This window comes from Melopsittacus undulatus, chromosome 4, assembly GCF_012275295.1.
Source record: "Melopsittacus undulatus isolate bMelUnd1 chromosome 4, bMelUnd1.mat.Z, whole genome shotgun sequence".
Classification (NCBI taxonomy): domain Eukaryota; kingdom Metazoa; phylum Chordata; class Aves; order Psittaciformes; family Psittaculidae; genus Melopsittacus; species Melopsittacus undulatus.
Window position 1 is genome coordinate 20198283 of NC_047530.1, and position 144179 is coordinate 20342461.

Consider the following 144179-nt stretch of genomic DNA (forward strand, 5'->3'; position numbering starts at 1 on the left):
AATTCTGTTCATGTTAAGGTCAATGGTCTTTTTTTCAGATTCTGATTGTTAATATTAGATGAAAGGACATTTCCTTTACATTGTATTTATGAACTCTAATGGCACAAGGAGGATAACAGCCACATACATTGCACACAAGAAACATTTCTGAATTTTGCATTGTTTAAGAATTAGTTCATTACTCATTTTTCCTTTGACCTTTTAAGTTAAAGCCAGGATCATTAAATACATTGGTCCTGATTCTGGTCTGGGATGCAAAAAGAGATTATACTTAATTTTTACATTCTAAAGATTTAGTGTGTGTGTGAATATGTGATTTGCATTCACTCAGTGTAAGTTAGGCTATTCACATGGATAAGACTACAGTTTGGAAAATATTGATCCGAGAAGATTCAGTTCTCTTACATCCTATGTTATGAAGACAAAATTTACAAGAAGCTGCAGCGTGGGACCAGACCTTCAGCATCTTCTGTTGATTTGTAACAGAACAATCCCTTTTTATGCCCCTAATGTTGAACACCACAGAATCCAGCTGAATGTGCCTAGCTTTGTCTGCTAAAAAATACCTGCATTGCATTATTTTGTGAGTATTCAAAAGTAATTTTTTGATTGCTCAGGTGAGAGCTTTCAAAATATTACACAAGTACAAAATCAAGGTCTTAGGCTTCTTATGGCTTTTTGCGAACAGCAAACATAATTTGACAACTGAAGCTAGCCCCACAGCCTTTTGTGTGGTCTGTATTATGAACAATTATCCACAAAACAATACACTCCTGGTGACATTTCAATTGCCAAGGAATTGCTGCCTTTCACTGAGCTGGTGTTACTGTCATTTCACATCCTCATTAATGACAGTCAAAAGTTGAAAGCTTTGTGTTCATGTGGAGGAAAACAGAAGTGAAACCCTCAGTTATGTTTAAGTACTCGATATTGTTCAAAACATTGTTGCACTATATGACTTGAATCCTATGCCCAGTTCTGGGCCCCTCAATACAAGAAAAACATTGAGATACTGAAGCAGGTCCAGAGAAGGCCAATGAAGTTGGTGAAGAGTCTAGAGCCCAAGTCTGATGAAGAACGGCTGAGGGAACTGGGGCTGTTTAGTCTGGAGAAGAGAAAGCTTGGGGGGACCTTATCACTCTCTAGAACTGCCTGAAAGGAGGTTGTAGTGAGGTGGGGGTCCATCTCTTGTCCCAAGTAACAAGCGATAGGACAAGAGGTAACGGCCTCAAGATGTGCCAGGGGAGGTTTAGATTGGATATTAGGAAAAAATTCTTCACAGAGAGGGTGCTCAGGCAGTGGTGGAATAACAGTCTCTGGAAGTGTTCTAAAACCTTGTAGATGACATCAGTGACATGGTTTTGTGGTGGACTTGGCAGACCTGTGGTAAAGGTTAGACTTAATGAGCTTAAAGGTCTTTCCCTACTTATTTGATTCTATGATTGTCAGCTGGAACAAAACAGCTATCAATGGCATCAAGCCTTCACTCAGCTGTGGAGTCATGTCAGATTTACCCTGGTGTCTGAGAATAGAGCCATGCTGTGGATATTCCCAGACGCTCCCCCACTTTGCACCAGCTGCCTACACTGTATCTTTGTCAGTGAGACAATTAAACCATGTGCTCAGCTACAACACTGCCCTGCAGCTTCCACAGAACACCCGTGAGTGGTAGCTTCCTATGCAAGGCTGTGCCCATGGCTCCTTGGGACAGCAATGCACCTCTTCTGACTTGGGAAAGGAAGTGGGGTGGCCAAGGCCTTGGGGCTACAGCCCCTGCTTCTGTGCTTATCTTTGCTTTCCACTTTGTTCTCATGACTGGTGCCTGATGCAGTTGCACTGTCTGCTCTGGCAGTGGTTGTACCTCTTCAGCTGGGACTGAGACATTGCTCTCAGTTTTCTGGCAAGAGTGATACCGGACTATGTCCTCTTCCTCCTGAAGGCACAACAGCCTAAAAGCAGCATGGCTGCAACTCTATAAAATGGGAGCCCAACTCTTTTTCCCCACTCTTTTCCTTTTCTTGCAATGACAGAATAAATTGCGGCCTTGTCTTGCCACAGAGGGCAAACTATAGCTTGGCAGCACACACCTCCATCATAGATACACTTTGCAGTTCTGATGAAAAGGAAGAGTATTTAGACATTTGTGAGTGCTTTGAAAACATCTAGAAATTTCAGTCTATATCCTCCTGCAATACTTGTTAAAGGCTTCTAGCAAATACATGAAATTACGAAAGACATTTTCTAGTTTCCTTTAAAAAACTTTTCTGTTCTCAGATTCAAAGTTCAGAAATAAATCATGCTTGGGTGTCACTGGGTATAACTTTAAAATTAAAAAGAAAATCAGTACCCTAAACAGGATGAGACAGCCTTCCTTCACTTTCTAATGCCCTCTTTTCACACGTGATGTACACAGCAGTTATTTGAACAATTCTAGTTTGGGAAGAATTCCACTACAGTTTTAGTCTCAAGTAAAATTTTAGGAGTTCATTCAGATTTCAGAGTTGTGGCCTAAAGAAAACATGGGCTAATACATTATCGGTAATGATCCGGACACCCACTGCTCATTTTAAACTATCAGTAATACAGCCCTGGTGGTAAAGTCATAGATTTTATTTTGCTAAAATTTGGAGAAAAGGCATTTGGGGGCTGCTTGCAGCCTTTTCAAACAGGGCAAGGCACACAGTTTTTCCCTGTTAGCCAAATATATAAGTCTAGCTTAAAGTGAAAAACATAGTGAGGGTGTCACAAAGCCATCCCTGCTCCAAAATAACAATACTACACAAATAGTTCAGTTATTGAATAGGATTGGGTAATCCTTTGTACTTTTAGTATTTCACCATCTGCCATGTGCAAAAAGAAGTACATGTAGCCAGGAGCAATGTGAAAGATAGGCAGGTGAGGGATCATGACCCCTGCTTTTGACCTTGATGCTGAGAATTCTCTTAAAAGAGATCTAGGACTGCAAACCTGTCACTAGTCCTGCCCTTCAGAGGTAGACAATTGGCAAGGCACAGATTCATCTCTGTAAAAATGAGAAACTGTTGTGTGGGGCTTAAGAGGAGGGGGGAATGAGCACCAGAGAACAACTGCATTACAAAGTAACCCAGCTTATTCCTCTCATCCCTCCTATCAGCATTTCCCTTCTCTCATTTCCATACTGAAGGCAGATATAAAGCTATGAAAGATGTTCAAGACGTGGCATCCATTTGAAAACTTCCCAGGCAGTTGTACTAACATGTTTTTAAAGACTGCCTGTAGGTCTTTCATCTGGATTAGTTGCACATTCTTTCCTTGGTTCTTTTTTTTTTCTTTGTATTGAAGAGTTCACTCACTTTTATCTGCTGCAGGACAAAGTTCCACTTAAATCCCCACCTTAGAATGAGCTAATTTACACAATAGAGGCTTGCTCACCACCACTTTTGCATCTGTATTTACTGGAGGGGCACCTGGATCCAAATGAAGTTGCTTTTGGGGATTCACTTCCCTTCACAAATCAAGTACATCCCAGAGCTTCACTCACTTTAAGTTCATACCAAGTATGCAAGTTCAGGTTGCTCATGGGAGTAAGGCAAGCAAGACCTGGCCTCCTACCTGACTTCACATAGGACCAAGGGTTTTGTTTTGTTTTTTTTTTTTCTCCTTTTTTTACCCCCTCTTTTTTAAGTGCTAGAACAGATAAGCAGAGGTTTTTGCTTTCAAAGAAAGGACTGGTGGGTACATCATGCTAATTTTGCTGTCCTGGGCTACTTCTCTTTCACTAGGTTGAATTCTTTATTATTGAAGGGGAAAATAACATAGATAGGAAAAATAAATGTCAGGAAGATCTATGTCAGACACATAAAGCTGAGGTATTCATGTTTTGCAAACTGTTTCTTCTCTTGTCTGCTTGTTGATAATAGAGTTTTTGACACTGAGCCACAGAAAACCAAAAAAATTGTTGCCTGCCTTGGCCAGCCTATTGAAACAAATCATCTCTTCCCAGTCTTTTTCCATTCCCCTCATTAATCCTTCTTTCCTGCCCAGCTTAACTGTCCCATCCTGTTATCTTTGCTTCATGATGTTCCACCCAAGCCAAGGGTAATGCCTACCATAATAAATTCATTCAAGAGACCTGGCAAAAGAGAACATGACAAGAATCTGCAGGTAAACAGAAACCTGAATGGCTAGCCTTAAGCTATATTGATATTTCTGTAGTTATATATAAAGGAACTGCAGTAAAAGCTAGACCTTTGGCTCAGTAGGGCCAGTTACTTGCTTTTAGATGTGGCTGGTAATTAGTCTTTCAAAGGAAGATGAGAAGTCCGTGTACTACACTGAGCCCCAGTGTAATGCTACACAGAGGAAATTTTTCCTCAGCCTTACAAAATCAGCAGGGTATGTCATGATTATTCTGGTATTGTCTTAATTCAAATGCCTACAAATATTACCAGTCAAAAACCAGATCAACAAATCTGTGTTTGAGACTGCAATTGTGTCATTGGTCATGCTATGTTGCCCTTTAAAAATTTTAGCTCTCCTTCATTTTGGAAAGGTTGAAATAAATGATCTGATTGTCTTTGACCCAGCAAAGAGAAATGAAATAAGAACATCTGGGTAGGTCAAGAAAGAGATGAGTCATGTTCTAGTCAACTCACCAGGAAGGGCCAGAGATCTAGACTACAGGAATTAGGACAGCTGAGTGGGAGTAAAGCAATTGCAAGACTCTTCTCCAAATGCCTTAAAATGGGTTTTGATTCTTGCTAAATCAGCAGAAAACTGTTAATATTTTGTTTTAAATAACTGACAAAATTGAAAATAAATTGTGTTTAAAACAATGTTCAATCCTTTATTTGAAAATATGGGCTGCTGTCTTAAAACCTGGATGGTTTTAGCAGAAGAATTGTTGCAGCAAAATCTAATCTAATTTAGGTAAAATCAACAATCTATCAGAAATGTTGTCAAAAGATTTCTTACCCTGACTTGATACAAACATTTTGGATTTTTTTATTCCTGAAGTGTATTATACAGCTCTAAATCAATACGCTGAAATACTGACAAGGACTACAAGCAATACATATGCTTTCATTTTACTATTAATGGCATTAATGCTAGAAAGAACAAACTGCTCTTTTACATGTATCCAATCACTTCCACTTACAAATATGGATTTGTTTTAATAGTGATTTCTAGAATAGGACACACCCTTGAATGATTCACACTTTTCTCCCTATAAATTATGTGTAAACTTCTCCTAGCCAAAACCACCTCTCTGCAACACTGCTCCTGATCACTTCCACCATTTCTACTTCTGATCCACTTGATACCCACAGATAGTGACATCCTAGTGATGTCTCAAACCAAAACAAAGCAGTTGTAGATAAATGAAAAGACTTGGAGTCCACAGGACCTCATATAAAGCTCCAAAGACAGATGTGCAGCATGCCACTGGAGTAGCTGAAAACTCTCTTCAGGTCAATGAAGATCAGGTAAAATTGGAGGCAAGCAAAGGCAGGCAAACAGTCTTTGGATTAAGCACATGGGGTTTTTTTGCTCTATGATTTTGCCTCAGGTTCATTTTGAAGTTTATAAAGTTTTTTAATTATAGCTACAGTGTTTGAGGTTTTATTGGGATTTTGGAGGTTTCTTTTTTTTTTTCCTTGGGTACAAAGAATATAGAAATATGATAAATGCTTAGACAAACTGGCAGGAAATATTTCCTGAAACCAAGAGAAACAAAGATGAAGATGAAAGTACCAGCAGCTCTCATTGCCCTTACTAGTCACTCCAGTGATGAGGTTAATTGTTTTTTCCTGAAGAACAACAAGGAATGCATGTGCAACAGCAACATCTCCACAGAACCAAGGACTCTTACTGTATTGCCCAGTACATGAACTCCCATTAGTTTACTGCTAATTAGCTGCATGGTGGGATGTATTTAAGTATCACACAACTTCAAGAGAGCAAGGAGTACTTCAGAACATTAACTGTTGTGGAGTCTTTATCCTTGGAGATAGTCCAGACTCAGCTGGATATGACCCTGAGCAACCTGATCTAACTTTGAAGTTGCATCTGACTTTGAAGTTGGCTCTGCTGTGACAGAGTGTTGGACCAGGTGACAATGAGAGGTCCCTTCCAACCTCAGTTATTCTGTGACTCTCTCTAAAGTTGCTTAGATTAGTTGCTTGTGTAGCTAAAGTGTCATAACGATAGTGATAATGCTTAAGTGCAAAAGCTGTAGGCAGCAATATGACTAATGTCTCTCTTTCCAAAGATGAAGACATAATGTGAAAGTTGTTACAGTCTTGATGAGCTAACGATATAAACAAGGCAGTTGTTTGGAAGGTAAGATAGTATCTTTTTATTAAGCCAAATGATAAAGGTGAAAAAACAAAGATAAGGTTTGGGGCATGTAAGCTTTTCTCAGGTCTGCTTTTTTTCATGTGAGGTCATCTTCAGTTGATCTAGTAAATAATCATAATTACTTCAGTGCTATACTACGGAGAGATGGTGACTCTATGCATACAGTCACTCAAGAGAATGAAGAATGTGAGATTAAGCTTTAAAATGTTTATTAAGGAGACATACAACCTAAAGCAAAAGGAGCATTGAGCTTTGAAAAAAAAACCAAACCCCAAACAAAACAAAATCAAGCAAACAAAAAAAAAGCCAACTCCCAAAACCAAACCCAAAAAGTGATAAAGGCGAATTTTCTAAGGTGGATTTCAAAAGTCCTTTTAGTTTACAGGTTTATGTTTTATTTCCTTAAGATACTTTAGTTTGCACAGACTAAAACTACTATGCATTTCACTGGAAATGGTGGTGTCTGCTTAAGAGAAGCTCTGAGACAGCAGAGGACATTTCAGGTCAAAAGTAAGAAAGTTCTTTCTAGCAGAGATGGCTTTCAAAGACTTCCTAGAGCTGTGCTTACCTTGTGCCAGCCCTGTGAGTCACTCTTTCACACAAGCAATAAATGTATCCAGATTATATACACTTAAAGCAGGAAGCCAGGCTTTATACCATGTGTGTTTTTTAGAGATGTCTTATTTCTTCAGCTCTTCAACATTTCTCAGGTGCTGTGTGGTAACTGTGTATATCCTGCATTCAAGGACTATCTGACCCAGTCAGGGCTGGTCTGTAGCACGGACAAATCTGAACCTTGTATATTTTTGCCCTTAGATTACCCTCTAGGTTATTTGTTAAAATGGCCCTGCCATTCAGCTGCAGAATGAGTTACTTGTTTAGAGTCTGAGAAGAACCCCAAACCCTCCTTTCCTCTGGTTCCTGACTGTCTCCAACTCCACACAGCTCAGTACCCCTATTCTGCTTCCTCTCACTCTGTGTGGGTTATGTGAGGGTGCAATTATATTAGTAGGGAGTGAGGGAGCCTCCTGGGACTTGTTTCTAAGTTCTGGTATTTTTAAAGAATTTGTGTTTATATGAGGGGAGGGTTATAAATGTCCAAAATAAGGTAGTAATTCTGAGAAAAGTCACAGTATTGTTGGGAAAGGCACAAAGGACTCACATCCAAAGCCCACAGGATCTATGGAAGGATGCGCAACAACTTAATCTGATGAAGCATGGATGGGGGAATGAGCTTCTCAGAAGATGAAGCCTTTGATACATGGGCCCTGTATCAAAGATTCCCTGGATGCCATGAGGGTGAATTGAGGTTAGCAGGGAGCAGATAAACATAGGAGTGCACAGACTTCCATCCACTTGATGAGGGAGCACGGTTTGCTTTCATCTAAGTGGGGCCCTGTGTTTTCTAAACATTTCAGATGCTGCATTCTTGTTTTGGTTTGGTTTTCATTATTAAAAACGCAGCAAATGAAACCCCCAGAAAAGAAGAGTCAGGGAGAGCTGCTCCCACATTTTCACCTCTAGGTGGATTGCTTGACCCTGCCCACAGCCCCACCTCGAGTGACTAACAAAAACATAGATCGCTGTGGGACATGGCAAGATACTGTTATGATGTACCAGCAGAGCATACCTCAGGAAAAGGTATGAAATCATTGCCAAGGAATCTCAGCATTTGTATGCAGCTTCAAAGAATTCACCATCTTCTCTTTATTGCCTGGGTGAAATCTTTTATTTCTTGGGTGCTGCATATTTGTGTTCCTACCTATAGCAGACAAAACAGACATTTTGTTCTTGCAGCTGCATCCTGTATACTCAGAGGTGCCCCATGCTCTCTCAGATTTTCCCTTTTCTTTTTATTGGCATAATTTTCCTCATTGAAGAACTACAGCAACATTTTGCTTATGCAAGAAACAATGACATGTACCAGAGCTACAATGAGCAACCTGTTATCTCTAAGCAACGCTCCCTATGCTTATTTTCACAAATATTTCAAAATTTCCAGATCAAAATGGCTTAAAAACTCATGAACACAAAGCTGTTCAGTCTTTATCCAGCCTGATATTCCTCTAAGTATGATAAGGCTCTGAAATCCATCCTCAGTGAATTATATCTACAGGGCATCAAGGGCCCTGTAGGGAGGAATGAAAGTTCCCCAGCTCATGATTTTGACAGGAACACCTGTACCAGGTGCCCCGCCTGGAGAGCAGATGCGAGTCAGGCAGCATACACCACTCCATTACCTGTGTACATCTATTACATGTATAATGGTTTCAATGATGCACCAGGTTCAGCAATTTTTCTGTAAAGCAACAACTGACGAAGAACATTCTTGACACCTAAACAGACTCCACATCTTTAAAAAACATAATCTTTTCACTGTGAAATGAAAAGCAGCACCTTAACTGACACGACTTGTGCCTAGCTTATTATGATTTTCAGTCCTTGGGTGCCAAGGCAAGAAGCCCGTGGATTAGGAAGACATGTCCATGTCCAGACCCTACAGACACCTTCAGTCTGGGCAACAGAAGATTAACTGAATTAAGGGTGTTACAGACTGAGTATCTGTTCAGTGGAGCTACCCAGGGCAGATCTGAGCCAGAGTCAGCACAAAATACAAACAACTTGAGCAACAAGCACTTGTCTTCCTTATCACAAGCAAGTTTTGCCCCAGACAATGCTTTAAAAAACTCAGATCTGTCTATGTTGCTTGTGTCTCCTGAACAGCCTAGATATAGCCCATCTGCACATGGGCTTGTCCACACTGTTGTCAAGCTGTCCAAGAAGTTTCTCAATGAATTTCTGCGTGCCAACTGATGAGAAGCCACTGGCTGTGTGCAGCTAATGGGTGCAATTCTTCAGACTGTGTCATTCAGGGGGTGACTTGTTTTATCATTTCATCAGCATGCTGTGATGGCAATACTGCAAAACACTTCAGCAAACGTGTGCTCACTGTGTGAATGTTATGAATGCCAAATGTGTTCTGGGTCCATGTAACTAGCCAGAGCTCTAAGATTTTAGCAGGGATTGAATTCTGTAACAAGTCTCAGGGAAATCTGGGAGAGTCATCCTTAGTATAATTCCTTAGATCTTGGGGTGTACTGAGGCCTTGTAAGTATTAATCCCACGTAGTTATTTTATAGGATGTTGCTAGAAGAAGCTGACGAGATTTGATACTTGAGCACTTTAGGGCTAAAGAGAGCTGGGGTTAATGCCCAGTCTTCCAGAGACCCTGTTTCATGGGTCACATAGATTGGCTGGGGACTGCTGTGTGACAGACACTGTCTCTTCTCTGGTTATACCCTGGGAGACTGGCAAGAATTACATGGCATCCCCTGTCTGTCCATCCTCCTATTCTTCTGCTCCATCCTCCACCTCTCCAGTTCAGTTCTTGCTGCCAGCAGCCTCAGGAGCTGTGCCACAACCTGCATACTTCATGGCTGTACTCCTGGACATGCTCCTGGTTTTAGGTGGCACCACTGCAAAACACTGCTCTGCCAAATTCTTGTTGCTTGCAGCCTCCCTTCCTGGCTGTGCCTTTTCCAAGGCACAAAGATAGGTTTGTTAACACCGCACTAACTAACATGGTTTTTAAAAAATCACACCTTTTGCCTTGTGCTGGGGAATCTGTGGGTGTTGAAGTAAGATATATATATACATACATACACACACACGTAAGTCTGCATGTTGTATATATTTTGCATATCTATATACATATATATATCTACTTACATACATGTGTGTATGTACAGCTTAAGCCTTGTCTGTAGAAGCAGGCTAGTATGCCCTTTTTTTGAAAAACAAACATTTATTGCTGACTTGTCAGGCATACTCCTTTTAGTTGTTTTTTTTTTTTTAACTTGGCCGGTTCTTAGAGTACAATAGTACATTGGCCATCTGTGCAGAGGAGAAGAGGGGTTTAATGAATAGACAAAGCAGGGAATGATTGACTGATTGGGACTGTTTCCCAGTCTCATTCATACCAGCCATACAATGGAATCACTCCCCATTTACACCACCAGAAGTGAAAGGAGAATCACGTCTGTTTTGAGTTCATTCCTCAGAAGCTCAGATCATCCTCCTGGGCAAAAGACTTTAAAGCACGTGCTGCTCAAGCCAGGCTATCTAGTTTATTCAGAACATGCCCAAGCCTTTCATATATCCTAGTAAAATTAGCTTCTCCTCGGCCCCTCTGGTGGTGTCACGCAGCAGACGTGGCCTTTGTATAGGGCTAGGACAGTTTGTGTCCAGACAAACTTGTTTATGCAACCCAGTATGCCCCTTCCTTTTTTTGTCCTGATGTATAATGACAAAGTTCTAGGCATGTGGGCAGATCATTTTCTTTCCCCTTTTGTCAGAGTACAAATTTACAACAGCCTGTTTGCATACCGTGCACTGGATTTTAATCAAGTTCACTGTAAGGAGAGATAATAAAAATGAGAACCATGATTACTTCACAGTTGATTTCATTTGAATAAAGAGCTGCTCAATGACAGATGGTTTCTAGAGCTGCTCTATATGTGAGCTGCCATGATATTGAATAGTAAGAAGAACAAGAAAGTATGCTGCTGTGGTCTTTGGGTCCTTACTTTGTCTTATCTACATTCATGTTTTATTCAGAGAGGAAATTAGATTCCACACCATTTTTTATTCAGAAGAGAAGGTTGGAAAGGGATAATACACAGTATGCAAACCTGCCAGCTTCTCAGATCAGGTCCACATCCCTCCACTCTGCCAATAGAGCTTTAACAGTATTCAAAAATAAATCACCTTGTTGTGAATGCAGCTTGTTTCAGGAAAACTGCGCTTTTGGCAGTGTGATATGTTTCACCTTTGCTCTCATCCCAGCAAATGTGTTATCGCAGAAAAGCAAAGCAAAGGTTTTGCTTGTGAGACCTGTGTGAGGAAGGGAAGTCTCTATGCATTGCCCAATGTGCCCATAACAGCTACTGCAGCACAGGCATGCGGTCTGAGCCTGCTCCCACCAGCTTTGCTTTTGGCGACTTGTGTCACTTACGTTTGCCATACCTACTACAGTGTTAGTCAACAAAATTGTTGAGAACTTTCTTTTAAGAGTTGTATTATGTGGCAGTAACATCCCTCTGGCATATACTAAGGGAGTACATGACCTGCCCAAAACAAAGATGCCTGCAAATTCTTCCTTGCCTACAAAACCAGAAGTCTGCTGATCATCACTATAATTTCTTACCTCATCTTACAACATCTTGGTGACATGTCCTTGTTGGAATGAATGGTTTTTCATCAGCAACTTACAGTAATTTTTTCCTTAGTAAACAGAATATTGTTTGTCCTTCCCCACCTTTTCTGATCTCTCCTTGATTGCATCCTTACCTGATCCAACTACATTATTCCAATTGATTCTCTTCTCAGCTGCAATGGAAAATCATTGACTTGATGAATTAAAACACTAGGCTTGCTCTGCATTTACAACATGTTTTCCAGAAAAGGTGAAAATCTGCAATTTCTGAACATCCAATTAATAGTTAGGAAGGTCAAAATTTGTAGAGAGAAGGAATAGATTTTATTAGACCAACTGCTGTGCTTGGAAGTGTTAGGAGCGTTTTCAAGCACACCACAGAATTTTAGCTCAGAAGGGCCAAAAAAGCAGGAACAGGCTGAAAACTACTGCTCTAAATTCAGTTCATACATCAGGAAGCAATCAATACCTCTTGAAATGAAAGGTAGCTGGTTCCTGTGGCTTGCTGGTCTCACAAGTGATTGTTACTAAAATTGGAGTCTAGAAGGACATTAGCTTATGTGGTTCAGAGAGAAAGAGACAGGTAATTTATCACTTGAGGAACACGAAGGTATTTTCTGATAATAGTTACAGATGGATTAGAACATGCCATAAAACCAGTCTTTATTGCATCCACAAATTTTGTATCCAATAATGATTAAAACCAAGAGGTAAATATTTCAGCTCCTCAGGCCTTATTAATGGGAGTCTTTCCAGTGGCTTTAAAATGCTTTTAGTTGTACTCACATAGAGCACATTCATCTTGTAAGCTTTTGGACAAAACTTTTTTGGGTGTTGAGTCATGGATTCAGCTAGGGACCACCTGTGACTCTTGAGATCACTGTGCTTATTAGCTTAGGCAAATGCACTTGTCTTCCACTCCTCCTTCCTGTCTCCATTTATCCTACCAGGGTATTCACCTGTTGTGTACTGTCTAAATCCTTGATTAGGAGGTCTCCGGGTCAGGGCCTGTCTTTGTGTCCTTTGTTAGATCTGTTCAATATTAATCCCTTTCACATTGGCAGCATATGAAAGGTGGATTCCTCACAAATTCTTATTAAGTACCCAATTAATAAGAGCAAGAGCGTGTTAAGAGCACAGCACAGAGACAATGCTCCATTCAGATCCTGCATGAAATCTTGATGTTGATACTGTCGTTTGAGTGAAGTCTGTCTAGGGCTAGGGATGAATCCCATGATGAGCACTGGGAAAGGATTATTAACAGAACTGGATTTTTTTTAGTTATTTATTTGGAATTCAGTGTGTGTATGACAAAGTAAAAATAACAAATTATTCTCTTTTTTTCTTTCCCACTACATACCCTTTTTATTTTAAATATTCAGATATAATTTGATCCTGGGAAAAAAGGTAAATTTGTCTAAACATTAGCCCCCAAACCTGAGCATAATCAGGAGTTTCATTCTGCTTTACACCTTCTCTAGAAGCATAACACAACATAGAGACTTTTATGGCCATTTGGAGGAACGAGCATCCGCTCCTGGGATATCTCTGTGTTTATAATGGACCATGTGCCAAAGGTTTAATGAAGTCCAGACATCAGACCCAAAATTTGAGTAGAGTAAAATGCCTAAAAGAATTAGCAAGGAACCTTATGTTAGGTAGGCACTGAATAAAAGGGGGTTTGTATTAGTCTGAGAGGAGAGCTGGGAGCTTGATGGTTCTTTGGGGTCAGTGACAACAGGGAACTGGCAGGGGCCAGCTAACATGAAGGGCAAGCAAGATGAAGAAAAAGGTTCTGGTATGCCTGGCTGGGACTTCAGGCTGAGATAAAACCCTAGGTTTTAACTGAAATGCCAAATGAAATGAGGTGCCAAGATACAATATTTTTTTCAGAATAGTTGGCTCCAGATTTCCGGAAGGAGGCTCACATCTGAGCTTTCCAGTGGGCCCATACAGAGAGATGCCAAGCTGTGAAACCTGGCTTTGCTTCCAGGCTCCTTGCCCTTGCAGAGGTTCAGACATTCTTCATCCCTTGCTCCAGGTCTCCACAAATGCAATCATCAGAAAGCACAGACACGCATGGAGCGCCTTGAGTTTCTGACTACCATAGCAGTGCCTTGGAAAAATGTTCCCACGGTGCACCTCCGGCTGTGGATGCGAGGTAATAAAGGCAGGCCTCTGTGCGCTCCCAAAGATGCTGGGTGCTCCTTTTGCCATTCATTGCTCTATAGAGCAGCCTTTAGGCTGCCCTGAATGGTAACAGGTGCTTCTGGCCCCATTGTGCTGTCCCAGCTGTCAGGGATTTCTGGGGACCAGTGAGTGAGATTGTGTAGGAGTTGCTTTAGTGGCTCTTTGCCATTCAGGAATTCTTTTGCGCCAAGGGAATCCTCCAACAGCTGTTTGGGCTGGCTTGGTGACAGCTTTGTGCTGCCGGAGCTGGGCAAAGCTGCCCCAGCTGGGCCAAGGTTCTGGGTCCTTGCATGTAACTTGCTTATTTAGGCCTGTCGCCCTGTTTTGTAGGTAATCTCTGCTACTGTTAGTGAATGCTGCAAGCTGCTGAAGTTGGTGGCCTTTGCCAAAGTGCAAAATACCAAATGATGTAATTGGAATGTGAGATCTGCAACGCTTGAAAATTCTGCCAGAAACCAGTTAAATGGAGATGGCATCTCATTAAAGAGAAGAATGAAGCCTCTGTGTATGTTTTATGTCCTCAGTCCAGGCAATGGGTCTCCAGCAAGTTTACTATGCAAAAGATAAGCATTTGAAAAAGAGGATGTAGAAGAGCTCTATCTGTGGGTGAAATGTGTAGGTGCAGGCCTACTGTATTCACGGATGTGACATCCAAGTGCAACAGATGAAGACCTGGCTGACAGCTACACATCCCTTATAAACAAAGATATGCTTTACCATGCTATACTTTTGGTTTGTGCATGTGCCCTGAATGTCTTTCCTCATCCCTTTGTGCTACTGCCTATTCAGTAGCCACGAGGAGCGTATCATAAGGCCAGTTAGCGACAGTGTCTCCATATCTACTGAGTCACGACTGGCAATGCACGTTTTGAGGATCAGCTGTTTGATTATCCAGAGAGCATGTGGCTTTACTCAGCTGCTCCAAGCAAAAAAAGCCAAGAAGAACAAGTGACTGATTGTCAAGAAGTGTGGACAATGAGGCAGGAGTGGGAATCCATGTGACTGGTTTCTGAGTATGGTCCTTCAGTATCCAGTCAAAATAGAATGAGATTGAGCTATCTGATGACCTGAGTATGTAAAAATATTTGTCCTTATTCAAAAGGGAGTGGGACACCATATACTGTGAATGGAACGATGCATCTAAGCTTTGGAAATCCATGATGTGCCTTGTAACTAATTCATATTATATGACATTATTCATAAGACATTATGTCCCCCAGGACATTGTTGATGGGCAATTGTGTCCCAACAAAGCTGTAAGGAAAATTAAAGTGGCACAAAACAAACTCATTGCTAATGAGCAAGTCTGTTATTTGCTGCTAAATATGTAAATACTGAAACAGGTTAAGCAATAGTATTATTATAAAAAGATTTAATAAATCTTTAAAATATAAAAACAATCTATTATAATATTCTTTTCATACCTCAAAAGATATTTTTCTGTTCATTCTGTTAATTTTTTCTGTATTTTGTAGCCTAATGGATTAAAGTGCAAAGCTGACAGGCTGCTTTAAAGAGATGTTTCTTGTGAGAGATTAAAAATTCTTCATACATTACACTAGACAAAACAGACAACCACATCACTGTCTGCTCTGAGCAAAAATGGGGCTGCTTTTTATATTCAGTGCTACTAAATGATATGCTGTATTCCGGTAACTGGACAGAAGAAGGATACACAGTAAAGACAGGCATCATCTAGAAATTACAGTATTTGCCATTATTTGAAATATGTCTCCTTTGGGAGAGCATTCATATCCAGCCTCTGTAGATGAGCCTGACTTTCCCTGCAATTTGTGATATCCCTGGAAAATTCTGGGATGTGAGCCACCTACCTCTCTTCTTTCTAAAGCCCCAGTGGTGAGACTTCACCACATTGATCACATGGGGTGGGGGACCTGAGCTTGAATGATGGGCATCCTCCAGACACTTGCTCACCCTGGGGGCTTTGGCATCCCCCTTCCCACTGTGGGGGAAGCCACTGCCCACATTCAGGGAACAGAGCTGGGGGGGCAGTTTCCCACAGGAGGTGAGAGGCTGGATGGGTCTGGAGCCAAGGCTTGCAGCTATTTGAATGCAGAGGTAAACTTCATCTGCACCCAGAGGCAGTATGCAGGTGGGGGCTGGAGGGAGGGAGGGATGGACCCTCCCTGAGGTGATATCCTCCCTGGGAATGTAGGCAGCAGAAATCTTTTTGATTCACAGAGACTTGTTGCTCTTTGAAAGAATACAAGCCTTTTTATTTATTTATTTTTTCTCCCTGGGCTAATTTAAAATATTCATCTCCCATGAGGACTTTATCCAACGAGAGAAGACTCCTCATTGTATTGAAGAGAGCCCTGCTGGGTGTGAGCCACTGCACCAAATTCAAAATATATATTGCCTAGAACATATTGCCAAAAATAATAATAGTAATAAAAGAAGAGCTTATCTGGTGTGAGAAAACATCTTGTGAGCAAATTAAAACAGGAAAGCAAGGGGGACCTTTCCTGAAGCAGAGCCCAGAGGATCTCTTAGGGCAAAGTCTGAGCATTGCTGACCCAATTTTGCCCCCCCACTCTTGCTCCCACCCTATGCAGACTCCTCCCACATCTTCTTGTCCTTTCCCATCACACACTGTGCCTTCTTTACCACATGAACCAGCAGGACAGACCCATGCCACTGCCCTCACTGTCCCACACCAGAAAACGTGACAGCTCTGTGCATGAAGTTTGGTGCAGATTTACCCTGCCTCAAAGTTATAGTCCAGATTAGGAAGAAAAGCTCCGCAATCCTCTGAAAGTCTAAACTTGTGTCATAACAATCTAATAATACAGGAAAAGGGCCACCTTTTCATGCAGAGCTTTTTGTCAACTTGAGCATATGTCAGCTCACTCTTATTTTTCATGCTTTAATAGAATGCGACCAACACTTTGGGAACAGCGTGCATCTACATTTTCCCCCTCTTTCTCAGCCATCTTAAAAATCAGTAGTACCAAATGCTAGGCAGCTACCATGAGCAACTTACAGTCACTAGTGATGATGAACCAGAGAATACTGTTTCCTCAGCACCACTTTTATCTCATACTTTAAAACCCCATCAAAGAATTTCACACATATTTCTCTACATATTGCAACTTGTAGGGGCTGGACTTGGATTGTCTTGTTAGTTAATTGCTACTTTACTTTATATTTTATCTAAAATACACTAGTTCTAAGAAGCTCTGCTAGGAGGTCGTTGTCTCAGTACTATGTAAATGTCAACTATGTTTCCATTTGCTCCTTTATTTCCTTTTTTTGTTTGTTTGGTTTTTTTTTGGTTAGCACTTTCCTCCAAGCCATTACCCTTGAAGCTCAGAGTGCTTGAGCCCCTGTTCCAGCTCCTTTACTTTCCAGCTCAGCATGCTACTATCATTAGTGATGGAGTTCCATATACACACATGTCTTACAGCTGATTTAAGAATCTTTAGGTTTGGGGGGGGGGGGCTGTTTAGAGTAGTCTTTCTTCCTTCAGCCTCACATTAAAATGTTGCCTGTCAAATTTGCACTGCTTTGATTCACAAATTCATCTTCCCTGTCCTTGTGGACCCAATCCTGTAATTGGATCCAGACACAGAAGCTACATGTACATTGGTAAATTAAACATGCCCAGCAGTGTTCCTGGGCACTGCAGCCAGTTGGCGTGGAAAAGGCCTAGGAACTGCCTAGTTAAAAGTGTTCACATGGTAACTACTTACTGGAAATGATTCCTGGGCTGGTCTAAGTGCTGTGCCCAGGAACAGAGTTAGAAAGGGCCAAATTCATGGCAGGGATGCTGTAAGATACTGTTAGTGTGGGCAGTCACAGCCTAGCTTCTGGGGATCCTACTGCCATACCTGAATTCACTAGCACAGGTGTTGCTGCCTGAGTATCTTGCTACAGAGACAGTGCTGTGGGAGCAGGCCATGAGGATCAGCCCACTACTTTATCTGGGCAAGGTATTAGTAGCATGGTGCTACCCACATTGCTGTGTATGACAGCATACCACTTGTGGCTCAATTTCATGTCAAGGTACATTTGCCTTAAGTACTGTAAGATACACTATGAGGTTTAAGCTATTGCTAAATGACACACATCATCTGGACACATAGGTAGACAGGTAAATAGGTAGGTAGGTAGATAGATCAGGATTTTTAATCCTTTCGTTCTTCTCCAATGTCTAATTAGAAAAGATGGGGTGTAAGGGACCTCAAGGGGATCTCAAGCTGCACTGCGGAGCACTAACATAAAAATTCTTCTCAAGGTCATCCATGAGTCCAGGTGCCCCAGGACCCGGTCTCTGGCAATGACCTGCAGCAGGTTTGCGAAGTCCAAAGCAGGGCATGATACAGTAATCATCCTGTGGGCATATCCTGCTACCAGCTTTTGGCAGTCAACAACTTCCTAAGCCTTTGATTTCAGTAGACCTAAAGGAATTTTTCCTCATGAATGTTTCTGTTTCTTTTCTGGAATTTCTTTTCCGAAAACAGTTATATTGTTGGCCTCCATAACACCCCGGGCAAGGAGTTCCACAAATCCATTAGATGTGGTATGAAACAGTATTTCTTCTTGTCTGAGTTTGCTGCTTGATCATCTCTTTGCATGTCTCCCAGTTCTTCTATTGTAAGAACAGCTGTCTTTATTTACCTTTTCTATGCCATTTGGGATTTAAAATATTTTTATCAGATGTTGCCTTTTATCATTGCTTCTTTTTTTCCATAAGGAAGATTCCAGTCTACTTGTTCAGTCTTTGCAGAGAAGTTATTTCTTCACAACTATAATGCCCTATTCTATCACAGTTACAGATCTAGTCTGTTTCTGTTCTGTGCTTCTCAGATGGTGGACCAAACTGTTTGAATGCACTTGGATCTAAGTAATGGATCAATAATATTTTATCATTTGTTGTTGTTGTTGTTGTTTTCTTTATTCTTTTTCCAACAATTACTCAATAATTACTAATTCCATTTGCCTTTCTGATCACTACTAATCACTGTTGGTGTGATAGTTTCATAGGACTGTCCCCAGTGGCTCCAGTTTCCTTTTCCTGGTTGGTAGTAGGTATATTAGAAGCCCTTGTTATATATGTAATACTCAGATTGTTTTTTTCTGCTGTGCGTTACGTTGCACTTTCCAACACTGAATTCCATTTCCTGTTTTATCATCTAGTCATTCAGTAATGCCATCTTCTGCTCTCAGCAGTAGTTTTTGCACACAGGCTCTACCAGATTAAATGGAAACTCCCTATGCTGACTCTTTATTCCACCTTTAATTCTTCTCCTTTAAAAAAAAGGCAGTTCACAGAGTTGCCCATTGATGTCTTTGCAGACCCTCTACAACCTAAATGCTTTGCTGCTGTCCAAACAGAAGTCTTGTCATAGACTTGCCATTCTTCTCCAGTTGAGGTAGAACTAATGAATTAAATCTCTTGTGCATGTTGTTGGAAATAAGATTGGACATCTCCTACTTTATAAAAGATATATGGTGCTCCATTGGCCCCCTGCAGCAGTTTTCATTTCTGCATATCAAAGTACATGCAAAGATGGGAGAGTATCTATGTCTCCAGGTGACAGCCAGGGAAACTGATACCCCTTTTAGCAGTAACAGTATGCAGCGCTCTAGAGTGGCCTGAATGCTATTTGTTGAATAAATTAGTTAATGAGTAGCAGCAATAGTTGCTAATTAACATACTCAATGAATATTTATGCTGGCATCTTGCCAGTTGTACATCTTATACAATGTGTCTTTCACTCTCACTTTCCCCTTATTTATTTCATACCATGAACTCCCATCGGAAACAACCTATCCTGGCTCTGTCTCCCCAGCATCTGTCACTGGGAAAACCAACTTCTTCCCACCCCGCAACAGCAGAGCCAGACTGGAGAAGATGAGGGGTAATGGGCACAAGTGACTCCTGAGGACATTCCAATTGGACACAAGAAGAAAACTTTTCACAATGAGAAAAATCAGCCACTGAAATTATCTCCCCAGGGAAGTGTGGATTCTTCAGTATTGGACACCTTTAAGATCTCAATTCTTAAGATTGGACACCTGGACAGGGTGCTGGGACATCTAGTTTAGGTCATGCTTTGCCTAGAAAGGTTGGGCCAGATGATCCTTGACATCCTTTCCAACCTGGTATTCTGTGATTCTATGAAACTGTATAGGGGAATGAAGGTCCCAGCTTATGGGATGAGACAGAACTGACAAGTAACCTGTCTGATTCAAAGTTGCACTTGCACATTTTTTGCCACTGTCGCAGACAGGCATCAGAAGAGGTGTGCCTTCAAAAAGTAAGTGTTCTGTGATATTTAAAGCTTCACAGAGAAAATCAGTAGCTTAATTTCAACCTGGAATCCAATCTGCAGCCTGCATAGCTCCAAACCCATCACTGTACCCCACAGCCTGGATTAGCTCCAGTGCCTGGAATAGCCCCAAGCGTGTGCATTACAGTCATCTCACTAATCAGGCATTTCAACTCTGTACTCCCTGTAGTATGATGAGGTAGAACTGGTGTTTGTAATTCAAGAAATGAGGGAGTCTGCTGGTGTCAATTCTCTTTTTGAGATGTTCAACACCTCTTTGTCCAGAGAAGAGCATCACAGAGGCACAACCCCTAAAGTTTCATGGCTTGTGTCCAGTACTATCCCTTAGAGATGAGACTAAGCATCAGCCCTGTATTAATCTTGCCCAGGTTACTAAAAAGATGATGCTAACTGTGAATATTAAAATAGCTAATGCTGGTGGTCGTGAAGAGTCACAGAAAATCTCACTCTACCAGTAAGTGCAATTGTGAATTAGCAAATGATAAAATAGCAAATAAAAGTTTAATGATAACAAATGCAAACTCATGCTTACAAGGAAAATAACCCAAAACATCCTACAATGTCTATACAGTAATGGACATTACATTAGCTATTACCGCTCAGGAAAGACACTCTGCAATCACTGTGGATAGTGAAGTTAAGTACATAACTCAGGGACCAGCAGCACTTAGAAAGAAAAGCTCAACATCAATGCTGTGTACATTGATTTTGTGTTCCCTTTTCATGAGTGCAGGAAAGGCTGCTTGCTGTGACTAGGGAAAACAGAGTAGGACTAGAAAGTTTCACATGAGATCAACAGGAGTGATCAAAGGTACGGAAAGTCTCCAAAATAATGAAGTATCATATGGACTGCAACGGTTCAGCTGGAAAGGAGACCACTGGGACAATAGATGAGAGATGTATGTGAAATCAGGAATAGCCTGGAGAATGTGATAAAAGTGTGTCTCTCTCAGTGCATGAACTGGGGAGCCTTTACGTGATTGTCAGGTTTAAAGCAAACACACCCAATGCATAACCACATTGTGACACCCACTGTCACAGGATGTCGTGGAGGCCAAAAGTATATATGGGTTCAAAAAGCAGTTAGAAAATTCTTGAAAGAAAAGTCCATCAAAGGCTCCTAGGCTGCACAGATGAAGATACAGCCCTGGCTCAGGAAGTCCCTAAGCACCAGGTTGCCAGAAACTGGAAGGATGAAGTGTAGGAAATACTTGCCCTTCTCTTGTGCTCTTTTGCTGATCATCCGCTATGGGCTGATCAGACACAGGATACGGTCTGCATGACCCCTCAGTCTGACTCAGCACTGCTGTTCCATCAGCCTGGCTCTTTTCCAGCTGGGCTAACTCACATGATGGCCTCTTGGAAGCTGTATTTCTTCATCTCCTGCTGTCATGTGTTATTCAGGTTATCCTGAATTGTCTCTGCCAGCAGGGCAAATCCTCACTGGGATAAAGTCAAAGGGACGTAAGTTTTCAGACACAGCAACCAGAGCTGAGAAACTTGGTACTATGAGGTCAAGGGTCCTGACATAGTTGCAAAGGAAAAGTCATGACAAGGACAAGAGCTAAAACAGAGTCTGCGCCTGCCATGGCCAAGTCAGCACTGGCTACATCACCCTGGCAGGATCTCATTGGGGTGCAGAAAATAGCACTCTGATCCATTTCTTCTGAGCCAAGCCCCATCTCCAACCTGTGCCACACAGGCTGGGAATATAGACATGTAAGGATTTTGGATCCATGCCATGCCCAGCACTTAACTTTTTGCCAACTTCACTTTCTGCCAGGACATACCAGATCTGCGTTTTGCACTGCAGTTCCTAGCTAAACAAAAGAGGGGGCGAGTGTTGCTGCAGGCTCCTGCCACACTCTTCTCCCTCCGAGACTTCCCGGCCTTCCCACGGCAGATGCACAGAGCTGCAGGAGGTTCAGATAAGGCATCATTCCAAAAAAACCCCAAAGACAAACCACTTGAGCACCCAGATAATAAGCAGCACCTGCGCACCTCTAGGCACATGGCACTTCCCAGCAGAGCTCACAGAGCTGGAAATTATCCTGCACTTCAGCATTTTGCTGTATCAGGGCACAAAACTGTTCAGAAAAGCCCTCCTTTGCTTTGCTTTGCAAAGCTACAGTATTTGTGAATATCTTGCTGCTGATAAGCAGTTTAAGTGGCAGTGCAGCTGGTTTTGAATTACTAAAAGTTTCAGCTCTGTAAGCTCTGTGATAAGCCTAATCTTCTCCTCTTATAATTATCATACTAGAGATCATGCTGGAGGCCTCTATGATCTGACTTCATTTTGTACTAACCATAATTGTGAGAACTTGCTTTTTGCATGCATGTTTGGGCAGGGACTGTTTGCCAATGACTTTATACAATTATTTTACTCTCAGAAGTAAGCCAGAATTAATTTCTTTTGCTTGATTTAAAAATTATAAAAGGAATTATCCCAGGGGAAAAAGAAAAGAAGAAAAGAAAGTCCCTGTTGTAGAGCATGACTGTGAAGTGTACAGTAATAACCTTAGTGGCACAGATTACAAAGTTAGAGACACTGAATAACCAGGCTTCACCAGTCAGCTTGGTGTAGATTGCTTCAGTGAACATTCCTGTGACAGATGAAGTCGCAGCACACCAACTCTCAGTTGGGGGAAACATATAATGACATATATTGCAGGTGTATCCTCACCTTTGTTACTTTATAATTCATAGAGGTACAGTACTGGGTTTGGACACTTTTTTTTTTAAATTTCACTTTTACCAAAACCCACAGTATCTGTTCACTCATTATTTTTTCTTTTATAGACTGTCAATAGTTTTCCTTACCTCAAGGAACTGATCCTATTAGTATTAAACCAGCAAGAGACCTCACACAAGGTGCGGTACAGGGGCAGCGGTTGGGATGGGAACTGCAGGGTAAGCTCTGCACTGCAGAGGGTGTGGAGACAGGCAAACAGCTCTCTGGAGTCATTCAGGAGCTTAAAGAATAGAGCCAGTGCTTGCAACTGCAAAGCAGACCTGATGCTGATCCCAATCCTTTTAGATCCCAGTCTGATATGAGAAAAAAATATTTCATAGGCTTTCCATTAAATACCTTATCAGCAGTGTTAAAGCATCTGGAGTGACAGAGTGCTAAGGAGGAGACACTCATCATGAGAGAGGTTTGTAAAGAGGAACACCTAAGAACATGAAACTGAAGATATTATTATGGCTAATGAAACAAAGGCATTTGATTAATTACTGACATGGCAGAAGTACATTTTTGAAAGTGATTACTATAACTAGAGATGTCGAACACGATAATATGCACTAAACAACATACAATAAGGCTGCAGAAGATTTATGAGATTCCCCTGCACCTTGGCTGCAACAGGGTAAGTTCATAAAGTCTCAAGAGTTCACAGGAAGAGACCTGAAGAGCTGCAAGTCTTTCTTGAGACCCTGGAAAGCCACATTAACAAATGGAGACTGCCAGTGATACAGGTGATACTGTGAGTCACCTAGGAGGGAGAGAAGGTAGCAAGGCTGGTGGGCTTAGAACAGGGGGTACCATGGCTTGGCCCTCACCAGAAAGTCCAGAATATTGTATAACAATGGGAACCTGGGGCAATCGTGGTGCTCATACTTTGATATGCCACTTCTTCCCAGCAGTCCCCATGGAACAGTTTGGAGGTGGTGCGGCATTCTGCCACAGAGGGACGAAACTGAGTTTTCCTGAAGGGCTTCAGCTGGGAGGATGTCTAACACACATGAACCTAACTATTTGCTGATGCTTCTGACTCCCCTGGCTGAGGCATGATAGAGTCATATGGCCTCTCTCTTCTTTTACATTGCCTTCCAGCACTTGGCCCTGCACAGTTTGCTTCGGGAACACGATTACACCTGATGCTCATTAATTGTAGGGGAGGGAATGCATCCTGCCTCCATTTGCTTCTGGAACCCCAAAGTTATGGGGAGAAACTGTCTCAGGGAGGGAAAGCCCTCTGAAGAAGGCTCTGGTAGCCTCCTGCTTCTGGACCAGGAGGTCTCCAAAAGCTGAAGGCTGTCACTTGCATTATAAGTGTTGGAAAATAGGTAATCTTTCATCAACATCTTAGACATTACCAGTTACTGCACTTGGATCAGGTTAGTCACTGATAGCTAGCAGAGTGGTCTGGGGAAATACCACTACCTGGTGCCATGTTACTGTACTCTTCTACAGACACCAGTCCCTGGCTACTCTCAGAGAGCACCAACATGTAGCCAAAACTCAGGTTACACATTGCATGTTAATTTGTAAGCTAATTTTGCTCTCTTTGCTCTGTTTGTGCTCTGGCTCTGGGTTCCTGTTCAGTTAGAAATAGCCATGAATATTTTGATGGTCTTGGTAAGGAGGTGAGAGCTCAGGACAAGGCAGGCAGCTGAGTCTTTATCATTTCCACCTGCATTCAAATTGAAGACAGTATCTCATAACACTGTTCTTCTCTGCACTCTGCATGAAAATGACTTTATTGATTACAGGTAAGGCTGCATTTCTGAAATGGCAAAAAAGTGGTGATCACAGAAAGAAAAACACATTATATATAAAAAAAAAAAACCCCAAAAAAACAAAACCAGATATAAGAAGGCAAGTTACAACAGTGAACACTGGGGATTTGTTTAAGGGCCAAAAACTAATCGAGTGCTGTTAGGTTCTCTTGGACAACTGCAATGTAAAGTTTTGGAGCCAGATTCTCTGTTGGGGTAAGCAAGCAATGAAGTAAATTGCGAGAATCTAATTTATAGCAACAGAGACTCTCTGCCATTAAAAGCATATATCCCTGCAGAAAAGCAAGACGCCTTTTCTATGAGTTGCTGCATGGCAGCAATTCCTTACGCACTGTGGAAATATCTCAATTATTTCACTGGCAGACACATGCCTGTAGGGATGTTTCAAAAGGTGGGGAAAAAAAAACAATATCCTTGAGCTACCTGTAACAATTGCTAATTTCCAGCTACCTTCTTTTTTAATCATCGAGACTGGCATATGTTGACATTCTTTTATCACTGCTATTAATCAGATTTGACTATCTCTGTTTAACTACCACCCTCACATGCCCCATGGCATTTTTTTGCATTTGTATGACAGCTCCATAACCTTAACTGTGTTGCCCTGTGCTAATGACACCGAGTGTAATGCGATAGGTTCAGATAAAGGTGCTAATAAAATATGCTTGCAGATGCCCTTAATGTAACGGCGTTGAAGATTCTAGGTCTGCCCTTGCCAGCAGAGGTCACTGCAGAATGGATGCGTGAACGCTCACCCAGAGACCATTTTAAGTCAAACTGGCAAAGTGAGTTTCTTCCTTGTCAGGCACACATATGTGAACTCACACGCATTAAGTCTTTTTTGTTTTAAATTAGAGTTACAGATATCTGAATACAAACAGTGCCAAAGCCTCCAGGTAACACCATGGATCTCCCCAGAGCTCAAGCGCCCAGAAACAATGTATTTCCAATTCTCACCACTTCCAGTAGGCGAGATCTTACTGGTTTTAGGTCAGAGTACCCGTTATAACCAAAACCAACACGACGCTGTCTCAAAATAGCAACAGATTTTGATATCACTACTAGCAGATTGGCTACTTTTGATAGCAGACCTATTGTGTGAAAAAAGGGGGGCTATTTTTTTTATTATTGTTCTTTATCTCAGTTTCCGAGGCCCTGATGTTGAATGCTGTAAACTCAGTGAGATTTAATTCTGATTACCCAGTATGGAAACATTTCTCTCATTCATCTCTCTAGGGTATATAAACACAATATGAATATGGATCATATTCAGGGTCACATGAAGGTTGTCAGAGTAAGGACTAAAGGGGACTGGCATGGGAGATCAAATTTGCTGTACATTCATTTTTGTCATGGGAGGTTTCATGGTGATCATCTCAACTGCTGTATAACCCTGATATGAAATCATCTCTCATGAGCCGTTCTCCATCCTCAGATGCTGCAGAGGAGCTCTTGGGAAGTCATCCACTCTTGGTTAAAGTCAAACTGAGAATCCAACTTTACTCTAGTAAGCAGTGGTTAATTATCTTCAATTTTTTTACTTGACTCCTGTTCTGGATGTGCCTAGCATCAACAACCAACCACTGGATTTTATTATGGGTTTATTTTCTCCTTGAAACATCTGTTGCGTTTTCCCCAGGAAAATGCTCTTACTTGTAGACCACAAGCAAGTCATCCCTCAGCCTTTTTTCAAACAGACAAATTCCACCGAGTTCTGTCTCCTACCATAGTCCTCCAGATCTCAGATTGCTCATGTACCTTTCCCTGATGCCTTTCCAAACTGTCAACATCCTTTTTGAAGTGAGGACTTGAAAACAGGACAGAGCATTCCTGAGGTAGTCCTGTGCTTTTGTGCAACAGAAATAAATCCAGATCACAGCTCCTCCTGTGCACGTTCAGGATGTTCTGCACAGTGGCACTGCACAAGGAGCTGACATTTATCTTGTTATTTCCTATCACCCCTACATCTTTACTGTTCCCCTATAGTGAAAGGAGTGAGATCCTTTTCTGAGGGATCTTTGGCACTCTCCTCCCCTCCAGCTCCATACACTGTAATGAAAGGCCAGCTCTGAGCTCAGGGAAGAAAATATTTCCCCTGATCCTTGGACCATTTGGCTCAGGACCAACCCCAGGTTTAAGTTAGAGCCTCAAGGGAGACTCTCCAGCTGCAGCAGCACAAAAAGGATGGAGCTAGGAGCAAGGGTGGAGCCTGCATTCCTCAATCTTAAAGGAGACTTTTAGTCTCTTCCTCACCTCCCTTTCTTTGAAATGTCTCTCAAGAGATGGTTAGAGAACAAAGGCAAGAAATGAATAAAGCACACATTATCAGCACTTTGCATGAGTCCTGCAGGGAAAGGTGGCAAGCTCTCTCATTTTCTCCTCCCTTTCTTGTTCCTCCCTTGCCATAGCCACTCTCTCAGCTCCAGCTGGCTTGGCATCCTCGCAATTCTTTCCAGATCTCCCCTTGGAGTCACAGGAGATGCTGGTGCCTTCTTTGAGGGCCTCACTTCTTGCTCCTGCTTATTAGCATCCCAGTTAGATGCCTTGGTTGGATTGACACAAATGGCAGTAGCAGAGGAAAACACACAAGAATAGGAGCAAAATGCTGCACAAAGATAAATGAAAAGCCACAACTGTTGGGGGGTGGTGCCCACCATTGACTCACTAGAAAGCAAAGCAGAGCCATATCACTCACCACCATCAGGAAAAACTGAAAGGACTAACATTACATCCTCAAACAATGACATTTTAAAATTAATATAGTATTTCTTTTCTGCTTCTTGCAGTATACTTTTGAAAACAACAACGTTTTCAATGCTACACCAGACTTTATTTTTTTTTTTCAATAGGATTTTAATGGAAATTACCTCCTTTCCAATCCAGAGCTTTACATACAATTTCTCCAAGTGTAACTCCATTAGTGCCATGCAATGGAAAACCAAGACCTACATCTTGTCCTAATTGGTCAGAGCTATCTATATGGGACAGAAAATCTTTTGAATGAATTCCTTTATTAGCTATTAAGGGGTTTGTGTCTTTTCTAAGCAAGTTCTCCAGAAGACAAGCATTTGCTAGCCTGGAATACATCAACATAGCTCCATGAATGATGTAAAGCCAAATCTGAATAATGCCACTGGGATCAATTTGCATGATCATTTAATCTAATCACAGAAAAGTTGGTTAGCCATGGATTGTCCATTGTTTTTTGCGGTACATGAACTGGGTTCAAAACAAACAAGAAGTGGTAGTTTTCAATGTAATAGATAGTAGATCTATGGAATTAATCTTGTCAAAGGATGTTCTAGATGATAAAAGTTTATAAGGGTTCAGGCAATGACTGGACAAGTTCACATTAGAGAAATGTAGAGGTTACTAAACACACAGAAACCACACCTGCTAGCTGAGGGAGTCCCTAACCTGAGAGTACCTGGGTGCTGAAAGAGTACCAGGGGAATGTATCTTGTAGGTTTGGCCTCTCCTTACTCTTCCACAGGCATCTGATTACAGTTACAGTCTAAAACTGGATGCCCTGCTGGATGGAACTTGGCATATGTATGCCTGCTATGGCTACTCTTCTGGCTTTATGCTTGTGGTACAGGTAGTGAAAATAAGGAGGCTGTAGTGCATAGAACAGTTTGGGTTGGAAGTGATCTTAAAGATCATCTAGTTTCAATCCCCTGCCATGGACAGGAACACTTTCCATTAGATCAAGTTGCTCAAAATCCCATTTTCTGAAGTATTTAGTTCTTACGTGAAAAACAAACAAACAAACAAGAAACCAACAAACAACAATCTAGCTATTTGTATTTGTTTCTACAATTACAGTATGTTTTGGTTATGCACAGCTTTCAAGAAACAGTATCGGTTAGTAGCAGTATTACTTATATTTTCTGTGGATAGCTAGTGTCTTCTTTATTCACAATCTCACAAGAAAATCAGGACAGTAAAAGAAAAAATAGGAAAATTAAAACAAAGAAATTGAGTACACATGTTATTTTGACCCAAAACGAGTCCATGACAGCTCAATATACACAGACATTTCAACAGGCATTCTGGCTTTCAAATCTCTTCTCTGGCATCAACATAAGTGATGAAAGGTAGCCATGTGTCCAGATAACTCCATATGAGTGATTAGGAAACCTGGTCATTTTTCCCATGGCGCAGGCCCCTACCTGCCTTTGTAAAGACAACCTTCATCTAAGATGCCTGCTGAATGCCAGCTTGTTGTGGTATTATCAGTAATGTCATACACCTGTGAACATGCAGCCCAGCCCAGCCCTTCGAGAAGCAAGTGCCAGGGAATAGGATGAAAAGCAGATCCCTAAAAACTTGACTGCTCCAGATGGGCTGACTGTCCCCAGGGAAGAGCACTCCTTTTTTTTTATCAGCAAGCAGAGGGAAACAGTTAAAAGAGACAGGCCTTGTTTGCATTAATATTTAGAGTGTTTTGGCCAAAACGTAGCTAAATAATGAATCTGAAGGTACTAAACATTGTTGTGTGAAGCTGGAACTCAGATCAAAGGGAGGAATAGAGGTGGCAGGAAGGCATCTTGGGGAATCAGAGAAGCTGTTTGGCTCTGTATGACATCAAGGTCTCTCTAGGGTTCTCTACAGACAACACTGGTGCCAAATTAATGGCCAGTGGAAAGCATTTAGTGAAGCAGCTAAGGACTGCAGCTTATCTGAGAAAATCCCATAAGGGCTTGTCTATCCAGCAAACCAGAATAAAGTTGGCTGAATTAACCAATGAAAGCAGTAGAGGCATTGCTTCCTTGATGGGCTGGAGATCACCTGAACTCCCCCAATGCAAGTCAACAGGAACAGCAAAAGACTAACAGGCGCTGAGTGAACACCACCATACGGGATGTTCAACCTACAGGTGAAGAACTGAGCTCAAAAACTGCCGCCAAGATGCTGCCGGGGGTGGGAAACAGTGAATCTCACTTAGCAGCCGTAGATTACATCTAGATGCAGACACAGATATTGTTGGTTTATTAATGTGCCTGTTCTCAAACTGGGTGGCATGTCCCCTGGGGGGCTGGAATGCATTGGGTTGAATAGTTTACTTCTGCAAGGGAGAAAGCAAGTCTGAAGCACCACTTCCTTCTGTGTTACGGAGTGCATCGACCAGGCTTGCTCTTCCATGACTCCAAGACAGACCCACAGGCCACATCCAATGTCCACATTGAGCCCCCACCTCCACACTGCCTGTTCTCCAGACAGAGGGTAGCCATGCCCAGCTGCTCTCACCATGGCATTGGTCTGGCCACACTGCCGACCTTGCACCAAACAATCCCCAGTGATTCCTCCTGCTCCTCCAAATTAGGATATTTTTTCCAGGGACTGCTGTTTTGAGTGCCAGTTTTTCCAAGTTGAGGCTAGGCCAGCTTTTAATTTCCTTTTTTTTCCCCACATACACTGACTCAAGCTCTGTCCATGGGAAGCTTCACCTAATAAAAGCACAATTGAAGATACTAGTTTTCCTAGGCCTCCAGGTAGCCATCACACCTGATGAAATCACTAGGCATTTAAACCCATCTCTGCTGCTTCCAGTGGTAGCTGGCAGGGGGGGTTCAATATCAACTGCAGTGAGGTATGCAACAGCGATTTGTAACAAATGAATAACATGCGAAGACTGACCAAAGACTGAGGTACCATGCCTGATGCACATAGAGACCTAGTCTTCACTGCCTGGGCACTTGCTTGAAGAATATGTATCCCCACCTGCCTCTGCTGCTTTAGTCATTGGTGTTCAAACACTCTTTCAGTTCCCAGGTCATATGAGAGAAGTGTCAGAGCACAAGAGGTGTGAGGGTGGGTCAGAAGAAAGTTTTTTAGTTTCCAGTATCTTTATGTTAGCTGAGGTCCTGTCAGAGCCCATGGGTTTGTTATCACAACCTAATGGATGCGCAGATTGCCATCGGTATTGTCTGATGGGAAACCGAAGCCAGAGGTGGGTTTAGTAACCAATGACAGATCAGTTCACGAGGGTCACAGTAGCGGAAGCACATAATTCATATAACAAGGAAAGATCACCCAATGCTGGGTGAAAGGGAGAAAAATATTCTGCCTTAGCCTTTCCTGAGAAACACCGCAAGTTTAACTCCTGAGTTTAGGCTCAAGAAGGCTCTTACTTTTGTGATAAGAAATACAGGGACTTGGAGACCTCAGCACTGGAGAGCTGGTGACTAACAGTAAACACCACCTATCAGCAGAGCCTGACACAGCTTCACAAAGAGATGAATTTCATTCTAAACAGATATATTTGTTTTGGAAAGCTGTCCAAAAATCCAAACATCGTGCAAGGATGCTGCTGGTGGTGAATTTTCTGGCAGTGTCTCTTGGCATACAGCAAAGGTCCAGCCCTGTTGTTCCCTCTGGGTCTGAATCACCAGTCTGTTGCTGCAGCTTTGTGCTGGTACCATTTCAGAGAAACAAGTGAGCAGCTCCAGAGAGCCCTTGAGCCATGCCATGCTCCTGCCTGCATGGCAAGGACGGTGGCAAAGCTGCCTGCCAGTGGCTGGCTCTGTGCAGGAATGTCCTGCTGGCAGCGTCAGGATCATCTCAGTGTCATTTGCCATCTGCCTGTCTGTGCCTTATTTTCTCTCCTGGTCCTTCATCAGGCTGTGTGGGCAGGAATCAGCCCAGTGAAGGGATAAACAGCTGCTGTGCTTTCTGCAGACAGGAAGAACTGTGTCCAACTGTTCTTCAGAGTGATGATGACAGGGATGCTATAGTGGAAACCAGGGGGAAAGGCACAGAACCCAGTGAGGTTTGCATCTGTCCTATGGTAGAGCCTCTCTTGGAGTCAGATGTGTGCCTTGTTCATACAGGCAAAGAATTAGTTTGATGTTAAGACACTTAATGAAGACTCGAAATAATGCAGTTTAGTTATCACTGCTGTCACACAGCTCTCATGTGTTGCCAAACAACATTATTTACCCATGTTTCAGTTCCTTCCCTGTAGAATGAAGAATTTAATCTTCCTTCTCCCAGCCTTTGCTACTCCTGCCTATTTAAACTGCAGGTTATTTAGTTCACGCATTCTTTCTCATAAGGTGTACATACAGTGCATATGCCTAGAAATAAAAATGGAAACTTAGGACATCTATAAAACTGTCAAGGCCTGATAAGGAACCTGCTCACCCTGCAGACTGTGTCTACCAAGTGACAGCATATGTGGTCAGTGCTTTGAGAGATATTAATTCGATGGTTTCTCATACCCTCAGTCCCTTTGACCCCGTGTGCTGTCAGACATCTATGGCAACAGAAAGTCTCCCTAATCACTAACTGCTGGCAAATACATAATCAGTCACCAGCCACTTTTGAAGTGTGCCAGACACATAGTAGACTATGAGCTCCTCTCAACCCATCTGCACAACAGGCTACAGATGCCAGCTGCTTTCTTTGCAGTGACATGGATGAGAGAGAAAGAAGGGAAAAGGAGAAAACAGCTAACTGAAAACCATTTTCTCCACACTTCCTTTAACTAACTTCTCTCTTGCCTGCATACTTTTGTTTTGCTTTGCCCAAATTTTTATCCTCTTTTCATTTTTCCACTGACTAATTAGGCTATCATTGAGTTAATGAGATTAGTGAATTTTTATCACATGACAATAAAATATGAGTTGTTCCTGAATTGTGTCCATACTGCTCTTACACAATATTGGACTTTTATTCAACATGTGCCCTACTTGATGGTTTAGACCACGCGAATACACTGACAAGAGCAGCCAGTTCTGAGAACCCCTCAGTGTAATCCACCCTTCCTTTGCAAAGGAAACTGACACTGAAGTTTTCCCTAGAAATCTTCCTGATTTAAGAAGGGGTAAGATAAAAAAGAGCTCTGGGGATAATAAGAAGCCTAATCTTGTTCTCCTTTATACATTCCTGACACTGCTCTGACTCCACCAACCATGACAAAAGTAAGCCTGGTTGTTGCAGCCAGAAGCATTGAAATGGAATGCTGTAGCTGGTCTACAGCACGCACACATGAAAAGGCAAACGTGTGAGTTCTGAGGCATGCTGGTATGCCAAACCTCAGTTGTGAACAGGGATACTAGGCAAGTAGCTGGTCATCATGTTGCAACTTATAATATATGATACCATATATGATATGATATAATGATACTATAACAGGGTAATGATATCACCATGACATGACTCTTGTGTAAGATCGTACATATTTTGACCCAATATTTTAAGAAGAAAATTTATTAATTAAAATTTTTATCCTCTTGGTGCAAATCTACAGGCAAATTCTCTTCTTTTAAATGAACACAGTTGGGTATGATTTTGCACACTATGACACAGGAGCATGGCTGAATCACCTGAGTGAATTCCAGTTCAGTGGGATTAACTAGTAATGCAAACCAAAGTGCATTGCACTACTTGAGTGGAGGAGAAAAGAGGAAGAAAATCCTCACTGTGTGCAACTTTTCCTTTTGAAATCAAACTGAATGAAAGCAAGAAAAGGTTAATAATTGCACGTGCCCTCAGACGAAAAGTGGTTGATGAAGACAAGAAATCATTCTGTGAGCTCGCTTTTTCTAGCACACAGATTTCTATGACATTCTGAATTTGGTCAGTACCTACCATACCAAGCTTCCCAGCTTATCTGCGAGCCACACAGACCCTTCCCTGCATGTGTAATGAATAAAGATTGTGAACAGCAGAAGCTGCATTACTTCTGAGTGAAGTCTGTCTGCACAGACACACCGTATGAATGAAACCATTTTCAATTCACAACTCTTATTAATTTGGTGACAGAGAAGGAGAACACAAGACTGGTGCGAACAATGAACTAACTGGATAAAAGGCATGTGAAAACACCATACCTATAGTGTACCTTGTTAGCATATGCAAATGAGATAGTTATACAGGCTGATAGCAGTTAGGCACAGTAATATATAGACCATGTGAACTGTCCACAAATACTTTTGAGATCAAAAAATGAAAGTAAATTCTTTAAACATCCTAATTGGTTGCCGAAAGGAAATTCATTCCAGTTAGAACTTAATTCCGTGTAAAGTAACGTAACTCATTTGATCTCAATGAAGATCAAAAAAACACAACCATATCCACACAGTTTTGGATTAGGATGCATTGTTTGTATATACTTACTACATAAAGTTATTATGCAAAACTTAAATGAGATGAAGTGTCTGTGAAATCATTCATTACTATTTCTCTTGTGTTACTAGTGAACTGAACACTGTCCTGTTTGTGCAAGGAGAGACCAGATCTTCCTAAAAATTGTGTCTGCATACAGGATTTCTACAAATCAAATGGATAGTCAGATGTTTCTCATTCCCTCAATTGCACTCAGAGATTTTACACTTCAATTTAGGCTAGCCTGTCACCTTTCAAAATATTAATGTACCTCAGTGACATTTTCTAGGGAACTATTCAGGTAGACAACCTTTTTCTACTTGATTTGCTGTGAAATGACAAGCACTGTTAAACCAAAAGTTAATCATTGATTAAGTTTAATGACACTAAAAGAAACAGGTCATGTGAGAAAGCAATTGAACTTTCATTTTTGCTGTCACAGGTCATTTGTAGCTTTTGATTCAAATTCCACCCCACGCAAAGGGTTGCTAACAACATCCTACTTCAAATTCTAATGTATTACAACTGCAGAGCAAGCATGTGAGCTGGCAGAAATCAGGCCATTTGTAAAGCATACACAGATTCTTTCATTCATCCTGGTCATTAAATGGTTTGAAAAGATTATTTTATTGTTCCACAGTAAGGGGCAGTGCTTTTGACAACTTGTTTTACAGAGAAGTGTCCCATTTTATTTGTACGCAAGACTGTTCTGCCATTTTCATGCATTTAAAAACCTCAAACTCATCTTCACCTGCAGTTCTTCCCACTGTGGTATGGACTCAAAACAAAAAACAACAAAAAAGGAAAACAGTTTGAATAGAGAGCATTTATTTTCTCTGTGACCAATAGCCCTTGTGGCCCAAAATACATGAGGAACTGAAAAGCCAAAGGTCAGCCTCTGTGATTCTTTCAAGGAGGGAGCAGGGAGCTGATCATAGCAGTAATACAGCTTCCTTCTGATCTCATCATCCTTTGTACTGTGGCATATTCCTTTGATTTAAGGACATGACTCTTCCTTTACACCAGCATCAAGCAGACCAGAATCAAATCTTCCACCTGCTGAGGGAGAGTTAATGGGCATTGTTAATCCAATACGCATCTATGCCTTGGCCTAGTAGCCAAAATAATTAGCCCTCTAACAAAGACAGAAGCCTTTGAAAACTTAGACGTGGGCAGGAAATAAGCAATAGAAGTAGATCATGAATCTTATAAGACTAAATAAAGTCTCTGAAAGCTTTATTTTCCTCCTTTTCATCCATGCAATGTGCAAAAGAAGGTCCTACTGCTCTAAGCTTTTGGGCGTTCACATCAGGACTCATGTATTTTATGCACAAATGTCAAAATTTTTCAAACCTGACCTTGTTTGAAAGAAAAAGCATAAAGATAGTGGTATTGGCTTGACCTAAAAAGTCAGACTTTCGGTTACAGAGAGCACTTAGAGGCAAAGGAGAAATGTGCTTTCAAAAAACTAAAGGTGGAAAAAAAATAGAAGAGATTGTCTCTACTGTTAGATTTTACATGAATTCAGGGATGAGTCTGGCTCTTTGGAACTAGACCACGGCCAGATGCAAAGCTGTGGAGAACAGCTTGTCTTTGAAGCATAGCACCGAGTTGTCATGAAATGGGCAAATCACTCCAGGTGTGTTTTGATGAAAATGGGTTGTTGAATAAATCAGTTCTAGAGTATCACCAGAACTGATATCAAGAAATTAGCTTTAAAATGGTAGTAGAACTGATTCAAAAAAAAGGATGCCTTGAAGCATTTATATATTTTTCTTTTCAAGGAATGCAGTGAGAATTGTTCACATATCTAAAACATAAAAAGAGTTCTAGGTATTTATTGCATTTTTTTCCCTTTAATTCTAATTCATAACTAGCATGCATTAAAAATTCTTATTTTCAATGCTGCAGTGTTGGAGCATTACCATGGGCTTTTTGAAGAGTCACTCCACATCCACATTCATTTTCACCCTTTCAACCCAATTCTATATTGTTACTGCTGAGTGGTGGAGCTGCCTTTGAAAACATATAAAGCAGTGATTTTCAATTGTGTAAAGCCGTGTTTGGCTTTAGGCATTTAAGTTCATGGGAATAGACTTTCAAAGTACCTGGTCCAAAGCACGGTGATGTCAGTGGAAAATCTGTAGGTGACTTCACTGGGCTTTGGATCCAGTCCAAACTCTGGAAGCTTGAAGTCTGGAGGTCCCAACTGGGCTAGAAGTTAGTCCTAATTGTTCAAAAATGGAGTGAGGATTTTGCAATTAGTCAACCTCCTTCACCATGTTGTGTCCTATTTTGCAGTGACTTGAGACTGTCCTCCAAGGCTGCAGGCATTCAGCACCTCACAAAACAAACTCACATCTTAGGATAAACCTTCTTAAAACAGTCACAGCAGTAGATGTGCAGTGGACCCATTACGTTATCTCAGTCCTGTGCCAAAATTCATCCAGCTGTGCAGTTTAGTCATCTTTAGCCACAAGTTGTGGTTGCAGCTCCTCTGCTGGACTTAGAAAGCCACGTAGAAATTTAATTCTAGGGACTATTCCCTCCAGGAATAGCTAATAAATAAATAAAACCAAAATCACCAAAATTTAAATTTAAAGTTTGATCTGATCTCCAACACAATTCTTTATCCATAAAGTTACCACCCAAAAACCAGTTATACATGTGGAACTATATTGTTTAAAGAAACTGTAAATGTCACATAGTTAAAAGAGAGAGATGCAGCTAGATTTAGTTAAACAATTGACTAATAACTCAGTCAACAATATTCTTATCCTAGGTAGTAGTTATCAGCTTAGACAGCTGTTACAGTCTTTCACTGTAATACTTAAAAGGCAAACCACAGAATTCAATACATATTGTTTGTGTAGTAGTGTTTGTTTAAAGGTAAATCACTCATAAAAGTGTAATTTCCTGCTGATACATAATGGCGGATAGGGGCAGGAAGCCTGTCCAAGCAGACTGAGACCTGGAGATATGCAGTGCTAAATCACCAGCAGTCCTTTACCCCAGCTCTAAAATGTTTGTGTTTTTACACCCAGTCACACCTAAATTAGCACCAGCATATTAGGGCTTCTTGCAGACACTTCTTTTCTTTTTGTGCAACAGCTCAAGATAAGAAAAAGTGCTACAACTGACACAATGAAGTTGTGTTTCTCCAAATAAAGATTCCCTTTCTGCGGGGAGACCCTGCTGTGCAAAATTCTCTCCCCAGCCTGTCAGTAAGAAATTGAGTTGTTACAGAATCATATTTTGGGTTACCTTCTGCTTGCTTTTGACTGACACACTACCTCATATGATTTCATAATTTTTGGAACTGCTAATGGAAGCTCCAAAATTCACAATGTTTCATTCAGTAGTTTCTTGGTTTCAGCAGCACAGACAGAGAGCAATTGCTGTTGGTGTTGGAAGATCCGTAGATTCATGTCAGTATAACCAAAACCTCAATTAACTTTTAAGCATGCACTAACTCTTCACACAATGGCTCCTCAACCTATATAGGAACTAGCAGTATGAAAGCAATGGAGATGCTCCCAAGGATTAAGCTTGAGATGCTGATACTGTATCAAGCACAGGATGAAACATGCCCTGAGAGGAATCACTTGTTGTTTCCACCTTGGTCTTTTGAGCTGAATGCTTTTTGCCCAGCTTTATCTCTCTAAATCTCAGGTTGCTGAGTCCAAGCTACCTCTCTACATGATATATTTTAAATTATAATCAATTAAAAGAAAGGCAGAAGGCAATTCATGCTGTGCAATCTGTGTACCTCTTTTGGGCAGAATGAATCAGCATCCATTTCTCAGATAGTCCCTAGTGCCCAGAGTGGGTGGATATGCATTTTACTTTCCTGCATTTCTCTAAAGATATATCCCAGGATGCCATCAGTGCGCCTTGATGGCCTGATGCCAGAGCTCTCCCCATATGCCATAAAAATGCACTGGATAAAATCTTACAGCCTGTAGCTCAAGCCCACGCAGAGTGGAAAGGAAAGGACTCACACTGTATCTTTCACTCTTTCTCTGCCAAGAGCCTAATTGCTCAGCCGGCTTAAAAGAGGAAGAACAATTTGTGTCCTCTGCTCTCTCATAGCCGTCTGTACCTGAAAAGCTGGACCCAGCCAGACCTGGATCTAAGCCAGGGTTCAAAGGAAGTTTTGACAGAGTGAGGATGTTGAGCCTTACTTGGTAGGAAGGACAGTTGCTGTTGAATTTGTACTGGGACTGTCTTGTTCTTTTAGAAAGGAGAGATTTCTGGTACACATTTATCCTAGCATTCTACAGAATTCTTTCTAGCAGTCCACAGAAAGGAAACAGAAGTCCTGAAAAGATCACAGAAAAGTGAACTACTGTGCTAAATTTAAAATCATAAAACATTAATAGAAGGCTAAACTGGAAATCAGTTCCATCTTCCTCCATCTGCCAAGCTCTACTTTCTCAGCAGCAAAGCATTGTAGCTCAGGGAAATGCTCCCATCTCTCTCCATTAGGGTTTGATATTATCAGCTTTTTCCTGTCACATACAAAAAATCACCTTTAATTAGCTCAGATTACAGGTACACTACCCAGCCTTGGAAACTTGTTTTGGGATATGAGGAACCAGTTGTCTTCCCAGGTGTCTTATGAATCATCATCAGCAATAAATACTTCAAAGTCCTGCAGCTCAGGAGGGCTATCTGGCATAACTGAGGCCAAAAGTTACTCTTTGAGATGGAGCCACATTGAACATGCCATTCTTTTTGCATTGTCCCACATCCTATACAGTTCCACCATCACTGCCCCTAGGCTATCTTAGCAAGAGCAGAAAGCTACCTTGCCTTCCTATGTCAGCAAATCCCAAATTATGACCAAGATAGAAGACTTGCTTGCTCAAAAATTCGTTTCTCCCCCCCGCCCCCCATAGGTGGGGTGGGATTTTGTATTTATTTTAGGCTTTTTTTTTAAACACAGATGCATTTAGAAGTATGAGTTTCCACTGCAGTGTAAGCTGCTCACATTATAGAATCTTGGAATAGTGAGGGTTGGAAAGGATCTTGAGATCATCTAGTTCCAACCTCCTTGCCATGGGCAGGGACACCTCGCCCTAGGCCACCCTAGACATTTCCTGAAGTTCAAGCTGTTAGAAATGAAGGGGGATTCACTTCCTGATAAGTTGGATAAAAACCTTTTGCAGGTTGCACAGTTCACAACTAAATATAGCTTTTGTCAATGCTTTCCTTGCCTGGAGGAAGAGAAGATTGCTTATTGGTTTCCTCTTCGTTAAACAGTTGCTAAAATAAAACATCTTTGTTTAATTAAATTCCTCTGCAGACTTGCTCAGGTGCAACTCCTATTTCTTCAAACAAAAGGATAACAAAGGAAACATGCAACTGCCATATAACCCTGTCATTTGCTTTGAGGAGAGGAAGAGTTACACACCAGTCATATGGTTCCCTCTGTGTTTCAAGGACAGAAGGAACAGCTGTCAGTCTGGGGGCAGCAGGATGGAGGAGGATCACACACTATATAAAAGGAGAACAGGACTTGGAGTTAAATTGCAGTCAACAGGGGAATGGTTTGGAAGAGGCTATGAGGGACACAGTTTTATCATGGCAATTCTTTCTGCTGGACCTTCAGGTTTCTGCTGTGGTAGGTGGTTCCTCACCCAAATAGTTCTCTTGAAGCCAAGCAGGGTTCTACAATGACCCCCAATGTGAGCAAAGATGCCATAATTTCGCATCACTTCTGCAAAACGGACCCCTTTGTATGAGGATCAAGCTACTCCCCTGAGTCAAGGACTGTATAAATGTCTGTCCTTGTTAAAGTAAATATTTCCTATTGCATTGCAAACCTAATTGAGAACAAGACCTCTTCATACTTACAGAGGCAGACCTTGCTACCCTAGACTAGCATCTGAAATCAGTGAGAGATACCAGAAATCATGCAAGAGGCTAGTGAAAGTGCCTAAATGCTGATTTTGGGATGCTAATGACAGAAGATAGGAATACAGGGAAATAATTTTGGAAAACTCCAAAGAATTCATCACTTAGTTGATAATAAAATTCATTGTTACTGAATAACACGTCATAATTGTAATTCATAACAGAATTCAGAATAACACACTCTCAATTAGATAGAGACCAATGCTTTTGCAGCTTGTACTCTGAAACAGCACAGGAATCTTGGGCTTTTCTTAACTCATGAGATCTAAATTTGTTCTCTCTTCAGTTACAGCAGAGGCGATTCCATGGAAAACCACTGAATTACACCAAAATGGAATTCAGGAGAGAGCAGAAAAACAGCAAGTCACATGCCTTGAAATCACAGTGAGACTCTGAATTTCTGCTTTAAGATATGTTTGATAGCCTGTAAACTACTTCTACATGAGCCTGAATCTGTCCCCTCTACCCTTTCTCCCTATCCTAAACAGTAAAGCACAGGCAAACACCCAAAGAGATCTCTGGCTGTGGTAGCCCATGCATTTGTAGTTCCCTAGGCCTGAATACCTTCTATAGCAGCAGAAGAATAAACCCAGACAGTCATTGCAATTTACAGATTTGTAATCATACAGGTTTTAAGACAAGAGAGGTTGTCATGATCTTGTGATCTGAGAGTCTGACCTCTGGCGTAATCCAGCACAGAAATTCATGCAAAGCTCCTGTACAACCCTCTGATCTCAATTGTGCTTGGAGCTGGTGTAGAATCTACGGCTTTCTCCAGTCTCCTAATGATGGAGAATCACCACATCCCTGATCAGGTACTGCAGTGGTTTGCTACAGTCAGTGAGTCACTTAAACACAAACCCTCTTAAGCATGACAGGCCTTCTATCTGCTTGCAAACCTGGAAATAAAGACATTTTGCAGACTTGGTTTCAGTACAATATAAACAAAAATCTCATGTTGGATCTATCACTCAGCCTAAAGCATCCACCAGAAATCACGGTTGGTGATGAGAATATATGGATGCTCTCTATAAAGTGTAACTGAAGAGAGGAAAATATATCTACTTACATCACAAATTTACAAGCTGGTGTCTTACCCAACCCAGACACTGCTATTTAAGCCAGTCTTGGCCTCAGAGAGAAGGTCTGACTTTGCCAAGAGCTTTCTAAGGACATTGAAATTGAATTTCTCTTCCTATTTGGGAACATCTCTCACTGAAACACTCTTTGAGGGAAATCACAAATGCAGGAAACAGCAGCTACAGTGCTGCATGTTTGTCTGTATAGAAGGAATGTGATAATATCATTTTGGAATGTGCTTTCTTTCTCAGGTTTTTGTTTTGGTGGTAGGAATGTCACTTTCTTAAATAGTAAAGCACATGCTTGGCCATTTTTTCCCTCCTCCTCCTTCCAAATTTTGCCTACAAATCAATATTCCCATCTCCTGCCATGTGTTTTTCCCAACCTGTCAGATGCTGTTCTCATGTTACTAGTACAACCATCTGATGTCAGGCATCACAACAGGCAATTATAAATAGTCATTTGCTATTAGCTAGAAGGTTTATTTCTATAGATATGTTTCAAGATGTTCTTTGCTATTTTAACTTGAAAGCATTATTTATTTGCATTTGGCATAGAAGATTATTTGACCATTTAAAACATGTCCGTTTCCATTATGCTGTGGTAAAACCCCAGGTGAAACCTTAGCCCTCTGAAATGAACTGTAAATACCTCATGTTATCTGTTTTCAGAGGAGCCCAAAGGCATGTGATGTCCTGTTCTCCACAAATCTGAATGGGCACTTCTGTTTTACAGCTCTGCCTGAGAGTGTCCATTTCTCAGTGGACGTATCCTTAGACCCAGATAACATTTGCCAGGGCAGATGAAGCTAGTCAAGACATGGAGATCTCTTTTGCCATGCTTTTCTGTGGAACTGTCACATTTTTCCCAATTTAAACCTAATCTATGTGTTATGCACTTCTACCACATCCCCTATTACATCATGCTTTTATGCTTCTACTTCCATTTATTGTTAAGTCTAAATTAAGGTTAAGCAATACCCTAAACCAGTCCATCCAACCAGGCCTCAAAGGATTAATGCCCCAGATGGACTGAAATGCTGGAGAATGCAACTGTACTTCCAAGAAGCAAACCCTTCTCTGGGAGTACCTTGCATCTCATGGAGGCATGAAAATGCAAAATTGTCCAGGAAACAAACCTTCAGACAGAAGAATCTGAGATTTTAACACTATTTTCCTCACCTGAAGTGGCTTCCTGTTGTGGACCTCATTGTCCTTTGCAGATGACCAGGACAGGAATGTTCCTTCCAGGAAAAAAACACAGTGGAAACTCCACATGGTTGGAAGGTTCCCTTGTCCACACATGGAAGACGTGTGTGGCTTTCCCAAAAGACAATGCTGGTGCCTCAGGAACTTGTCCTGCAGCAGGCTGGGACCTCTTGAAATGCTAAATGGATCCCTGCTGGCTGGAAGGACAAAATGGTTTCTTGTCCACCCTAGCAGCCAGACTCACAGTGTTTAAATTTTGGTACTGAGAAAGGCAATGTGTATCAAAATAGTGAGTTACAAAACTCCTACTGTTCCCTAAAAACAACATATTTTCTGAGAAATGAACACCTTGTAAAGAATACAGTAGAAGAACAGCAGGGCACTGCCAACATGAGAATCAATTAAAATGCAAAAGTATTGATTCCTGTGTAAATGAAAGCTGACTCCAGAAACCTGGGTCTTAAAGTCTTCTTATTCTAGTATATCTTATGTTTCAGAGATGACATGGTGTGCTTCCTTGGTCTTTAATTTCAGAGAACAGCAACATGAATATCAGACAAATGGCAATTTTGATCTGGAATGCAGCGCTAGTGAAACCCAATTCACTGTCCTTGATCTAATGCTCTGTCTGATTTCCAGGGTAATAAAAGTCTTTGCATTTATTCAAGAATATTTGACTAAAGCTAAGGATCTGTAATAGGGCAGATAATCAACATTATCTAATAAAATCAATGACGCTGAAAGATCACATATTGACTTTGGACTAGCAAAGGCGTCGCAATGAAAGAACCAAGAAACCTGGCTCGGCAGATGTAATACTGTGAGCATCGACTAATACATTTCTTCTCTACCAACTACAGAATGATTATGCAAAACCAGAGGCTTCCTATTGACTTAAATCAGAACTGTGTGTGGGTGTAAGGGTGTGCCTTCACTGGAACAGTGTACGTGGCTGGGGCCAGAAACCCAACTCAACAAGTCTCTGTATTCTTTAACAATTAGATAAACCAGTAATAAGTTCATAATTGCAATTCCCCTAGGTAATTTCATGTGCCTGGGAGATAACAATATGCACACAATTAAAAGAAGAAAGTTTTTCATCCCTGCAACTACATTACTGAATGCTCCGGTCTTTTCTATTTGGGGCACACAAGCAGAAGGGAGGGTAGGGGTCACCCTGAGCAGTGTGGTAGTATCGAGAGGCAAAGAGGGAATCCTTAAAGCTGTAAATTCACTAAGTTCAGTTCGACAGAAAATATGGAAACACAGTTCTCTTATATGCTACCTCTTCTTAGCCATTTTCAGGTTTTTGTATGCAAGAGGACATGTCTTGGGATAAGATTCATAGATCTAATATGACAAATAGGGTATGAAAAATCCCTTTGACCATCTTTGAAATAACAAAGCAGCTCAATTTCTGAATTATTAGATTTAAGCTATCTTTCAACTTTCCTTTTTCCCCCGACAGCTTTAAACCTCTCTGTGGGTGGAGGTCTAATGTCAGCACATGCAATTCTATACTTTAATAATTTTTTAACTACAAGATCAAAGCAAGTAGGCTTTTATTACTCCCATGTCCAATACTTCATAACTTAACTATTGAATGCCAGGCAACAGCTCTTCTCAGTGCACTGCATTAAAATAAATGTATGTAGCTACACTCCTTTTCCACCAAGAAATGTATTAAATGAAAAAAAAAACCAAACCAACAGATGAATATTTTATTAATCATACAAAAATTACTCGTAATAAAAATAAAATACATAGACTTGTTTCTACTTTTACTCTGGGGCTGTGCAAGCAGTACTACCTAAAGAGAAACCCCGTGGCAGACATTGCTAACTTTTTAATCTAATTTTAATTTCTAAAACTTTTTTTCACTTTCCCTGCTCCCACACAGGAACACAGAGAAATTAATACCTGGCCTGTAGCCAGACTGTCTGGATGAGTACTCCCTGGGGGTATTATTCCTCTGGCAATGGCAGTGCAGAGCCATCAGAAGAACCAAGGCACCGTTTTGCCCCTTGGTTTAATGGTTTCAATCCTTCCCTCATTGTACCTCAATCCCATCTACATCACCTGTCTGTATCTACTGTTCTGGCTGTGAGAATTCCCTCCAGACATTTGTTAGTGTCTCACTTTCATGGTTGGGCGTCATGAGAATAAATTTTTCCAGACTGATTGCACACTTGTTCATTCTTTTGTTGACACTATTGGGTTTGAGTTTGGAACAATAACTGCAAAACAGGGCAAATTTTTGATCCCTCTTTTATACTTCAGGAGAAAAGGTGTCATTTACAATTATACATGACTTGTTAACGTGTTTCCTATTTCTCACTGGGAATAACACACTCTTGTTTAGTACTCCAGAGGAATCTTAATAGTGTCTTACTGTGACTGGACCATAAGCTCTGAGCTAACTTTTCTGTAAGTGAATCACTTTGGGCACCAGGGCTGTCCTATTGACCCTTGCTACACAGCTGCGCCACATGCACATGGATGTGCCAGGTGGCATTTCCAACCAAGCAGAGCAACAATGCTTGCACTTTGTTGTCAGGTTGAAATCCTCCCAAATACTTCTCTGTCACAAGCTGTTCCAATTAAGAAGGCATGCAGTAATATCCCTAATTACATTTTACTTTGATGAGAGATCTAGGCATTTTTTTTAAAATACATGTTGTATAGGGTTAGGAGAATCTTCATTTCAATTCTTTGCATATTTTGGCATGAGCCAAGTCTCCACCTTTTGGCGGGCTCCAGGCCCTGCAGGGGCACATGCATCTCTTTTGCTATTGCAACCCTCTCTCTGGATGCCAGGCGCCAGCAGAGTGACACGGGGTTAATTCTTGCTGACTCACACTAAGGCTAAACCTGTGAGCTCTGACAGCTCCGATGCAAAACAAAAAAAGACCCTGAGCATCCCAGGAGTTCGGATAGAAGGGTCATGCTGCAAAATGCTCCCTCAGAGCTGTCAGAACCAAGCAAGCACCTAGGAGATTTATATTTTGTTGATTATAATGGTAATAAGCCACAAACACAAATTCAAAGAGTGAGAGTCAACCAAACCCATGTTCTCTTTGAGTGCGATAAAATCTCTACCTTTAACACGCCTATCTATTGATGTATTCCTGGATAAAAACTGTAATTTTAATTAACTGAAAGTAAATGTCTTTTATACTGAACTTGGTGCAAAAAACCCAAAGAAAATTGTACAACAAAAATGCCATGTTGTCTGAGTGCATCTTTCTTTTGTGCTGAGAAATATGTATGTGCACTGCTTTCCTCTCAATCGATACACATTAGTGTATAATTGGTAACTATAAAAATATCTGCATCACTTTGCTAATTCTCTTGACAAATAGACACAAGCATTTATATGTAAAGCTTCTCTGATGGAGGTTCCACAGATAAGTTTCTTTTTATTAGGGGAGATGCCATGGGGAATGCAATTATTCCTAAAATAAGGAAGGAAAAGAAAAAAAACAAACCAACAAACCAAAACTAAAACCAAATGTGTCAATACAGAGCTAAAGTTAAGCACAAGGAAATTAGACCCTTCACTGTAATTGTTTAATACTATTCTAATATGAAATATTTGTCCCCATTATTTAAACTATCATGTCAAAACCATCTCCATTTAACACACATATATGCAAGCACAGATGGAGGTATACATGTATTTTTCTATATATTTATCAAGGATGTCACTGTGTTTTTGTGGGTTCTCTGTCCTGACCAATCTCAGGATTATTTGATCAGTACAGATCCCTTGATCATACTAAGGAAGAATTTTATATCAAGAATTTATATGTACACGGAAACAAAAATCTGAGCAAATTGGTATTTCATTAGAGCTAGCTTTTAATCTCCATCCAGACCGAGGTCTCAAACACCCCTTCCTGGCTACCCTCTCATATCTCTGTCTAAGGGTTTTGCCATCTCATTCTATCTTTCAACACCATCCTGCTGATTGGCTAGCAAGACATGTTGTTTCTCTAACTAGACCAAGGATTTTGCCAAGTCCTGTTCCTTTCACTTCTGTAGCATATTTAGAATTCCTCCAGCCCTCTGTATCTCAAAATTCTTGGCCCTGCACAACTGTTTTATTTTGGCTGCTAGAAGCCCACACTAACCTAACCATATTTTGGCTGGCAACACAGATCTTTGCAACCATGTCTGTTTTTCCCTGAGCATATCCTTGTTTACTGAGTCTGATGGTGGTGGAACCAGTACAGTAAAAGCATATTAAGACATCAAGGAAAATCCTTGAGTGTTTAAGTGATCTTGAGTCTTTAAAACAAATAAAAGTGCCACAAATCAGGGCTGAGCACAAGCCTAAAACTCAGGTTTTCTTTGTTGTTTTTTTTTTGTTGTTGTTGTTTTCTTTTTTGAAGATACCTGTATCTGTCTACTGACTGCAGCTTTTTTTTTTCTAATGTTTCCAAAATGTAAGCATACTATGAACAATTTTAATTTTTCCTGCTCAGTTTGTGCACAGGTGAATGCCCACAAGCAGCTCTCTCTGGCTAATGGCAAACACGATGCAGAGACTCTGATACTCCCATTAAAGCTGACTGAACTGGGATATTACAGCTTATTACATCTGTTAATATGTTATTGGATTGCTGGTTTAGTAGCAATGGTAGATAAATGTAGATGTGTGTATTGGCAATGGCAGCGATCAAAATATAACAGTACAAGCTTACTGTCTTCTTCTGCAAATCACTAGTACCTCTATTATCTTCCCTACTGTTTTAAGTAAAATTCAGATTCCATTTTAGTAGCAAACCTTTAAGCAAAGCGTAGATAACAAATATTGCATGACTATTTTTATCAGTATTATCTTTCTTCTCTAGTAGGCTAGATAGAGCACTAGCTTCAACAGTTTTCTAATATACAAGATACACAAGATTGCTTTCATTGCCTCTGATTTACTAAAAGTCAAAGTTAACTCTTTTTTTTTTAGAGCTTTTTATAAAACCCAATTTTGTCTGAACTTGGAAAATGTGACTATACATGGGAAAAGGCAGGCTCTATTTTTTTTTGTCTGAACACAATGGCAGGATAAGGGAGGCACCACTCATTACAAGGAATACACTTCAATCAAATTGCCCAGCACCAAGTATTTGTCTTCCACCACTTTAGTTGCCAATGTTTGTTTTCTGTCTGGGAGAAGAAACAGACAACACTTTTTATTGTAATAAAAATCTTTCAGAATGAAGCAAATAGAATGACCTAATTTGGAGGATCTACTTCTTTACTTGGTATGCAAGTGACCTAGGAGGCAAAGGTGACTGGAGATCTCCCATGACAGCATTTCTGGAGCAGATTTAACACTTTCCTGCTCAGTTTGCTAGCTAAGAAGCATGGGACAGATTGTGATGGTATTTGATTCAACTTTCCCTGCATCAATAACATCACAATTACTATCACATATGGCTTGGCTTGAGTAGGAACTGCAAAATATGCTGCTCTGACTAAAACTGCATTTGGGAAGGTGGAAATCTGGTTTTATTAAACACACGTGGGTGCCTGTTAAAATTAATTCTGCAACTAAAAGTAGGATTTCATCTTCAGTCTCACAACAATCCCATTCTCTGGTATGATAGCATCTAGTATTGCCAGATTTAAGGATATTATCACAAGTTTTCTGATATGTTTCTTTATCCTACAGTACTAGGTGTCTAAGTTCATGAAGACAAGAAGTCACAATGAGAAGAAAGACTCATCTTTCACCTAAATAGGTCATTTCAAGACTCCAAGTTTATGCAGAAAAATACAAAAGCCTTAAAGACTCCACTCATAGTGCAGGGAAATTTTAATGCTTTTTATTTTTAATCCTTGTTACATTATGGCCAATCTCCAGCACTCTGGGACTCAATGCTTCATTGCTGTTGCTGTTGGCTGATGGAAAACGCTAACACTTAAGGGCTTCAAGCATGTTCTCGTTCTGGATGTAGCATCTGACAACAGCAAAGACTTACTTATTATCTGTGAACAGGTAGAAATAACAGATTACTGTTCTGTTCTAGAACTCATCTGCTTTAAAGCCAGATCTCCCTCCCTTTTCTTCGAGCAGCATTTAACTCCCCAAAATCAAGTGAAGAAAGGGTAAGAGGAAGGGTGAAGAGGCAGAAACATGAAACCCAAGTCCTGTTTCTTTTACATCACCTTGCATACCAAGGGAGCAGCCACATTGTCACTGAGACACAGCAAAAAAGACACCAGCACTGTGGGTTGTCCTCCCAGGATTCTCCCACAGGAGGGACACTAGGCAAGAGAAGACAGGAGGTAGTGGAGAACTGGAACCAATGTGTTTTCTGCTGTGCTCTTCTCCCCAGGTAAATCCCTACTGGCCTTGTGTCACACAGCCCTTTACAGCTGAAACTTAGAGGAATCTGTCAACTTGTCTACAAACTACCAAAAAATATTGTATTAACTATCAGCCACCATGAGATGGTTTTCCTTGGAACATGTGCTCCAGTGGTGAATTATCCCCACTGCTGGAAACACACATCTGTTTTCTTATTTAAACTTGCTCTTGCAGTGCCATACAGCATTTTTCTGCAAGGGTGAATTAGGCAAAAAAAAAGTCACACAAAGATATCTTGAGAGGGGCACTGACTGATGATGAGCACAGGATTCAGTCTTTGTCCCAGAGCCATCCATGAATGGATCAGTCCTCATTTTCATAAAATTAATGTTTATTCTGCTGGCCTACTAATTACTACTATTAAAGCAAATGGTACCGTGTATGGTCTTGCATGTGTATTAGTAAGAACATCAACAACCTAGAGCTGCCAGGCACCTAGGTGTGTTTCAAGGAGCAGTATGCAAACATGTACATCCATCAGATGGGCATTTCTTTGATTATCCCTCTGTTTTACCTTTGTTGTCTCTTAGCGCAGTTTCCTGCTATGGACACTGTCCATACTGATATCAGCTGCCTACCAGTTTTAGCTATCGGTTGCTATGAGCCCTGTGCTATTTGCTTGTCAGAGCGCTCACTCCCAAGCAGTCTGTTACGGTTATGGGCACTTTCCTGTGTTGGAGGGACCAGAAATTCAGGTGATTTCACATGCTTATGGCCCACATCACCTCTGTGGCACATGGAACTCCCTGAAACCATCCCCTGTTCACTGATGGCACCGGGAATTCATCTGGATTCAAAAGTATGATATGTAATTTTATGTGTATTTTTCCTCTCAAACACTGCAAGCCACTGTAAGGGATCCTTTTACCTTTCCAGAGCTGACATCCAGAAGGATATAGGATTGATTTTCCTCCAACAAATCAGCAGTGTTATGTCAACAGAGAGTTTGTCCTATAAATTGGATTGGAGATGAACATGCAGCACTCCTCATGACATTAGCAATAGATTATTTTGGAAAATAATCTGTAGAAATATTGATAAATTGCACTACAGAGAGGTGTCAGAGATCCCAAGCTTGGGCAAAGGAGTAACCCACTGACTAACCCAAAGGAGTAACTGTCTGAAAGACAGATTCCTGAAGACATGACTACACACAAAGCAGGCACTAAGTTTATCAACTCCAACACAAGAGTTTCATATAGATCAAAACAGCTCAAATCAAACATCTCATTATTCACAAGCCATGTTCTTTCTTTTTCTCTTGTGAAAAAATGGTTTTCTTCCACCCAGAGCTTTTAAAACGGTTTTCATTTATCCCTAAGTTGTCTCTGCTTGGTAAGAGCATTACACAAGTGGAGAAATGTACATTTATTTTCTATAGAATGGAAGTCTTTTTTTTCTGGTCAGCTCTGTTACTGAGTCAGCTGTGTGCACTGCCAAAGGAAGTAATGGAAGTTGTCTGTACAGAACAGAGTGAGCACAATTCAACAGGAGCAAAAAACTGTGTTTCTCTTGAGTCACTGGGAAAAAAAAAACAACGTATCAATGTAAAACAAGACAGTACTCACCGCAGACTTGCAGATTCTCTGTACTATATGGATGATACCCAAGCTGCATGACAACTCTTTTTCCTTTATTTCAAATACTATCAGCCTTCAGACTGCTTCTCAGCATATCTGCTTTCAGACACTACCGCACTGATTTCTATCTAGAGCATGTTCTAAGTTTTCCTTGCAGTCTGCAAGATTAACTACCCTTTTCTTTAACAGAACTCTAGATTCTGAAGCATGCTAGAGAAAACAATCATAGCAAAGAAGTGCCAAATCTCTTGCAAACTGTCCCCTGATCATTGGGCATTCAAGGATCTACCAGCAGCTGTTAATGTAACATTATGGATGTTTAGCAGGACTTCCTGTATCTAATGAACATAGCTCTTTCAGTGTGGAGACAAAGTGCAACGCTGTCCCAGGAAAATAAAAACGATGTAACACTCAGTCAGGAATGCACTTACTACATGGCCTGGAATGGTGAATTGATCTCATGCTTCTGTAACAAAGATCTCATCTGTAGTCCTCATGTACTGCAGGCGCTGGCACAGCTTCAGAACGAGCACAGATCCTGCTCCCAAAAGGAACTGATTAGGAGGGATGTTCCAGGAGCTATTTGATACAGGGAGCAGAATCCAGAATGCCATTTATAGAGTAAAAAAAAAAAAAAAAAAAAAAGGAAACACAGCAATCTTAAATATTTTTATGTCTATGAGTGCCAACAGCATCATCTAACTGACAGTGAAAATAAAGGCTTTTTAAGCACTCTTACAAACATGGTGCTCCTGGATTTGAACTAAGCAGAGCGGATGGACAGATGTATTTGTATGAGCGTGGCACATTAACAGAAAAAGATTCAGTATGCTTTCCGCTGCTTTCCTCTTGATTTTAACAGGAATTATACATGTAGGTCCATTTAAAATCCCAGTTAAAGTCCAAGTTAAAATGGGTGTTGCCCAACCCAATTGTCAAACATTACTGCCACAATGCAAAGACAAATGTTTATTAGCTTAACTATGAAACTGCAGAAAATACTCCTCTATTCAGTTAGATAAACAAATACAGTACTGAGCACATAATAGGGTCCTCTCAAGTAAATTACGTTTCCTCACTCGTGTAAAAGAAAAATAACTTTATATGTTTATATTCCTGTAAAATAAGAAACTATCAAGGCTCTCCTTCAGCTATATTCCAAATATATATATATATATATATATAAAAGTTTAAATTATGTCCATTTTGTGACAACGTGAGCACAGCAAAGAAGTATAGCCAGGCTGATATTCCACCTTTACTTCTCATTGCGACAAGAATGGGGGAGAAAAAAGCCTCAATTCTATTCTCATTTACAGTAGCACAAATTCCCAGGAACTGCACTGACTTCAGTTGCTTCTTTTGGATTTACAGCAGTCTGAAAGAGCTTAGAATTTGTCACACAGGAATGACGAATAGAACATCCACATTCACTCTAAATATATTTTCCTTTCTCAAGTAAATAAAACAGCATGTTGTCCTTAGAAAGGACAGAATATGCGCTACTGGTTTACCTGATTGCACAGGCAGATTTATGCAGGAGCCAAGTGGGATGCCTCGGTGAAGGAAGCACTAAGTTACCTACTCCAGCAAATGCATACACATCTATGTCCAGAGAAAATGGCATTCTCTACAGGATCAGGGCATTAGGCAAAAGGCTAAAATGCATACACACAGCATTATGCATCCAGTGATGAGAAACACCTGTTTGTGAGTCTGTTTTATTGTTTCTGCCAAAGATTGGCTCTACGTCATGACAATCCCTCATGCAGATATATTAGCACACATGGATTGTGTATCTTTAAAATACAAAGTAGAAAACTGTAGTGGTTAATTGTAGAGCATTAAGGTTGAAACAATATGCAGTTCCTTATTGTTATGGAGGCTATTTTCTTCATACAATCTACTTAATTATGAGAATCTCATATCTAGTCTCAGAAAAAAGCAATGCAGTCAATAGCTCCCTATCGATCTAAAAGCAATGATACCCCTTGCACAGCACAAACAAACTTCAGATCCTAATGCCCCATGCCTTGTCCATCTTGTTCAGCTGAGGTGCAACAACCTATGCATAAGCAGGTAGCCTAACAGACAGTGTATTTTCTTTGGTCTTGACACCTATCAATATTAAATACATCCACCACTTCCATTCTGCAGGCTTTCTAATATAGTGGCTACAGGCAAGGAAGAGGCATTAAGAGAAGGAGCATTGCTAAAGTAAAGTGAAAATAGGCTGCTCCAGGAGATCGACAGAGATTAGGGTTTGATATCCCTGGGCTGTTTTACTGTGAGCATACTAATGCCCAAATCTCCAATTAAAATATTCTGGAAACCTTCTATGCGGCCTTTAAGAACACAGCACAAAACAATAAATCCAGCAAGAGAATTTCACAAATAGAAAGGAGGGGGAAAGGCTGACTTTTGTGGGTTTCTTGTTGGAGATTTTTTGCTGAACTATAACCAAAGAAGTGAAAATGTCTACGTATGCAGAACATTTATTAAAAAAAATTTGTCAAGGCTGCAGTCAAACCATTAAAAGTTACAAAATGTCAATGCCAACAGTTTTGAGAGTCCAGTGTTAAGATGCCTAGGATTTTATTTTTCAGCTTGATTCTTATAAAGACCCCATTTCTTAAAGACCCAAAATCTAACTTTCCAGCAAGCTCTCAGTAACAGATGAGCTCAGCTGCTTGCAGGTTACTTGCTAAATCACCTCAACTCAACCAGTCTTATCCCTATGCTGTTTCCTAACTTCAGCTCTCCTGTGCTGAAATCCTGATGCTCCATATCTCGAGGCCATGTTCCTCACTGCTGTATTGCTCCCAGGCTTCATTCCCCAGGCTGTCCACGCACATTCTTTGATGAGAAGTTACACCTCCCTGAACTAAATTGCGGAGAGCATACCCTATCCTTCCTCGGAGCTCTACTCCAACTCAGTTCTAACCACAAGAATCTCACAAAAGCATTTAGGCTGTTTTGTTCTGTGTTTTGATACTGCTGAGCACAGTGAAGTTCTGGATTCCTAAGTACTGCTGCAATACAAATAAATATGAAAGTAATACAGTATGCCTAATGAAGAAGAGGCAGGAAAATGGCCAGTTGTGTCTCCTTACCTTTCTATCTCATAAATCACATATACATGTATTTATATTTAAATATGTCAAAATAGAAGCCTATCTGCTCCCTACATCTGGTGGGGGAAAAAAAAAAAAGCTTTTTGGTTTGTTGTTTTTTTTTTTTTTTTGGCATGTCTCAATTTACCAAACAGAAACATTTCATACAGAGAAGTATTCCATTAAATTACTTGGGAAAACAGGCAAGTTTCCACTGGAGCAATGTCAGGACTGGCTTCCGAGCAGCCCAGCTGATAGTCTCCTAAGGACCAGGGCTTCCAACTCCCACAGCTTCAACAAATCTTGCTAGGCAAACTGCCTACAGATTAAGGACCCTTGGACTTATAATGCCTGCAGTCCAGGGCAGTCTACAAGGCATAGCACAGTGTCATAGTAATTGGAGAGCTCAGAGATACCAGGGGCATGGCTAGAGCCATGACAAACATTCCAGTATCCAACAGCTCTGGCTCCAACCCTTTTTACAGACAATTTCAAACTATTGGAACATCAAGGTTCCCTGAGAAGTCAAAATACTTTTCTCCTTCCACCTCTATTACATACATATGGGGTTCTTCTTACTCCTTTACTCTCCTTCAGCTGTTCCTTATTATTGTACGTTAGCCTTGTTTGTTCCTCTGTATGAACAGGTTTCCAGCTGTTTTGGGAAAGACACCATTTCTCTACCTGTATTTGAACAGTTCCTATCATAATGAGACCCAGATTGTTGCTGTATATGGCACTGTAACAAAAACAACACGGCGTTATCATTTTCTTTTTTCTCTCATTAGAGAGGAGCTTATTGAAAAATCAAAGTCTTTCCTCTAATCTTTTTCACTCAGTTAGCTTTAGGCAACATTTGTTAGATAGTAATTAAAATAATTTAAAAGATCTAAATTTTGCATGCATATTGTTTCTTATTTTTTTTTCAGACTATGTGTTTGCTCTTCCCTAGCTGAATAGCTAGAAATGAGGATTTAATTCCCATGTTATCACCTTCCTCTTTCTACATTATACCATATTGCAACTTGTCATATTATATTGAGTATCTTATGAACTGTCTAATTGACATATTACCTATTCACATTTCAGAGCTTTTTTCTCTGCTATTTTTAGAGATTGATTTGATGACATGACATCCATATTTGCAATTAATATATTTAAATTATTTTTTCTTGCTGTATTTAGTTCAAGGATTTTAATGATGATATGCACAGAAAAAAGAGCTTTGTATCAGCTTTTCATTTCACAAGGCAGATAGATAGATAGTAGATAGATAGATGATAGATAGATCGATAAATTTTAGCTCTTCTGTGAAATCACAATATTCTACTAGACACAAGTAAGCTTTCCACTACAGCCATGAGAGTGTACTTGACTTTGCAAAGTAAAGATCAAGATGGTTGCTTCTCATTAAAAGGGACTTTCTGAAAACAAGGAGGAGCTAAGGAAAACATCTAAGGGAAACAAACTGAAATATTCCTCTAACTCATTGCGGTGTGCATCAGCAATACCATGTACCATACCTGTCTTGCTCATGTTGTCAGTCCTTATGAACCAAATCCTGCAAACCCATACATTAATAATTACCCTGAGCTCTTTGGACTGAGGCTATTTATGTGATTAAAGCAACTCTGAACCAACTGATGGTGAATAAAACTGTTGGAACATCATAATGTTATGCACTGCAGTGCAAGACCTCTAATTTTATATTTTGTAATAGAAATGTAAATTATCTTAAAAGAAAAGTAATCTCTCATAAAAGTTACTACTAAAATAAAAACAAATTTCTCTAGGGCTCTATTTACAATGCCAGAAGAATTGCATAAGCACGATTCCTGACTTTCATGAATATAACCAGGGTGGTTATGCCCCAGAACTGAATAATAATTAAAAGCTAGATATTGGCAGCTTCAGGCTTGCTTTTCTGCAGAAGCCTAAGGGGTAAACTTTAGAAAGCAAACTTCACAACAGCCACTTCACTACAGAAGGAACCCCAGAGAAGTGCTCAAAACTAACATCTCTGTGGCAAAGGATGGCCCACATGAAGAGAATGAGATTTCATGCTGCCAACCATAAGGATTCCCAACAGAAGATTACAGAAGATACTGGTTTTTGGACATTTTCACTGATCCTTGCCACTAAGCCTGTACAGCAAAGGTGTCCAACCTTCCTGATACCCTTAACAAAAAATGCATGTGGTCCAGGTAGCTGAGGAGGAGAAGGATGTTCTGGGAGCAGTTTCCAGGCAGAAGACAATGGCTCTGCTGGTGTTCCAGCCATCTGCTGCTGCAGGGGGCTGAACCAAGCATGCAGTTGGACCCTGGGTCAGTCAAAGCCCGTTGGCTTCAGCAGCCCCTTTAGAGCTGCTTTCCCTTAGTGCTGGGGATTCAGGTTATCTCTCCCCCCAGCATCAAAGCCTGTCTACCATAGGTTTACCATCATTTACATTTCCTGGCTTTTCTTCTGCAACCATAAGGGTTAGGAAGCATTTTTTAAGAATGAAAACTGAGAATTGCAAGTCAGCATGCCTCTAGTTGCTTTCATGCAGTATCTTAGTAACTACAGTACTCGTAAGTATCAAAATAAGATAAGAAAGTAATGACACTTTGCAATATATTAAGGAGCCCTCTGAAGATAAGAAAGGATGAGGACTTGGTGGTTTTTGGTCATGAGCAATGGAATGTCAAAGAGCAAAGCAAGCCTGGTAAGGATTGCTGGCTGTATTTAAAAGCACATGCAGACACACACACACACCAAAAATCACTATGGAAAAAGTGCTGCTTAACTGTGCATGAATGAGCCAAGCAGCCCAGGCAATTTGCTAAGCTCCAGTGGCAAGAGGGAAGTACCACAAGGGACATTCTTGGGTGCGCACTCACAGTAAACAGTGGGGCTACTGCCTGAACAGATGGGCTAGGGCAGGTGGCAAAGGGCTGTCCTGGGTCCCTGCATACCCATACCCATGCACGCAGGTGGAGGTGAGAGGGTGTGCTTGGCTCCGGGAGCCACCACAAGCAGGAGAAGGGCAGTAGCACCAAGCTTGCACAGGAAACATTCCCCTTTGCTTCCCAAAGCAAACAGCAATAAAACAAACTGCTGATGAGGATGCAACCTGACCCTCTGCAGAATACATGCCCAAGGACTGGGTCTGTAAGGGGCAGGGAAGGAAGGACTCTGCTGGCGGAAACTTCAAGCTCAAGGGGATGTTTTATTAAAACATCAACTGAAAAATTGATTGGGTATTTTGCTGGTAATAAAAGTTACTCACAAAGTAACACAGAGCAAACACTTCTTTGAAGGAAAAAGAGGCCTGTTAAACAGAGAACCCTACCCTGCGGAAAGAATTCCTTTTTAACACTAATGTTAACATTTAATTTTTTATAAGAAATCCCAGTGAATTGACCCTTAAGACTCTTCAAATCCAGACAAGACACTTCTCTTTTCCATTCTGCCTGTTGACCTGCTCTGCTGATCCTTCTTTCCAGGAAAGAAACAAACTTTTACTCCTGTTTTTTGCTTTTCTTTATTAAGCTGTTTATCCCATTGTTACACAAACCATCCTCAGACCTGTCAGGGCCTGTGCCAGCACAACATCTAGATTTTAGTAACTTAAAGCAGGAGACCAGCAGCTCCAGAAAACTAAATAACCCATGAGGGAACCAGACATAACAACATTCACAACCTTCTCTCTCTTATTTTAAAAGGCAAGAAAACAACATATAATACAGAAGCCTCTTCTAAAGAAAATAAAGGAACACATTTAAGATAGTGAAAGGCAAACTGTCATTCTAACACTTTCCTGGTTTTTGAGAGTCAAAGTAACAGCAACACTTAGCAAGGAAGATATGATGGGACAAGGTAGTTGGTTTGGGGGAATACATCATTGAAAGCTTCTTTCAGTTAGGAGCATAAACTTGGATTTTGCTCTGCAAAGAAACTATGATAGCCAAGAATAATCCAGGATGTAAGAAGTTTGGGAATTAATGATCTAGGGACAGTATAATAGAAATGTAAATGATAATTTCTGGAGTAGTACTAATCAAAAATAAAAGATTTTTGCAAGCAGTTAAACACGGGCTTTAACTTAAGTATCAGAACCATCTCACTGAATATAACAGACATGATCAGTCCTTGAACACTTTGGAATTATGAATGTTGATTTTCAAAAGTTTCTGGAGGAACACCACCACTAGTACTTTTGCTTTAAAAAGGAGCAGGCGCACAGGGATGTCAAATAACACACAACAGAGTAGTTCAGAGATCTGCAAGCTGATTGTTATCTGAGGTTATAAATCCATATGGGGCAGCGCTCTGTGTGAGCAAACAATCCTGGTCTCTCAATGTCCTCTGGAATCAAGTTACTCCAGCGAAAGTGGCGAGTGCAAGGTGGGCATGTGCCCTGGTGGGACTTCATGTGTGAACAGGGCTCTCCTGACCCCTGAGCTGAGCTGTTTAGTAGTGTCTCTGCATTGTATCCTCTCGTACTTCTCACTGTGAAGCCAGTGCATTTGGGCCAGGTCAGTGTCGCTGCACTAGTCAGTGCAGGCAAGCTACAAAAGTAGTGCAAGGGAAGAGGAAAGAAGAAGTGCATTTCATCCATCCAAATATAAATTGTTTCCCTTCATTATTGTCCTTTGGAATTGGGCATTTCCTTCTCAGGATTGTTCCTGGGCTGACAAAGGCAAAGCCACTTGCTCCTTAATGAAGAATAGTAATGAAAATCAGGTCCAACTACTCAACCCTAGTCCCACTACACAGGGTGTATTTTTCCTATTTATTTTCTATTATTTTATTTATTTACCGATTTCAACTGTAAAATGATAACACTAAGGCAGCTCCTCAGTCTCAGCCTATTAAACTCTTAGTTCAGCAAGCAGACTTACAAAAAACATTTTCCAATAGAGAAGTCTACAACTTTCAACTGCAAATGTAACGCTAGAGCACCCTGAAATGTTTCCCTGTGACACTGAACTCAACTGTTCCAGGTACATTAGTGAGATCAGGTCTGTGACACATCACAACCCCAAAGCTTCCCAACTAACACTAAGAATGGAATAAGCAATCCATTACATGCTATGACATGTTCCCCAAAACACGCACACACTCAAAACCTTAAAGTGGTGTCAGAATGTTTATTGAAAAGGGCAATCTAACTGGATGAACCAACCTGGGTAGCCGGTAACTTTTAACATAAGCAAACAGAGATACTGTAAACTTGCTGTGCATGGAAACTGTGTTTATACTTGAACTGGACTTGGAAGACTGAAATAACTTAACGGAAAAATATAGCTTAAGTTCTCAGGAGCTCTGAATGACGTCAAGATCATTCTGAAAGAAACCCAGAATAGAGGGACATAGCCAATGATGCAAACAGTTACACAAATATTTTCAAAGTCAGCTAGTAAAATACATTGTTTCCTTTTTGTTACAACAGTTTTGCAAATATACTTTTAAAAACACACTTTTCAGTCCCACCAAACACCTGTCACTCGCATTATCAGAACCGATGGTAAGCATTTTGCAATGTAAATGCTGTCTCATTTACTTCTTAGTGAGTTTTGTAATTGCTGGAGCTGGCTTTTTTTAGCCATACTGCTAAGATGCTTCCTACCACATAACATATGTGGTACTTTCTTTGTGATGCAAGGGAAATAGATTGAAAGAGAAAAAAAAAACCACAAGAAATCTCATATTATTCTGTGTGGTCAATATATTGACAAAATAGTTTGATTTATACAGAAACTAAAATAGCTGTGCACTGGAACATCTGCATGGCAAGTGAACACAATTCAGACACCACAAATTGTGAGCTCTGTTGCTAATGAATCTAGAAAATCATTATCAAGAGTATTAAAAACCCAAGGGGAATCTAACCTAATGTTGCAGAATTATGATCAAATTCCCATGAAAATCAGGAAATCACTAAATCTAATAGCATTTTATTTAAAAAAAAAGGGGGGGGGGGGGCGGGCAGGGGTATAATTCTTTTGTAACTTTGTTGCTGAAAACAGCCAGAAGAGTCTAATGAAGTTTCATTTACTTTTCCACCGTGGGCTGGGTATGTGGCCATGACTGAAGCCAACCCTAAGAGGTAAAGTTTGAAAAGCACCAAATCACAGAACCATTATTATGAAGGCTTCCATTACTTTCACATAGAATACCACAGTATAAAATAAGGACACACTGCTGACAACACGTCTTTATTTGTACCTGCATTTTCCACACCATTCATAGAACTCCCATTCTGACATGGAAACACAGTGCAGGCAGATACGAGATTGTGCTTTTCATAGAATCACAGAATGGTGTGGACTGGAAGGGACCAACCACCCTGCCACAGACGGGAACATCTTCAACTCAATCAGGTTGTCAAATCTCTGTCCAAGCTGGCCTTGAACACTTCCAGGGATGGGGTATCCACAACTTTCCAAAGCAGTCTGCTCCAGTGTCTCAGCAAGGTCCTCATGGTGCAAAACATGACACATGCCCAGAATAGCAGCAAAATTCAGCACACAGCTTGCATCAAGCCTTCAGGCTCACAGGGAGGGGACCTGTTTCTTGTTTAATGCAGGAGTAACACATGCATTTTGGTGTAATGTGTGCAAATGACTGAACCCTAGTGAAACTGCCAACTTTAGAGAAAACACCATCACAAACAGGTGGTTTTAAGAAGTAAAAGCGACAAGGCTCCAGCGTACTGCTACCCGTGTCTCCGTTTTGGAAACGAAACCTAGCATTCTTCTCTTAGAGGGAAGCGAGCAGCAGGGCGTCGCAGCCGTGTCCGGTCACCGCTCCGCGGGCCGACCCGCCCGGAGGGAAGGAGCTGCCGGACTCCGCACCGCTCCGGCGGCCCGGGCCTGCCCTCCGTCCTCGGCCTGGCCGCCAGCGGCTGCGCACGCCTCTCTCCTTCCTCCTCCTCTTGGCGGCCGCTGCCCCGGCAGAGATGGAGGCCATCGAGGATCTGGAGCTCAAACCCTGCACCTCCTCCATCTACCTGCGGCCTTACCGCCTCTGTTACAGGCAGGTAAGTGGCTCCGGCAGCTCGCTCCTTGGCGCCCGCCCAGCCCCTTCCCTCACGGCCGAGCCAGGTCTTCCCGTCCTTTCACCCGCCCCTTCCTTCCGCCGAGTCCGGGCGGAGGAGCCTCTGCTGGCTCTTCGCAGGCGCGGAGGGGCTGGACGCCGAGGCAGATGGGCTGGTTGGCCCGCGGGCCCCTCTGCTGTCCTGTCATCTCCCCCGCGCCTCCGCCATTTTGGGAAAGGGCGGTGGTGCTTCAGCCTTATGGCGCCCTGCCGCCCAGCCCGGAACCGCTCTTCTGCTGGCTGCGCTCCCGCTACCCCCCACCGCCTTCCCCGGCCAGCGGGGTGGGCGGGTATTAAGTGCACAGCAGCCGCAGCCCGGAAGGCCGTAGGGTCACTGCTGTGGGGTCTGCCACCCACTCCAGCTCCTTCATGGGCCTGCTGTGACCCCCGGTGCCCGCAATCTCAGCGGGGTCTGAGGCTGTCGTTCTAACCCCGTTCTGGTTTTTCACCTTTGAGTGGGCACCTCTTGATTTGGGCCTTGCTTAGGTGCTGGTAATTTTCACATCGAGCCCGTTGCTGGCTAGCCTCAGGGCAGCAGGTTGCTCTATAGAGAAATCATGCCTGGCCAGCACTTTTACATCAGTGTGAGTCGCCTTTCATAGGATCCCTGAGAATTGGCACCTCTGTTAGTGGCAGGCAAGGTGCGAAAGGGAAGTCAGTTCTTGCAATAAAGGATTCCTTGAGCATTTTGTGTGAGAGGTCATGCACGAAGCTGGTTGTTTCTTTAGCTGACGATGCAGCATTGGCGGGTCCGGGCTGAACTCTTACCCAGGTAGAGGCATGCAAGTGACAATGCAGCAGGACCTGGACAGCCCTACAAATGCATGCTACAGACCACATCTTCTCTTACTTTGCGCTGCTCTTAAACACAGCAGTTGAAAATGCAGAAAAGAGAACATGCATAGAGGAGCTGTGTTCAAGTCCAGCAATGAGATAAGGAAATGCAAGGGTTCAAGCAGCTTGCATCAAAACAGATAAACCCCTCCTTTTACCTTTTTTTTAAAAATCATTTTGTATATAATTTTCCTAAAAAAAGCGCACTTCTCATTGGTTGGGTTAAGTGAAACATTTGTGAACAGGTGAAGCTTTCCATTGAATTAATGATTTATTTTTAGGGAGCAGAAAACCTGAAGAACATTCTTTCATGTTCTGATTTTTTCTGGGTTAGTTACTTCTTAATTTTACTTTAATTTCTGAGTCATACTCTATTTACATGAAAAGGGAGATTTAATTAAAATGTACAAAACAATATTACAAAATTACATTTAATTGAATAAAAGTACCTTCAATGAGATGAGTATGGTGAAGAAGAAATGAGGATGCGTTTGGTCGCGTGCTATGATTTGACAGAGACCAGTATTCCCATCAAAACGTACAGACTTGTCTTTTCTGCACATCTTGCTACTTCCTCTCCTCACACAAGTGTTTGTGCTGCAACATGGAGCTAGATGAGGGATGTGGTCCAGGTCATACCTAATTGGCCAAAAAAAAGTTAGTTTTAACCTAAACAAAGTCTTCTGTTTTAATTCAAATGCTTATGCTGGCAAAGGGTAGGTTGTAATGTGGTGGTTAGGGATGAGTGTTTGGGGGCTGGCTGAGGGCAGAGACTGTTTCCCTTTGCCACAGCACTGTCTTAAGACGAACATGAAAATGTAGTTTATATGGCATTTGTACAGGAGCTGGCTTGCATCCAGCCTACTGGGAACATAAACTCAACAAATGCACAACTTCCTGCACCTGACCTGAGAGACAAGTCCTACATTTATTAAAACCATATTTAGTCTTTAAAAACTGACTTACTAACCAGAGGAAATACTAAGTATTTTCAGTCATTTGACTAATTGTTTCAAAGGCATTTAGGCCTGCTGAAAACCCTATTAAATAACTAAATAGCTTAGTGTTTAAAATCTAAATGGGCTAGGTGTATGATCTGCTTAAGAATTTCTGAAAATTCCACCACTCATCTAAGACTGAAAATTATTTACAAAATCTAGTCCTTGATCTTAATGGTTTTATGCTGAGTAGGTCTTCCCCTTGTCCAACTTTTTTTTTTTTATTCAGTAGCTGAAAAAAAAAGAAACTTTTCTTCTTCTCAGTTCCTAATTGCTGCTGTATCTTAGAGTAATATTAGTTTCCCCCTTCCATGGATTCCCTGCACCTGCTTGCTGAACTTAACCCAGGTCTCATAAAAAGGCATTTCTCAATTAGAGAATAATCTATATGAGGAAAACTTAAATACTGGCATTTGTTGCACTATGAAAATTGAAAACAGTTTGGATGCAATATGTGGCATGATGTAAGTAGAAGGCTCGGGTGATATTACACGTACATTTTGTGAAGCTGTAACATGTCCTCTATAATTCATTGTAGTCTGAAGAAGAATCACTGATGCGTATTCCTGTGTTCATATAATATTGATGAAGGATAATTTGGGCCTTGAAGATTAAGATTTTGAAATCTATTTTAAAGCAGATACGTTCCTAAAATGAACATTGATTCTTCAACATAAATTCTTTGCCCAAGAACATATATAAAATGGGAGTTATTTTATGATTGTTTTTTACAACTACTGCTTTTCTGTGCAAACTGGAAATTGAAAGGATTTTTACATACATGTGATTTGAAAATTATTTCTAAGAATTCATGAACATTTATGTTACAGTATTGATTCCTAGACATTTCATCTAAAAGTCATGCCACTTCTGTGGATGTAATTTGGATCCCATCACTGTAGCTAAAACGGTTCAGACTGTATAAGTGGAACATAAATTTATATACAGGTGATTAATATCACAGTTTACCCTGCTAGTGTGATTTTAGCCATTCAGCCTGCCCTCCACTGAGTTCTAAACACTCTAGTTCTGGCAGGTTTATAGATCACCAGAAATCTGCAAGACATCAGAAGGAGATCCATTTGGGAGTGGGAAGAGAGGGGATAAATCTAAACAAACTGCTGGTTTAAGCCTACACAAGGTTATGCACCTGAAGAAAATTGTGGTCACACCTGATCAAGGGTGGAGCCAGAGATTCAGAAGGTCATCTGCCTGTTCTCAGAGGCACTTAACACATTCAAAATCTCAGGCCCAAAGATTGGATTAATGTTTTGATCAGCTTGGGTATCTGGATGTTCAGACACATACGGAAACAGAGTTGTATGTGCTTCCAGACAAGTGAAGTGGTTGCTGTCATGTTAGAGAAAACTCCAGCAATGTCCTTCTAGGTTTGTGCTTGAGTCCTGAGTTCCACTGTGTTGTAAGAGCTTGAGTCATCTTTTGGATTGAACCTGTTACATTGGTTACATATAGAAATACTCTTCCAAAAGACCACAAGAAAAACTTAAGTTTCTGGTTATTTTGTTGTCATAAGGGTTATCTTAAGTTGTAGCAGTTCCTGATGGCACAGCAATTTATGCTGATGGTGGATCTGCTTTCTCAGTAGAGGGTTGTGAAATCTTTTCATCCTCTTCCTCTGCCCACTCATACTTTACGTGAAATTGATAAGCTATGAATGTTTCCTATAGAGCATAAAAGTAGGTGTACACCTTCTGAGGGAATTCTAGGTTTTGAATGATGCAGACTGAGGCAGCATGTAGCTTGGTGTTAGGCATCCAAGCTGTGGCGAATAGCCTGGCTTAGCAGACAAATCACTGTACCAATCACTTTTTAAAATTATTTGTTCCCTCTTTCCGTAGTGCAAAGGTAGAAATAAAAGTGCAGTAAAGGAGTTGTGGAATTCAGCAAACTGTAGGAATATTTGGTTAGGGTCAACACAGAGGGGTAAGGTACAGTTTTAAAGGTGTTCTTCAAAATAGGCATCTAACAGCTCCTCAAAATGGCCCTCACTTACTACTTAGGATTTTCAGCTAGCGGACCTTTCCTCCAGGTAGGGCCCTCAGTCAAGTAAGCCATGTAGTTTCAAGTGAGGTGGCCTGAGGGTGAGAGGTGGATGAGGTATCTCAGCCTGATGAATATCCTCTTCATTTTCTTGGTAGAAACCCTGTTTACATATTCTTGTTCTGCTTGGTATTGAAAGAAGTTAATAAATTTTTCTCACATATAGGATGGCATGTGGCTGGTTTTAATGTATACTTGCCCCCAAAGAGCAAATTGATTTGTTATCTAAAGTGGGTTTGTTTTTTGGTTTTGTTTTTTTTTAAACTTATGTCCTGAAGAATTGGCTTCTTTACCAGGAACTCCATGGTAAATCTCTTTTCGCTTTTTCCTATTGAAGATTTTCTGCTTTTCATAAATAATGTATTCAAGAGACCAGAGGGATGGCTAATGAGAGATTAACTCAATGCCCAAGGGCTAGGGCATTTCCCTGGGATGTGGTAGAGTCAGGCTGCAAGATCTTGCTTCAATTAATACTGCTTCCCACATCACAGCAGAGTGTGCCCACTGCTGGGAAACACATTGGTGTGTAAATCTTCAGCTCTTTTGTGTGTATTATCCAGGCACTGGGCTATATATTAGACAGACAAAAAAAAAAATCAAGTTTAATAATTCTGTTGAGTCTGTCATGAAGTAGACCCTAAGAAGTAACAGTTGAGAAGAGTTGTTAGGATTTGGGGCATCATTAAGTAGTCAAATGGGAACTTGTATTCAATGTAGTCTTCTTAATCAGCACCTGAGCAGGGATATCAGTGGTTCTGTGTTGGATTTAGACCCTAACACAGGGCTTTAACAGAGAGAGCTCTGGTCAACCTGGTAACTGAGAAGTTACTGCATGCAATTGTTTGTCCCTGTGCTAGCAGTTATTACCCTCTGAGAATCAGTAGAAAGTAGTTTTGCTCCAGCTTTTATTCTGCTGTTCCAGTTCAGACCTCCTGCAGCCCTTTAAGCTAAATTGCTGAGCTTTGCACAGAACTAAGTGAATTGCATTTGCATATTCTTTTCGGTGACCTCTGTGCTGGGGACAGTATCCTTCAAGGGGAGGCAAAGCATCAGCTCACAGAAGGAAGCATCTAACTGGGGGAATAATATCTTGAGCTGTTACAAAGACTTTTGGCCAGAGCTCACATATCAAAGCCTTTGCGAATCTAGCTCAGGCTCCTGTAGCTTTGTGTTTGAAGGTTATTCTGGCAAGAGAGTTCTTGCCACTGTTTCCTTGCATTATATAAACATATACGTGCAGTCTGCCCAGGAACTTTTAGAAGTTTGCTACTATACTAGTATTAACCATCAGTAATTTTCCCAGTATGCATGTGAGTGAGTTTGTATTTTGAATCACCTGTGGGATGGTGTACAGGCAACTCCTTCAGTGATGTGGGATAAACCTCAAAAACTCCATGTGTATTGACTGAACTGTACTATTCAGTAGTGGCAAATTGGAACTATTTGCTGTTCATGAGCTTCACATTCCTTCTGCACTTCAGAGTAGTCCAGTGCCTGATCATTCATTGCATTTCCACTATTGCTTTAATGTTTAGTCATTCACTTTGAAGTTGAATGTGAAAAATGCGCCCTTTAGTTTAATTTTAATGCATGATATTTTCTTTTGGTGTTAAGGGAATTCATTTATAATCTCTTGGAGTTTTACAGTCATATTGAAGTAATTCTCAACTCTGTAGATTTTAACACAACATGAACTTTAAAATTAGTAGAAAATGTATTTTAGGAGTAAAGTGCAATTCATCAGTGAAGAAGGAATTTCTGTTTTTAACCTTAGATTGGCTATTGCTTTCTTGTGTGACCATGAGCAACCATTCTGTTTCTGTGCCTTACAATTCAACTGTCTTGGAGATGTCATGAAGTTTAAAATATGTATACATGCAGAAAAAAGTGAAGCCTGTATCATTAGTGTCTTGAAGTCTTCGAAGATGAAAAAAGCAAAGCAGCAGTGTTACAGTAATATTAACAGTCTGATTTTGCATTCAGATTATTATTCTTTTTTTTTTTTTTTTTTTTGCATGGAAATAGCAACATGAACGTGCCCAGCTGCCTGAAACTTTCTCTGGAACTTCCGTCTGCTTTTTTCTAAACATAAAACATTCTTTTCTATTTTGACAATTAAAAATGATGCTGTTGAGGGAGTAAACAGATTTTTAAGTTACCTGTTCAAACAAGTGAGTCTTCTGTTGAATCTTCAAAAGGCTCTAGTAGTAGGAAATATGCTACTGAGTAATGCATTTATTTGGAGTTCATTTTTTCAAAGCAGTGCAATAAAAGGAGATGCCATTTTTGCTGCAGAATTTGTCTCATTTTCTTCAGCTTGTCAAGTCTATTATGTCAGTACATAGTATTAATCTTGAATGCAAACATAACTGCTTCTAGTTCCGGAAGTCCCTGAGCTGCAAATTGCAGGAGGCTGAGAGTATTTTAACAGTATATTCTTCCTTAGGCACTTTAGTTTCTGCCAGAGGTAGAATCCTGGATGAGACAGATTTTTGATCTGACTGATCTGATGGCTGCTGTGTTAACTGGAATTACGGTTGAAGCACAATATAATACTTTTATATGGGTGAAAGAAAAGTGAAACATTAGGGAATGAAATACTGAGGGAGTGTAATTTTCTCTGGGGGAAACAGTGCCCTTTGCATTAATAATTAGTGCACAGGTTTAAAAGAAGAAATTAAGGAATCTAGGTGTATCTGCTTCTGCTTTGCTATATAACTTGAATTCAACTCTGGAAATTTGTACAAGTTATTTTTGTATGGGACTTTTATGAATTGTTAAAAGGGGAAATGAGAAGAATTAGTTAATAAGAGTAGTAGTGGAAAACAACACTATTACTTAGTTTTTTTTTTTTTCAGCAAATATTATGTTGTATTAGCCTTAATTTCTCAATCCAGCATGCTTTGACAAGTAAGTGTAGGGGTTTTTGAAGTAAATATGTGAAAAGTAGTTGGCTGTGACAAAACAATGTATATTTAGGTCAGTCATACTATGATTTAACAAACTTACGAAAGCAAATGCCACTTACTGGAAAGCATTAGGCTTTGTTGAGCACCTTTTTTAACTTCCTTGCACAGGGCTGAAATGTGTTTACAGTTGCATAAATGAACATTAAAATCTCATTTAATGTCATCAATAGCTAGGTTACTTGGGTTACTGTGCAATAGCTGTGTAAATAAGATTATTAGGAAGAGGTACGTAAGTTGTAGTTAGCTTAAACCAGTATTTTTCAAGTTCTGATATGTAGCTCATAGAGGGCTGTTAGACTGCTTGTAGGTCATCCATGTGAGTCAGCTAAGAAAAGCAGATCAATTATCAGCAGATTTTAATGTACTGCCAAAGTCTGCAGCTTCACTGGAAGATGTCTCCAGGTCTGCAGATGAAGAGGTTGAAAACCATTGGCTTTGACAATACCATTCCAGTCGCCTCATCTGCAAGGGCTTGTCTACACAGGACTTTCCTGATTAACTCCACGTCTCATTCTACAACAAAGAGTCTGGTTCTGTTTATGTTAAACCATTTTCAAAGTATGATTGCACTTTGAATTTATACCCTACCTTAATCCATGTTAACTTTCCAGTGCATGCCCTAAGGGAGCAGTAAACCAAACTGAATGACTGTGTCCACACGGGGGTTTAATGGAGTTTTAACCAGCAGAATTCAAGTTCATCAAGGCACTTACTTCGCCTTCATTTTATTAATGTCCTGCTATAGACAAGCCCTAAGAATAGAATTGGTTTAATTTGAAGTGAATGAGCCATGTTATAAAATCCATCACTGAGATTTTATAGTATTTGATAGTATTTTGTGTGTGTTTGTGAAATACGACTACTGCATGGTATAAAGTAGGCATTATTTTACTTGTTTGGTACCATCTCTTGTAGATCTGAGAAGTAAAATCGTGTTCATGTTCTTTTACAATTAAGTGCTGTATTTGTTTTCCAGCTTGGATCAAAATACGTATGTTTGCTTAAATAACAGTAACTTAATTTTCTCAGTACAAAAATATCTGTCATCTGAATCATTTCAGCAATGACACTATGTGTATTTGGTATGTTTTAAAGCAGATGAACACTGTAACATTTTAAGTGTTTATAGCAAATCTGAATATTATGGAAATTAGACATTTTCTGTAAATGGGAATATTCTTTAAAATGTCTGGTTTTGATGTTCTATATGGGATGAAACTCATGGGTTATATATATGGGGTATGCTTTATTGTATTGCTGAAAATACGAGTGTGTTTTAAATAGTGATTTTACCTCAAGTGCTGCCATATTTAAAATACGTTTGTATTTTCAGCTGTAACTCGTAAAAGGTCAGCTCCTGTGCTTTGAAAACTCTACACAAGTTGATGTTACATTGATAAGCATGTTTTAGACAGCAGGCAGAGAAAGTTCACTGCCCTTCTGACTTGCATTCAGATTAATTATTCTTCATAATTTTTAACTAGAACAAGTTAAAGAATTTAACTTTTTGGTACTGTCCTTCAGACATTGATCAAAATCTTGTTAATACAGTAATGCTAAAGTTTACTGAAGTTTAAACAAAGTAAAGCTCAGTTTTTCTTACTGGTCAGCTTATGTCACACTAAAGCCCTGATCACTGATCAAAACTGCATTAATTATTTGTTTCACGTTGCGGTTGCTGTGTCAAAATCCTTTAAATACCTCTTGGAGCTGAGAGGGAATCTTATGGCCTGTGACAGAGCAGCTGGTCTGGACATGGGCTGATGCCCCAGTTGACAGGTTGTTGGATTAGAAAGAATATCAAAGGCAGTAAGTAAGATTAGGGATAAGTGAACATCTGACAGCAGTTTGCAGCAGGGGAGAACAGATGATAAACAATGGGAGCGGGGTGCGTGGGGGGAGTAAGAGGTGAGAAGGCCATGGGAAAAGTGTGGCAGCAATCGCTAAAGCTCCAGGTTTCTGAGCCTCATGAATAGAACAGGAAATGGGATTTGCTGGGACAGATGTGCTGAGCGGTGATGAATACATTATAGGGAAATGAGGCTAAACTCCTAAAGGTGAGAGATGTTCTTTCTCTGAAAACAGAAAATCTGGGAAAGGAAAAATTTACTCTCCTGGAGAAGTAAGCATTAATACTTGAAAACTAATGTAGAAAGTAATGTTAATGGTAATTTTGATTAATGATTATTCCACAGTAGCATTCGTGATGAACTCCAGGTCATGTACTTCAGGCACAGCAATCTTACAGTGCAATTACATATATAGGATTGCAAGTATTTATTTTAATCCTAACATCAGACAAATAGTCTAAGAGTTTGAATAATGAAACAGGCTGAATGGAGGCTGTGACTGGGTAATGCTTAGATGCATATTCTGTATCTGGCCTATATTATGTAACATAGCACTTCTGTATATTTGTTCTGAGAGTTGTGCTGAGAGATCTTGTGAGGTCTTTTCAGCCTTACATTTTTCAATTCTGTAAAGTGATTGTATCCTTGTAGAAAATTACACACAAGTGTTCCTGTTCCTCAGGGTATTCTTTCTGTACTTCTTGAAACTTCATTAGTTTAAATTTTTGATGGATCTTATTTATCCAGTATTTGGGATATAATTTTCTCAAAGCCAACAGAAACTTTTAATGTGTTTACTGATAGGATTATAAGTCAGTTCACTGACTTAGAATTTGTGTATCCCTTTTTTAATTTTTAAAATATTAAAAACCCCAGATCTCGCATTAATATTTTAATAGCGTATTACTTTAGCAGAAGGGAGTGCTGCAGAAAGTTAATGTTGCTCTGAGTACTGATACGTTATCAGACATTTCAAAGTTTATTCCACAGTATATTCTCACAGTTTGTTTTACAAATACAAGCTTGCTAAAATAAAGTAGAAACACATGCTGAGAGTCACCGATGGGAAAACATAAAGCTTAACAGTGTTAAGGACAAGGGGTGTGACTTGTCTGTAGTGGGCATCCCCACCATCTGTCATTCTGACCTCAGATTTCTCGTATGTGCTGCCCCTGTCCTCAAGATAAGGAGGCAATGTATGTGGTCTTCTTTAGTCCATGTTTGCTCCTAGCCATGCCTACTGAGGTTGTAGCTAGAATCTGGGGTGAGTAGCTATGTCCTGCTTCATGGAAGTAGCTGTTCCTTTTGCAGAAATTACATGTGTGGTGTTTTGATCACAGTGACATCATTTGGATATAGCAATTAAAGAATCTGTAGAGCTCTGGAGTTCCAGAAGTTCCCCAAAATTAGTGATCAATAAAGATTGTCCTTCAGTTGGCCATAATAATAAAGAAATAAAACGGTGATGAGCGCAGAAAGGCAGAGATTAAACAGTATGCTTTAGTGATTCTATCCTAATAGTTCTGTTTTCCATAAAACTTTGATTTCTACATTTGCATGAAGCTATAAGCAAAGAATTTACCATTTGTTACAAGTAGTTCCCATTTTTAAAGAGCAGTTGAAGACGATTTGCAGTTGGCTTGCATGGTTCTTTGTATTCCAAAAATTAGACTATTACAGGGTGACTGTCATTATGAAGGTTTCAGAAATACTGCAGTAAAACATTGAACTGTATATAAATCACTAATCAGTTAATCACTAATTAATTCGATTAACTGAATGCCAGTTGTATGTGACTGTTAAGTAATGGGTATATTTGTCTTTGCCAGTGCTTTCTTTAGAATATATAGCAGTTTAGAAGATGTTCCCAAGTTACTTCTTAAATCCTACTGTGTATTATTTTTTCCCAGCAGGAAAAGGATGAGGACATGACCACCATTATGGGAATCAGATTTCGGTTGAGTCTATCAAAATTGAGAGATAAAAGTGAAATTAAGAAAATATCAGAACCTGGAGTTAGTTGCTCCAGGAACACTCACTTTGAATTGATCTTTTTGGGGAGGTTGTGAGGAGAAGATGAAAAACACTGAGGATCTTTGTGAGGAGGGTCTGTGAGAAAGTCTTAGGAGAAAAATCTAAAGATTGTTACTAAGCCTTGGCTTCTGTTAGCCCCCTGCTGCTGTTCTTCATCAAATTGTTATAACGGCTTTCAAAGCAAGTGAGTGGAAAATGGTTTCTCTGGAACTTTAAGGAGTCTGAACTGAAAATTGTCACTGCTTTATAAGTAAAACACATCAAAGATTGAAGGAAGAATTGCTTGTTAAACACACTGTAGATTTTAATTAAAAAGAAGGGAGATATCATAAAAGAGACATCAGATCATCCTAACTACCTAAAGGTGAAAGCTTAATAGCTTGTCATCTGCTCAGGAGCCTGTGTTAAGTATCTCTTTCATAGCTTGTGTGACCCTCTGTGTGTGTGCAAGATTTTTTTTTTCCTCAAGAGTTTTTTTTCCTACATACAGAGGGAAAAGTACACAAGCATAAAAACAGTGGTGGTGGTTACTGGGCTTTTTCATTTTCTTTCCCTGTAAGGATGCTGCCCTTCTGGTATTTTTAAATACCTAGTGTTTCAAATTCTTATCTGTTTCTGAAGTAGTTCTTTGTGTTGTGGTGTGTAAAATTTATTCTGTGTGTTCAGTGTGTGCAAAATGCATTTGTGTACCATCTAGTAATTGTGTTTCTTCTGGAACCTGGTCCTCTCGCTTTCTGCCCCTCTCCCCACCTTCTTTTACCTCCACAGTTCTCATGGCCAGTAAATTGTGTAGTATTTTAAAGTTGAGTAGTAGATCTAACAAAAGAAGTCGAGAAAAACAAAAAGTGTGCATAGAAAACATTGCCACTGAGATTTTGAGCTCAATTTTTTTAAGTCAGATGCTTGTTCTGATGTCATGCTGCATATGATCAAGGTGCATATTTAGTAAGCAAATACAAACATTTGTTTTAAAAGACTAGAAGGATTCCTTAGCAAACTGCTAAAGCACACAGTGCATTCTTTACTATCCATTGTAAGATTTCAGAAATGTTCAGTGTTGTAGTTTCAGTTTTAATTTGCAAGTTCTTCCTGGAATTCAACATATACATCTATGCTTGATTCTGACTGCAGATCTGACTCTTGATGTGGAAAATTGTTTTTCCAAGAGCCTAATGTGAGGTAAATGCAATTACTAGGTTTTCTGCACATTATATGCTTAGAAATGGTATATATCCTGAAAAGCATAACATTGTTTGGGTGATTCTGTAGGGTTTTCATGATGTATGAGATCATTAAAATTAGGATTAGAAGTATCAACTGTGTAATCAATTATGTAGAATTTGATAACTTGCTGTTACTGTTTTAGGGAATTTTTCGGTTATACTTGTCATTTAGCTGCTGTTTTAATTAGCTGTATTAGCTATCTGTGAACTTGGAATGAATGTAGCATTTTATTTTGCTGCATAAAATGATTCTAGGCTATAAATGGGTCTGGCCAGACAGTAAGATGCTTAGCATATATTTTTATAAACTCTTGAAATCCCAACCTTGCTGAATAAAATATTTTTTTTCTCTTTTCATTGGTGAGGCCACTTGCATTGTTTCTATTTAATCCTAGTTTAGGCAAAGCCTAAAGCAGTTCAACACTTTTTTTTTTTATTTGTTTGTTTGTTCTACTTAGAAAGTAAAAAGTGGCACAGCAGTTTAGTGCTTTTTGACCAGAAACTATATGTTCTGCCAAACTGGGTTGGAAGTCAGGATGTGGAAAAAACAGGGTAAACAGATAAATTTGTATATTGAGTATAAAATTGTAAATAAGTATTTTATTTTTCTTTAGATTTAGGATATGAACCTATATATCTCTTGTATAAATTCTCATCTTCTGCTGAAATAAACTATCACTGTTAGCTTCATTCAGTTTCGTTTTGGCTTTAAGACCTACCTGTGCTATTGCTTGGCCACCTAGCTTGTTGAGCATTTGAAGCAGCAAGATTGGAAGAAATGTTGGCTATCAAATCTTTTGGCAAATCTGTCTTAGAATTTCATACATATGTCTGCACTTAGCACTCTCAGCATTGTAATGTTTCTGATGCTTTAAAGCAGTGGACATAGGTAGGCATTTTCTGGCTTACTTAGTCTTCAAGGCTTGTGTGGCTTTTTGGACTCTTCCATATCACTGCAGTTTGTACAGCCTAGAATTGTAACTCATCGGTTAAAGCATAATGTGAGACTATTGGTTTCCTATTTAGTGAAACCAGCCAGTAATCATTAGTACAGAAAATGACTTCTATACTACTTTAAGGCATAATTCCTCTAAATTTGAAACCTGAATGTTTCTGTGAACCATCCTTTTTTCTTGTTGAGGGGAGATGTTTGACCTGTCTGGAGAACCCTGTTTCTTTTTATCTTGTTGCTTTCTTTTTGATCTGTTTAGGAGTTCAGACCTCTTGGCAAAACTCTTACAAGTCTCACTTGAACATACAAGCCTCCCTAAGCATTATGGTACACTCCATAGAGAAAGATTAATTTGTAAAAATAATAATATAAATGTCAAATTTAAGTGTAAGAATTATGTTTGAGGGAGTTGGGGTGTGTAGAGTAGAGATTTAATCACACCCAAGGGCTGAAAAAAGCTAGTCAGAGAAACCATTCCACTAAACGGAAAAACTGTTGGAATATTTGCTTTTAAAGTATTTCTCAAAAACCCCGAGGTGAATGCCAGTTGGCATTGTGTCTTCCCTCCCCTCTGTCTGTACATTCTTCTGGAGCCCCTCTGATAGAGCAGTGGCATGCCTTCCAGTACTGTACTAAGTGGGATGACAAACCACACCTAACAGTTGTGCCTTGGGCAGAGGATGAAAGAGAAAATAAACTTTCTGCAGTGCTATGTTGTGTATACTTTTTGGTCATAAAAATGAGTATTGCTCTTGCAAGGGAAGGTGTGTAATTGCCTTTAGTACTTGTGGAAGTTAATTCTTCATTCTTACACAAGCCCTCATGGATCTGTGGAGTGAATTTGTGACCTTCATTCTTTCTCTTAAGGCTATTTGTGTATGCTGAGTTCAGCCCATTGCATGTTCAGGATAAAGTCTTAGAGCTTAAGGTGTCTTGGCATTCTGTTGAAAGAGCCAACAGAAATAGCAATAAGTAGTATTAATATGCTTACAGTATTCAGTACCGCTGAAGAGACGTGCTCTGTGTCCCGGGACCTTGTCTGTGTATGGCTTGCAGTAAGCAGTAACCTTGATTTCTATGAGGCTCGGCATGTGGGCCGCGTCCTTCTGTGCTCTGACTTCGCCATGGAGACACCATGGTGCTGCACCTGGCTTTGTTCCCAACTTTGTTGAAACTTTGGATCTCCCAAGTGCTGCTTGCTAACCTTAGTCAGCCTTGTTAATACTGTTGCTTTGTGGGCATGTACCAGACAGGTGTGTGATGCGAGCTGTGCAGTTTATTGTGCTGTATTGATTCAAATTCCGCATCAGAAATATCTTGTCCTCTGTAAGTTATAAATAAATGAATAGAATTGTTAATTACTTTTTAAAATCATATTGATGTGACCCATGCTATTGCTTTATAGGTGCATTACAATACCAAGTATCTTTGAAGTTATGTATGACAAATTGTTTTCTGTGTTAGTTTTTGTTGTTGTTTTTTTTCCATACAATTTTAATGATGCAGCAGTCTATACACAGGATTTTTCTTGTCGGTGTTTTGTTTCAGGTGACATAGTTGGTGTTTTTTGTTTCATAAATTAAAACATTGTTCATCAACTGAGTAGTTTTTGAATGCAGCTTTAGTATCTGTCTAAAAATGAAGTGGTCCAGTGCTGCCATAGAAAAGGGGTAGTTCTGGGTTGGCTTTTTTTCACTGCTGTTTTTTTTTCAGCCAGAGAAGATTTTAATCAAACCCTGTATAAGCTGCAGTGGAACTTGTTAGCATGACTAAAGAGGTAATGAGAAATATTAGACAATTGATGGTGGTGATTAGCATTTGGCTGAAATACTAGTGGCAACTTAAACTGTGGTTTTATGGTGGTATCGGTGTTGTTTTCCTGAATGGCACAGCAAAATTAATGATGAAAGGACAGTTTCTTTCCTTCCTCTTTTGAATGAGGGTCATGACCTAAGGTAGCAAAGAAGAAAGTATGCTTGTAGGCGTATTTGGTTGCCTTGGGTTTGATTTTAAGATTCATTTTCTCCTTCTACTTACTATAGTTGTGTTTGCTTCTCTCCCTGCTGTGAGATGCAAGGTGAGAACCCTAAATCCTGGCAAAGTTGGTGGGGTGAATGTCTCTGAGTCAGAGATTCTATATGGGGTTGTCATTAGCAGTACCAAATTCTTTGGGGTGCTATACTAGTAGATGGGCAGAGGAATCACAAGTTGTGGGAATGTGATTTGGACCAAAGCATTGTTTGCCCAGTATGTATCATTTGGAGAGCCCTCTGCTTAAGGGGTTGAAAGGATATTTTGACTCATGAGTGCACAGGATGAGCACAGGAACGTGTGCAATAATATCAAGTGAGATTTCTCATCTGTTGTGGGATGTTGGACTTACAAAGTATACTCTGTATTGAATCTTGCTTTATCTTGAAACAGCTACTACAGATATAATTGATCTAGGTGTGTTATGATGGGTGCAGAATTATTTCCTCTGTCTGTCATATCACTGGTCTGAAATTTTGCATTCAGACCCTTTATCTTGGTAACTGTAGTCAGAAGAAGCAGCTGCCAATGGACCATGAAAGATTAAAATAGGTTTCCTGGACATGTTCTTCATTCTTTTGGTCTCCTTAAAAAAAAAAAAAAAGACAGAGTTTATTCATTTTTCTTGTAGTTAGCTGTGTCTATGTTTGGAAAATGTCTTTAGTGACCTGGGAGTGTAAGTAAGTGCCAGTTTCCAAAGGAATTCGCAGGAATAGATCTCACTGAATTCCACTAAGGCTTTATCGTGTAGCACAGCAGAAACAGTTTTATAATCTTAGGACAAATACTGCAGTTTTAATCCTACCACAGAATATGGCATTAATCAATAAAGGCATCTAGATGATACTTGGGATTTCTGGCATTTACCTGAAATGACAGTTGTTCTGAGTAAAGTCTGAATTCAGCAATTCCATCTTTCGAGTAAGTGCCTTAAAAGTGAAGGTTATTGAATGCAAAGTGCATTCTTAAATCTTTCAGAATTTTGTATGTAATATTATAAATTGGAGCAAGGATATGAGTCTGTGTCTCTTGTTCCCCAGGTTCATTTATTACTGAACTACAAAGGCCTTGTTTGGTTTCTTCTTTCTAACTCAATGAATATGTAACAATTTATACAAATAAGGAAAACTCCAGAAAAAGAAATTAAACACAGAACACACAGGAGTTCTTAGCAGCCCTCTGGCTGAGGTATTTCTCTGGCTTTTATTTTCTGAGCTGGAGACAGCAGATGTGCCTCCTGTATCTGTATTTCTCAGGCTCTTAGGCTCTTCAGGAAATTTTATTTTTCATTTCTCTCAATGTTCACTGGATGTGTAACGTGTACAATAAAGTAAAAAAAAAAATCCATGCTACTTTTCCACAGGGATATGCTTTTAATGTTAATATCACTTTTGCTTGTCCTCATACAGAATTCAGAAGACAAAATGTTACAATTCCTGATCAAATTTTACCCAGGAGACATATATCAATTGCTTCTAGCTTCTGATCTTCTTCAAAGATACGTGTATTGATTCAACTGCATGTCATCAAGTCTAGTATGTCCTTAATTATTTGGTAGATCATAGTCGAAGATTTTGGGACATAAATTACAGGTACAGCTGTTCCCTGTTTTGTGTGGCACATACCTTTATGCGGTGACTACATGAGTGGCAAAATGGAGCTTTTTTGTGCTGAGTTGGCTCAGTCACTAGGTGACATCTTTAGTGTGGCTCAGTGTGTGGTGGCAGAAATGGTTATGCTGTTTGTATACAGGAGACCATGAAGAATGCAGGAAAAGAGAACGTGATACTATTTTGATGAAAGTGCTCATCTAGGTCAGATTAAGCAGAAAATATGGCAGAAGAAATCTTGGTGGTTTAAATTCCCTGAGTATTTGTCCCTTTGATAGTAATTTTGCAGGGATTTTTTTTTTTTCTTCAACCATAACAGAAAAATACTGGGAAAAGATTGCAAGAAAAGGCCTTTACTTTGCAGGTTTTCAGCAAGTATGGATTTAAGTAGCTGTGTGAGATGTTTAATACATCTGTCTGAAAGTACAGTACTTATTTACAGGAAAGTATTCTGCTGTCACATCAACTGAATGCACAGTTTGCAAATTATATTATCTCTGTTAAAACATTTTTCATTTTTAGGAATATATTCCTTAACTATGTCCAGTCGAGGTTTCAGATTTCATGTTTTACTATAACTTTGTGGAGAAAGCAGTGTTAGTAATTTCGTAAAGATGGAAAGAGTGTGTTCCTTTTATCCCTGCAAAATAAGAAAGTGTGTCACAGACACCAAAGGGAAAACAGAGGTTTGTGATAATGGGTAATACATCCAGCAAAAGTCAATAATATAACAGGGATTTAAATAAAAGAAAGAGCAGTTAAACACTTGCTTTAAATTTTGTAATTTCTATGTAGTAACACCAGAGTCTGAAAACTTTTAACTATTAGCAATTAATTCCTTTCATCAGAATTGGAGTTAACTTTGTACTAGGAAAGTCCCATCTGTAGCTCAGCATATAACCTTAAATTATATGCTGACCTGTCAGTACAATGATGTGAGAAAAGTCATAGATTTGACCTTTGTGCATATTGTGTTTCTTAACTCAAGCACCCTATCCGTATTCTTTGTAGTATAGATTTCAGTGTGCTTCTACGTATTTGCCTTGGAATAAAGTGTTTGATATATATATGCAATTATTCTTAATAATGATGTATATTAAAAACAGAAAACAAGGTGAGAAAAGAGATTTGACTTAGTTTAGTGTACTTATATATGCTTAATTCTCATGTTTTATAAATTTCTTTCAAAGGTAAGTGATCTTACTGATAGCTGAATGCCAAGCTAAACTGCAACAACTCCATTGTTGAAAAGTACACACAAAAACTAAACTGTGATCTGAAAAGTAAACTTCCAGAGGATTATAGGAGAAAGTTTACTTACACATCAAGTATCTTAGTTGTAATTGTTCTGGCAGTTGATGTACATAATATGAATAGAGTGGCTTGGCCCAGTTTTGCATTAACAGTTGAATAAATTAATGCTTTCTCCATTGTTTATTTTACCTCCTAAAGTGTGAAAAAATTGAACCTTTGAACAGTAAGCTCTATTGCCATAACCATCTGTTTGCAGTTTCATTACAAACTCCTACCAGAATAACCCTCACTTTAAAGAGAAAATTGATATGGGTGGTAAAAATTACAGTCTATGACCATAGATTTTTTTTATGTCTCTTGAGGTACCTCTGGTGTGGTCTCCACTGGTATATATTATGCTTTCTTCAAGAAGTACCTTTATGTCTTCCAGTTATTGTCAGATAAAGAGTCACGTCCATCTTAGAGTTTGGTATCACATAGAGCTGAGCACCTCTGTCTCTTGTTTCAGATCCTTATTCATAAAACGTGTGTAGTGGACCCCGTTGTAACTTTGCCCAGTCCAGAACTATTGTGTCAGCTGGAACTGGCATGTTGTTCTTCAATGCACAGGGTAATTTGTCCCCCTAAGCTTAGTCTTCTTAAATTGTTAATATTGCAAATTAGCAGCAATATTTATGCTTCAGCTAGAATGTTCAATTTTAATGTTGTTGAAAAGTCATCAGTTTGTGTATTTTTGAATGCAGGTTCCACAAAGGCACTAAAACCAGTAATTTCTAACTCAAACATTTGCAAATGGGAAGTTAAAAACTGTAAAATGACATTATTTATAATCACGATGCTTTTAAAATAAACATTCTGGATAGTTTAGTGATGAAATCTTACAAGCTTTGTTTAAAAAACAAACACTCCCCCCCCCTTCCTCTTAAGCTTAAACAGTGGCTTGTTTAAAAAAACAGTAAAATTCCATAACACTTAAATTCTTTTGAAGTAGTTCTTCAACATAAGCAAGTAATTCTGCAAATTGCTTTTGAAGATGAGGCTTCATTTACTCCAGCGTGTGCAGTCTGATGAAGTTGATTAGTGGGTGTGGGCTGAAATTGTAATTTCAGCTTTTTTGTGTTCATTTGTCTTTCTCTGGAACATTCCTTATCACGTACATCTCTATTTTTGAGTAGTTTTGAGTAGACCAAGGCTGTCTTGTTTAATAGTAATTGGTGAAAACTTGGTAGGTATAAAATGGCATTACATGAATGCTGACTACAAAAAAATCTGTACTTTTTTAATTGGCTTTTATTGTAGAGCATTTTTTTTTCTTATCGCATCAGTTCCCAGAACCAGCTTGCTGTGTAGTTACACAAACGGCAGTGATAAGGTAGAGCAGAGCTGTGCAGTTGGGGTAGAACAAGGAGCAGGCTGGATTTTGACTGACCTACACTGTTGCAGGACTGCACCTTAAGACTGAATGACTTTTAACATCAAGCCCTTCCCCTTGCATTTAAATTAGTAGTTACATAATTTGATAGCCAAGCATAAGAGTTACCTAATACTGATGTATACTACACATTCAAAAGGTAAGGGGCAGGTGCTCAACTAATGCAAATTTGAATTTATTTTATTGATTTTTTTTAACTGAGTTGCATGGGTTTATGCCAGCTGAAAGTGCTTCCTTTCATTTTGAAAGATATGTAATACTTTCTATGAAATCTTCAATTACATGAAAACAAAACAGCTTTCTTCCTGCTTACCACAAATCAAACCTTTAAAGCTGACAAAAAAGCCTATGATAAGTCATTATTTCAGACAGATTTCAGATGCAAAATAGTCTCTTCAGGAAAGCATTTTTCTTTTACATGAAAAAGGTGAATATTTGTTGTCCTTGAATTCTTGACTGCTCCTTTGCATTGTTTTTTTTTTTGTGGATGAAGAGTTTTAGATACAGCATGTCAGCTCTCTACTTTCTGTAAACAAAAATACCCCACTCCACTAGTTTATTAATTCAATAAAAATATCCAACAGGAAGCAATGAAGCTTTTAAAGCATGTGGAACAGGTTTTTTATTTTGTTCTTATTTGGAAAACAGCACAAGTCCAAGCTTGCTGTAGCTGTCTTTCTCTGTTTGATTTCCATTCTCCATACAGGTTTCACAGTATCATATTGACTGCTAATGCTTTATATCTTCAGAAAAAAATCCCAAACTGTGGATTTTAGGGGGTCAAAGTGCTGGCTTATTTTTTTTTAAGTTATTAACATCATTTTTGTATATGACGTAGTGCTTAAAAATGTTCCAAAAAATACTCAAGATAGTGCAAAGTAATTTGGTCACTAAATGTACAATAGGAAAGTGAAGCGTATAAAGTATTCAGTCCTCAGTTTGTCCTGAAAGTACAGCTTCTGTGGGCACATCATTGAGGACACTGGAAACATTGCGTATTGATTGCATATAACAATGAGTATAGCATTAATAACTCAGCTAGCAAGAAATGGTTTATATTAGGTTATAAATTCTCATCTGTTTCCATTGAAAACTGCTACAGATTGGCATCAGATTCCATTAAGCTGGAAAAAGAAATGTAACAAGGAAATCTCAACTGATAGGAGCACTTACTCTGTAGAAGGTGGAGAAAGGAGGGGAAAGGTTCATTTATAGAAGGGTAAGAACTTAACTTTAGTGTCCAGTATCTCCCGTCTTGCTGGCAAAGTCCACTCTGTTTAGGCCAAGAACTGTGACTCTGGGAGAAGCAGCAGCTAATGCACATCTTCAGGGCATATTTTCACATTGTAGTTTCATATATTTCATAAATCAAAAAGTACTGAATTAATGAGTTGCTTTTATTGTGAATTTACCTCTTGGCAGCTTTTATGTGCAACAAAAAGGAGACTATGACTGAAAAGCATTAAGCTAAGACTACTTACGCAATTGAAGGTGAAAGGAGGCTGCAGGAGCTGGCTGCGTTGGTGTAGATCTTTGTCCGTCTTCATGAGTCAGTTACTTGACTCCCCAGGCATGCTGCTCAACTGGATTAACTTGGTGAAACCCCATCTAATAAAGTGAAAAAATCGGTGTTCTCTTGCCGTGTGGCCTTGGACAGCAAGTAGACATCTCGACAAGAGAATGTACAGTGAATTTACAGATAGAGACATTGATGTGCACATTGATATTAAACTGTGTAGATAAATTTATAGAAGATGGATGGGATGTGAAAATAAGTGCAATAGAAAACCAAGTTGTACACGTTTTTGAAGAAAAACATACACTTGTAACATTTTTCTTTTTTTTTTTTTTGAGAGCAGAAAAAAGCAAAATGTGATTATTCCTGCAGGGAGTTTTACTGTTTTCTTACGTGTAAATCATTAAACAGCAACTGCACACTTGCTTGGCTTTGCTGACTCTCTTTTAAGACCGTTACTTGCCAATTAATTCTTACCTGTTTTTCTTTACCTATAACGTTAGTATTTTATTGAATGAAGAATGGTTATAATCCCTTTGCATTGAGGACATTAACCACTTTCGTGTCTTAGTGTGGAAGCAGAGGAAGTGGAACAAAGAGGACAGAGGTATTTTTCTGTTATAGTTGCTTCAGCTTCTCAAGTTGGATTTTTTCACAAACATGGAACATTCACCTCTTGGATGACTGCTTTAAACCCACTCCAACTAGTAGAGGCAAGGCGGTCATGACGGCTGTTTGGCATTTTAATCCTCATAATCCATGCATGTAGCTTATCTATACCATAATATATTAATCGTTTTTTCTTAACTGCCGCTCTTTGTTTGCACCAGCTTTTGTCTGGGCTGTAACTGAATTGTTAGATCATTGAACAGGAACTGTTCCCACTACATATGTTTAGTTCCTATCACAACGGGTCGCCAAACATCATGTTGTCTCTCCTGTAATGTAAACATTAAGAAGTTAATCATTGTCACAGACAGGTTTTTTTCTTTCTCTTTTAGTGGCATATGTGAAGTTAGTTTGCATATTTTGGGCATACGTCTTCAGCATTTAAGGTGATCTTTCCGTGTGGACTATTACCAGTCTCCTCAAAAATGTAATACAAGGTATCATGCCTTTTTACTGAGGTAGTTTTGGCCATTTCAGTAAATAAACATGAGAGATGACAGGGAAGTGCCTTTAATTCAGTTGGGTTTAAAATTATTAAATACTTAAATAAAGCAAATAAGATAGGAGAAGCTTTAAGTAGATTTTGGGTAAAGATAATTTCTGCTTGAGTCATGTATTGTCTGTCCAGAGCTCATGGCAAGAAATCACTTAAATCAGTGCAGAGCCAACAAAACATTTGATTTGTTGCATTTGATTGAGTTGGTCTGAACTCTTAACAGAGTAACTACAAGAAATCTATGACTGTAAACCTGCATGTTGAGGATATATTTTAAACACTCTTTTGTGATGTTGTGGAACAATTATTACATAAAGGAAGCATTTAAAGAAGTTTTGTGAGTGTTCTTGAACCTGTTACAGTAACATTTTCAGTTTACTCTTCAGAATAAAATTTGTGATTAAACTTAAGAACTATAAACCTTTGATTGTACATGTTCAGAACATACATGTTTCAAGTAGGTGTTTCAGAAGCTATCAGGTACTTGTTTTATACATAAAATAAGTAATGAAAACTTCTCTGTGCAGCTGCTGGACTTTAGCACTGGCTCCTTGAAAGGAGACAAATTAGTGCCCAGATAGAATCATAGAATAGTTAGGGTTGGAAAGGACCTAAGGATCATCTAGTTCCAACCCCCTGCCATGGGCAGGGACACCTTACACTAAACCATGTCACCCAAGGCTCTGTCCAACCTGGACTTGAACATTGTCAGGGATGAAGCATTGGCAACTTCCCTGGGCAACCTATTTCAGTGCCTCACCACTCTTACAGTAAAGAACTTCCTCCTTATATCCAATCTAAACTTCCCCTGTTTAAGTTTCAACCTGTTACCCCTTGTCCCACCACTACAGTCCCTAATGAAGAGTCCCTCACCAGCAACCCTGTAGGCCCCCTTCAAATACCGGAAGGCTGCTATGAGGTCTCCACGCAGCTTCTCTTCTCCAGGCTGAACAGCCCCAACTTTCTCAGCCTGTCTTCATACGGGAGATGCTCCAGTCCCCTGATCATCCTCATGGTCCTCCTCTGGACTTGCTCCAACAGTTCCATGTCCTTTTTATGTTGAGGGCACCGGAACTGCACACAAGACTCCAAGTGAGGTCTCACAAGAGCAGAGTAGAGGGGCAGAATCACCTCCTTTGACCTGCTGGTCACGCTTCTTTTGATGCAGGCCAGAATACAGTTAGCTTTCTGGGCTGTAAACGCACGCTGAAGCTGGCTCATGTTCATTTTCTCATCGACCAACACCCCCAAGTCCTTCTCCTCAGGGCTGCTCTGAATCTCTTCTCTGCCCAACCTGCAGCTGTGCCTGGGTTTGCTCCGACCCAGATGTAGGACCTTGCACTTGGCATGGTTAAACTTCATGAGGTTGGCATCAGCCCACCTTATAAACGTGTAAAGGTCCCTCTGGATGGCATTCCTTCCCTCCAGGGTCTCAATGGAACCGCACAGCTTGGTGTCAGCGGCAAACTTGCTGAGAGCACACTCAATCCCACTGTTCATGTCACCGACAAAGATGTTGAACAAGACCGGTCCCAACACCGATCCCTGAGGGGCACCACTCATTATTGGTCTCCAAGTGGACATTGAGCCATTGATCATCAAGCTTTGCGTGTGGCCATCCAGCCAGTTCTTTATCCACTGAGTGTTCCACCTATCAAACTGACGTCTCTCCTATTTAGAGACAAGGATGTCGTGTGGGACAGTGTCGATAAGCCTTAGCCTTTCTCCTTAGGAAGCCAGCTATGACATATGGCTCCTGTATTGTGAGTAATAGTGAATAATTATTTCTCATTCACCATCTCCATGTAATTTGTGATTTTACAGGCTTCTGCTATGACAGTCCTTAGTGTGGCACTGTACCTAGGTTACCTTTAGCTGCATGGATTGGCCAGCTGCACCACTATCCCTTTCTCTTCATTATCTCAAAACTCAATAGAATTGTAAAATTGAGGTCTTATTTGTAACTGGGGCACAACAACTCTAGTTCATTTCCATTATTTATAAACAGCTCCCCTTCTTTGTGAGGGTCCTTGGAGATGGCCGTTCTGGAAGGGCCTATATCTGTCTCTGAAATTGTGCTTAAGTACTTATTCCCTCCATTTGAAAAAACTGCATCTACAGAGAAATTGAGAGTCCCAGCAGGGCTGTACACTACAGTCAAAATGAGACGGGATTGGTTTGTTTAAGTTGGGTTTTTTGAAGGCCTAGGATAGAATCTGTGTAACACTGAGCTGAGTGTTATTACATGCGAACACACATTTACCTGATGTATGAGCTGGCTCAAGAGCTTCTCTGTCGGCGTACTGTGTATACTCAGGGAAAAGAGGAAGGCATTCAAGCTGCCCCATATGAAGAGTAGAAGGCAATGACCAGGTAACTTCTGTCCGAGCACGTGCAGGGTCTGTTGCATGTAGAACACACCCAGTATCACTAGTGCCACTGAATGTTTTTTCTTAAATTGTTAGCATAGCATGTCCTTTCTGTCATCTTTATTGGCTAGCCTGGGCTAAATCTTGGCTGAGTTTTAATTTGTAAGCAAAAGTTATCCTTTGTGTAGGTATCCTGACAGCAATTTGACCATGTCTTTTCAGATGTTATATTGTCTAAGGCAGTGAAGGAAAGCAGAGGACAGCAATGTATCTGGTGCGGTTATTCTCATGGCATTTTAGTTAGAGAGTGTAGGTGGGAAAAAGAATGCTATTTTGATTATAGTCTGCAGGCAAGTCCAACTTATCTGAAACAGACGGTGTGAACAGGCTCCTGCCTGTAATTATGGCAATGAGCAGGTGCAGGAAGAGTCTTAGGAAAATGATTTCAAGGATGGAAACAGGACAGATCAAGTATGGGTGGCATCATAAACAGCTCTGCTGGTACGTCACATCTGCTGAGCTTGCATCCACTGTCAACACTTCAGCAGAGAGGTTTTTGCAGTGTGTAGTTGTCCTCGAATCACTTGAACCAAAAGGTATTGAATTCTCCTTGTGCAGGCTGTCAAGCTTGTGGCATAATGTGATCCTGTCTGAGTTGTCAATGCCATGATCAAGTCATCTTGTAGACAAGGTGAGCATACATTGTGACATACTGTTGCACATTCAAGTAGAAGTAGCTTTCTGTGCTTGCTTGTCAGAGGAGGACTGTACTAACTTGGATCCTTTTTGGAGGGATTGTCTTTTGACACCCTTCAGCTGCCTTTTGTCAAAGGCTCAGTAAAATATTGCTGTAGACTTCCTCAGTTCTTGTGTTTTCCTTTTGCCATTAGAGACAGGATTCTAGGAAAGATGGACATCCCATCTGACCTGATACGGCTTTCTTATGCAATTTGTGCTTATGTAAGTAATCTGTCTTCTGTGTAATATGAAATGAAGCCATCTCATATGCTGCCTCTCCTGGAATACAGGTTTATTAATTCATATGTAGTATATGCACTAGTTCAGCATTGCAACATCACAGAACTTGACCACAGAACACAGAACTGGAGTGTTATTACTTTGTGATTAGAGATTTACCAAATTAAATAAACAATGTTGTTACAATGTCAGAATTGCTATTCTGAACAGATAAAAAACTAATATAAAATACTTTTGACATATTAGTCAATGTCACAAGACCCATTTTCAATTTGCAAAATATTTTTAAAGTGTTTCTCAAATTCAGTAATACACTCCTTTCTCCCTCCTGTCATCAGTGCTTAGATCTTGTAGTGATCAGTCACGCTTATTTCTCTCACTTCACTGAGATGCAGCTCAAAGAACACATTGAGATGCAATCAAAGAACACTTTGATTGTTCCTTATTAGACATTAGAGAATAGACATATAATAATGATAATATATATGTTTATTAAAATGAAGAGTGTTAAGGATTTGAGAGAGCTTTTGTATTTTACTAAGATATCTTTTTGGGGGCAGTGTTGACCATTGATACCTTTTATTCTTTCCAGCTATCTGTAACTGGTGATACGATGGCATTGTCAAAGGCCAGAATATATGGAGTGGAACACCTTAACAAGTAATCACAGCTGCTTTGCTTTTAAAAGCGTGAATTTTGAGCAGTTTCAGAAGTTTATATTTTTGTCTCAAAGATAAGATAGAGATATTACATACAGCTTGATATAGTTGGTTAGAAACTGTTCAGAATTAATGTTCTGTAAAGTATGCAAAGCAGCATAAGAACCATTGGTAACTGTTTACATGCTATTAATAATTAGCAACTTCATACTAGTCTGTTAGGAAAGAACCACACATTGGATACAATAGAAACTCAGCTCCATACGGTTGCGTTCAAATTACATTTGACTCAGACAATGGAGCATGAATGGAACTCATTTGAGTTTTTGCCACTGTAAACAATGAGATCTTGGAATGTTTCATTTGTTTATTGATTTATTTATTTGGACAGGTGCAGGTTGATAGTATGAAATAATTTTTTATTCAAATATAGGGAGAAAATAGCATAACTGACATTGTCCAGTCAGTGTATGATGATAACCAACGTCTTGTTTGGATGGACTCAAATTAATTTAGGCTGTAGCTGGTTTTAAATTTGGCTCTTAAACTAATCAAACATGTTCTAGAGAAAGTGCTTCATGTGCTGTCCAGCCTCTTGGAAAATACAGGGTTTATTTTTTGATTATGTTCTTTTTAGATACTAAGTTCCTTCTTTCACTTTCTGTTAAAAGTTATGTGCACGTCTGTAGAGTATATTCTGTTAATGCTAATGGAGCTGATCCTCGAGAAGAGGTCATTCAAATCTGATGGATCCCATCTGGATGAGGATGATTCTCTAGGGTGTAATTTTCCTCAGTTATTTGAAACCCTTTCATAAGTGCTCCAGAGCAATAAGGTTCTATAATTTGCAAAATGATATCAGGAGGAAAGAGGCAGGAAGATTGTTGGTGGGATCATACGTTAGGAAGTAGTATCACAGGACTAATAGCATAAATTAATGCAAGGAGAGCCTTCATTCAGGCTGTTTTATCTTTTCCATCAGCTGGACAACTGCATTTCAATGCAAATGAACACTGTAAAGGGAGAATGGATGATGGTAGCACATCTCACCATTTGGGATAGGGAACAGTTGAAACTAGATAAATAATACGAAGCTACATGCAGAAGACATTCTTGGCCCACATTTTCCCAGACTCATGTAAAATGGAAAATTGCATAGCAGTCTACAAACAGGAGAAAATCTCACAAATACATGTCTTGCAGAAATAAATACATGTCTTTTGGAATACATGTCTTTTAGAATAAACCTGCAAAAGGACCTTACACATTTAATACCTAAAATTATCTTGCCATACAACATAGTCTATGCTATTAAGTTCAAGTGTTGCAACTATGTGTTGTATCATAGTCCTTTCAAAGTTGTTCCTCTATGTCTCACCAGGTGGAACAGATACACTCAGCTTGATAAACAGTAGCGTTAGTATTTTGGTTCATACTGAGAATTTGCTGTTGTTATTTCTCTTTCTACATTATATTGCATTTAAACAGTAACAGGGCTTCTCTTGTAATCCGTGTTTGATTCCTATCAATGCTAACAGAAGGTATGCACAGACACTAGTGGAAGAGTAGACTAGAATTTCTCTTGAGGTGGACAACTGTTTATAATTAGAGTTGTGGGAATGAAGAACGCAGCTAGCAAGCTAACAGTCACTCTTCCAAAAAGCTTGGTAAACTCATAAAGCTCAGGAGCTTAATCTCTGAACCAGAGTGCTTGTTATCTAATCCCCACCAGCTGTTGTGTACTTGGTAGCCATGACATCTGTAATAGAGCTGAAGGGCCTGTCTATATTGCTTGGCACCTTTACCCACCAACTGAACTTAATTCTTCTTTCATTGCTCACATTTACCTGCTTTAAATCATTAACCAGTTGCTTAGGGTTTGGTCATCTACTTAACTGTGCTCCATAATAGAAAGCTTGTGCTGCTTTTCACATTAAGTGTGGTTCAGGTATGTAAGTTTTCAGTAGGTTAGTTTTTGCCATGCAAATAAAAGAAAGGTATCAACCAAAAGAATTTCCTCTGGTTGCATACTGATCCTTATATAGACATAAAACTGACCTAGGAATAAAATCTCAGTTGTATTTCATGTGAAAAATACTGTCACACTTCTAATAAGCATAGTAGAGAATTATATATGTATCTCTTAACTGGTGTGTATGGATGAGCATAGATGATAATAGAAGATAAAATATAAATGGAAGCAATGTACATGTTCATAACGGTGGAAGCATGCTTGTTTGTAGGGGTCAGTTTAATCTGTGCTTTAGTGGATGTCATTCTTTTTAGGATAGCAGAGGGCAGAAATTGGCCCAACTTGAGAAAATAATTCATTTTATGCCTCCCAGTTCTTGGGTTAACACTGTGGCTTCAAGCCTACTGTTGTACAGAATCCTCACCACCACAAGCAGTGCCGAGTAACAGCTGCTGTGTAGAAGAAGGAGCATGATCTCCTCATGTTAGGCATATCATGGACAAAACCACTATTCTGGGGCCTTGTAAGGACTTAGAGGGAAAGAGGTCTTGTTCGTGGATCCCAGATTAGTTTAGTTAGGAGGTAAGTGCTGAGCTGACCTCCTAAGACCATTTCTGGACATGGAAGAACATAGACATATGGGTTATTTTACTGGTTAAAACTTAGCTGCTTAGAGCTTCCTAGTACCTGAGTGATTAAATTTGGCATCTGAAGTTGATACTGTAGCCAAAATTAGGCCCAAAGACTGCCCTGGTCTTAAGTTAGCCAGCAGCATTATATTGTGGATCTAAAATTGTGAGCTGTCCTAAGGCAGTTCTCACCATCTACTTTCTGTTGAAATCAGGAATAATGGTCTCATAAAATAAAAACAGCTATACCAAGTCTTCAAAGAAATGCCTGTAAAATTTTGTTAAATTTTGTTACAGTAATTTTTCACTTGGAATTAATTTTACTGATTTTTTTTTTATTTATTCCTCAGAATGGCACTAAGAAGGTCTGGGATTTTATGAAGATACATGACAGGTAACAGATGGAACCACATTATTTCTTTCTGTTTTTTTGTTATATTTCATAACTGTATTGTCTTCCATTGGTCAAATTTTGTCAATGTGGAGTCTTTTTCCCCTATTTCCTCTTCAATTCTCAGTTATTGCATAATACTTGAGATAGTTCTCTGTTTTAGTAGGCATAATTAGCTGACATTTTAAAATCTCCTCATGGTTTACTATGTTTTCAGTCAATTGTGGCTGTGCTTGACTTCAAACATTAAAGTTTTAGTACATGAGGTAGTGTACATTTTAATTATTATATAGAAGGTGGAACTGAAAGTTTGGATTGTATGATGTTTCAGTTTTGAGTGTGAAGGACTATGCCCCTCACATACGTAACTGTGTAGTTATTAGTGCCATTAAGTGGACTAGTCCCAGTATGTGATCAGACTCTCTCACCGTGAATATACAATCCCGGGTATAGCCCTAACAGAAAGACTATTAAAAAGCAATCTAAAGTTATGGTCATACTGTTTGATTTTATTTTGTTTTTTCCCTCCACTGGCAATTACTTGGAATAAGGTAGAGATTCTGTTTTACATTTGAGTAAATCCTAGTATTATGCTTCTATATTAATCTGCTCTATCACTGCTATATAAGGATTTTCTTAGTCAAAGCCTAATTAAAAAATTTCCCAAATGCCTGAAACCTTTCAGGCACTCCATTCTGTGCACCAGACGTGCCTTCTAAGCACATGGGAAGAAATGGATGACCAGCAATTTTGTACTGTCTTTCCAATTGTATTTCTTCTATCAGGGAAGAAAAGCAGTTAACTCCTGACTTCAAAAATCAATTCATGCAAAATTATAACAACTAGGGTATATATGAAACAGACTCAGAGGTGTTGGATATTAAGCTATCTATGTCTTTTTAGAAAGTATAAGTATTTAGTCACTGAAAATTCAGGTACCAGAAGATAAAAACCAAAAGGTAACAACATTTCCATAGAAAAAGCTTTTCTAAATCTATGAATTGTAAAAAATGTAGCAAAACACTAATGGCAAAAGAAACTGTGACAACCAGAGCATGTTTAGAGGTGTATTATTCTTGTATGTGAAGTAAGTAGGTAAAATCAGTTGCATATTTAGAAATTCTTATTCATTGGAACCCTTAAAATTCTTACAGTAAACCTTTTTGTGTGTAGGTATCTAGGATGGACATAAATTGATAGCAACACTTCTATCAGTATAGAAATTATGAAGGTAAAAATTCCAGGAAGATTGGGAAAGTATTAGATTAAAAATGCTTTTACTGCTTGTTAATAAGGACAGAAAAGGGAGTGATATTTCAATACTGAACTTCACACTTGCCTTTAGAATTTGCCTGGAAGACAGTTCTGTCTTTGCACTTTGTCTGTCCATATGGTCATGTGCCTGAATTTATGATCGCAGATACAAAGGCTGAAATGATAATTGATTTCTGGAAATTGAATATATGCCCATTCAAGCAAGTGAATCCAGCTTTAAATCACAGTGCTAAGAACATGACTTCCAGCTGAAAAATTTGTATTAACGATTTTTGTTTAAAATTTAGTTTAAACAGTTTAGCTCTGTGATAATGTGTGAATATATGCAACTAACCGAGTGGGGTGAATATTAAAGGATCAGTTTTCCCACTTCTTGGGAACAGTATTTCTGAAGGACTTTTGTGGACATTTTTAAAATAGTTAAGAACATAACTGTATAAAAAGGCTATGGCCACATGTCATGCCAGTCATCTCTGGTCACATAACATTTGTTAGCTTCAGATGTACAACAGCTGTCATCCTAACTTATTAGTGACTGCCGTTGAACTGTAGAACGTCTAACGCTCTTTTGCAAGTAAACTCAGTGTAACTTCTGACACCAGAGGTAATAAAGGGAACTTTGGGTTTACATGATTTTTATTAGTGAATAAGAAGCCAATTGTTACCAGATAAATTAGGTTCAAAATCCCTTGTAATGCATTAAAGCCTATGTTTTACTGTATTTCAGTAGGACAGCTGTGATGCTAGTTGTATGGAAAAGTCACGTTGTCTATTTGCTAAAAATTATAGAGGACTTCATACTTGGAGGGCTTTTAGAGGTTCATTACTCTTAATGAAGGATAAAATTTTGAGGAAGTGGAGGGGTTTCCAGGGTATATGTCCTGTTGTCAGGATTTCCTAGTGCGTATGTCTTCTTCAGGAAAATGTAGGTACATTCCGTAATTAAGATCCTTTTTCCATAATACTTTTCAAATGTTTTCAAAACTTCTACTTCTGAAATTGCTGTAACACTGTTGAACGCTCACAAGTTTTTTTTACTAAAGCTGTTTTCCCAAATTGAGCATACGCATTGGAATGCCAGATCTGTAAAGTGCACATATGCATATATTATATATTTATATGTAATTGATATGTATAATGAATTTAATGATGCTGAATTAAACAACAAACTAAGTGTGCTAATCATACAAAACCAGACACTGAGCCTAACTCATGTCTTTATCTCATACTCTTTCAGCAGCACAAGTAAATGAGTGCTTGAGACTTGATTTTCTTGCTGCATGACAGGGAGAGATTGTGTTCTGGGTTCCTTTGGCACCTCACAGTTCTTTTTGGTTTCAAATTAGGTCAACACAAGCCAATATTCAATAGATTTGTATCAGGGTATAGCAGAAAAAAAAAAAATCAGCAAGACAGATGAAGTTATCTTTGTATAGATTTGTCCTTTCCAACTGTTCAGATGAACAGCTGATTAAATTATACAATGACAAAAACATAAGGACTGCAGTAGTCATGTCATTTGCCTTAAGTGTGAGTCATCTTTTAAAATCTTACTATACATTGCAGTAGGACAAGATCATTTAACCATATGCAAGTTGGCATTGCACTAATGTGCTGAAATAGCAGAATCTTTATTAGATACTACTGTTTGGTTTTGTTCTTTTGTTTTTTTTTTCTTAGTTATTGCAGATCTGGGCTTCAGTGTGTGACCATTCAGAATTAGAGTATCAACCCTGGAGTCACCTCTGCTTTACATATCTTGTAATTAATGCTGAACAAATAAATGCATACTCTCAATCCCTCCGTGCCACTTACACACAAAATCAAAGTTTTGTGAAAAATTATTCCTGGTCACACAATAAACTGTTACCAAAACAAACCTTCAAAACCTGTGCTGTGAAAAGTCAAAAGAGGCAGTATTTCTCACCATATTTACATTTAAGTTGTAACAACAGAAGCACAAAGGACACAAAAACCTACCCGAGTTGAGTAGTTAAGCCCTGGAACCCTTGCCCAGAGAGGCTAAGGAACCTCCACCCCTGAAGAAATCCAAACCTTGATGAGGCTGACAGATCAGACCTAACATAGAACTAGTCTGATTTTGAGTAGGTTTGGTCCGATGATCTCCAAACGTCTTTTACAACCTGAAGGTTTGTGTGTTTTAAAGCAGATTAAATACTTACTGAATGTTATGGTTCCCATCTGACAACTGTCGAAAATTTGTAAACTAAAATCTGTCAATTTACAAGCCATTTTTCTATTGGAAAATAATGCATTTACTATAATTCTTGTCCTGTGGAGTTACATTTAAGCTAATCTTTGAGCAAGCACATGAATGTTACCAGAGCTCATTGCAATGTTTTATCATATCATTAGAAACAACAGTGGAAATTACTAAAAGTTAATGAATTAAAATAGAAATTGTTGATTCCTGCTTTTCAATTGAAATTATTGAACAAGTTTCTTGTGATGGTGCTCGTATTACATATTTCTGGGCTTTTGTGTTAGCTAGTGACATGCAGCAAAAGATGCTTTTTGCAGTTATTTTATCCACTGCTTGCTTTCCTAATTAAGTTTACATTCCCATCAGCTGTTGTGTTTGCTTAGTATCAAAAATATCCTGATGAAAATCAAGCAGAGTGCAAGCAATGAAATTTTAAATGCAGTGTGTATTTCAAGATTCTTCTTAGATTTGGATCTATCAGAATTAGTTAGCAATTTGTGGTGATTTGTGGAGCGAAGATTTGTTAATTTTTTAAGGTCACTGCTTTTAAAAATAAGTTTGGTCAGAAAGACATTTTCTTTCTAGTGATTGTGGTGATTTTCTGTCAGAAATAGAAACAATATCAAATAATACAAAGTAATCATCAATGCCTGTAACAAAAATCTATTCTCTAAAACCAGACACACTTTCCAGCTGTATTCTCCTTCATTCTAATTTTGCTGTTTAGTACAGTAAGAGCCTGAAATGTAATACTTAAATTCTACATTTATCTACTATATAAAGCAATAGACCAAGTTTGTTTTGGGTTTCAGCAACTCTCCTTAAACAGATTCAAGGCTTTTGAAAGACATAATTTAGGAACATATGAAGGTCAGTGTACAGTCATGTGCTTGCTTTTGTGCTTTGAGTAATAACGTTGGAGAACAGGAGCATAACCATACGTTTTGTTAGTTGACAAGTAAAAGGACAGCTTTCCAATTGCATTGTAAATGAATATTAAGGGAAATACAGCTATTTCTCTATTTAAAAGTATGAAAAATTCACTGTAAAGTACATTACATTTAAGAGAGAATGAATTTGAGATGACTGAATTGCATCCAAGATTGTTGTGTGAGTTTCACCTCTGAAAATATCATGTGACAAGGAAAAGGCATTTGGACTAAAAAAACTTAGTGCTCTGGATGTGCACTGTACCCTTTTGTGTTCTGTTTTTATCTACAAAAACATGTCACAGTGGCTTAGTAATAGTTCCTAACTTGGATAAGTCTTTTCTTACCTCTCTAAAAAGAGGAGGAAATAATATTCTTACCTTAAAAGGCTGTCTTCCTTTAAGTAAAAAGATTAATGAATTTCACATTCCAAACAAATTAATTCCTAATTTAATGGTTTTTTCAGTAAAAAGAGGTTTTATACTTTATCTTTTACAAAGAAAGTGTAGTTGTCTGTCAGGAAGGAGTTTGCAGGATGAAGGAAACCAATGAAATCTGCACTTCAGCTTGTTGTCACCTGAAGGTACAAGTGCTGAGGGTAAACAGAATGAAGTTCTCCAGACAAGTTAAAAATTAGCATAACTGAGAATGGGAAGATGAATATACTCAACCACTCTGTGGTCTGAAGTTATCTCGCCGCATGCTGGCTTCTGCGCACTGGTGAAGTCGGGGAGCATGGCTGCACCAGGGGTAATGAGGAATGCTGCTGCTGGGCAACTGTGCCAAGAGCCAGCCACATCCCCAGCCCCAGCTACTGAAGCTGGCCACATTTCTGGCCCTCGCCACCAGAGCCAGCCAGGTGATGGGTCACTAGAGCCACGCGAGTGGCCTTGGGGATTCAGGGTTGCTTATTCTGGCTCTGTGGCTGTAGCGGGCAGCTATGGAGATAGGGCGAAAGTCATGTGCCCTCACCACATTATAGGAGTGGATTAAGTTTCTTCTCCTATTTCATATGCCAGATCATTTGGACTTTATGGAAACTTGATCCTGTATGTATTTTTCTGGTTTATGTCGTAGTGTATTATAAGACACCATGAAATTTAATTCAGGTGCTTCCTTTGACCAAGAGTTAATCACAGTAGCTTTAAAATGGGTAGAATGCAGCTTTTTTAGCATCTGTATAGGTAAAAAAAAAAACAAACAAACTATTTCTTGGGTTGCATGTGTATTTTATGTGGAACGATGTGCTGTGTGTGCTATCTTCGTAACGTCTCCTCCAGGGTGTCAATGGTGTGGAATATTCTCTATTATCTTCAAAGATAGTGCAGGAGATAATTCACTGTTTAAAATAAACAGGATGTAGTTCATCAAACAACAAAAATGGTGAAAAGTTTAGGGAAATAATAGCTGAGACAAGGTAATGATGGCCGGACATGTTCATGCAAAGTATACCACAACTGAAGAGAAAAATCACTATTTATTACAAAAATGTAAAGGAATATCATAAAACAGGCCAGAATCATTTAATTTCATCAGTAATCAAAGACAGAACAAGAAATGGTGTCTCATGTGGAAAGTATTTTTAAAATTAAACACCAAGAAGCCATTTTTACCAATGGGCAATAAGACAGTCTAGAGGGCATGTTTTGTAATTGCTGCCATTGAAAACACTCGGGTCTAGACTTGATATCTGTCTATCAAGGATGCTATCAGGATGATGGTATTTTTCCTGCTATTAGAAGGAAAAAGCATATTATCCTATTAGTTTCCTTCAACCCAAGTAAATACACGATTTGTTTGCATATGATATTTGCAAATAAAATGGACTTTATCCTCTTTGTGTGTGTGTGGTTTTTGTTTTGTTTTTTTTTCTTTTTAAGCAAAGACTTGACATTGTCTGCTTATGTGCTGGGAATTCTGCAGGTGTATTTACTGTCTTTTAAGATGTCTTATTATGTTGTTACCTCATGATCCAATCTAATTCATAGCAATGGGGCAAAAATAAATTTATTTGATGCTGTAAATTTATCAGAGAAAAACTGTAAATCAGAAGTCAAATTTTCAGATTCTCATCTTACCTTTTTAAGTATGTTATATGAAAGCACCATATAGCATATGAGCTCTTCTCTCCTAGATGACTGAATAGGGTAAAATGGCAATAAAATCTTTATTAAAGGCATTACTTCATTGGGAAGTTTCATGTTTGCCTAATTCTAAGAATAGAATCCATAAAAATTCTTAAAACTAAGCAGCTACATGAGAGTTCTAACTGATTAGTCATAAATTTCTACATACAGGCTTCTGGAATCTGGATTAGAGGAACTCTGTTTTTACAACTTTAACGATTTCATTTTTTCGTATTTGCAGTAATGCACAAATTAAGTGGATGTTTATTCTCTTATAGTCACTGAAACCAAGAAGAGTATTCCTTCGGCTTCCAGCTGGTTTTGAAGTAGACCTCAGCTGTCTGAAGAGTGCCAAAAGTTTTTACAGGGTCTACAAACAGTAGCATGGTCATGGTCAGCATTTGGGATTGCTAAAAATAATCGTAGAATCATAGAATAGTTAGGGTTGGAAAGGACCTTAAGATCATAAAGTTCCAACCCTCCTGCTATGGGCAGGAACACCTCCTAAACCATGTCACCCAAGGCTCTGTCCAACCTGGACTTGAACATTGTTAGGAATGAAGCATTCACAACTTCCCTGGGCAGCCCATTTCAGTGCCTCACCACCCTTACAGTAAAGAACTTCCTCCTTATATCCAATCTAAACTTCCCCTGTTTAAGTTTCAACCTGTTACCCCTTGTCCCACCACTACAGTCCTTAATGAAGGGTCCCTCTCCAGCATCCTTGTAGGCCCCCTTCAGATACTGGAAGGCTGCTATGAGGTCTCCACGCAGCTTCTCTTCTCCAGGCTGAACAGCCCCAACTTTCTCAGCCTATCTTCATACAGGAGCTGCTCCAGTCCCCTGATCATTCTTGTGGCCCTCCTCTGGACTTTTTCCAACAGTTCTATGTCCTTTTTATGTTGAGGACACCAGAACTGCACACAAGACTCCAAGTGAGGTCTCACAAGAGCAGAGTAGAGGGGCAGAATCACCTCCTTCGACCTGCTGGTCACGCTTCTTTTGATGCAGCCCAGAATACAGTTGGTCTTCTGGGCTGCAAGTATGCACTGCCGGCTCATGTTAAGTTTCTCATCAAACTAGGAAAGCTAGGAAATGTTCTATGTTCAGAGTGCCTGTATTTTTAGAATTTTATCTGAAAATATCTCTTGGAAAAAAAGAAACTATTGAAACAGTTATTGAAACAGAAATGTGAAAATTAGGTAAAATGTGAAAATCAGCCAGTATTATTGACTTAGGATTTGGATTTTGTTGGATAAGAAAGAAAGTTGCTGGTTTGCCCCTTACAAACAACGTTTTTTATTTTGTGAGCTGTCCTTGAAACCTGATACTGTTTTAAAACTTTGATTTTTGCCATTTCAGAATGGAGTCATACTTACACCCTTTAGATGGATTATTTATTGGTCTTACTGTGTGATAGCACTTATAAACAGCAGTTTCACGAATAATTAGGAATTGGAACAAAAGCCCATCAGGCTCTGACATCTGTTGCACATAATGTCCACAAAGCTTTATTTAATCAAATAAGTTAGCATAAAACCTGAATTTATTTATTAAAATATTTTGTTGAAAGAATCCCATTGAGATGCAGTGTGTCATTTCCAAGGGTATCCTGGGATACAGGCCAAGATATGACACTTAAAGAATGTTATTGAGAGCAATGTACTTTGATGTCTCATTTATTTTGCAATTGAATTTACTTTCTATTTTTTTCTTTGTTATATGAAAACAGGGTGCTCGGAGAAATGTTTGTTCCGGAGAAGTCCTGTATCGTGTTCTCTGGTTGGGTACAAAATACTGCTTTACAAGTAGATATTGTATTTTAAAAGTGCCTGTGTATGGATTTGTTAGCACTGCTTAATTCGCTCTTGCACTGGTCTGATGATTAATCAGACAAATGCTTCCTGCTTTATGGTGTCATGACAACTTCCTGCTGCAGTTCAGTCTACTGAAACCAATCTTCCTTTTGATTTTTTCCAAAGTAGTGTTTATTTTCTGAAGCATATGTCTCACATTTTTTTCTGGTTTTACTTAGTATTTAATATTTATTTTGTATTGGAGAAAGTGTTCAAATTTTATCAGAATACAGAAGTCTTCTAGAAGTCTCTAATTACCTTTTCCCAAATCCACTTTTATGTGTGATTAGTATGAAAGGCTGAAATGTTTTTGTCAGGAGCTTATAGCTTTGCTTTTGTAATAGGCTGCATTTTAAGTAGCCAATTGGATTGGTGTTGGCCTTTGAAAAATGTAAAATGCTTTGAAGGAAGACTTAAATGAACCAGTAAAGATTGTGCAAGCACATACATTTAATCTCAGGACTATCTGCATTATACTTAAAGCTCTGGGAAACTAAAGGAATTGTACTGGAGAATAATCAAAGGGTACAGCTTTATTGCATGTCTGTTCTGAAAACCAAGGGACTGTTTTCTCTGGCTTAAGACACTAGGTGCTGCTTGATAAAAGGAAGACCACAGTCGTTTGGATACCACATTAGAAGTTTTCAGGAACGTGTTCAACTCAAAAGGATGGTTAATTTGAATACAGAATTGACACAGGGGCCACATGCAATTCTTCCTCATGGTCAAAAAAAAAATCTTTGAAATAGCTTAAGATGAAGTAGACTGCCCCAAAAGGAGGACTCCTCACAAAGAATTACTTTTCATTGTTAGCTTTCAGACAAGTTTAGGTGGTTTTTTTGATTGTCACTTTAAAATTGAAAGACAGTAATTTCTGATTTGACCAAGAAAAGGGCACTTGTTCACTAACATGCTTTAGTACTGATCTGGTATGTTTCATATTTTAAAAAGAATGGAACTGTAGTCTTGACATGGAAAACAATATGAAAGATTAATTTGTCAGCACTCTATGGGCAACGAATGCCTAATTCCTATAACTTCAAGAAGAAAAATGATTTTATACTTTAAAGCTAAAATATTTATAGGGCTCCTAAATGATTTTTTTTTTTAATTAATAACTATGCTTCCTTAGTATGAGTCATAAGTCTTGACATTTTTTACCTTCTGAGCCATATAGGCTAAAATATTATATGTATATTTTATATTCACACACTTTCCAACCAAAATTAATAAATCACTAAATACCTATGTGGTTGCACACTACATTTGATTATTTTCTTCTCAATGTATCAAAGGGATTTCTGATACCAAATGTCTGTTGAGAATCCAGGGGACCGATTGAATCAATTTTTTGTTTTTATTCCTGCATGCCATTTTTTTGTCTCTTTTTTGGAATCCACCATTCTTTTTTCATTGTCACCTTTGAAAATGGTAACTGAATTACTGCAGGCTCTCACAGTGTTGGGGGGATTTTGGTGTTTTGGTTTGGTTTGTTTGTTGTGTTTTTCTGAATCAAATAATGTTACTTTCTAGAGCCTCCACTGTGGAGCTGAGATTGTAATTTGTAAGCAGCACAAACAATATTACAGACTTTCAACTAATTTTGAGATAAATTTAAGCCTTTTAAAGTAGGTGGAAGTGGCTGAAGCTAACAGCTGGGGGGCCTTGGCCTTCAATGTTAATGTCAGTCCTTTTTTAGGAGCTTTATCTTCTACTGTTAAATTTGATCACAGTTTGTGTGTGACACATGTATGCCCTTGCTAGATACAAGGAGATCCTGAATAGCTCTTATGGTGGTTAAAGAAAGGTCAATTTCTTTGCCCATATTACCCCATCAATTACTTAGCATACTATAGTATTAGTACAAGATTATAATTAGAAATCCTCATCTCCAGCCTTGAGACTCTATTTCATTCACAGAAACACATGAGAATCTGGTCCTTTTCTTCACTATTACTATACAGTATTTTTTTTTAATAGTTTTTTTTTTAATTTTGCAAATTCACCCTTGTAAAGTATGCGTTAAGGGCACATTTAAGAATAATGAAAGGCAGAGTCAATCTTTATCTAATAAAGGGTTTTAACAGTTTGTGTCATGAAAAGCCATTAGTGAGTGTTAGCAGTTTCTTGTGGATTAACTGTAGCCCAGGTCAACCACTGACAAATCATCAGAAGATTGCTAATTTGATTACTACAGTTTGAAATTACACTTCTACCTTAAAAAAACCCCAACAAGAAAAAACAAAACCAAAAAAACCTGATCCCCCCCCCCCCCCCCCCCCCCCCCCCCCAAGAACCTTCTTGCAAATGTTGCAACTCTAGAAGTATATTCCTATAGCTTTGGCAAACAAAAAAAATTAACTTTTGCCTCCATCCATATGTGTGTGAACATTTGTAACAGGATGTCAGTTTTCATCTGTCCCCTACCTCATAGCTGGTGTGGTCAGATACTGAGGTTTTTACGTTGCTCTTAGAAACATGACCTTCCTTTCTCAGGTTTGAGTGTGTGAAGTTGTAGTGGTATTTCTATGTAAATGTATGCTGTGGTGCAATGTAATAAAGCATCAGTTAGTGAGTTCAATAAATGCAGAGCTGTACTATGCTGGGGGAAGGAAAAAGTGTGAAAATAGTTTTCTAGGCCAATAGAACACAACAGAGTAATTTTCTAAACTCTTATAAGAGGTGTTTTCAACTGCAAAGTTTGTATTCAGGTGGATATCTTTTCTTTCAATGAGAATCTTAAAGGTAGAGGAGGAGTTAAGATTCTGAACTCCTGTGTTGCAAGAGTCCATGGGTCAGTTGTACGTAATTTCTGCACACTGACAGACATTTTAGGGAAGCCAAATACCCATTAGAAAATCCTAATACCTATTTCAGTCAGGGTTTTCTTTGAAGTTTAAATGGTTAAGTGGTACGTGAGATCCTTGACTGAAGAATTGGAATCCCTTTAAGAAAACATTGTGAGAGATACCAAGACCAGGCACACTTTTAACTGCAAAGTTGAGTACAATAAAAGCTCAAGTACAGATTAGCTCATCTTTATAGATATATCTTGCTGATATTTTAAGTACATGTCTGTCTTAACATATTTTAAGGCTACTGTAATTGTCCCTATATGTACAGAAGGAACAGTATTCTGCATTATTGAACAGTAGCCTGTTTACATGAATACTCACTTTGGGAAAATGTCTCCTGTAATTAGAGTAGTAATTTATTTTATGTATAAAGTGAGTGGGAGTTACTGCAGGGGGAAGCCAAAGAGGGGTTTGCTGAAGGTTGACCAGGTCTGTGATTTTCACCAGCTTTGGAAGACACTGGACAAACCTCTGTCATCTCATAATATGTTACCTTGCTTTTCAATTGTGGTCCCTAAACTGACATATACAGTGTGGAGGAGCTAAGTCTCCTTCATTGGTCTGAGTTGATCTATGTCTCACAGAAACAAATTATAGCTCTGAAATGACACATAGAGCACAGTTTGAAGAGTTTTCTTCTCAGCCACCTCTTACCTGCAGAGGCAGCAAGCCCACTGGCAGTGGCAGGTAGCAAATAAAATACCTGCATGCAGCAGTTGTCCCATGTGCTTGTTGAGTCCCAGCTGCATGTCTATGGCTCAATTTCATTGCATTTGTATTGATAACCTCTCTTTTTACACCAACAGTTTTCCTGTGTCAGCTGCTGGACTAATAGCCAGCAAAGAGGTACAACTGTGCAATATGCTAAAAAGTGATTACCTGCCACCCAAAATGAAAAGGTCAGGTCTAAGCTGTGAGACTGTTTCATTTGTGCAGATGTGTTTAAGCTTGTTTTTAAGGCATGGAGGCAAGATTTGGATCCATCGTGAGCCTTTTATTTCTGAGTATTCTTTTCCTTTGTAAGAAAATGGCAAAAAGCGGTCTTGTGCTCCTCTTTGGGATGTGGGCATATGAAGCCTGTTGCTACATCAGCACTTTGATGTCCATTTCAGATTAAATTCCTGTCTAGGATTCCTGCCTTTTTTAGGAAGTTTGGCTGGGCTTTTTTTTTTCTGTTCTAGTGGTTCTGTGATTTTTCTCCAACATACAGCTTAGGCTTTGTTTATCTTCTATATCTTTTATCTGTGGAGACGTTCCCAAAAGTCATTGTGAACATTTTGGGTTTTTATTTTATATGTTTAATCTTTAGTTATCATTTTAAAGCTTATAGATGCATATATAATAATCTAAAATAGGTTTGGTTGTATTTTTTTAAAGGGAATTGCCTTGAAACTTCAAATACGCTTGTAATATGCATCAAAAGATGTATTTGGAACTCTGCCTTTGTAGTAGTCCTTTTTAATGTCATATGCAATAATAAGAACCTCAAAATAATTTTTTAGTGAATTCTTTGTATGATGATTTAATACTCCGGAAGATAGTTTTCTTATCCTAGAGGCCAGACCTAACTGCTGAACCTATTTGCGTTGTTGCAGCATCAAGGAGACCCATTCAAAGCAGTAGCTTATGGTTTCATCCCATCTAGATCAATTAAACAGTCTTGCCCTAACTTTCTGTTATACCCAAACAACTCTCCTGAATGCAGCTTCAGATGGGTTTTCAGAAGTTACAAACCTAGGGACCTGTGGAAATATTTCCTGTTCTATCGTTTCTTGTGGAATAGGAAATCTCTAATGGCATATGTAATGTCACACTCCTTGTAAGAAGGTGTAATTCTGAACTTTCTCCTCCATGACTTTCCAACTCTGACAAGAAATATTAGAACTTGTGTGTTGTGGTTTGTTAAAAAATGTAAATTTATGTTCAAAATCATTTGTCAGTCTCTCAGAAAATTAGAAGTAATTAAATAGAAAGTTCTACAGATTTGTGCCTTATCTGTACCCTCTCATCTCAAGATGGTGTGAGAAGCAGACAATTGTAATAACTTGCTGCTACTCCTTTCCAGCTTAATTTGATCTTGTTCCTTAGTTCTGACAGATTGTTTTTAGTTTTCCCATCTGTTCCGTAAAAATCTCAAATGATTGACTCTTAGGAAAAAAATAATGTCTAATAGCTGAGCCACTTTTAATGAGTTGATAGGAGTTATTTAATGAGACATGCTGAAGAAGGCAAGCCAAGTGAAAGATTGGGGCTGGATTTAAAGAAAGGTAAAGGGCAACTGTATGCTTCAGGAAGTCCCCACTGTTCTCTTTAATCTCAATTTTAGACTACTGCTGGCTCCAGTTTCAGGCACTGCAGATTCTTAGGCCTACAGGCAAAAAAACAAAGGTTCAGTAGCAGTTAATTCCTTTTCCCCTTTTATTTAATGAAATGTCTACACTCTACTGCTTTAGGGAGAAGAACAGTCATGCAAAGGGTGGGGGGGGGGGGGAGGAAAGAGCATTGTAGGCTGTGGTATAATTTCATTTCTTTCTAACTCCCAGATATTCCAGTGTTAGGTCAGAAAGAACCCCCATGCCAGTAAACAGAGTGAATGTTCTCTGCCAGCATCTCTGAAGGCTGAAACCTCTGCTTTAAAATTCCCTGCAAATGACATCTCCTGGGCAGGAAGCCATCAGTATGCAATACAGGTCTTTCAGAATAGCAACCATGAATATAAATGTTAACATCTGGAATTTTCCCTTCTGTTTTGGTTTTTATATGTTGTAATAATAAATATTAACATTATTTTTAATTATCATCAAATAGCAGTTTCTCTGGCAGCTTGAGATTTCATTATTAAGTCAGATAGTAAAAATATACAGCTCCTTTAAAAGGGAAGTTGAAAGTTTGATTCAACTCTGCAAATACACCATTGTTGGTCTAATCTATTGTAGAATTCATAGAATAATGAATTAACTTTCCAGTTGCATACAGTGAGGCAGGCATGACAAATGAGAGAATACTAAAATGGTAAGGAGCACAATATACACTTATTTTTGCAGGTTTTAATGGGCTGCCAACTAATGGGAGAGCCTTTTGTCTGCATTTTTTTAACTAGATGTTCTGAGTATAGTTTTAAAGTGAGCAGAGAACATCAGTATTCCATACTTTCAGAGCATCGCTGATTAGTCAAAAACTGTCAGGTTTCCCTAGGACATGTATCTCAAACAATCAAAGAGCACAGGGCAAAGATTGAAATGGAATTTTTAAGCTGTTGAATGTGGTAGCAGTTGAAACTGTTTCTGGTTTAATTTTGTACAAAATTGGACTTGGATGGTGTCTGATTTAAGGTCCACGCTCAGCGAGTATCCAGTGATAGGAAACACTCTGCTTATCAGAAGTTTTTGGCTCTGAAATGTAATCTGGGACTGATATAAGGGAAGAAAATGCTACTTGTAGTATTTTTTTTTCCTTATTATTACTACCTAGGAGCAACTTACCTGGAGTCTGGCTATTTATTTTTTTTTTCTGTTATTCTGTTGGGGAGAAGAAATTGATTGGTGGCAGGATTACTTTGCATGGCAGGAGACCATTTTGGTCTTAAGTGACTTAATTTTGGGTAAATTCTCAGGGGCTTTGGGAACATGACCCATTATATATCACTCTTGATGGCTTTTTGACAAGTTTTTTGTAGCATTGTGGCTTTAGTAATGAATCTTCTATATATTTAGGTAGTTAAATTCACAAGATGTAAGTGAAATAGTTCTGCATTAATCCTTCATAAAGCATTGATCTTTTTTTTTTTACCTTTTTTCTCAGTGTGTCAATCCTGATCTTTAATACTTCTCGGCAGTGCTTTGTTCTGGTGAAGCAGTTCCGCCCAGGTAATCCTCTTTTTTTAGACTTACTTTTGCTCTCTAGCAAAGCAAGCTTTTAAGGGTTTAGCAATTGAAAGTTGGTGCATCTGTGGTGATAAAATCTTTGTCCTATATTCCGTTTCTTTGTATGATAGCCCACCCCTTTCAGTTGGTCGGAATTTCTAACCAGGGAAATTTCCATTACAGATGAAATGAATGATCAGGCTGGCCTTACATTCTTCTTCTGGGCTAGTCATTGTCATCTTCTTGGTGAAATTACAAATATCAATAGATACACTTTTATTTGAAGTTCCTTACTGACCTATCTAGTATTCAGTAATGTGCAGAAGCACAATTATTTTTCCTTTTTTCTTTTTTTTTTCCTTCCTGAAATATTCCTTTTTTTAAAAAACTTATTGTTGTGCATTGTATACTTAGGAATTTATAATGAGAGAAATTCAGGACTGTATGCTATTCATCATTATGTATGTGTGAGCAGCTTCATTTTACCAGTTATTATTATGATTTTTTGTTAGCATGCTAGTATTTTTTCCTGAGTTTTGCATCAGTTATTTTAACTCAAAGCAATATTTACTTTCTGGAAGTTAAAAATTAAATTCATATTCTTTGCATGTTAACTAAAAATATCAGAAGATATTTCACTGGCTGTTGCTAAGAGACCATTTCAAGACTGTTCATGGTAGACTTTATGGGAAACTTTCTAGGGTGCTGTTATGCTGTCCTTGTCTACTGGCAGTTACTGACAGGCTTTTCAGTGTTGTGCGGCACTGTTATACTGACAGTCCATACTTCCCATGAAGCACTATATTGACTATTATAAAGTTTGTGTTTGTTTATCACTAATCCAATGTCTCTTTATTTGCCAGCTGAATAAAATGGCTCATATAGCTGTTGCTCTCTTTGAGGCTATCTTAGGCAGAAGCCTTCATATATGTGCATGTATATATATATGTATATATGCTGAACAACAACATGTTCATTACATCATCCATATGAAAGTGTTAAATCTGCCTCGAAAGATTAGGCTGTTCTTGGAGTTAAACCATTCCAGAGGCTTGAGCTGCCCAGAAGCCTGACCAGAGGGACAGTGGTCAGTTGGACACCCCATAGCAGTTTAGTTATCATAACCATGCCCTAACATTACTCACATCACTATAATTATATTACCATTCCATGGTTATTGTCCGCCTTGTTGCACATTCCACAAAGCAAAAATAAAAGCTGAGACTTTTCTCATTGCTGGCTGCTATCAAGATCTCACCAGAAAAACAGTAGCTCATTACTTGTGACCATACAGCTGCCACTCGATCTACCAGGCACGTCCTCCACACGTGTGAGGGTTAACATATGTGCTTGCCTTTCCTTAAGGTAAGGTGTAACGAGACTTTTCCCACTGAAGTCTGTGCAGCTTGTAAAAGAATTCATCCCTCCCTGTATGTACATTCTCACTCCATTCCCTTTGACAGCACCAGCCCTTGTGTGGTCGCTCTGCTGGCTACACAGGAGGAAGTTCTTTACTGTAAGGGTGGTGAGGCACTGGAATGGGTTTCCCAAGGAAGTTGTGAATGCTGCATCCCTGACAATGTTCAAGGCCAGGTTTGACGAAGCCTTGGATGACATGGTTTAGTGGGAGGTGTTCCTGCCGATGGCAGGGGGGTTGGAACTGGATGATCTTAAGGTCCTTTCCAACCCTATTGTATGATTCTATGAAAAAAATTATATGTATATCTCAGTAGTTTCCATATTAGCTCCTCACCCATGACCAATTGCAAGGGTCTTGAGCAGTGCTCATTTTGGTTTTCGATTGGCCACATGTTTTCAAATAAAATAATAGGTTCCTGGGAAAGGCTAGGGGTTAGTTCCTGTAAACAAGTGCATAGGTTTTTTCAGTGTAAGTACAATGACCTTTCAATGGGTTGTGATGTTTGATTTTGCATTGACTTAAAATATGCAGTAACAAAGACTGGAGTCATAAGCCATGTTCTGTTTCAAGAGGTATGAAATACTGATTCCAATCAAAGAGAAACCAGAAGTTTAAAGAAAGGCTAGCACATTCCCCAGTCAGCTAAACCTCACCAGCCCCTCAGTCTGTACTTTTGTTCACTTCTCTTAACGGGTAGCAAACAAGTCCCTCTCTGAGTCATCTGACAAAGGCTGCTTTGAATAACCATTATGATCTTATTTGATGAGTTTGGTTGAGCCATGTATCCTTTGTCTCAGCTTTGCAGAAAGGCAGGCAAGTACATCAATTCCACTGGAGTTTCAACTCTGAGACTTCTTGCAGTTGAGTGGCTCTAGGGTAATGAGTCAAGATATTTAATGAGTACTAGGAGGCTGGTTGAGTCATATCTGTGCTATTGCTCATCGTAGGTGTCTGTCTGACGATGGAGGAGACAAGCCAGTGATGATGAACTGGCAGTTTCTGACCAAAGCAGCATAAACTGTCAGGAGACAAGAAGGCTGTGCTGGGAGCTGAGCTCTAACTTCTACTTTCTGCTCTCCACACACTCTGTGCATTTGGAATAAGCTGATAGCCTGTGATGAGGAAGTTTCAGGTTTCTCTCCAAAGAGTGTGCCCTACCTAGTCAATAAGCCACAGACTGCTTTTCCATCCAGTACTTCATTTTGCTTGATGCATCACTTGTGCAGTCTTCTCTGTTCCCAACCAGGGAGCTTGGTTTTCTAGGCTTTGCTTATCTGTGAGAGGTAAATTGTTTGATCCTTTGCGACCATCATCATATTGAATTCATACTTCAACTCCTTGGTGAAAGCTTTAGTATTTAGACTTATGGAAGTGGCTGGTGCTGCTTCTTCCTTATCTACAGAGAAAAGCTGTTGCTGGGCTTTAAATGTTGGCATATTGCAGGACTTTGCTCTGAAGAGGACTTTTGGATTAGGTCCTACTGAGAATGCAGGTTTTGCTCTATGTGGAGCCCAGTTATGCTGAGGGAAAAGAAGAATGGCAGGTGCCTGCAGGAATGACAGGATTGGTTTAGGGATTCAACAGACTTGTAACAGAGAGTTACTTCAGTCACAGTTTCACATTTCTGTACCCAACACTCTTACCTGCAGCATGTTTTGTTGTCGAAGTCCTTTAGCATGATGCATGTCTTGTTCTTTTTTGTATTTACTGATATGGATATGTTAGGAATAAAAAAGCAATAAAACCTTAAGAGTGTTTGGCTCCTAGAAGTAACTTGGAGGCAGTTATCATTTTGGTAATTGTCATAGCTTTTAGAAGTTTTTGGAATAATGACAATCGACACCTATCAAAGATCTGTCCCTCAGAGTCTGCATGGAATTACTTAATATTTTTTCCCCACCTTCATGCTGCATTTAGAAAAAAGCCCCTAAGCTCTAGTCATGTCTTTCAAGTAAGAAACCAGTAGCGTGACCAGTAGGTTGAGGAAGGCGATTCTTCCCTCAGCTCTGCTCTCGTGATACCCCTCCTGCAGTACTGCATCCAGCTCTGGGGCCCCCAGCATAAGAAGGACTTGGACTTGTTGGTGCTAGTCTAGAAGAGTGCAACAAAAATGATCAGGGGGCTGGAGCACATCTATGAAGACAGGCTGAGAGAGTTGTCCAGCTTGAAGAAGAGAAAGCTCCGGTGAGACCTCATAGCAGCCTTTTTCGAAAGATATGCTCATTGAAAAACCATGTTATGTGTATATGAAATAGGCATGTAAACTACTTCAATGGAATAAAAATAATTTGACATTTTAAAACAGTTTTACTCAGGTTGTTTTATAACATCCTTGTGGTAGCTTTTCATGGAAAGCAAGGGATAGACATGAAGAAATTTCAAGGAAGAAACAAGTGGGATAATACCTGCAAGTTAAAATTACAGTCATCTGAAATTGCCAGTAGTGATTCAGTCCTACAGTTCTCAGGCAAAATTTCTGTTGACATCAGTGAGAGGTTAAGGACTAAAATCTGGCATTTGCACTTTCTTTAGGAGTGCATTACAATGGCAGCTGTTTGTAGATTAATTCAAGAAGTCTTTTCTAGCCTCCATGCAGGAATCTCTGCAAGGAGCTGTGTGTTCAAAAGAGATTTTTTTTCAAACAAACATACATGCTTTTCATACCCTTTCTAAATAACAGCTGAGTTGACAGGCTGAAAGGCTCATCAATGCGCACATGGTACGCAATGTACAACCCAACTTCCCTGCAAGATAACTGCATAGTTTAAATTACATCCTGATATCCGCATTGCCCAACAAATGGAAGCTGTATGACACTTCTGGGATGTAGATTTTTTTGGATGAGCTAGCTTCCTTTTTTTTAATTTCTATTTACTATAAAGTGTTAGTGAATTCATTCCAAATGACCTAAACACAAATAGAGTTTAAAGAATAATTTTACAGAAATTGCAAGCGAACCTTTGTTCTCTAAAACTGCAATTTCCCTGTGTCACAACTTTAACAGATAACACAACTAAATTCCTTATTACTCTCAAGTACCCTGACGGTTATAAATTTCCAGGCAAAATTTGTGTACCCTTTTTTTTTTTCAATATTAATAAACTAACACACACTCCCTTGCTTCTTTTTTTTTGTGTGTGTGTGGTGTTTGGTTTTGGTTGGGGTTTTTTTTGTAATTTTTTTTGTAATTTTTTTTAGCTGTTTACATGTGTGAAGTAGGAAAGCATCATCCGCAACTTTTTCAGAATCGGGACAATGAGAGCTTCTCTCGTCTAGAGGATCCCTTACCTGCTGCAGTAGGAGTGACCTATGAACTCTGCTCTGGCATTGTTGACAAACCAGACCTTTCTTTAGAAGAAATTGCATGTGAGGAAGTCTTAGAAGAATGTGGCTATCATGTTACTGTTACAGACCTAAGGAAAATCACTTCTTACAGGTAAATAGCAGTAAGTTAAACATGTTGCGTTTTGTTGTTTCACAGATTGCTTGAAATGTCCTAAAAGTAAATTAGTGTTCCCTGTTCCCTTATTTAAGCTGTGTGTTGGAGGAACGTGGACATCTGAAAGTATATGAAAGGTATAATTTTCAGCAAGTGAGAGGAGTGTTTACAGAGACTTAAGGAATTATAACCTCATAATTATGGTATTGAATTCACAGTAAGAATTATACTATTGTGATTTATTCCAGAGACTATTAAAACTGGAAAAAGCTGCATTGGGCTCTTCAGAGCAGTTTGTTACAGCACTAGAAAACAGGCTGTCTTTACTCTTCCAGGCATTTTCCATCTCTCATTCTTATTTTTCTGATTTAATAATAGAAACTGCCCAAGATGGACTCTTGACTTACCATTAATGCAGTTTTGCAGAAGCATGAGAACTTGTGCCATTAGATCTCGTCATAATATTAGAGCTGTAATTAAGCCTTCTTCAGATTGGACAATAACGTTATATATGAGGACTTTGCTGATTTGACTATGAAAAATTTTACACCATTTTTTTTTGCAGGGTTTCAAATAGTTGTTGAAATAGATTCTAACATATTTCAAAATACAGACTAGGAGTAAGAGGAAAAAATAATATGTAAAAATACAAAATATAAGTTACTGTAGGGGTAAATAAAAAAATAAAATAATAAAACGTCAAGAGAAACTTTGCAGAGAGCCTTAATCCCATTATATCTCCTTTCCAGATTTTAGTATTGTTACCAAAAAATGTATGTATATTTGTATTTTACAGAGGAAGCAGCAGGTTCTTTACTTTCTTTATTTTGCTTGACATCTCCATTGAACTAGGCCTTGTCATTGGTTTTTAATTTGAGAATTGAATACAAATCCACAGCTGTCAATCCTGGCAAATGTTATTTCCTGCTGGATTAGCAAGCAGTGCTTCTTTTGAGGGGAGGGGGTGAATCACAGGAGTTGTCTTATATGACTCCTTGAAACTAGATTAAGGGTTTGTTCTACTGACAGAAAAAGTGCTTTCTAGATTTATGAGCAGAAGCTGCCTATAGAATTTCACAGTTTGGGTGACACTGACAGGCTATAGCATGCATATGTATACATATATACACTTGTATATGTATCGAAACACAAAATAGGAAAAGTAGAATATGATTTCTGTATCTGTAGAAGTCTTGCTTCAGTGTAGAAGTTTGTCTCAACATTAATGATCTATATCTGGCTAAAACTGTATGTTGTTTGGTTGGTAAATGTCTTTGTATCTTAAAGGTAGTTGTTCTTTTCAGTTGCCCTTTTTTTAATTGCACAGACTTGCAAAGAGAGTACACAATGGGAGTTTTCTCTGTTGAGATCCATGGAAAGGGCACTTAGTATGTTAATCACCCAATCCTGCTTTGTCTATCAGAGCATAGCTTTCTGCCCATAGAGATCCATGCTGAAGTCAGAAGGGCCTTTATTGTATTTACTTTTCTAGGTTAATAGGAAAGTTTGAAGCCTCAAAGATGGTATTTCACAGTTTCTTACAAAAGAAACCAGACTTCCTGTGTAAAGAATACAGGAAGTATTAAGAATAATCTGTATTAGATTAGATTTTTATTAGAAATGTTTACTAAAATGTTTCTGCTAGGAACATCCTGTTCATCTTCCTTTAGCCAAAGACTGGCAAGCTTTTCCTCATGTTCTTCCCTAAATTTCCCTTTCTTTGCTTCAAGTCTAAGACTTATTACCCTGTTTCCAGGTGATATGAAGTAGTTCTGCACATTCCACATATTTGTTTGAAGATATCTCCCCTTTATTTTATATTTGACTATGCAAAACTATCTTAGTTGATTTAAGCTTTCTCTTCAGACCATGTTTTCTAGATAGCATCATAGAATCATAGATGTCTGATCATTCCTTCTGCTGTCCTCTACCTTCTCTCCATCTGGTCTGCATATTTACCAGTGTCCGATAAAGTGAAAGCATTATTTCCCTCGTCTTAAAGAGTATTTTGTTTATATGTTGTAGGATGTATGTTTGCCTTTTTTGTGGTGGAAGTGTACTGTTGACTCATGGACCACAATGCCTCCCCTGTCTCAATAATATTTTCTGCAGCAGTACTACACTGTCATTCACCTGCTGCCTGTGTTTGTGCTGTTCATTACTGTTGCCTGAACACAAAGCCTTGAACTTGCCTTTGCTGAATTGCATCCTATTTTTTGTCCTAAAGCAAAATGCTCATTTAAATTGAATGGAGGGTGGTCCTAGTGGAATCCCTACTTAGTTTGCATTTCCAATTGGAAATTGAGCAGTGATATCCATTCGAAGAGTACCATTTTCATACTAGTTTTGATTTTTAAGTATATCTTGATATCCTAGTTTCTTAATGAAACTGTCACATGGGTTAGTAGTCAAAGCCTTGATAAACTGAGGTTGTATTATTTGTGGTGCTGCCCGTATCCACACTATTATTGCTGTTAGTAGTTTGACTGCACTTGATATATTCCAAAAAAATCTGATAGCTGTTGTTCCTTTCTTGATGCAAATAAAACCACATTAAAACATTTAGATAATTATAATTAATAATTACTAAGTTAGATCTATTAGATTTTTTTTAGATAAAACCTCAGAGTTGTGTGCACAGTGAAAAGGCTTTTATACAAACCAGGGTTTTGGTGTTGTCGCACACTTTGCTCTGAAAGCAAAGTGTTGCCTTGTATTTCTGATGACACCCCTTTCTGGAATCATGGTCACAAGAAGGAAGTTGACTGACTGGAATAAAAGCAGGACTTGAGTTAGAACTGACAGAAGGACATGGAATGCAGAAGACATACCCAAGTTAAAGAGAGAAAGGTTTTGGCTAGAGAGGTCAGTACAGTTCTGTGGCTAATGGATGAAGAAGGGGAGGGCATGAACAATGTGTAGGGAGAACTTGAACTGGGGGTGGAGGGAATAGACTAGAAAATCATCAAGTAGACAGGAAGAAGAGATGAAGGCACAATGAAGAGAAAAAAAAACATGAGCTGAAAAAACTAAATGGACTTGAGGGGAGTACTTGCATTGTGGTGGAGAAGAATTCTCTTTAATGAAATGAAGAAAGACAGTATTCACTGTATTCAGACAGAACTTTGTTCCCAAGCAGTGGGAACAGTAACGATCAGAGGTAATCTGAAGATAGTGTTTATTTCTTCTTATTTATTAATATCAGGGCTAATACTGTAATGGTATAATTGTAAACCGATGTTTCATGAAAATTGTTGCCAGTTAAATTGTCATTTTTTTTAAAACTCTCTGAGCTTGCTTCCAGGTTTTGATTTTTTTCCCCCTAACTGCAAGATTTTGAATTTACTCATATATCAGATAAAGCAAACCTTCTGTCTCTCATGATATCCCAGCAGGTTTCAGTCTGAATCCCATGTGAGGTTCACCTGTTGGTTTCTTAGGTTGAAGTACTTCTGACTATCTTTCTTCAGAATTGATTACTTACAAGACACGGGCAGGGAAGTCTTTTGTTGTTGCTGTTAAAGGTGTTGTTATTGCCATTGCAACTTACAGGATTTTTTTAGGTCATCTTTAAGAATATTTACAAATTTATTTGAATTTGAATAACACCTGAGAGCATCAAGCTAACACTGAACCAGAGCTTCTGGTCCAACTTCCTTTTCCCTTCATTATGTCTTTATTTAGTCCCAGAGGTTCTAATAAACTCTTGGCTATGAATTGGATACAATAGGAGCTGGAGATTCTCAACTGCACTGCAAAAATAAATCAGATGGATTAGTTTAAGAGCCTAACATAGGTACTTACCTACATTTAATTTTTTTTCCCCAAAAAGTATACAACAAAGAAGAGCATTCAGAGAATTAATACTGGATGTTCCAATTACTGTGCCGTGGCTATTAGCCTTAGTGCAATGAGGTAAAAATGGTTTGTATTCACAGGTTTTTATGCAGAAGGAATAATAGCCTTGAAAATGTTGGAGTGCATTACGATTAGAAAGATCACCTGCTAGTACACCTGTTGGGTGATGGCATAATGTAATATAATTTTATGTTAATTACTTCTCTGCTTTTTTCCTGCACCTGCTGCTTATAACGTCAGAACTGTACAAAGGTCCTGAGAAGTGACAATAGTAGCTGCATGTCACTGTTCATCAGTTTACATGTTTCATGCCTAAATAGATCTTGATTTCAGCATAAATAGCAGAGATTTATGACGCATTTAGTTGTAAACATGAATTATGTATTTCTATATCGCCAAATTCTGCATCCAGATGGCTTAAATCTTATAAAAGGATATATTGCATTTATGATTTTTCACATTAACTGTGTCAGATTAAAACCAAAAAATTTATTTATGTGTTGACAGGAACAGGAAAGTGTTGATTGTTTCTAGATTTTATATTTCTTAAATAGTAAGAAATTAAGAGAAATTTAGCTTTTAATTGCTGTCTGTCAAAAATCTGAGTTAAACTAGTAAATCTTCACAATAATAAGTCTATTTATTTCCTCCCCACATTTTAGCAGAGAAATAGAGTATAAGAGTGTTTATTTTCTCATGCATGCTTGTTCCTTCAAGTTAGAAAGGTAATAATTATGTAGTAATTGGTTGGCATAGATGAGCACCCAGAGATGAGGAGAAAGCAAAGCTAATCTTGAGCACATGCTTTGAATTTCAGCCCTGTTTACAAATGTGCACATGTGCATGCACAAACACATGTGCTCATGCTCTCAGTTGGAGGAAGAAGCTCACTGTTACTGAGCATCAACAAGCATGTAAGGTGAAATCAATCTGGCTTGTGGATTTTAGGCTCTACTAAACCTTTTTTCAGAGCAATAAGATACTGTTACCCCTTGTGATAAAAAATACACATGTAATGTATCTTTATGAACTAAGATATGCAAGTGAAAAGGCCCATTTTGTGAGCCCCATTTCATGTGCTATTTCCTCATGCATTTAATAAAAGGGAAGAACTGAACAAAGGCTTTGTGATAGCTGCTATTGCCGTGCTTCAAAAACAGATTGGAGTGACAATCTGTCTCTTGTGTTTTCTCTGATCTAAGAAGGAAGTAGATAGAAAATACTGTAGCTACAGCCTCTTGTGCTAGCCAGTCCCGCGCAGGTGACGAGAAGCACTTTGCAGTCATTTCACAGAAAGTGCTTCTCCACTCTTCTTTTGCCTACAAGTGTGTTGCCTGCAGCTTTGAAAGCCATAGCATGATTTAATCACAGTGTTTGAGTGTTTGATTTAAAATGAAATACGGGAATGCAGCACACAATCTTGTTTTGATGTGTTAAACTTACATTTAAGTTACTATTGTGATGAAAACCATACCACTTTGTTATCCTTACTTTGACATGCTTACATTCCTAGACTTGCTGTTGTCAAAGGTAACAGAGGTTTCTGTCTCTGAAGCAAAACTAAAAGTTTAGCGCTAACAGACTTTTATTTTTAAAAATATCTGTTGAAGTTATGAGGTTTGTGAACTTAAGCCCTAGTGATTTGACAGAGTGTTTGTCAGCCACATAGCTGTTAATTTGAAGAACCATAAACATCTAGAGGAAACTGATCATCATGGTAAAGAGATGAAAAAAACAGAGCAGTGTTTTGTATAGATCATTTGCATTTGCCACACAGTGGTAAATAAGAGTCAAGCACTGTCCAGACTCATCAAAATACATCTGGAACAATCAGCTAGGTCAAGCCAGGCTTAGTAGGTCTGGGTCAGTATGAACCATGACGTACCTGGTCTGGGCAGCATGGTACTAAACCTGTGGAGTGAGACTGAAGCCTGAAGTCCTCCTGTGGATTGGTGCTGTGAGTTCAAACCCTGCTTGCCCTGCCCCAAACCAAGCCCCTCTGTACGGGGAAGGCACCTTTATCAGGAGGGTGGTTTTCCCAGGGTGAAACTCATCACTTGCAGTTCAGGTGTGCTGACCCCTGTGATTTCCACAGATGCAAAGCTAATGAATATAGCTATAATCTGTTAATAGGTGACTCATTTCAGACCATGGCAAAAGCATTTATTTGTAATGTGAAATACTAGGGCAAGGAAAAGCATATGTCACAGACTTAGGATAGAGGAAGAAGGCAGCAGAAAAAGGAAAATAGCCATGATTAAAGGTATGTCTAAATTCCTGAGGCATCATAATCAGAAACTACAAGTAAGTATGCAAAAGCATAGGAAGTGCCTAGTGACAGATAAACCTGAAAACGTACTGAAAACATAATAGCTGCCTGTTGCTTATTTACCAGTCAGACCTACCTTCTCCCTCTCTGCCCTCTTCCTTCTCCAGCCCCAGTACCCAAAATCACTGAAATGAGTACACATTTTCCAAGGGTAAATGTTAAAACACTTTATAACTTCAACAAGATGGAGATTCAGAACAGTGTCAAAGCAGCAAACCTGATAACTTTTGATTTCTGTAAAAATCAAAGATACTAAGACAAACTGAATGTCAATAGCATTGATTTTGGACAATTTTGTAAGGACAGGCAGGATACATTAATAGGTAAGAGTCTGGAAATGTGAAAGACAGGAGTAAACAAGGAGATTATTTAATTTAGGAAGGGCATTTCATGTGGATCCATGCAAAAAACATCAACTAACAGAGTGAGCTAGAGAGTTTAGAGAAAGAAATATCAAGTAAGAAAAGGTAAGAAATATGCCTTTTTTGTGATTTAAATTATATTCCTGTATCTTTCAGCCTCTTTCTCAAACCAGTGAAATGGGCATTTACGTAGACAATAAATAAAAGCAGTGAATACATTATAAATAATACAATGCAATAGTCTACAAAGCCACCTGTCAAAATAGTGAGGGGATTCCAAGTCATCTTTGCTGTTTTGGGAGGGAAAGAGTAGAATTAGAATAACATGAGTATTAATACCAGTTCTCTTTGATTTTATTTATGGCTTATCTGAAAGTTTTCATTAGTTTTTAATGAACAACTCATGACAAAGTTACACCAGAGAAATATAAGTTAGGTAATTAAATAAGAAAGAATGAGCATGTGGGTATGTGCTCCTTTGAATATGTATTGTTGCAAACTTTTTGTTGTTTTCTGTGGCAAATTATATGCCAGTATATGTGAAGAAATGCCGTAACTTTGAGCATCATAACAAAGAACAAACCAGTGGGTTGTCTAGTGCTTTCATTTTTTAAAGTATATTCAATGTAGTAGCTATGCTTGATATATTTAGTTAATAAGAAGAAAACACAAATTTAATAGAAGTATCATAAGAGTACATAGAATGAAGTAACAGCATGTTGAAATCACGCTCTGAGCTACCACAGCTAGAAGCTAAATCTTACGGTGTGACATCTTAGGAAGCAGTTTTCCTTCTCTTTAAAGAAAAGGTGTGTGGAAAGTGAACTTCTGTGATTCCCACAGCTGCAGCTACTTCATCAGTAAATGGTCACAGGTGGCATAGAAGGAGATTATGCTGAAATAATCAAGCCAGAAGTTTCTTACGGAAGGGCTTCTTAAATACAGTCTGTTACGGTTTTGTATATAATCTTTGCATAATATCAAGCGGATGTGGCTGTAATTAATTTAGGATCATGTTCATTCTCCAGGTGTGGCACCCCCGATGAAGCTGAGACTTGACACCCATGAGAAATAACGACATGAAATATATTATGCATAGTCTTATGTTTTTTCATGGTACCTGTAGAGACTAGCAAGCCGCATTCTTTGTCTTGCACATTTCCCAGTATAAATGAACACATGGGTTTTATTCTTATCAATTACCACAAAACAATCTCTGAACCCCAGGCTTCCAGTGTTTATTTAATTACTAAAAATGCAATTCTTGCGGAAAAAGTGAAGAATGAGTAATCACTGCATACAGAGAAAAACAGATCTGGATCTCTCGTTGGTTAAACAAAAATCCTTTCTGTTTCCTAACACAAGAAGAAAGAAAAGAGGGAACAAAAAGTGAGCAGTCTATTATTCCATCACAAATACCTTCTCTCAGTGAGAATTCTTCCAATGGATGTAGCTACAATAGTGAGGGCTGGGTAGCACATGGGCCGATGATCAGTCAGTAGCAGATACCAGCTTTGGGGAAAGGCTGGGGGAAGAGCATCCACTGAGACTAGAGCTGTGTCTCTTAATTAGTATTTCAGCTCCAGTGTTGCTTTTTAACATTATATATTATTGCTTGATAATACCAAGAAAAATACAATATATTTTAACACAAAGGGAATCTAGTAAAGTGTGCCGTTGTCCTCATGGCAGAAAGGGCACTGATGGAATATGAGCATAAAAAATGACATTCCAACTTTTGCAAGCTGGTTGCTGATGGCAACTTCATGAAAAATAGGTCTACGATACTTATATAACGAGGTCAGAATGATTAAGCCAGCATGGTGTGCCCAGTTTGCAGCTCCTGCTGCTGGCAAAAACTGTGTTTGTGTTGTGCTGTCAGGTGGCTGGATCTTCAGCTGAAGTGAGATGAGTGGCAGCACGGCTGGTGAACGGCATTACTTTTCCAGTCAGCTTCCTGTCAGAGAAGGGGAAAGGGAGTGTGGCACAGGGAGTCCTGAGAAGACATTTGATCTGATGCCAGTGCCACTTACACTCAGCCCTGATTGTCAGCTCTGGATGTCTCTTTTATTGGCAAACCGTCTCTGATGGTCATCAGGGCAGTGTATACCAGAGACAGAGCCTGCAGAAAAGAGGGAATGTAAATACTGAATCAGTTTGACTGAAAAAGGAGGTCATGGAATTCGGTAAAGCGGAAGTGAGAGGGAAAACTGTGCTAGTAGGTCACAGTTTGTTGGTTAAAATGTGTATCCAAAATTACCCACCACTGACATTGAAATAAAGCGATGAGCCCCAGATGAAAGAAATCCCATAGCAGCCTTCAAAGTTCCTGGAAGTGCTGAAGATGATTAAGTTTCTCTTCTTAGATATACAGAAATGATTCTGGAGGGGTGAAACGCATTCTGTAACTTTGGACAAGATATCAGAAGTAATGTTGGGAAAAGAATTCACTGGTTTGCTCCCTATTCTGTATTTTAAAAAAAAAAGAGCGTAAGAAACCAGCTTCAATAATCACTATTAATTCTCCAAACAAAACTGCCAGTGTTCTTAGAAAATTGAAAGACAAATTATTAATTCCTGCTATGGCATGTGATGTATGCTAGGTTAACTGAAAGATTCAGTTGACTAATGGTTGGACAAGTATGGACATTCGCTCTAAGTTCTTAACACTGCTACAAATCTGAATAATCCTCTGTATGTATAACGATACAGAAGTTAATTTTTCAGCTTACCCTAATGCCTCGTTCATAGTTTCAGTTAACTTTTGATCCAGATTTAATGTGAAGTCACTCATAATCATGTGAAATGAAGAAGTTGCGATTAGGATGTGAACATTTTCTTGGAAGGACTAAAAGAGTGGATTATGTACTTATCCCTTATTTAATAATACCTAAATGAAATAGTCCTAAGGAAATAGAGGATTAAGGAATAACAAGTATAATACACAGCAAGTGGTCTAGCTGAAGAAAGTTTACGTCATGTAGAATATCCTCCACAAAATCCACTGTAGCAAATTTAGCAGGGAGACTGAATTACTTTAGATACACATATGCTTACAGTGGTCCATTTTGGCCAAGGCTAAAGTTCAGGAAGGACAGAGAAAGTCTCTCTGGCTACCTTTCTATTCTATTACCTATCCAGTCCATGAGCAGAGGACTCCAGCTGTGAATGGTCTTAATCTTCTTAAGTAAAAAAATCTAAATATTAGCCTAAAAACAAGCAAACAAATGTAGCACGATTGCGTATAGATGCGCTGTTGTTTGTAAATCTCTGAGTCATCCAGCAGCCCAGCTCTTCTTGAGGTCAGTTGAAAAATCTTCTGTTGACTTCAGTATATGTAGAACAACAATTCACCAATTCAAAAACTGGTTTATGTTTTCCTAAACTAACATTTTCCAAAGTTGTAGAGTATATTTCAAGACATATCCATATCACGTGCAACTGCATTCAAAAGTGTCGGTATTTCTGCATGAAATTTCTAAACAATTTCTGTATTAACAGAGTTGCATTTATAGGTGCTAAATGACATTAGCAGAGAGTAAGGACATACATTTTGATGTTGCTTAGTGACTCAAGTTAAGACCCATGTTCCCATTCCTAATTCCTAGCTACCTTCTTTTTATCTAAAACAAAGTTTACCTTCTGCTTTTTTTCAAGGTCTGGAGTTGGTGTGACAGGTTCTAGCCAGACATTATTTTATGCAGAAGTCACAGACCAGATGAGAATTGGGGAAGGAGGAGGCCAAGCTGAAGAAGGCGAGCTGATTGAAGTTGTAGAAATACCTTTAGAAGAGTCCATGAAGTTTGCTTATGATGAGACTCTCCAGAAGACGATGGGCGTCATCTTCAGCTTCACATGGTTCCAAGACAACATAGCACCCAAGCTACAGAAAAAATAAAATCAAAGTACCACGACTGTAAGAAAAGCTTTCCAGCTGGTTCTGTGGATACAGAAAACTGCAAATCTGCCTGCCTTGATCATCATGTCTTCTCATGGGGCAAATCTTTCTTGAAATAAATTTGGAAATAAAATCTCAATTAAAATCTTGACCCAGTTTCCATCATTGGCAAAACACTTACTGGCTTCACTGGGGCCAGGATTTGCCTCTGAGGCAAATGTTAGTTTTTGCAGAAAAGTCAGATTAATGTGTTCCATTCTTCTTTTTCATGGCACTGTGCTACCACTATTTTGAAGATTCACTCAGGACCTCAGTGCAGCTGCTGTGTGAGCCTGTCACTGGGGTCTGTACATACTGGCAACTGTGTTCACTGTAGTTTCTGACATTTTTGGGGGTGGGAGCAGCAAAGCTTAATAATCACAGATACAATTACTACCTTCCTGAGTCCTGCACAGCTTTCGGGGAGTAGCTTTCTCTGTGGTGTGTAGCTCCTGTGCAGAGATGTTTGCATTTCTTGACATGCAGTCCTTCATTTTATAAGCAAACATGTCTGTAAATCCTTCTGCTAATGTGTCATTTTGACAATAGACCAGCTGTAAGATTATGAGCTTCTGTGTGTTTCCACTGTAATGCTGAGCAGCAGTGATGGTGATGGATGAATGATGGGGGTTTCTATTAGAACACATGCTGCTTTGTTTGTTTTATGGGTTATAGTTGCTTATGAGATCTAACCTTGTCCTCAAAAATGGGCCTAGAGAGGGCAAATCCTTTTAATTTGGCTCTGAGGTGACTAACACAGGTGATTTCAGTGGTCTCGGTTTCTTTGTCACCCAAATGAGAACAATGAGACTTACCCCTTAGATAGTGTTCCTGGAAATCTAATGATCAAAGTGCTTTACTGAGATTTTATCATCATTTGTGCACATTACACTGAAGCTCATGCAACCTGCACAGACATACTAAGCAACACAATTTGATTTAACAAAGTGGTCTAATTAGAACGTATGTTACTTCTATCAGCGTAGCTTAGATGTGGAATATTTGTCATGTGAAACTTAAGAGCATGAATGAAAGAAAATCAAATCTGGCAGTTTAAGGATGCGCTGGTTTATGTTATTCACTGACTTAATGCTAATTAACTTGCCTACATTGTATGTGCTTCTAGGATTGCTGAGGTACTGTGTTTAGAAGATGAGCACTGTGAATACACAAACTTTCATTTAGCAACTAGTATAAATGCAATACAGATACCTGATTGTATCCAGTGGCTGATTTAAGATCACTGCATATCTAAATGGCCATATAAATAAATAATTTCTTTTTAAAATGCTTTTAGAACTGGTGCTTGCTGGTTCCCCTACTAACAGGGAGGAAAGGTCCTTGGAAAGCCACTGAAAGACAGCCTTTGCCTGTGGGAGTCACATATCTTTGTGAAAGTTCAGACACATTTGTGTCAAACTGTGCCTGGTCTGTGGTGAGTCGAGGGCTGAGTTACTGTGAAAAGCAAATAAATTCTGTCTGTCCATGTATTTACACTGGAAGTTGTTTTAGGGAGGGATCTCCACTGCTAGACGTCTTTATAATGCCTAGTGCTATGTGTTCTGATTGCTGCTGAGGCCTCTGGGAGCTACTACAATGTGTGTAATAAATAATATCCTTTATTCCAGGCTCTAGTTACCAAAGTATGTGTTTGATTCCATCAAAATTGCTACACAGTAGCTTGTTGATCTGTTTAGTGTTAAGCTAATGAGTGTGTGTATATACATCTTAATAACCTGTCTGGCTGTATAATGCGGCAATTTGGCAAAGTAAACTGGTGTAGGGGAGGGGTGTCACAGTTTGAAACTTTTCAAAGCAGCATTTATGTATCTATACCATTTGTCCCAGAATTACAAATGGACAAAACTCCACTTCTAATGAGGCTCTTCATGTGACGATGAGAGCTTTCTCCCATCAGCCATTCCCTCCCTGCCACATCCAGGACCTAGACTCTGTGCTTCACAGGGTGCACTCACATTAACAACCTTGGTGAGAGCCCATGGTTTTGACCCTCAAGTGTGGGTGACAGGCATTCAAGGTGTGATTCATCAGACTAAACACACATTTCACTGATTAGTCTGTCTAGAAGAGCCTTCAAATCTTAGCACCTGTGTCTGGTTTGGACTCACCAGATCACCCCTGGAGAAGGCAGGTCAGCCAGTGTGCCAGCATCACATGCACATAGAATCATAGAATCATACATCATGAGCTATGGGGCTGCCAAGCTGTAGGGAGATCACAATGCCATCCACAAAAAGGGGGGGATGATGAAGGTCCTAAAATCTCTGTGCACCACCCAGCTGATGCAAGCTGGTTGTGCCATGGCTGCACATCTTTGAACCAGACAGTTTGAAACATTCATGCTTTGCTCCCTCCAAGGTGCCATGGCTGTCCCTCTAATGTACCATCCTGCCGTAAGAGCGTGTGTGGTGAGGGAGCACCAAGGGCAGCTCCAGACTTGCCAAAATCTGGCCCAGACTGCTGCTGCTGGCTCCCATCACCCAGACAGGTGACTGGAGAGCCCATGGTACCACAGCATGGAGGCAGGGGCAGAGAAGGAAGGTGCAAAGGCACAGGGACAGGCAGCCCTCTGCTCTGTTCCAAGTTGACCTCACCAATGCAAGGTACAGGCTTCAGATGACTTATTTTTCACATAACCATGACAGAGGGGAGCTGCATGATCTGGGAAGTCCCTCAGCATCTCTCTAGAATTCAGAAGGCCAGGCAAGAAGCTGAACAGGATTGCCACTGCCTCTCCATGCCTCGTGGTCCATGGGGTCTATTGGGCAGACACTTAAAAAATCCTGGCGGATTGTGGTTCCCCTGAAGACTTAACACCCAAGGAATGCTGCACCTGGCCCTGTGCACTGCCAGGCCTCCCCCCAGTTTGTAGTTCTCAAACAGAAACAAAATGGACAAGGGATTTATTTGGTTTCCTTCCACAATTTGGGAATTTTCCACAGAAAGAGCGGCAGGGCAATATAGCAAAATTTGTACATAAAACAATGTTGTATCTAGTGTTTGGATTTATGCTATTAAATATAAACATATATTCCTCCTTTTTCATCCTGTTAATTTTGGTGGGTATTTTAATAAGGAATTAGGAAAGTTTGAAAATGTGGGAGAAAGGTCCTGAGATTTTTTCAAACCAGCAGATGATTCATATTTATAAAAATAAAACCAGAGCAGTTTGGATGCCACTTCTCTCATAAGGGCTCACTTCAAAGATTATAATTAGAGCAAATCTGATATACATTGGCCAAGCCCAGGCATGAAAAAAGTGCTTCTAATGGAATCTGGAAATCACGTCTGCATTTTAGACCCATCCTTTGGATGTGCCACCACACATATGTCCATGGGGAGAAGACAGTTCAGCGTGAAACAAGGTCCTGTTTGTTGCTAATGAATACTGACTCTAGCCTGCAAAACTCTAATCTGATCTCATCCAACCATCCCCATGAGATCGGTGTCTTTCTTTTGTTGAGTACAATCAAGTGGTCTGCATTCAAAAAACAAATCACTGCATCTCTCTCATCTTTACAATGCAGCTTTGGGATGTAGAGATAATCTAATGAACCTGAGTTTATGACTCAGGCTTCTAATAAAGCCTGAAATTATAACATCTTGAATGTAATATTGCTGTCAGGCTTGCTATTAGGTGGCAGAAGAGATGTCACCAACACCCTGCAAGTACATGGACTTCATTTATTACTGTTTTTCACCTGTTTGTAAAGTATCTACAAGTCCAGAGCTACTCCCAGGTCTCGTGGTACTAAGCACTGGACACTGATATGACTACAGCTCCTCCTCTAAAAGAACTGAATTACTCTGCGCAGCTGGGGAAGCAGGCGCGGGGATGGGGCATGGGGTGCCCTGGCTGCCCTTGCTCCCTGGGTGCAGGATGCTCCCAGTGCCACTGGAAACATGCTCTCCTGGCAAGTGGCTGCTTGCCTTTTTGCCTGCTCCTTCATTACCATCCCTTTCTACTAACAAGAACCGCAGTGCTCCTGACTCCCTGCTGGGCCATGGCCAGGGCCAGGCCAAGGGCAAGAGGGATAATTGCTCCTGAAATACATGTGCCGACCGAGCAGGGCAACCCACTGGCCAAATAGGGGTTTTGCTAAATAAGGACAATTGAGGAGCATGCTTCATCCCCTTGCTGGGGCTCTATACATAGATGAAAGGCACACCCAGTTGTGAAATCTGTTGAAATGGCACACCTGGTGCTGTCTGCAAGGCTATTCACAACCGTTAGCAGGTGCGATTTGGCCTTTGTGGCCATAAAAGTCTGGCTGAGCAGCTCCTGCTGTGCTCTCTGCTCCTTCACTGACCCGCGTGCTTTGGCAGGAGAGGCTGTCACAGATTAATACGGTTGTTTGAAGCTCTTAAGAGCCACCGCCTGAAGCATGTATCGCTTCAGTGGGATCAGAATAAGGCCTGTGTGCACAGGATGGATTTGCAGCTTCCGCCTCAGTGGCTGTGCAGGGGTGGAGGTACCAGGCAGGGCAGGGCAAGTCTGTTGCCTGAGCAGGGCCACAGTACAGTGTGGTCCCCATTGCTGCATGGTCCCCATCGCTGCAGTCCCAGGGATGCTGCCAAGTAAGTGGCCCTGCCAGCAGGTATCAGCAATTTGCAATCTAGCTCCTGTTTGGGCTCATCCTCTCTGGAAAAGGTTTTGCTTGCTCTCTTTTGGAATGCCACATCTCAAACAGCGCAGCAGCAAGGTGCAGATCAAAAACCACAGCCCCAATCCAGACTTGACTTTAATGTAAGGAAGGACACTGTGGACTTTGAAGAAGGTTTTCAGCAGGAGTTTTCATCCCACTGGTTCACACAGGATTTAGCTTGATATGAACAAAAAAAGAGATGCTTGTACAAATCCCACTCTACTGCAAAAGTTACTTCTCAATTTGTCTAATCCTTCAGAGCCAGTCTCAGTCTCTAATTGGGAACACATTTTTATGAGAGCTTTAATTGCTCTCCAAATGAATCATCAGTGAGGAAAAGAAGTCATAACGCAGCTAAATGGCCCAGATTGCAGCACTTGGAGCTCTCTAGCCTGCCTCAGGACTGGCTTCAGTGCATTTCTCGTAATTGGAAATACAATCAGATAGACATTAAACCCTGCCAGCCATGGACTGTATTGCTTTGCTGCTGAAGTACTCAATATCCTGTGCTGGCTTCAGTCTCTAATAAAACATTCAAAAGCACTGGTGCTCAGAGAAACCTGTTTGGGGCACATGGATATGAGGACAACGGCCTGGGAATGGGCAATGGCTGTCAACCACCATCAGTTAAGGGGCACTCTCTTTCCTCAGCCTAGTTAACAGAAAAATCCCTGGGCATTTCCTGTTCAGTGCTTGGGATATGGGGGTGTTGGGTAGAGCATTCTGCAATAAGATTTTACAATTTTAAAAGAGCAAAACGTTTCTGTGATCAGTATGAACATGCTGGTGGCAGCCAGGACCCAGCCCCAACTCAGGAACATCCAACAACCTGGGGATGCTGTGTGAGTCCTCAGCAGCTTGCATGTGCATGGGGACCTCCTGGGGCCAAGGCCACCCTTGTGAGAGCCTGAGCCCTCTGAATGATGCCATCCAAGTGTGTGTCCACCACACTGCAAGCACAGCCTGGGTTTAACCCTGTTCCCTTGGACTGGAGAGAGGACCTTGGATAAAAAAAGCAGTAATGAATGCCCCTGAAACAAGACTTGGAGGACAACATCCCACCTAGCACCAAGTGCAATGGAGACATGGGTGATGAGCCTTTCCCCCCGCTGCTTCAGGGTGCCTGGCACAGCACTGGTCCCATCTCCAGCCCTTTCCAAAGCCCTCAGTGGGGATGGGGTGTTCAGGTAACACTTTCAGCAATCACTAAAAGAACTGGACAAGGTGCAATCAGACACTCGAGAGTGCTAGAAACAATTTAAGAAATGTCCTTGGACAATTGTTGGGAGCTGTGCAAACAGCTCCCCGGGGCTTGGGAAAGGGGCCCAGTGGCCCGGCCCCGCAGGAATGTACTTGCGCCGATAACCTGCTCCGCTCCTTTCTTAACCTCCTTCGTTTCGTTCCCCCACTTCAGGCTGCCCCTGCTCCCTCTCTAGGGTTTCAGGGTGCTCCTTGTGCAATAAAACCAGGAAAACAAACCCAAAGGTATTGCAAGCCTATGCTGCACAACCTCCAGCTCCTTTTTTCTATTCAATATGGAACCAAGGGACTTTGTAAGGGCTTCAAAACTTCACAGAGATCTTCCCAGAGACATAACTTGGGTTTTGCCCTCCATGGCTTCTCAACTTCAGCAGACCTTAAGCTGAAGCCTCCTGGCCCGCTCAGGTTCGTACTGCAGCCTGAACACTGCTGACCTGGAGCTGAAGGTGCAGCAGGGATGCAAGAGCTTGAGTTACAGCAATCCATCATCTGCTAATCCACTCTGCCAGCCCCGCCGCTCTGTGCTGCTATCAATCATGCACAGAGACCCAGAGACCGTGGGTTTGCAACACGTTTGCCCCACTTTGGCAGCTTTGCAGGGTTCCGGCAGCAGAGGAGAGCCCCAAGCATTGGGAGGCTAAATACAGCCCCAGGGCTGGAACAGCCCAGAGCAACAGGAGAGGGAGGGAGACATCCATAACAACTCTCCTTGGTCTTTGGGAGAGGTGACAGGATCTGTTCTGCCTCTTCCTTGATAGCAGAAGTTGAGGGACCAGCACCTCAGGAACAGGCAAAGCAGCTGAGATCACATTTGAGATTCGTGATTAGTCATTAAAGTGCCTAGGAAAAACCCTTTCACTGTGATGAGCAACCTCTGCCTCCAGTACTTTTGACTGATTTTTATGCCATATTTTTAGAGAGTGTGGAGGGGGAGTGGGGTTGGACTTACAACAGGCTCCCAGTGCAAAAAGAGAGAAGATTTAGGATGATGCCAGGTGTGTATGAAAATTGCATGGCCTCACATGGGCCCTCCAAAGCAGCCATGACCCTTTGCATCCCACAGCAGCTGATAGTGTAAGGGTGGAGGCTGTCCCATCTGCAGCAGCCTGCCTTTGCAGCAGCAGTGCCATGCTCAGCTGCTGGGCAATGCAGAGGGAACAACTGAGCCAGGTACCAGCTTCATTGCTGTGTCCTCCAAGTGATGCTGCCAGCTTCATCCTTTCAAATGGCTTTCTTTTACCTCTAATGTCTTTGTCCAGGTCTGTTTGGTCTTCTGGGGTTTTTTTTCTTTCTTTTTATTGCTCTTCCATGCAATCTGATCCCATCTCTCAGATGAGCACAGCCAAAATAACACCAATACATCAAAATAATAACATCTGATTCCAGGGGCTCTCACAGAGCCAAAGCACTAAGAGAAGGCTAACAGGTTTATTGATCACAGTAGAGTGACAGCTCTCCCTAGCTCAGGATTTAGCTCCTAGATGGACACTAATGTGTAATTTGCTTTTTGTCACTGGGAAAAACAATGTGTAAATACTCTGCAGTTAATGATACATGGCTGTTCCTAGTTGGATTAATGAGGAAAGAAAAAAATTGCCTTCTTGCCTTCTAAAGCCTGATCCTAATGCCTTGTCCTTTTTCTATCAATCAAGGCTGATTGGCAAAGCTTTTTAATTCAAGTCTCTAAGCAGGATGATCAGCATTTACTTAGCTAGTGTTGATTTCCACTTGACCAGGCTGCTCTGGAGTAAGGTATCGTATTATAGTACAAACCCTCTTACAAGGGATAAAGAAACTGAGACTGCCTCGATCCTCCTCGTTACCTCTTCGGAACTAATGATCATCCCAAGCAGTTCTTGGTATGGGCCAAGGGATGGGGCTGGTCCCAGCTGTGGGTGCTGGCTTGTGGCTGCTCAGCCCTGTGCCCCCCTGATCCCTGGCCCTTTCCTCCAGACACTGTGCATGGCCTGGGCACGAATCCCAGCCTGCTGCAATATAAACCAGACCTGGCACTGGCAGAGCACAGCCTGTGGCACATCTCCCCTGACTATTTTTAGCTGCTTTTCCAGAGAAACAGGGATTATGCAGCCTGCCCCTGAGTGTGAGGGTGTGCAGGTACTGCCCACCCCCCAGCACCTCCTTGCTCAATGGACCTGCTTCAGGATGGGGTTCAACAGTGCTGTTGGAGAGAGCAAACCCACAGAGCAGAGATATGAGCATCTCATGGACACAGACCCCAAGCTCTGGTACTCTCTGGTCACCTTCCGAGAGCTGCATGGTAGTGAGAAAGGAAATGGAAATATGCAATGCAACCAGTTTAATGTTAACTGAAGTGACTCATTTTTACATTCAAAGTTGTTTTGTTATAAAACTTTGTTTCTGGAGAAAATTGGAGAGGATCCTGGTGATCAGAGCTGAGTGTGGCGGTTTGGCTTTGCAGGGCTGGTGCTTGTAGGTCTGGTTTTACCTCACTGGCTTCATAAAGCACATCCCGAAGGTGCATATAGAAGTGCAGAACTAACACACAGCATTTACTCTTGATACGAAAATGGGGAACGTTTTATTTCCTCAGGTTCTATATTTAGAACTTTTATGTGGAATAAGAATTTTGGGGCTTCTGTTTTCTTTTTCAAGGAGAAACTCTGTGCTGAGCCCCTGGAAGCAGATGGGTCTGGACGGAGAGTCTGGAGCCAGGCAGGACCACTCTGCACCGTTTGAGGGGTGTAGGACACACTTCCAGCCAAGACTCCCATGGCACAAGGATGGCTTCCATGCTTAGAAGAGCCTGACAAGGCTATAGGGGCAGTGCTCTGGTCTCACGCAACATGCCTTACAAGTAGAGCCATCCTCCACCTGCTGCTCCATCCCCCATCCTACAAGCTGTTCAAAACAAAAGGAAGTGCTCATCTGTAGGAAAGCAATTAAATTCAGTTTGGGTCATTTCATGGCTCCTCTTGTTTGCCAGCAAAGCAGAACATGTTCTGCCTTGTCACACCAGGCTGAGCTGTAAGGATGAGAGAGGGAAGTTAACAGGAGGCATCTGTGCGGGTCCTAGGAACTAACTATTTAACTAGTTTTGGGCCAGATGGGTCATTCTGGAGCACAGCGAAGTGTGCCTGCCCCTTCATGCCACCTGGAGATGGTAGATCTTATACAGCAGCATCGTATATTGAGCACCTCAATGGTATTCCAGGCCATTAAAGTGTTGCAGTGCTCAGCCCACCCCCCAGCCATTTGCTTGCTGATCACCGATGCTCTAGATCAAATTAATTCTTCCAATATTTCTGTAGTTTCAACATTTGTATATGTAACACCAACAAGTAAAAAAGGGTGAGCGAAGAACCAGGACTTCAGGAACTGTGTTGCAGCACAAAAGTCAGGTTCCATCTTTCCCCTCTTTGATCCATCCATTTACACTCTGCCATGGGATCTGTGTTTGAGCACTGACTTTTTGAATGTGCTCACCTCCTTCTTACCAATTAAAACATTTAGCTGTTGCTGTTTGACGTACCAGTGTTTTCTCATCTTTACTACAAAGGTCATGCATCTCAGCTCATAATACTGTCTTAGCCTACTACAATAGCTCTGCATTCACATTTAAAGAAATATAAACGCTGAACAATAAAAATATTAGACAATTCTTCTAAGCCTGTGTGTACACTAATATTCCTATTAGGCTAGAAAACAGATTATTAAGCACGGAAAGACTATTGCACTAATTCCCCTTACAAAACCAGCCTGAGTTTGAGTACTCAGAAAGCTGCTTATCTGTTTCTTTGGACTAAGAGGACTCAAATGCCTTTCAATTATTAAAAGGGATGAATTATGTCTCGGTCTAAACTTGGAAGCCAGAGGAGCCATAGACCTCTCAGAGACCTCTGAAGCAAGTAAACGCCTTTAGTTCCAAGCTCAGATTTTCAGAAAGAGCATGTGACTTCAGGATCTCTTATTTGTTTGTTTGTTTTCAATCAAACTTATTTCCAAGTGATTTGCATGGACACTCTTCCAAGTGCCTCAAGGAAAGCTCCAGCCTCAAGGACTGTGCCACCCTAGTTGATAACATAGATAGACATGCGGGGAGGGACTGGGTGCCCTGTCCTGTGCGTGCAGGTCAGTCCAGTGCCATCTAACAGCCTTTTATAAGCCTAATGCAGCACTGTAATCCTGAGAGGTCTCTGCATCAAAGGCAATCATCTCACTGGTAAGCTGCTAAAGCTTTGTAAATGGAGTATTTCTTTGTAGAACACCAGACCTGGGTAAAAGCCAAGATCCTGAAGGTTAAAGGACGATGGGGAAATACAGCAGACCTATAAGGCTACTGGATATATTTTCTATTTGCAGATTTATGTGTCTGTCCTGACATGTGTTTCTTGTCATGCATACAGCATGAGCGCTGTATTTGACACTTTAAATCGAGGAACAAAGGACTAAAACAGTAGAGGGGACTAAATTAAATTGAATTAATTTGTTTATCCTGCAAATCAGCATCTGCTCAGACCTATTTCTTTCAACTCTGAAGTTGTCGTAATGGAGTATTTTGCCTTCTGCTCAGTTTAATTATAGACACACAAGCCAAAAGCTTTTAATTTTGCTCATAGCCATCAGTGGGAGCTTTGCTCCCACACTGAGAGCGGGCAGAGTTAAACCAAGTTGTGTTTTAAAGGTGTTTTTTTCAGGAAGGTGTTTTTCCCAGTAAGTTGTGTGTTGGTACCCATCTAAGGGGATGTTTACTGAATTCATTGTCTAGCTGCTTTTCAGCACCAATGAAAATCATCAGAGAACACAGGATGCCGAAGGATCAGGACCACACAAGCAGGGATGGCAGGAAAGTGCTTGGGAGCACAGAGCTCTGTTATTGTCACCCTGCAGCGCCTGAGGTGACTTGTGCCACAGCACAAATGAAGCATCCCACACCACCCAGGGCCACAGGAAGGTTCATAACTCCATAGATATCCACCATGAAAGCCTTTCCTCCATGCTTATGTGGAAGTACGGCTCCTGCAGGATGGAGGTGCCAGGCTGAGGCAATCACGGAGCTGATGGCTCCACTGAACCCAGCACAGACATGCTTTCAGGTTCAATGGCATCAGTCCAGGAAGCCTGAGCCTCACTGTCCTCATACCTTCAGCTATGACATGTGTATGACCTTAGCAATCAAGGTCATATACAGATGACCTTGATTGAACAGAGATAGAGATTTCTGTTCATCTCAAATTCTGTCTTTCTCCTGCCATACCCACGAGAGGTGCAGGTGTCCCACACTGTAATGATAAAGGACTGTGGCTTAATCCTTTCAAATTTCATTAATTTTCTTGGAAATATGAGGTATCACCATTTCAGTAGGTCTCCAAAAGCACAGGGAAATCTTCAGCTGCTGGCTGTCCTGATGGAAATGACATGGCTTTATTTGTAGCCTCGAGGCCAAACTAGGTTGGATACAAATAAATACAGCTCCATTGTTGTCAGAGAAGTGTCTATATTGACTTACACTGCACAGGAAGATAACATGACTTTTCTTTGCTTTGATTGTTTTGGCACAGCTCATGAAGCAACGTGTCTGGCTTACAAGGAACTGTCAACACCAAACTTCAGATCTGCTATTGAAGAAAAGGAGCACTGGCAGAGTTTCCAGGACTTCTGACCACAAACCTGATCGGAAAAAGGACATGGGGATGGAAACATGCAGAGGAATTGCTCTTCCCTCCCTCCAGAGGCACACCTGCCTCTGCCCAGAACCTTTTTCTGGTCAGGAAAGCGTCTGCAGCATCTGGGGGCAGCAGCATCTGGCAGCAAGTCCCTGCCCTGTGGCTCCTTGAGATGTTGTCTGCCTTGCTGATTGCCCTACTGCTGCTTCTGCTGGTTATCAGCAGCTCTGGCTGGAGGCTACCCCAGTACAATGCATGGCTATTATTTCCTCTATAGAGTTGCAGAGCTGGGTGAGACAAGATGCTATTCCCAGCGTTTGATATTCACAGCTGTAGGCTGCAAACTAGTTAACTCCCCTATCTAAAGTCATCTTCAGCACACTAACGAGGTCTTCTTTAAGCAAGCTCGTTTAAAAAAGAGCATCTCGGTAGCAGTAATGGGCCTCATACGTGTCGGGTTTTTCAGAGAAGCTCAGGGAGATTAAGAGTTTTTTGCCCCTAAGTCAGAGTCTTCATATTTGAGTGCTTTTATCTCCATTAGAAATATGCCCTGGAAAACACAGCTGTTGAAAGCAGTCCCTGTGCGTGGGGCTGTATTGGCATACACACAGGAGGGGTCAGGATGGGTGGGTGTTTATTTTCCCTCCATGCACCTAGAGCACCTTCCTTACCCGATGTCTCTGGATCCTCCATCAGAGTGGCTGCCTCAAACATCCCATGTATCTCCCCATGGATATGACATATTGGACCAGAACTTATGGCAAAAATTTAATAGTCATATAAATGTAAAACCATTATAAAAATAAATAAATAAATAAACTCCAACAAAAACAACAACAACAACCAAACAAACCCAACAAATCAAACAAACAAGCAAACAGATCCTCTGAAAATCAGGCCACCCTTTCCCACTAGTTGCAAGTTTATCCTCCAGAATTGCTGCAGAAGCAAAATTCCCTCAGTGAGGGCAAATGCAGGAGTGGTCCAGATGTTCCCTGTAAAATGGCAAATAAACAGCTGGAGGGACATTAGTGCTGTGGTTACCTATTGAGATGCTGCCTTGCAAATGGGCACAAGAGATCCAGGTCTAAGGGACATGGTAACCCTCCTTGTTCTTCCAAACGCTGGAAAACATTTACCTTTCTCTGAGTGATGCCTGGATGGTCTTTTCAGTTGGATTTTGTGTTCTAACAAACCAGGAAAAAAGGTATGAAGTAGAGCTGGAATGTGCCTGGTGAAACCCTGTCCTGCACAAGTCAGTCCACTGGTTTTGATAGGGCCAGTATTTGACTCTGCCAGCTGCCCTGTGTCTGTAATCCTCTGTAAGGAGTATGGCAGTGTCTGGATGTAACTGCTGTGTCCCAGACATCTGCAGGACCTTCTCTGCAAGTGACACAGGCTTCTTCCAGCTGAAAGGCTTGGAAAATGAAGGTAACACTTAAGCAATATCCTTTCCTAGAGACCAAGCAGGAATTTGGAGCACTTGAATAGTCCATCCTCAAGGAATCTTTTCCAGGTCTGACCTCAGTCCTTGTGCATGCTGAGACAGGACTATGTAAATTTGTAATCAGTGCTGTGGACATGATTTAAGACACTATAATATGTATCTCACTATCACATCACAGTGCTTTGAATTGAGGAGCTCAAAGTATTGTATTTTCATGCATATAGCTTGCATCTCAGATCACTCACTGTAAAAGAACTGTCCTTTGCAAACCAGTATTTAGCTGATCTGCATCCTCAGATAACCCAGGGGTCATCTCAGAGTATCAGTTATGTACTTGAAAACATGGGTATAGGGTGGCAAGCAGCCATCCGCTCCTTCCTCTAAGCCTCCACCATCCGTTCTGCTCCCACCTCCTTCCCACAAGAAGAGAGGTTTCCTGCTGTCCCCATCGCCCTCCCCATGTGCAGCAGATGTGATAACAGACCTAAGGGCATCTCATTCTGTTCACTTACCCTTTGGTTCAGTTTTGTTTCTACATGCAACTGCTGGTGCTGGCACCAAGTATGGCCTACTCCAAGGGACAGTCAGTACAGTGGCAGCCTGCAGCTGCCAGGAGCTGATGCAAGGAGGGTGGAAATATGGGGAAAGTCACAAGTTTGGCCCTAAAACTGTGGTGAAAAACAAAATAATTCAGTTATTAACTAATAACTATTAACTAATTAACTAATAACTAATTCTCTATTGCATATGTTGCCCTCTCAGAGGTAGCTCTATCCAGATGATCTTTCTGCATCTTGTTTTCTTATTTCCCAACTCAGAGGGCAAACTCTAAAGCCTCACTGATGCAAATTTCCACTCCAGCCTACAGAAGCTTGGCAGCAGAGCTGAGCCTTTACAGGGTTGCTTGCTGCAGCCGAGAGCCTAAAATTAGACTTTTAATGCCATAGCCAGCACCCAAGAGGTGACCTGATTTTCAGAAGTGGGTAAATTTCAAAGCCTGATCCATGTATGGTGTGATACTCCACAGAAGCGGCCGAGTCTGCAGCTGAATCAGCTGCTTAAACCCTGTTTTGTACCCGTTGTGCAGGTCTGCAACATGGAAGGAAATCATGCACGTAAAACCCAACTGCCCTCTCATTAGGGGACTTACCTGCAGAGGTGTTTCATCCGTGGCAAATTTATTAGCCCACCTTGCCTCCTCCAAACTCTTCTCACTGACAAAAATGTCTGATCATCCCTTTCAGGTTCTGCAGTTGAGCAACTCTGCACATGTATTTATTCAGCTGATAACGGCATAATGTACTTGCAAACCTCAGCTCACAGGCACAGCAATTTGCCAGGCTATGGGGTTTATTTAAAAGCATAAATATATTTCATGGTTTCCGAATGAGCCAAAGAATATCTAGCCTCCCAGCCAGCAGTAGCAGTGCTGCTGGGTGTACACAAAGCCAGTCAGCTTCAGCAAGACAGTGACACATAAAACCATTTTTATAACAAAACCTGTGAGTGTATCAACCCCTTTGCACATGCTGTACCTTGGGGCCTGTGTTTGTTTTTGACCAAGGTCATCAAATGAATTATATCCTCATTTCAGGGTTTGTTAAAAAGGTCTTTGAAAGCAGATGGGATTGTGAAACCCTCTTTTACTACACCTAATGCATTGCAAATAATAGTGAAAAAACTGACAGCAGGTTGGAATGCCGAGAAAATTGCTTTGATAAACTAAAGTGTTTAAAATAAACTTTAATGTTATTGATTTTAACCCATGCCGGGAAGCTGAAGCATGAAGCATTCCTTCTAGATTAAATGAGTTCAGCTTCAAGTTTCAGTAAAATTGAAAAAACCTAAAGCACAGGGAGCAAGAATTAATCTGCAAAAAGCTAGAGATGTGCAAGCCATCTTAGATGAAAATAAACACACCCCATGAACACAACAAATTGTCTATTAAAGCTGTGAAACAAGAAATCAGCACTCACTGGAGCAATGCCCACAGGGAGCTCCTTGAACTCTGATAGGCTTGGTGCTGTGACCACTATGCTGGGAAACCAGTTCCAGTGACTGAGCACCTTCTCAGTGAAGAACATTTTCCTGATGTCTAATATGAACTTCCCCTGATGCAGCTTCATCCTATTCCCTGTGTTTATCACATGCATTTCTCCTGTCTGTAGAGCTAGGAGAGTGTTTGGAGCCCAAGGAACTGGGCAGTTCCCTCCCGTACCTCCTCCAGGAGAAGTGCCTACTACAGGAAAGCAGCAGCACACAAGGGCAGCTGCTCCACCAATACCCATCTGATGGATGTGCCATACTGGCATGGACCAGTATGCCTGAAGGGTCAGGCCCATTGCATGCCAGTCCTGCCAAACTGTCTGGAGGGGTAGCCAGCCCCATTCCTGGGCATTGGGATATACCCAGTGCCAGCTGCCTGTGCCCTAGGGATCATCTCTCCTGCTCCAGAGGACACAGGAGGTGGAAGCTGCCAGGGCTTCTCCAGAGTGCTGTTTGTTATTGAAGCAGCTGGTCACTTGCCTTCAGTGATGAGAGCAGAATATATTACTCTCTTCAAGCTTTTCTGCTCCTCCTCCTTCCTCTGATCTCAGCCCTCCTTTCTGGCTCTGCAGGTCCCATTTCTGCTCAGGGATTGTGTGGGGTCGGTCCGTCTCTGTTCAATGGTAGTCCAAGCAAGAAGACACAACTTTTAAACATCCAAAGTAACTCTATCAACCGCCCCAGAGAGCTGGGAAATGATGTCTCCTGCCAAGGCCATGTCACAGAGCTGGACTGGGACTTGGGGTTTTTGAACTGACCCCAGATTTGAGGATTTAATGCCCCATCCTGCTCCATATCCAAATCTGCTTGCACTGAGCTGAGCAAAGGGTCAGATTTGTCCAGGCTGCTTGCTTGCTTCTTTTTCCTGGAAATCTCCCAGCCAGCTGCTGCCATGGCCTTGTCTTGTTAGGCTCATGAGGTCTGATAGGATCACAGCCTGAGATAGTACAACCGCAGGCCAAAACGACTAATGTCATCTGCTCCTCACTTGTAGGAATAATAACCCAAAGACCCGATGGTGACAGGCCTGTAGGGTCCCTCTTTGGGGTCCTTCTGTCCGCAGCACCTTTCTCTGCAGAGAGGATGCAGCTGATACATCTTTCAAAAAAGCACAAAATATCACTGGATTTGTCTCTAGGCTGGTAGATACTATTATGTAAAACAGCTGCTTAACCCCTGAGGGCTCTCCTTTTGGCTCAGAGTCTCAGGATGTGGAAGCTAGATAAAAACAAAATCTCCTGGTGAAATATCTCTGCTGGACTGGGGACCCATGATAGGAGTGTAGGGCCCCCAGCCCCAGGACCAGCTTGCCACGGGCAGCACAGTGGTGTAATCGCATTTCGTGTCTTGATCTGTCTCTGCCATAACCCACTCCACTTTCCAATGGCAGCTGAGGTTTGGTGCTTTGCTTTTTGCACATACCAACACAACCCCTCTGGGTATTGAATCCTACCTCAGGTACAAGTCTTTAAAAACATATATCAATATGCACTATTTCTGAAAGCCTACTGGAATCTGCACAGCTGCTATTGTTGAATTAGAGATATTTGAGGGGCAAATAATAGTAATGATAATGCTGTGTCTCAAATGGACTGTTTAGGATAATGACTGTTCCTTGAGTGGTCACTGCAGGCAGGGGCCCACTTGGCAATGTTCCCCAACTTGCCCTATCCCACTGTTTGCTGGAGGCCATGGGACTACCTGCATTTGGAACCAAGGAGCCAAGTGTGGACCACAAACAACAGAGCATGGCATTAAAAAAGAGGGTGTGATTTAGCCCTGCAGATGTATTTTTAGGCTTTCTATTTTGGACTACTCATCTCTAGCATAACATCTGTTGGATCATTTTATAGCTATGATATTGTTTACTGGTGACCGGCTGACACTGACACTGCAGGGATTCAGTAATAGTATTTTTTCTGTGTAGCTGCAGATACATGTTTCTGGAAGCAGTGGGGATGGGTAAAGACCTGTATTTAAACATGAAAGCAAAAGGAATAAATTCTTAAAACAGTAATTTTCTTGCTACTTGTAGGATCATCTACTCTGTAAAAGACAAAAGAAGCAAGCTGTAGGCTAATGCCTGCTATTCAGAGATTACCTTGAATTTGACCCTTCTGCTCAATTTACTCTGTAGAAGCTGCTGAAATGGTCATGTCCGAATGCCACAGAGTCAATTAATCCGGGCTTTGTAGTTGCAACTCTGTCCAAGGGCTCCATGGTTTCTGCACTGTCAGCTCCTGTGAGAGCCTTATCTGCAGGGCACATGAGACAAAGGAGTAAGGGGGCTTTAAATGATAGAATTATGTTTTATTCCAACAAAAAAGGAGGTAGAGGAAGGGAGAGAGGTATAGAGGACAGGTAGTTTCCATAAGAGGAGAATCAATCCAGGCAGAATTTCCAGCAAGGCACATTTAGATGCAGTGCGTAATGGAGATTACATTGATTTTCCTCCATTTACTGTAAGGTAACTGCGAGTGAAACTGTAACAGGAAACTTAGAAATGCTCTTCACAGAAGCTATATTTAGGCAGACACACTGACATGATACCACTGAATAAAATAAACATGCAGGAGACAACCAGTCCTGAGAGACTTTCAGCTCCATCTGCATTACATACAGCAAGGCGAGTGGATTCTCAAGCCATCTATGTGACCTTTACAGAAGAAACATACAGAAAACCAGCAGGCTGCTGGGCCACAATCTGTGTCAGCTGGGGGTGTCCCACTTAAACATGAGTGTTTTGCACCTCCCTGCTAAAACAAAGTGCCTGCTAGATGGGCAGAGTGTGGCTCCTTGGGCTGCTCTTCCCTTTTATATAACAGGATGATTTATGGGTTGTTGTCAACAAGAAAAGAGCAACAATTTGTTTGCTGTGCAGGCTGGAGGAGATGAGTTTTCTCAGAAGTCTGGGTATTTTCTGGAATTAGGGGGCAGCTGCTTCTTTAAAGCCTCTGGCATCGTCTCCTGCATGAAATGAAGCTGTACACCAGGTCCAGCTGCCTGGTCTCAGTGATGCCATCATAGTGTACACAAGGGCCTGATTTTCCATGGGGCATCCAAAGCTTTACCCAGTTGCCTGTGCTGAATTCCCTATTGCTCCTTTCACACTGGCAAAGGGCACCTTTCCTCAGAATGACAGCTCTTAAAGTCCCAGGGAAAGCAAGCAGCCCTGTGCCCTGAGGCTTTGCTGGATTTTAGGTCCTGCTAGGTTCTCTCCAGAGCAGCCATGGAGAAGTCACTTAGTTCCCCTGTAAGTGGGAGCAATGATGCTTTCCCTCCTCACAGTCTGCACGTGACCCACACTATGTAAATATTTAGTATTTGAGCCAACTAATGCTTGCCGGAGTGGCACGAGTGAATATCAGATCTGCAAACATTACGTCCAGGAATGCAGCAGAGAACACTGTTTATTTTTATGAGCTAAGTGCACACCTTCTCCCCTTTGCTGCAAAGGCTGCTCTGTGATGGGAAGGAAAAGTATAAATGTCTGAATGCTGTCCCAAATCTCACCTTATTCCTTCTTGCACAGCATCCACATTGAAGTTAGCCTCACAGGCATTACGAATGAGATGTAAAATGACCTTCCCACTAGGCTGGAAGACCTCAGAGTGCCACCACCACCACCACCACTACTCAACAGCCGGTTGTTTCGGCAGGTAGCAGTGTAACTCACTGCTGAGGCTCTGAAGAAATGGGTGTCAAGGCCATATACCCTCAGAGGTAAGAAAGCAAAGTCAGAGAATGCTGTGGGGCAGGCAAGGTCTGCAAAGGAGGCACAGAGAGCTACGCCAGCTGGTATTTGCCATGATCCATGCTTGAGGACACCTCCTGAGCAGCTGGGGAATAAAGATAATCCATACAGGCAGAGGGTATATTGCAGTCCAAGAAGGTGACCCATGTAATCTACCCTTTGTTATCAAGCAAGACCATTGTTTCCCATCTTCTGGTTTATAACAAGTGCCAAAATGATGGATTCATTTGTGGAAATAAGCCACGTGAAATCAAGCCTTTGTTTTTGCATAGCTGGGTTAAGTCACTTCTCTGTGCATTAAAGCAGGTTTTATCTCTCTGCCCACCAGAAAATAAATTCACAACTCTTAACCCAGATTGATTGCTAGGTTGGGGGGTGGGTTGCACGAGTAATGCCTTGTTCCATTTCATGCACTCACTTAATGTTTGATTAAATTAATCACACAAAACTGATTGCTAGGCCATTTCTTCTGCCAGGCAGAGGCAGAATCTCCTTGCTCCATGGTTACAGACTGCAGAACACACTCAGTGCTGCAGCCACAAGCTAAGATAAATACGTTGCACAGATATTTCAAACATTTGCAATAGCTTGAAATCCAACTGTTTCCAGCATGAGTTTCTGTATGAGTTTCACTTGTTACAGACAAGTGTCTGTAAGGCACCTCTAAGGCTTTTATCGTGTGCACGCTCCATCTTTCAGATGACTCCTGTGGTAAATCAGCACAAGACATCTACTGTAAAAACCTGCTGCAGGGCAATTAGATGTGTTTGCTCGTGCCACTCATCCTTGTTATATTTATCAATACGAGCACCAGGTGGGCCAGCGAGGGCTGACCCTCTGCAAGTGAGACCATGGGTGACCTCACTCCCCTGCAGCCCGATGGTGTGAGAGGGAAGGAGGAGGTGTCAGCGGAGGCCAAGGCGAACAAAGGATATATGTCACTTTTCAGTTATTCTGCTGTCTTTTTTTGTCATTTGGTGTAGGTCACAGGGAGGCCACTGGCCAAGGCAGAGACATCTCTGACACTTCATTGGGGAATGCTTCTCCACAGCATCAGTAGCTTGATCCAAATGGCACCCGCTCAATAGGAGCCCATATGCACCAGTGCAGTTGGAACCAGTGGCATCTTTAAGCAGGAGAAAGAGCACAGTCCAGCAGTTGCACCCCCAGGAGATGGTGTGATGGGGCACAGTGCTAGGGGAGGGAACTGAAGCCTGGAGAAGGGTGGAACATGCGTAAGGAGTTGTGGACACAACACAAGCCGTCGAGTGCCATCTGCTGCTATCTGGAGATCATGTTAGCTCTGCGAAGGGCACGACGCTTAGGGGTCTGCCTAATATGGAAGAAAAAGCAGGAATGAGCTCAGTGGTGCTGCATCTGATCTCCCAGGCTATGGGCAAGCATGGAAGGGGTCTGGAAATTGTATAGATCCACCAGCTGGCTCAGCACAACCCTGATGCAGAGTGCAGCCCTGCCCCTGCACTGGGGAGAAAAGACTTTCCTGGTGATGTTTTTCTTGCCAAACGTTAATAACATGGTGTGAGGTCCTTGCAGTCAAGCAACTGCTGCCCTTTGTCTTCTCAATGCAGAGCTCTCTGGGGAGATGATTTTTGCTGCTGTGGCTGGTTTTCATGGCCCTCACTGACACCATGCAGGGCCTACAGTAGCAGAGAGGCTAGAACAAGGCTGGCAAATGACTCACAGGAGCAACGGAGCAGCTGTGGCTTCTAAAATAGTTGGGTTGTGACATTTCAGTCCCATTAGGCCAAATCCAGCATCTATATGGAGCAATCAGGAAGCTTTTTGGGCAATGTTTGCTGCTTGCAAAGTACTTCGTTGTTCTTCTCCAGATGGTTGGAGCTGCTGTACCAGAATGTGACCTGTGGGCCACCAAAGGAACTTCACTAAAGAGGGTGTGTGAAACATGGTTGCCTGTTCTCCCCTCCCATAGCTCACAGAACCCCAAATCATGCCTTAATCATGGCAGAACACCCCCCCCCCCTCCTTGCCCATGCTTGACTCAAGGAAAATCAACCCGTTCCCTTGACTTCCTCCTTGACCTCTCCCTAAATGCAAAGCGAGGTCCAGCTCTGGTGTCTGTGCCTTGTCTCAGTGCAAGGTGAGCTGTACACACAGAGCTGAGGCTCCTTAGTTACTTTACTCTCAGACAGTACAAGATCTGCAACTTTCAAACAAGTTCTTCAGTGACTATTTCATTACAGCATCATATGAGTTCGGCCCCTCCTGTCATTCCTTTAGGAAAGACTGACTCGGTTAGGAGGGCAGGTTCATTTGTCAGTGCTGTAACAGCTGCAGTTAAACACAGTTCTCCTCCCTACCGTGCAGCTGACCAACTTGTTCACAGGCCTACCCTGATCATCTGGCGCAATACCATAACCCAGTCCATGAAGCACACAGCACTGAAAACAGTAATTTCTTTAGAAGTATGGATGCATCACAGAAATTGTGCGACAGTTTCTGGATGGAAAATGCTTTGTTGCCAGACTCCCCATGAGCACTGCAAACCAAACCCCTTTCTTTTACAAGAGGCAAAAGAAACAATACAAATTGCTGTTTTTCCACGTAGGAGGGGTTTGGCTGTTGTGAGCTACTGCACAGTGCCATTACTGGGACCCCACCAGCAGCAGGGAAATTTTGGGCAGAACCATTGCTGTGGATGGGGGATGCCGGGGTGCTTGGTAAGGAGGCAGGCATGGAGAAGGCGGCACGTGCCGTGTCTGCCAGCAGCACCTGCTCGTCTGTGAGTCAACCGCGGGGCAGGAGGCTCTTGAGAGAGCATAAGAAGGAAAGCAGATATTTAAGAAATTAGTCACAAACATTATGGCTCAATCAAGAGCTGCTGGAGGCTGCTTCGGCCACCCGGGCTGAGACGAGGGGTGAGCGGTCTCACTCAAGAGCATGGCTGGCTCTCAACGTTCTTGTGCCTCTCCACATCTAGTCCCTTGCCAGCACTAGGGAAATCCTCCTGCCATGTACCTGCCTGTGTTGCTTCTCTGTGAGACAGCCCAGGACGCTGATCCAGCTGGAAAATAACAGGGAAGGAGAAAAAAATAAATCACAGAACCACAGAATCATTGGGGCTGGAAGGGACCACTGGAGATACACTAGTCCAACTCCCACCCTGCCAAGGCAGGGCCACCTAGAACAGGTTACACATGAACACGTGCAGGTGGGGTTTGAAGGTCTCTATAGACTGGCAGCCTATTACAGTGCTCTGCCAGTTGCAATGTAAAGAAGTTCTTCCTTATGTTGATGTGAAATTTCTTGTGTTTTAGTTTATGGACATTTCTCCTCGTCCTGTCTATGGGCACCACTGAAAAGAGTCTAGCACCATTCTCTTGGCATCTAACAAAAAAGAGAATTTTCCCCACAGCCAGATCTCTGCTGCTGTCTTCACCAGACCCTCGTACCCTCCTGCAAGCATGGTTAAGAGGATGGAGCAGTGCAGAAGCAAGTTGCTCTAAGGGAGGAGTGGGAAGGGTTGGTTTGTCTGCAACTCAATGTGTCTGGGCTAATGACCCAGAGATGGGTCACTGGCCTGGGCCAGTGCATCTGCACCAGGTGCCACACCACCCTGTACCACAGCAGTACCTGGGCCACCGTGCTGAGTCATGCAGGCATCACTTTCAGGCCTTCAAAGTCTCCAAAGGAGACAATGCAGCAGTGACTCCCCTCCCTCACACTGCCTAATGCTCCTTAAACCTGTTGTTTATCGTAACAGCAGGTCATATATCTATTTATCATGACAACCTGGATATTGCTACAGTACAAAACAAGGGAACAGAGGGATGAGATGCTGAAAACATTTGCATCTTAATGCAGTTCACACTTGGAAACTGATTAGGTCTTCAGTGCAAAATGGACATTGAAGGTAAACCAAGTGTATTTCCCAAACAGGAGTATAAGGATTATTGCATGAACAAATAAAATACAGACTGTATCATCTAAACATAAGAATTCAGAGATTGAAACTGCTTTGCATTAATAACTGTCTATTTAATTTCAAGTACTGACAAATATATCTTAGTAATAGACAGGATGACAGGGCACACTGCTATTAGTAAATTTAGTAGAAACATTTCTGCTGAGACATTTTTGCTAGCAGAAACAGTATTTTTACAGTAAAAAAAAACATTTCTCTTTCCATAAAAGAAATCCAAGTTTTCCTGAAGAAAGCCAAAATGCTTCAATGCAGCTAAAACTTCATTGTGTCAGAAAATATCTTCATTGGGAAAGGGAAGGAAGAGATAAGGAAAGGATTTTCCTAGTCCACTGTTGCCATTAGCAACTTTGCTGCTTTGATATCTTGATTTCATGACCTCTAATAAAAAACTTAAGCTACAGACAGGGAAAAGTCTCAGCACAATGAAGTTATTTTTTTCCATCTCTACAAAATGCTTCAATAAATGTTTAGCACAAGGCAAGAAGTTCTGATAAGAGATATTGCCAATAAATTCCCAGCTGTATTAGGGTGTAAACATAAAAGACATGAAAAAAAAAAAAAGGTAATGATTTATGTTAAGAGCATTCAGGATGGAAAAAGTAGTTGCTATAAACAGAACCAGAGGTTTGAATTAGATCTTCAGTTTGGTCAGCCCACCTACTTCAGTCCGGCTCAGGAACTGAAAGCAGAGTATGGCTTTTTCAGTGTATTTCCACCATTTCCATATCAGGTCTATGAAAATGTGTTATCAAACTTAAATTGTTACTTCTCGTCTGTTGCCTGAATGTGAACCCTTTGCACAAAGAAGTAAGACTACATAGCCACATTTCCCTTAGAGTAAAACGAATGAGAGCAAGGAGGGAATAAAAGTCACCAGCAAAACCCACTCCTTCTGTTTAAAATTATAGATGTAAGCAAAGAGCCCAGGGAGCAGCCCATATTAGGCAAAGTGCAAGCTTTTCTTGTAAAAAGTTTGAAGAATTGGAAGTCTGCTGTCCCCACTTACAGTCATCAGTGCACTTGTGTACTGCAAATGAAAACAAGAGAAGATGCAATGATACCAGGGTGAAAGGAAGGGCTTTTAACTCCTCACTGTAGGGACTGAGGGGTGGATGGGGTGATGAGATGTCACCCCGGCTTTGGCTTGATACTCACAGCCAAGCTGGGGTGAGCATCACTGCTGCACTCTCTCTTCAGCAAAGAGGGGACCTTTTGGCCATGCTCCCCGGCAGAAAGGGCAGCTGCAGGGAGATCCGCATCCTGGGGGTTTATCCACATTGCCCACCTCTGCAACTGAGGTAGTGGTGATGAGCCATGCTCAGTCCCACAGCTGATGGTGTTTTGCTTGGGAACCCAGCAAAGAGCACACCACGCTCCCAAAGCACCATCAGACAGTGTGCACCTACGATACAATACTCTGCCTGTGATGACAAAACCAGAGCTTCTTTTACCTCTGAGAGCCTCACTGTATGTGACAGTGCTGGGTAATCTAGCTAGGACATAGCAAGTAATCAAACCTGTTCAAAGTATGATGTAACGCTATACCTGGGTCAGGATCCCAGGTATGATTTTTGCCAGCTCTGTAGCTGAAAATGTGCTTTCTGGTATCTGGTCTCTATCAAGCTTCAAGGATCAGATTGGTTTATGAACCTGCTTATATTAAGAACAAACAATTTATCACTGCAGATTTTCCATGGAGTTGCCCTGTTGTTCTGGTTTCACAGCTACCTTCCCCCAAGAGCTTGAACCATGACCCATGACTTCTGGGAGCTGTGCAGCCTGTGGTAACCCTATGGATACCTCTCCCTCCTTCTGACCCTAAAGTACACCTCAAATCTGTCATTTTCAGCCTTTCTTTTTATTATTCCTGTAATTCTTTCTGTAAAGAGTCTTCCATCACAAATATTGTAAAAAGGGTGCTGTTGGATAACTTGGGTGAGAATGGTAAAC

The 144179-nt window shown here is 40.3% G+C and overlaps 1 protein-coding gene across 1 annotated transcript; it reads left to right on the forward strand.

Moving 5' to 3' along the window:
* The first annotated feature begins 59761 nt into the window (after positions 1-59761).
* On the forward strand, positions 59762-119558 carry NUDT14 (nudix hydrolase 14). Its single transcript, XM_005149599.3, has 5 exons — positions 59762-59990; positions 88933-88976; positions 104040-104104; positions 108720-108957; positions 119167-119558. The coding sequence occupies exons 1-5, from the start codon at positions 59910-59912 to the stop codon at positions 119405-119407; spliced, it is 669 nt and encodes a 222-aa protein (XP_005149656.1). The 5' UTR covers positions 59762-59909; the 3' UTR covers positions 119408-119558.
* Positions 119559-144179: the final 24621 nt, after the last annotated feature.

What these genes read in the sequence shown, in the direction of transcription:
- NUDT14 (XM_005149599.3), top strand. Translation starts at nt 59,910, where the DNA reads ATGGAGGCCATCGAGGATCTGGAGCTCAAACCCTGCACCTCCTCCATC. An exon ending in GGTGAAGCAGTTCCGCCCAG is followed by an intron (nt 104,105 to 108,719) that starts GTAATCCTCTTT and finishes AATTTTTTTTAG; the next exon opens with CTGTTTACATGTGTGAAGTA. An exon ending in AGGAAAATCACTTCTTACAG is followed by an intron (nt 108,958 to 119,166) that starts GTAAATAGCAGT and finishes CTTTTTTTCAAG; the next exon opens with GTCTGGAGTTGGTGTGACAG.